The 144,179-nt window shown below is 45.3% G+C and overlaps 1 protein-coding gene across 1 annotated transcript; it reads left to right on the forward strand.

Moving 5' to 3' along the window:
* Window positions 1–21,440: 21,440 nt before the first annotated feature.
* On the forward strand, window positions 21,441–77,901 carry MSH5 (mutS homolog 5). The gene is made up of 24 exons (XM_073548981.1): window positions 21,441–21,512; window positions 25,745–25,868; window positions 30,333–30,413; window positions 30,937–31,008; window positions 31,442–31,563; window positions 32,806–32,915; window positions 38,133–38,168; window positions 38,657–38,739; window positions 39,328–39,373; window positions 40,591–40,729; window positions 42,491–42,553; window positions 42,643–42,771; window positions 44,206–44,278; window positions 45,442–45,551; window positions 46,089–46,169; window positions 47,257–47,344; window positions 65,305–65,491; window positions 65,566–65,692; window positions 67,938–68,087; window positions 68,576–68,650; window positions 70,461–70,604; window positions 76,414–76,551; window positions 76,950–77,023; window positions 77,586–77,901. Exons 1-24 carry the CDS (start codon window positions 21,441–21,443, stop codon window positions 77,692–77,694), a joined length of 2,433 nt encoding a protein of 810 aa, XP_073405082.1. The 3' UTR covers window positions 77,695–77,901.
* The last annotated feature ends 66,278 nt before the right edge of the window (window positions 77,902–144,179 follow it).

Genomic DNA, 144,179 nt, shown 5'->3' on the forward strand with positions numbered 1-144,179 from the left:
GTTATTGTTAAACGATCAGTTGGGGATAGTTTGTTTTTCTTATTGGGAACGGATTCTTTTTAGGCTAGCATTTTCCCTGGCCTTTTTCGGGGCTTTTCGTCTAGGGGAATTAGTTAGTCCATCGAAAGACAAAAAAGGGGGGCTTATGAGACAGGATGTGGATGTTGGCGGGGATAGGGTAGTCATTTATCCGTATGTCCAAAACGGATAGGGCAGGATGCAAGATTGTACTCTTTGAGGTTGCAGGTTCTCCAATGTGTCCAGTTTTGTGTGCAAATAGTTTTTTGGCAACCACAGGTTTACCAGATGCTCCACTTTCAGTTCGTGTCAGTATTTCGAGCCTGCTTGGAAAGAGGGGGCTTATCAGCAAAAAATTATAGCGGCCACTCTTTTCGGATTGGGGCGGCTTCGGAGGCGGCAAAAAGAGGTTTGGGTGATGAGGTGGTGAAGAGAATTGGGCTCTGGGAATCGGAGAGGTTCCGATCTTATGTGCGCCCATCCTTGGTGTAAGTATAATGTTTGGCACTTATTGTCAGTCCTTAAATTGCTTGTTCAATTTTTGTTTATTTTCAGAGCCTGGTCATCTCCTTTGTTGGATCATGGAGCACTCTTTCGTGTTTTGGGCGGCATTGAGAGCGGCAGTTCGCCCGGATGGAAGACAGCTGGGTGTGCCACGTGATGTAGCAGTCATGAGATGGATTGGAAAGCGTGGTATGGTGTGGAAACAACTGCTTCCGGAGTTTCACAGATTCGTAAAATTAGACTGACCTCCGGATTTACTGGTGATCCATCTGGGGGGTAACGACCTGGGGAAGCGGCCGTGCCGCGAGTTGATCAATGATGTTAAATTTGACATGTTACGTTTGTGGTCTATGTTTCCAGGTTTATTGGTGATTTGGTCGGATATTATTCCGAGGAAAGTTTGGTGCGGAGCTCGTTCAGCTCAGGGTATTAACAGGGCTAGAATTAAATTAAACAAGGCGGTGGCACGTTTTATGGCAAGGAATGGGGCAATTATTGTTCGTCATTTAGATTTGGAGGCAGGTAAAGGGGAATTTTGAAGGAAAGATGGAGTTCATCTCAACGCCGTGGGACTAGATATGTGGTGTCTAGCAGTTCAGGAAGGTATAGAAAAAGGTTTGCAGGTGTGGAGGGACACAAATGTTTGAGGAGTCAGAACATTTGTGTTGGTGGCGTGGGGGTGGTCCTCGAAGTTGGTGAGGCTGGACGCCCTGGGGGGGGGGGATCGGAAGAGGTCCTGGACTCCCTCCGGGGTTGGGCCTATGTGGACGGATATTTGAGGCATCCCGAAGGTGGGTTGTTTTTGGTGCCTCCGAGCTGGAGCTGTACGGCGGGAGGCAAGACTCGACCTTGGGGCCATGTTGGTTTAGTAACTTTATGGAATCTTGGTTTTTTGGGGCTTCGAGGACCGCCCTTACGGGTTGTTAAATAATGTAAAACGTTTATTTATATGTTAATAAATGGCTGCTGTGGCCAAATTATCCAAATAACATGTGTATCTGTCGTTATTCAGTTCATGTGGGTATGGAAGGGGCCACAGGGGTTGAAAAATGGGGGGTTTAGGAGATGTCTCATACGTTGGCGATTGGTAGTGGAGCTGCGAGGAATCTCGAATACTTTTTGTCATGCGTTCTGATAGTTTCCAACATTAATATCTGATTCTAAACTGTAGTGGTGGTCGGTCTCCTAGGCAACAAGTTGTAAACAAAAGAAAAGTGTTAGGGTATGTGCACACACAGTTTTTTGTCTCTGCGGATTTTGTAGAGAAAACCGCAGGTAAATCCGCAGGACAAAGATCTGCGGTTTTGCCCTGTGGTTTTACACCTCATAATGGATGAGGTGTAAAACTGCAGCGTTTCTGCACCAAACAATTGACATGCTGCGTTTTGAAAACAGCAGCAAAACCGTGCGGAAAAAAAAACCACAGCATGTGCACAGCGTGTTTTTATTTCCATAGGAAATAAAGGTACTGTACAACGCAACAGAATCTGCTGCGTTTCTGCAGAGCCAAAACCGCTGCGGAAACCGCAACGTGTGCACATACCCTTAATATCTCAAGAATGGCTGTAAATTGCAAAAGTGCTTGTTTTCACACAAACTATCCAACAATGTCCATTTATAAAGATGGGAATAACCCTTTAAAATTATTCTTATGCATAGTTTGCTATGTTTTTTTTTTAAAACTTGTTAGGACTGAGGCCTGGATTTTTAGAGAGGTTTGGTAGCGGGGTCCCATCCTTTCTGTTATGATTGTGTCATTTCCTCTTGAGAGATTTGGGGTTAGAAGATCATTAGATGAACGTATTGTGAATCACAGATATTCCGTTTAGCCCGCGGTGCACCACATCTCTCACTCCCTGAGGCAGGGGGAAGGCACGCATTCAGGAGAGCGCGATGGCTGTTCTGTGTGCACACACTGCACAGGACTTGGGATGAGGTCACAGGAGGGAGAGGAGTCAGGGGTCACATGATCAGGGGCCTCCGTGTATGCAGGACGTTGCTGTCTGTGTTGGTTGTCATGGTGCTGGATGAAGGTAAGTTTATGTGTGGGGTCAGGAGAGGTTTACAGGGTGGATGTAGCAGAGCCATGTGTGTACGGAGCGGAGCCGTGTGTGTACAAGGTGTACGGAGCGGAGCCGTGTGTGTACAAGGTGTACGGAGCGGAGCCGTGTGTGTACAAGGTGTACGGAGAGGAGCCATGTGTGTACAATGTGTACGGAGCGGAGCCGTGTGTGTACAATGTGGATGTAGCAGAGCTATGTGTGTATGGAGAGGAGCCATGTGTGTACAAAGTGTATGGAGCGCAGACGTGTGTGTACGAGGTGTACGGAGTGGAGCCGCATGTGCTCGAGGTGTACGGAGCGGAATGCGAGTGTATAGAGCGGAGCCGCGTGTGTGCGAGGTGTACGGAGCGGAGCCGCGTGTGTGCGAGGTGTACGGAGCGGAGCCGCGTGTGTGCGAGGTGTACGGAGCGGAGCCGCGTGTGTGCGAGGTGTACGGAGCGGAGCCGCGTGTGTGCGAGGCGGGGTGTATGGAGCGGAGCCGTGTGTGTACGAGGTGTACGGAGCGGAGCCGCATGTATACGAAGCGGGGTGTATGGAGCGGAGCCGTGTGTGTACGAAGTGTACGGAGCAGAGCCGCATGTATATGAAGCGGGGTGTATGGAGCGGAGCCGTGTGTGTACGAAGTGTACGGAGCAGAGCCGCATGTATACGAAGCGGGGTGTACGGAGCGGAGCCGCGTGTGTGCGAGGTGTACGGAGCGGAGCCGCGTGTGTACAAGGTGTACGGAGCGGAGCCGCGTGTGCACGAGGTGTACGGAGAGGAGCCGCGTGTGTTGTGAGTTCATTTTTCCCTTCACCATTGAGGTCTGATGAACTCCTTCCTCTGGTGAAGGAAGGTAGTGAGACTGATTACCAAACACCTGGGCAGCTAGATGATAACTGGGTGGCTGGAATTGAGGACTGGATATAAGGCTGCCGACGCCCTTCTTCCTGGCTGGTGATTTTCCTGCTGGATTCTTGGAGACCAGTCTGATTCCTGCGTCTCAAAGCTAAGTTTTTCTGCTCTGCTTTGTACTCTTCAGTTTTGTTTTTGTTTTGCCTTGTTTTTTGGGAGTTCTGCCATCCCCGGCCGGGGGTGAGCTGAATTCCATTTTTGTCTCTGATCTGTTGATCTTTTGCTCTGTCTTCAGAATATACCTGAGTGCTGATATAGTCTTTTGAAGCCTAGCGACTTCAGGGCCTGTTTTTCCTATCAGTCGGTTGGCTCATTTTGATAGGGTTTTTGCAGATGGCAGACAGCAGCTTTCCTATTCTGTCCTACAGTACAGACCAAAAGTTTGGACACACCTTCTCATTCAAAGAGTTTTTTTTATTTACATGACTATGAAAATTGTAGATTCACTCTGAAGGCATCAAAACTATGAATTAACACATGTGGAATTATATAATTAACAAAAAAGTGTGAAACAACTGAAAATATGTCTTCTATTCTAGGTTCTTCAAAGTAGACACCTTTTGCTTAGATTACTGCTTTGCACACTCTTGGTATTCTCTTGATGAGCTTCAAGAGGTAGTCACTGGAAATGGTCTTCCAACAGTCTTGAAGGAGTTCCCACAGATGCTTAGCACTTGTTGGCCCTTTTGCCTTCACTCTGCGGTCCAGCTCACCCCAAACCATCTCGCGCGTTTTCTGGGAAGGAGTCCACTTTTCAGTCAAGGAATTTTCTGCATACGTGGGTACATAGCCGGATAGTTACGCTTACGTGTGCACACACCCTTAGGGTCCCAGTTCCAGAAACAGTTTGAGGCCCCCCTTCCTTACAGAAGACCATCACAGTGTGACACTTTCCTTCTAGATCTAGTTCTCTTTCTGTCGCCCAGGAGTCAGCCTAACGACAGATCAGATGAAAACTATGTAATGTGTAAGGCCATGTGTAAAGACTGTTGGTCAAGGAAAATTTTCCATTTTTCCATTTTCCTCTGTCCACTGCTTTGGGATATACCTCTTCTCTTGAGAAATGTTGTCCATGGGCAACTGCCTAGTTTGCAAGACCTGAACACTGTCCCTGCACATAAGGTTGTCCAGTTCCTGCACTTATACGATCCCCCTATCTACTCCCTTTAGGACATTATTATCCTAGAACTGATAGTCTGGAGGGGAATGGTGACAATCTCGGTACAGTGTTGTGGAATATGTTGGCTCTGTATAAATATTGGAGTAAATGTATCAATATGATAAAGGCGTAGCTGGCCCTTAATCTTGTGTGTTGAAGCCACCACCCTTTCTCATTGTTGGACCTTGGCCTTGGACTATTATGTCATACTTGCTAACTTTCTAAATTGTTTTTCCCATTGGTCCCGAATTAGGATCAGAACTAGAGATGAGCGAACGTGCTCGGCTAAGGTGTTATCTGACCTTGCTTGGGTGCTAACCGAGTGTCTACGACGTGCTCGAATAATATGGTTGAGTCCCCGCAATTGGCTGTCCGACAGCCGCAACACATGCAGGGATTGCCTGTTTGTTTGAACAGCCATGAGACATGCAGCCGCGGGGACTCAGACATGTTATTCGAGCATGCCGAAGACACTCAGCACCCGAGCATGGAGGATAACACTTTATCTGAGCACGTTCGCTCATCACTTGTCATAACCCTTTCAACTCCCGCATTTTCCAACTGCTTGAATGCTGCTTCTGTCTGTCGACAAGGCATCTCGGCAGAATGTAGTAGAAATGTTCAGGCAGCTTTCTGAGATGCTTTTAGAAATTTCTAGGAGAGAGGAAGATCTCCTTTTTATTCTGGAAGCCTCACATACAGTATATTGTGGGTGATTTGACAAATATGATTACGCTGTTTACAGAGGTCGGGAACTCATTTGCGCCAGTTATTGGCTTTTACAGCTTATCGCTAAGGGCAGATAGATGTAACGGGAGATTAATCAGAGAGATACGTTGGCATAACGATTTTGGTAGAGCATTACCTCTATATAGCTCATGTTTTCTGTATGGCGGGAATAATATTGGCACTACACTTCCTCCCGCGACACATATTCCACTGTTCAATTAATCATCATTAAAAGTTGCTCTCATGTTAATATCATACAAAGCCAATAGAAAATAAATCTGTGTACAGAAGGACAGCCTCCCATGTCCATGCAGACACGGCGCTTGACCTATAGCTAGTTCCATATGGCAGTTTAATAGGATCACTGATATGGCGCTATCATGTGGGTACTGTACTGCGGTATTTTTTTTGCTCTCTCTGCAGAATTGCAGGCACTTGTGAGTATTATAGGGTTTGTCCATTCTAGACAGAAAAGTTAATTATTGATTCCAATGAGTAGTCAGGCTGGCTCACTGCTAAATTTAGGAATATTGTAGGATCCCGTACTCGGGCAGTCAGCCTGCGATCTCTATGTTGTTTCAGATATTTCTGTGATTTTTCACCAAATTCACATTACAGGAGCGTGTCCTCAGGATGGCCGCTCCTGCCTCTATCACTGAACACTGATTATAGTGTGGACGTTTGGCACACTCATAACGGAGCAGCTGTACAAGCAGCTGACGTCTCCTGTCTCGGTTCTTATATATGGCTATTAATAGGCACATCCTTCAGGCAGAGCGTCACATCAAACAAGCATCATAGCTCCATTAGGTAGGTAGGGAGAAAGGGCACTTAGTGATCCCCTTGAGCTGTCGACACGATAAAAGACAAATTTTCAACTTATATACACAGCCTCAACAGTACTCTGTCCCATGGAAATGGGCGCTACTGGGCCTACAACCTTTATCCAAAATTTACCCAGCTTTGTCCCAGAATAATTTTCTTGCCATAAATAGTGACCAAACAATGTTCACCTACCAGTGTTCACTACAGTTCACTTTATCCTTTTGTCTCCACCTGGCTCAGACCGCTATGACGGCTTCTTCCAACCATAACTTTTCTCTGCAGAGTTTGCTGCCCAGATAACTTTGATTTTTAATATCCTCCTCATCCTCTACACAAACTTGTGACTGTACAGTGTCAAAATAAAATAGTGCTGCCTTTGGCTGTATACTACACAGTAAAAATTCTCCCACCATACAGTAATAGTGCCCTTGTTTGTGCTCTTTTTTTTTTTTTTTGCAACACACGCTTTTTTTAGTGCACGTCACGTATGACAAACAGTGATTCCATACAGTAACAATGCAGTGCTAGTGCTCCCCAGACAGCAAGGATGCCACATTTTTGCCCCACACTAAAAATGACAGATTAGGCCCCCACACATTAATAATGACTACTTAGTGTCCCACATAGTAATTATGTCCTTTTAGTGTGTAACACACTGTAATGATGCCCCATTTAGTGTCTAAAACAGTAATAATACCCCCTTAGTGTCTAACACCGTAATGATGCCCCCTTAAGGTATAACACTTAGTAATGAGTCTCCTCTGGTATCCCAAACAGTAATGATGCCCCCTTAAGGTCTAACACTTAGTAATGAGTCCCCTCTAGTATCCCAAACAGTAATGATGCCCCCTTAGTGTTTTACATAGTAATGATGTCCCTTTAGTGTCCCACACAGTACTGATGCCCCCTTAGTGACTAACACACCTAGTGATGCATCCTTAGTGTCTGAGACATAGTAATGATGCCCCTCTAGTGTCCCACACAGTAATGATGCCTCCTTTTTGTCTAACACACAGTAATGATGCCTCCTTTTTGTCTAACACACAGTAATGATGCCTCCTTTTTGTCTAACACACAGTAATGATGCCCCTTAGTGTCTAATACCCAGTAATGATGCCACCATAGTGTCTAACACACATTAATGATGCCCTCTTAGGGTATGTGCACACTTTGCGGATTTTGATGCGGATCTGCAACTTTTTTTTTGGCGCTCGGAATTGCATCAAATCCGCAGTGTAGTGCACAACCAATGTTAGTGAATGGTAAATTAAGAATTGCTGTGCACATGCTACAGAAAAATCCACGTAGATTTGCAGTGGGTTTTTTTCTGCAGCATGTCAATTCTTTATGCGGATTCGCAGCAGCGTTTTCTAGTCTGGCATATATTCTCTCTCTCTTTATCCCTTTCTCTCTATGATCCTATGACTGAGGGTGCAATAGACGCACTTGAAACGCATTAGGTTCTTTGTTCTTAATCATGGCTTGATTTGCCGCAATAAAAGTTTATTAAATTTTATCTTTTTTGGAGTTCCGTCACCTTTCCTGTTTTCCTATCTCTATCTCTCTCTCAGAGCCGGCATTAGGGGCAGGCAGACCTGGCAGCTGCCTAGCGCCCCCGCTACCCCAGGGGCCCCCCAACTAGCGGCACATGACGCAGCCGCTATGGGGCCCATAAGGCAGAGGGTCCTGCCTGCCCCCAGCCGCTGCATTGAACTATACCGGCGTCTGCCGGTATAGCTCAATGCAATGATGGAGGAGAGAGCGTCAGCTGACGCTTCCTCTCCCATCATTCCCCGCTCTTCCTCTGACACTGCAGGTGCGCAATGATGTCATCACCCACTCACTCTGTGCCAGGCAGAGCAGCTGCTGAGACAGGATGTTAGGGCTGGCGGAATGCACCAAATAATAAAATGATAGTAAGGTGCGTTCGCAGCCCGGGGTCCACCGTGCAGAGGTGGTAAACTGCTGCTTAGTAATGGCGGATGCAATATGGCGGTATACAAGACCACACGCAGGTTAATAGTCACCCGATGTGTACAAGATCGGACTCTGTTACGTCACAGAGCCGCACTACCGCGGAACATAAATGCTGGAGTCTGTTAGAAGTCACAGAGCTCGGCAAGAATGCGGTCACAGAACCCTGCCCCAAGGACACAGGGTCAGAGTCCCTCTAGACCTTCTGAGCGCGCGGCGTCGCACCCTCGGACGCCACTATAGATACTGACTATGGTGGAGTGTCGAACTAGTGCACCGTGGTGTGCAGAGCCACCGGTGGACACTGATGCCAGTCTCTGACTCTGCCTCTACCTACACCTAAGTCTGGGCGCTTAACAGGCTAGGCTGTGCAGCACATGCATACCAAGGGTAGGGGTTTCTTAATGAGTCATTCACCAGAGACATGCATACAACACTCACTCCACATGGTGTAATCTTTTTCTATATTAGCGCATGGCCGGGCGGCCATGCTATGCTTTTATAGTTGCAGGCGTCCGGGACCTTCCTGGTGGTCCAATCGGAACAGCAATAGGACCTGAGCATGTGACCTCCGACCTCCAATGAGAAGTCGTCCAACGGGCATGCTCAGTAGGAGAAAAGCAGGACTTAGTCCCAGGAGCGTCTGCTTTTCGCTGACTCATGCATGGTAGAATAGCTGAGCCTGGAGGAGCAACCAGACGCCTAACATTAGCCTGGGCAAGACGCTGGGACCGACGTCTCCGCTGAGCAGGAACCCCTGTGGCTGCAGAAGAATGGGAGACCGCAGAAGACATGGCTCGAGACACCCCCGTGCAGTGGGAGAAACTCAAAGCCCAACACAGGAGCCAGCCGGGAGCAGCGTGGGTTCGAGGAGATGTCAGGAGTGTGTTTTTTTCTTTTTTTAATATAACAGTACTGGACTGTGGGACCATTCTCGGGGGGGGGGGGGAGAGGTGTGGGCTGTGCTATATAATTTGCGGGTAGTGCTATATACAGTGTTATATACTATGCGGGCTGTGCTGTATACTATGCGGGCTGTGCTGTATACTATGTGGGCTGTGCTGTATACTATGTGGGCTGTGCTGTATACTATGCGGGCTGTGCTATATACTATGCGGGCTGTGCTTTATACTATGCGGGCTGTGCTATATACTATGCGGGCTGTGCTATATACTACGTGGGCTGCGTTATATACTATGCGGGCTGTGCTGTATACTATGTGGGCTGTGCTATATACTATGCGGGCTGTGCTTTATACTATGCGGGCTGTGCTATATACTATGCGGGTTGTGCTGTATACTATGTGGGCTGCGTTATATACTATGTAGGCTGCGTTATATACTATGTGGGCTGTGCTGTATACTATGTGGGCTGTGCTGTATACTATGTGGGCTGTGCTGTATACTATGCAGGCTGTGCTATATACTATGCGGGCTGTGCTTTATACTATGCGGGCTGTGCTATATACTATGCGGGCTGTGCTATATACTATGCGGGCTGCGCTATATACTATGCGAGCTGTGCTATGCGGGCTGTGCTGTATACTATGTGGGCTGTGCTGTATACTATGTGGGCTGTGCTGTATACTATGCGGGCTGTGCTATATACTATGCGGGCTGTGCTATATACTATGCGGGCTGTGCTTTATACTATGCGTGCTGTGCTATATACTATGCGGGCTGTGCTATATACTATGCGGGCTGTGCTATATACTATGCGGGCTGTGCTATATACTATGCGGGCTGTGCTATATACTACGTGGGCTGTGCTATATACTACGTGGGCTGTGTTATATACTACGTGGGCTGTGTTATATGTTACATGGCTGTGCTATATACTACGTGGCTGTGCTATATTATATTCTATGGGGAAGGCTGTGCTATATACTATGCGGGTATATTATATTCTATGGGGGAGGCTTTGTTATATACTATGGGGGGCTACATTATATTCTATGGGGAGGTGGGCTGTATTATATTCTATGGGGGGCTACATTATATTCTATGGGGGCTGTATTAGATTTTATGAGGGAGGATTGCATCATACTCTTTGATGGGGCTACATTATATTCTATGGGGAGGTGGGTTGTATTATATTTTATTCAGGGCTACATTATATTCTATGGGGGGCTGTATTATATTTATTATATTCTGTGAGGGGTGATTGCATCATACTCTGAGGTGGCTACATTATACTATATGAGGGGTGCTGCATTATATTCTATGGGGGGTTACATTATACTCTGTGGGGTGGTTGCATTATACTCTGGGGGGTTACATATTATACTCTGTGGGGTGGTTGCATTATACACTGTGGGGTGGTTGCATTATACTATATGTGGGCTGCATTATACTGTATCGAGGATTATGGGGAATACATTATACCATATGAAGAACTATGGGGTGCATTATACTATGGAAAGTGAATTGTGCTACATGGATGACTATGGCGGTGCATTATACTATATGGAGCACTATGAGGAGTGTATTATACTATGTGGAGGACAGAGCAGTGTATTTTAATATATGGAGGACTATAAGGAGTGTATTATACTATATAGAGGACTATGAGGAGTGTATTATACTATATGGAGGACTGGGCAGTGTATTTTAATATATGGAGGACTATAATGAGTGTCTTATACTATACGGAGGACTATGGGGCATATTATATTATATAGAGGACTGTAGGGTGTGCATTTTACAATATGGAGGACTGTGGTGCACATTATAATATATGGAGGACTATGGGGTGTATTATACTAAACAGGCAAAATGCTGCCTATTCGTCGAGTGATTGGATTGTTATGCCAAAACAGAAATCATTGTTCTCAGCAGCACATCGCCGGTGTAAACTGTAGATGTGCTGCTGATAATATGATTTTGTATGAGGACAGATTGATCTAATAGTGATTGTTCTGTTCCCATAATTCTTTTTCAGACGGTGGAAAGAGGCTGGGAAACAAGCGAATGACTTCAATATTGTCGATCACACTCGTTTAGCGGCCTGACCTCAGCGCATGTAAATACAACATAAATGCTTCTGTGTGATGTGCAATATGTTACCATTTGGAGCCCCATTTTAAACTTTGCCTAGGGCCCCACTTTGCCTAAAACTGGCCCTGCTCTCTCTCTCTCTATCTCTCCTCCAGAAGCACAAGGGAGAAAGTTCACAGACCGAATCCCTTCCCTGCACCACCAAACAAATCCGCACAGCAAAAGCGCATTAAAATCCGCATCAATTCTGCATGAAAACCGCATGCATTTTTTTTAAAACTCTTTTTATTGAAGGATTCCACAACATAATATATCAAACATATAACAATGCAATATAAACTCAGAGTCATTCATAGTGACATAACTATGGTATCATACTTTCAATAATAAGAAACAAACAAAACCGTATTCTACACGATACATTATACCATTCATTGCATCTTCTAGCTAACAGGGTCCGTTTTAGGATCTGTAAGTGTGGCGCCCTTGAGGGTTCAGTCGCCACAGAGGTACTGCACCTCCTCCTGAGGTGTGGTACCCCACCATCCAGGTAAGGTGGAGGCACCTGACCACACTCCAACACCTGCATCCTACACAACACAGTAGTGTAGCAAAGCACCCTTTGGTGGCTCCCTGCTTGGATCACGAAGCGTTCTGGGAGGCGGGTGGAGTTTAGTTTTGCACCAAAAGAGCGGGAAGAGTGTAGGATTTGGGCAGTCTGTGAGAGGAGATCCCCTGAGTGGGATGGATGAAGGAAGTGCTGCAGCCGACCTCAGTGACCTGGGTCCGCTGGCACAGGAAAGGAACAGTGATAGAAAGCCTGACTCTCCATTAGAAGGAAAGGATTAGTACAGAACGTTAGGAGAAGAAGAGGACTAAGGATTAGGGTTGGAGGAGAACCCTTCCCAAGTTCTAAGCGCAAGGCCGGGGTCCGGTCCCCGAGGTTGCATGGATACTAATGGTCTTGCAGCAGACACCGGAGGAATAGAAGTTGTCACCGCTTTATTCCCACACCAGACTTGGGGGCACAACAGCAACGTGAGTGAGCCGGGACTAGGTAGTAAGGAGTCCCCGAAGCAGGCTACAGCTGTCTGCCGTACAAGTAGAGTTCATAGGAACATCTGACAGGAGGAACTCCAGTGTAACTCAGTACTGTGAGTACTTCACTATAGGCACAAAAGGGAGACGTTCAGAAAAGGCACATATGTTGGCGGAGTGTTGGAAAGGAGTACTTCATCTTGCCTGAAAGTTGGCTGGGCTCCTAACCCGGAGGACACGGCACGGATGCGGACTCTTGTGCCACAACAGACTGTGAGTAAAGCTTTGGAACTACATGCCCTGGTGTCCTCCACTTATTCCTGCGTCAACCTGCTCAACACTGCTACATTTCCTGCGCCTGACACTACACCATCTAAGTGTCACTTCACCTACTCTGCCCTGGGTCTACATCCCTGCCTGTGGAGGGCTATAACATCATTGCTGCACTACACCATCTGTCCCAGAGGATCTGTCTGCAGCGTCCGCATCTTCATTGCCGAACACCACAGGTGGCGTCACGACTCATTCATTCATAAACTCTAATCATCATAACCACTCTGAACATTCCCCTTTTACAATGGGCGCCCAGGGCCACGGGCCGGGTCCCAGCTGCCATGACATCTCCCATTGAAGCTCATCGGGCCCGGTACCGAGTACCCCGCCAGCCCTGGGAGGGCGACCCATAAGCTCATACCAGGTCCGATTATACAAGACACATATTTTAAATTCACACAGATCAAAACTTGCATGGTCTAGAAGTGATATACATCAGGGATTATATCTTGAAATCGAAGAGACCATAGCATTAGGAGCCAAGTGTGTCAAAGGGGAGTCACACCACCTTTCCCAAATCTTATGGAACTTCTGGGGACATTTTCTGTTTTTATACAATATGTTCTCATAAGGGATTATGTCATTCACTAATTTCATCCATTGATTAATCGAAAGGGACTTCCCTCCCATCCATCTCAACACCACTGCTTTCCTAGCCATAGATAGAGCCTCTCGAAGAAATATCTATAATAATAAATGCGCTAAGCAGCTTCCGGGTTGTAACAACTTCCGTCCAGTTGTAACTGGTGACGTCACCGCACACCTCTTGCCATGTTAACCCTCAACACACCACTCCTCAACACACACCTCCTCAACACACACTCCTCTCACCTTTCACCATCTCCACTCACGTCCCCCCCTCTTTCACTCCACATACGACCCTTTCTCTCACTCCATCTCTCATACTCACGCCGTCATCGCCGCTGCTCCACGATCCCCGACAACTTCTTCCGCCGGCGCCATCCTGGATCCAGACGTTGTCCACGCCGGCGACATGTTCTTGCGGCGACGCCATATTGAGTATCGTGAAATCCCGCGATACTCAAGATGATGTCGCCAGCGTGGACGACGTCGGGATCCAAAATGGTGTCGGCAAAATCTCGCGAGATTTCGCCAACGCCATTTTGGATCCCGACATCGTCCTCGCGAGACGGTGAAAGGTGAGAGGAGTGTGTGTTGAGGAGGTGTGTGTGTGTTGAGGGTTAACATGGCAAGAGGTGTGTCACTATCCTCCCGATGCGATAGCATCGGGCCTTAATCTAGTTCTATCATAATGAACCCACATCTCTTCATCCACAAACACCCAGGAGACATAATTCAGGAGTGCATTCAATCCGTATTCCCAATATAACCGCATGCGTTTTCTGCCAAGAGATGTGGATTCTCTGTCTAACACACAGCATTGATGCCCAATAAAAAAAGAAAACTACAGAAATGTCCGACTCCTAACATGCACTGTTAGTCCAGCACAGTGCTCCCTGTAAATCGGTATAGTCCTGTGTAGCGCGTCCATGGCAACCTGAATGCAATCAAACATGGCGTCAGTCGTGATCTCCCATCATATGTCATGTGACCAACTGGCATTCACTTAGCAACCAGGTTTCATGACAGAACTAGCGCTGCTGGGTCACATGACGCGACACATGACCGCTGCCATCTTTAGTTGGTTTGTCAGGACACTGTCAAGGTGTGTGACAGGAAGAGACGTCGCCTCCATTCCTCTCCTCTTGTCTGTGTTTTGTTAACTACATGACAGGACCTGCCGTGTTAGACAAGACCTCTTTCCTTCCAAACCGCACCCTTTTACCACTCATATTTCATAAAAGTGGTGCAATATTGCAAAACAAATGTACTTTACTTTTTTTTAGCACAAAAGTTATTTTTTTTCCAAAAATTCCCTGAAAAAGTTGCACAATTTATAGTAAGGGGAATTTATGGGAAGATTTTCACAATTTTTTTTGTACTTCTAGTAATGTTATTTCTCATGATAGCAATGTTACGAACGGCCGCCATATTTGCTGCTACCTCCACAGAAGTAATGGAATTCCAGCCACCCGCAGCCACCACAAGGGGGCACTCTCTACATGTGGATTTATATGGTGTCTATAGGGACACCATCACCCCCAAAATTGCTGCTCAACCTGGAAAACCCCATTGGTTAAAATGGTAAAGTGCTTGTAATAACAAGGAACCTTTGCCATTTATCTCCTCTGTTCCCAAGTACAGAAAGATTTTTTTATACTTTATTGCTTGTTGCCTAGGATACCAGCCACCTCTCCTATCAACCAGCTGTGGCCAGTTTCCTAGGTAAGGAGTGCAGTGTTACAAGCTTTTTCCAACTTGTAATCACCGCTATAAATCCGAATCCTGTCAGTCTCAGAGCCCTGCACTCCTCCAATGCTGCCATACATAGCAGAATGCAATGGGAGAGGACACCGTGTCGGCCAAACTATCAATCATCAGGAGCAAACAGGTAGTCAGGAGGGAGGGGAGCGGAGCACTTCTGAAGATCGATGATCAGAAAACCCCTTTAAGGCTACTTTCACACATCAGGTTTTCGGCGTCAGGCGCGATCCGGCGTCGTGCCGGTGCGCCGGATCCGGCAAATATTTCATAAAACCGGATGTGACGGATCCGTTTTTCTGCCGGATCCGTCTTGTTCTTGACAGACAAAAACGGATCCGTCTCATCCGGTTCATCCGTTTTTCGATCCGTTTTTCGACGGATTACGCCGGATCCGGTTTTTAAAAACACCCTTTGTTGACTTCCGAACGGAATTGGCTACTGGAAAACTATATATAGCGTGTTCCTACAGCCCTTCTTTGACAGGTTGTAGAGGAGAAAGTGCAGGTTGGAGAGAAGAGCAAGTTACTGGCGAAGATGGATGTTGTGATTGGAAATATTTTGAAGAATTTGGCGGATTTTATAGCGGAGGCGAATCGTTTGAGGGTGATTGTTCTGGAGAAGGAGAGAGCGAGACAGCAGCGCATCAGGCATCGTAGACGACGTTTGTGGATCCACCCCATCACAGCCAAGAGAATGACGCGTGGGGTCTATTCTACACTCTGCATGGACCTTCGACGAAACCCGGATAAATTTTTTGGATATGTTCGGATGAAAATGGAGAATTTTGATTACTTGGTGGAGCGCATTGCACACCTCATAAGAAAAGCGGACACCTATTGCCGCTTCTCTGTTTCACCCGCAAAGCGTCTGATGGTGACTTTAAGGTAAGCCACATTTATTGGATATGCTCGCATCAGAGCACACTTTCACTGCAATCTTGTTGGTGGTAGTTTGTATCTCCAAGTGTTATAGCTGACTTTTGGTATGTCATGCTGTGATTTAAAACTAATTGATTGTTTTTTAATTCCCCACAGATTTCTTGCAACTGGAGAATCCCTTTCGTCACTGCATTTCCAGTACAGACTCGGGATTTCCACATATCTGGAATAGTGAAGTACACATGCCGTGGACTGTGGGACTCCTTAGCTGAAGAGTTTTTACCAGAGCCCACAACAGAGAGGTGGATTGAAATTTCAGAAAAGTTTCAACAGATATGTCAGCTTCCCAACTGCTTGGGCGCTGTGGACGGGAAACATATCCGCATTGTAAAGCCAGCCGGATCGGGATCGGAATATTTCAATTACAAGAAATATTTTTCAATTGTCCTCATGGCCATCGCTGACGCGGAATACAAATTTATTGCTGTGGATATTGGGGTCTATGGCCGCTCCAATGACTCTCAAGTTTTCAAACTGTCTGCCATGGGGCGTAAACTGTATGGAAACACCTTCCAATTCCCACCCCTAGACCGCTGCCGCAAACATCTGGTCCACCTATGCCATTTGTCTGTGTAGGGGATGAAGCCTTCCAGCTGTCAGAACACCTTTTGAAACCGTACGGTAGCAGAGGATTGTCAAGAACAAAACGCATTTTTAATTGCCGCCTCACAAGAGCAAGAAGAATGGTTGAATGTACCTTTGGTATTCTGACAGCCAAATGGCGGGTCCTATTGACTGCGATCAACCTCATGACAGAAACTGTGGACGAGGTGATCAAAGCTTGCGTGGTACTCCACAATTTTGTTATCTGCAAGGAACCCATTTCCATTGAGGACACCTCTGAAGAAACCACCTTGCAAGATTACCATGACATTACCACTAGAAGTTCTGTGACGGTTTCAGTAATGAGGGACAATTTTGCACTATACTTTATGTCACCTCAAGGCAGAGTACACTGGCAGGATGACAGAGTGTGAAAGATTTGTGCCCTTAACCAAAATTGTGTACCTTCTGTACCAACAGTATATACCTTTGCCAACCAAAGTTGGCTATCTTGTCATGGTCTCTATTTTTAGCTTTAGGCCACAGGTGTGTACCTGGTTGTGTTTTATGCAAAGTATTTCACCTTTTAACAAAAGTTGTGTACATTGTTAGGAAATCACCAACAAAAAACACAACTTTTTAGGTGAAATACTTTGCTTCAAACACAACCAGGAACACAACTGTGGCAAAAAGCTAAAATTTACCCACAGTTATATACCTAGTTTTGAATACCATTTTACCTTTTAAATACCCTGTATTTAACCTTTTTGGCCGCAGAAAGAAATGAAAGACAACCAGTGTAAAATAATTTAACTTTTATTGAAAAATGTTTTTTTTAGTAAACTGTTTTTAAATTTTAATAAACTTTTTTAATAAAGCTTTGAAACCATAAAACTGGTCATTTTTATTAAAATACACACATATTATAAATCTGTGTAGTGTGGGGTGGAAATACTGCTGGAGGGGCTGCGGGACACTTCGACACTGGGAGTGTGGAGAGAGGACTGGGATCGTGGTGGGGAAGGAACAGTTAGAGGTGAAGGTGTGGAAAAAGCTACAGAATGGGTGGACATGTGGGAGGCAGAAGAGGTGGTGGGCGGTGGAGTGGAGGGTTGGGCAGGGACTGTAGGAGCAGATGATGTTGATGGCAAGTTGTATGGGGAAGGAGTTTGGTATGGGGCAGGTTGCTGGAAGTGGGGAGATGTCTGGTACTGGGGAGGTTGCTGGTACTGGGGAGGTTGCTGGTACTGGGGAGGTGGATGGTATGTAATAGGAGGGGAGGATGGAAAGTGGCTGGAGGGGGTGCAGGTGGAGGAACTACTGTGGTGGGAGGTGGAGGTTGGGAGGCAACCTGCTGTAGAGCACCGTGGCACGAATGCATTACATGCATCTGCTGGGTAGGAGATAGCGTTTCCATGCGCTCCACAACAGACCTGAAAAAGGTGTGGTTTGGCGAAGATCTTGCTTCTGAACGCATGGTTTGCAGAAGTGTCTTCACCTCCAGAATGCTGGAGTTGATCTGCTGAAAGCCTGCGGAGATTTACTCTGACAAGACTTTTAGACAGTTCTGGAAAGATGCATTCAGATGCAAGAACTCTGGCGCATAAGTCTTTTCCTGACCCCTCTGCCGCTGCCGCCCAGTACCCGCAGGTGTACTAGAGGTGGCAGGGGCAGAAGGGTGGGGTAAAGGGAAAGCGATCTCCTCACCAGCAGCTTCATGTAATGTAGGCGGCCACGATGCTCCTGTGCTGGTGGATGGGACAGAGGGGTCGAATGTGTGGGAAGGCTGTGAAGGTGCAGATGTACCGGGGCGGTCGAAGTGTCCCTCGGTGCCGGTCTCCTCAGGGATCGCCTCAGAAGGGTCCAACCGTGCAGGCTCCCGAGTGCTGCTCACCGTGCTGTGGAATAAAGAGAAAAAAAAACAATTAAAATAGTGACATGGTATGGCCCTGGCTGAAAAAAAATTGTTACATCTAAACATTTTTTTTTCACATGTGGTGTGTAATATTTACCTTCTGGTGACCATTGTATCCCGGAGGAACGACAGGGCTTGTGCGTACTTGTACTTGCTCCTGCGTCCTCCAGATCCACTCGGGGCCCGCATCTCTTTATTGAACTCCTTCTTGAAACAATCCCTCACAGACCGCCACCGCTTCACAATTCTGTCCCCTGAAACGAGAAAGGAGTGGTTAGTATACAACATCAGTGTTTCCCAAACTCCAGTCCTCATGGTCCCCAGGGGTCATGTTTTCAGGATTTCTATATTAAATAGAAATCCTGAACACATGATCCGTGGGGACCACGAGGACTGTTGTTCGGGAAACACTGGTTTACATCAAGCAACCGGTACTGTATATACTTACGCTCTTTAATCTGGGCCCGAGCATCGAGGTCCTCCCAGCGGTCCACAAGGAGCGAACAGATTTCCTCCCAGAGTCGTCGGGTAACGATCAGGTCAGCGTGGCGGCGGTCAGCCATATTCCAGAGCGGCTCCCTTTCTCTGACGAGATCGATGAGGTGGTCCACATCGATTCCTCCATCCTCACCGTCAGAGTCGGGAGCACGCTGTGAAGGCTGTTAAAGAAAAAGACAAAAATAACATAATTAGCCTCCACAAAAGAAATGAAATAAAAAGTGCAAAAAAACAAAGCAAAAATATTTATACTTACACGCTGGTGACCGCCGCGTTGCTGTCGCCGACGACCCTGGGAGGCACTGCGAGGACCTCTTGGCCGAGCACCAGATTGGGAAGACTAGAGAAGAAAACAAAAAATGTTATGTCTTTGGATGTAGGCATTTGTTTGCTGTGTGTGGTCTGCAGAACATTGTTTTCTATGTGTTGTGTGTAGTGTGATGTTGTGTTTCTGCGTTTGATGCCAAAAACTTACCAATTGTGAGCCCACTCCAGGTGTCTGTCCACCCCTTCCTTCTTCTTCTGGGAGCTCCTCTTCATCTTGTGATTCCTGTTTTGAAATAAAAGGCAATGAATAGACATATATTACAGAGATGATGGATTTTGGAAATAAAAACTTACCGTCAAACGCTGACGATGCGAGGGAGGGCTCCCAGAAGAAGATGTGCTGTCCTGTTGATGGCCAGACTCCATGGCTGTGTTTATTGCTGCTGCTGTTGCTGCTGCCAGTGATGCCATTTCTGCTGCTGCTGCATCTCTTGGGCGGCTGTTGAATAAAGAGAAACAAAGGGCCAATGAATATCTTGATATTCCATGGCCCTAGTTTGGAAGAATGGGGGATTTGATAATTACCGTCTCTCATCTGCTGCTGGACTCCCCTCCTCAGCATGTTCCATTTGCTGCTCCATTTGGCGTGGTGGTGGTGCTGATGGTGCTGCAGTGGTCTCCTGCCTTCTCCTGCGCCTGGTTGCTGTCTTGGGTGGCATGTTGGGTGTGGCTGAGGGTCCCACTGTCTTGCTTTTATATATGTGTCTTGTGGGCAGAGCTACTGAGCATGCTCAGACCAAAAAAAACGGATCCGGCGCATTGCGGCGCTCATAGGCTTTCATTCTGTGAAAAAGCCGGACGCGCCGGATCCGGCGTGTCCGGCTTTTTCGCCGGAGACAAAAACGTTACAATAGCCGTTTTTTCCAGACGCCGGATTGAGACACATTGCCGGATCCGGCGAAAACCGGATGAAACGCATGGCCATCCGGCGCGATCCGGCGCAAATGCAAGTCAATGGGGGGGAAACCGGATCCGGCATTGCATTTTGCTGGATCCGGTTTTTGTCAAAAGCGCCGGATCGCGCCTGACGGCGAAAACCTGATGTGTGAAAGAGGCCTTAGTTAGACATCTACACCATGTAATACTACATTTCTCCAGTAGTGGCCACTGCAGGATAAGGTGTAGCTCTCTGCAGAAGCTTGAACAACGACGATCAACTGATGAGGGTGATCCAGATCAGGCAGCCCTTTATGACCAGTATTTTGACCAGTATTTATGACCAGCCCTTTATGACCCAGTATTGCAGAAAATTATTACACAAATTCAAGAAAGATTGTTTTTTTCTCACTTGGGGATGGCAATAATGCTAAAAAATGTCTTTTATTTAAATTATTAAAAGGAGCTATGTGGTCAATGAGACACATCGGGCCCTAAAATAGTGCCTTAATATCTGATTGACTCCTTTTAGTAATTTAAATAAAAGTTAATATTTAGCTTTATTACTCTCTTGTTGCTATTATTGGCTGGGATTCAGTGCTAGTTTATCACTTGGGGATGGCACACAACACGCTCATGTAATGACTGCCTAATTCTGGGTGAGGTAGCCCGGGGGCATTGTGCAATACACCCAAAATTAGCGCTGTAAAACACTAATAGCAGGAAATGTAGACAGGAAGATGAGATATTTAGTATCTTAATAGGATTTTATGAAAAATCTGATGACTGCACAGTGGGCTGCTAGAAATATTTAGAGTGAGGCACTACTTTTCCAGATTCCTTAAAGGGGTTGTCTCCCTTTGGCAAGTTATCACCTATCCAGAGGACAACATGCTGATCTTTGGGGGTCCCACTGCTCCCACAAACATGGGGCTATTGTCTATAACAATAAACTGCTTCCTTTAAATTGGGCACTAGGGATCAGTGGAGGGTCCCAGCAGTGTGACCCTAAAGGATCTGCACCTCTCATCTGGATAAATGATAACTTGATAAGTTAAGAGTGTGTTCACACAGGGAAAAAAGGTACATTACCAGCAAAAGGGGATGAGAGCAAAGCTGACCATACACCTGAGATAGCTGTCGGCGAAACGTTCAATCGTTAGACCTCCAATTCTCCTGACTCTCCCATACCCAAGAGCACTCAGCTCGGCCCCCTCTGGCAGCGACTTATCTCACCTGTAAAACTAAAAGGATCGGGCATTGAAATTCTATGGGGGAGTCAGGAGGCCGCCATTCCCCACACACTTCAGATCCGAAATCAGGTTGGGCCAACTTTCATCTAAAGTGTATGGGGACCTTAATATTCAATTTTCAACAATCTTGGCTTCATTTATTAATTTTAGATCATTGATTTATAATTTATAAATAATATACTTTTATTTTTCAGGCTGCGAATAATCTCCAATGAATCACCTGCAGACAATGGCAAACATTATAATTGACGATTCTCAAGAAGAAGAGGAACCACCAGTGGAGGTCATTACTTATATATCATAGGAAGAACTTAAAGGAGTTTTCCACTTTGGAAAAAAACCCTGTACCCTGGATGCAGCTTGATATAAAAAACCAAACAAACAAACTCTTCCTTACTCACCCTTACCAGGTCCAGTACTGAGTTTCCGCTGATCCCAACGTCTGCAGACAAAAACTGAGCTTAACAGCTCTAAGCAGCTCATGGCAGCATGTCATCAGCGCTGCAGATACGTACAGACACTGAGAGCAACAGCAGTTTTGGACCTGGGGAGGGGAGTAGAGTGCAATTGTTTTTTTGTTTTTTTTTAAGATTTAAGCATCCACATACATACAGTCATATGTAAAAGTTTGGGCACCCCTATTAATGTTAACCTTTTTTCTTTATAACAATTTTGGTTTTTGCAACAGCTATTTCAGTTTCATATATCTAATCACTGATGGACTCAGTTATATTTCTGGATTCAAATGAGGTTTATTGTACTAACAGAAAATGTGCAATCTGCATTTAAACAAAATTTGACCGGTGCAAAAGTATGGGCACCCTTATCATTTTCTTGATTTGAACACTCCTAACTACTTTTTACTGACTTCCTGAAGCACTAAATTGGTTTTGTAACCTCATTGAGCTTTGAACTTCATAGCCAGGTGTATCAAATCATGAGAAAAGGTATTAAAAGTGGCCACTTGCAAGTAGTTCTCCTATTTGATTCTCCTATGAAGAGTGGCATCATGGGCTCCTCAAAACAACTCTCAAATGATCTGAAAACAAAGATTATTCAACATAGCTTTTGATGTGCATCGGTCAACAATACAGCGCATGCATAACGCCTTTTTGTATGACCAAACAACTCAATCTTTGTTTCATCAGTTCACAGGACCTTCTTCCAAAATGTAACTGGCTTGTCCAAATGTGCTTTTGCATACCTCAGGCGACTCTGTTTGTGGCGTGCTTGCAGAAACGGCGCTGTATTGTTGACCGATGCACAGTGACACCATCTGCAGCAAGATGATGCTGCAGGTCTTTGGAGGTGGTCTGTGGATTGTCCTTGACTGTTCTCACCATTCTTCTTCTCTGCCTTTCTGATATTTTTCTTGGCCTGCCACTTCTGGGCTTAACAAGAACTGTACCTGTGTTCTTCCATTTCCTTACTATGTTCCTCACATTGGAAACTGACAGGTTAAATCTCTGAGACAACTTTTTGTATCCTTCCCCTGAAAAGCTATGTTGAATAATCTTTGTTTTCAGATCATTTGAGAGTTGTTTTGAGGAGCCCATGATGCCACTCTTCATAGGAGAATCAAATAGGAGAACTACTTGCAAGTGGCCACTTTAAATACCTTTTCTCATGATTTGATACACCTGGATCAGAAGTTAAAGGCTCAATGAGGTTACAAAACCAATTTAGTGCTTCAGGAAGTCAGTAAAAAGTAGTTAGGAGTGTTCAAATCAAGAAAATGATAAGGGTGCCCATACTTTTGCACCGGTCAAATTTTGTTTAAATGCAGATTGCACATTTTCTGTTAGTACAATAAACCTCATTTGAATCCAGAAATATAACTGAGTCCATCAGTTATTAGACATATGAAACTGAAATACCTGTTGCAAAAACCAAAATTGTTATAAAGAAAAAAGGTTAACATTAATAGGGGTGCCCAAACTTTTACATATGACTGTATATGTTCTCCCCAAGAACTACATTAATTTAAGCTCTTAAGAAAGTAGATATTGCATTTAACAATCCACACAATGTTTCTATATGGTGATGAGCATGGGAGACCACCGCTCCATTCCCTGTCTATATGTATGATGGCCAAATGCACACTACTACTCCATTGTCACATGTACAGTACTTTGCCCCCCTTCACTCCGGCTCCCGTTTTCCCAGAGTCTTGCATTATCAAGAACTACGGGGGTTCTCAGCTGCCAGACCACAATGACCATAAATGGGTCATTTATCTTGGTTGTTTATGGGACAACCCATTTAAGTGATTTCAGAAAAGTAGATTTGGTATTAATGACAGTGGACACCTTTGTTCGAGCACATCTGCAATGAAAAAGAAGCAACATTGCAAACGGTCATCCTTAAATACCCTATCACCATCTTGTATCTACATCTGCTAGGCAGAGTTATGTATCTCATTGGTAACAGACAACAAACAAATCCTGAGTAGTCTGATCCTGAATTCATATTGACTTCCCTATTTCTTTCTCATATACATTTAGTATATTACCACAGATGGGAGAAATAGAAGGGAATATGAGTGCGGGATCAGACCAGACGGGCTAGCCTTCACTCCCTTGGGCGCCCATGACCCTATCACCAGTTCACTGGTTATCCTTCCTTGGCTCACTATTGGTAGATGCTAGCTTCTACATACAGAGAACATTTTAAAAGACATTCCGTGTACTGGAAACACCCCACAAGACCTGATGTGTCCTGGGAACACCTCACAAGACCTGAAATATATTGGGAACACCCCACAAGACCTGTTGTATAACAGAAACACCCCACAAGACCTGCCGTATAACAGAAACACCCCAAAAGACCTGGCGTCTACCAGGAACACTCCAAAAGATCCGTCGTATACCGGGAGCACCCCACTAGACCTGATATATACCAGAAACAATCCACAAGACCTGCTGTATACAGGGAACACCCCAAAAGACCTTCCGTATACTGGGAACTCCCTATAAGATCTGCAGTATACTGGGAACGCCTTAGAAGAACTGTATACTAGGAACACCCCCACAACACCTGCTGAATACTGGGAACACCCAACAATACCTGCTGTATACCAGGAACACCCACAAGACCTATTGTATACAGCGAACACACCACATTACCTGACGTAAACTGAGAACACCCCACAAGACCCGCCGTATACCAGGAATACCCTACAAGACCCGCTGTATACCAGTGGCGACCCATAAGACCCGCCATACACCAGTGGCGACCCACAAGACCTGCCGTATACCAGTGGCGACCCACAAGACCTGCCGTATACCAGTGGCGTCCCACAAGACCCGCCATATACCAGTGGCGACCCAAAAGACCTGGCATATACCAGTGGCGACCCACAAGACCCGCCATATACCAGGGGCAACCCACAAGACCTGTCATATACCAGGGGCAACCCACAAGACCCGCGGTATATGAGGAACACCCTGCAAGACCCATCATATACCAGTGGCGACCCATAAGACCCGCCATACACCAGTGGCGACCCATAAGACCCGCCATACACCAGTGGCGACCCACAAGACCTGGCATATACCAGTGGCGACCCACAAGACCCGCCATATACCAGGGGCAACCCACAAGACCTGTCATATACCAGGGGCAACCCACAAGACCGTCATATACCAGGGGCAACCCACAAGACCTGTCATATACCTGGGGCAACCCACAAGACCTGTCATATGCCAGGGGCGACCCACAAGACCCGCGGTATATGAGGAACACCCTGCAAGACCCATCATATACCAGTGGCGACCCACAAGACCCGCCATACACCAGTGGCGACCCACAAGACCCGCCATATACCAGGGGCAACCCACAAGACCTGTCATATACCAGGGGCAACCCACAAGACCGTCATATACCAGGAGCAACCCACAAGACCTGTCATATACCTGGGGCAACCCACAAGACCTGTCATATACCAGGGGCGACCCACAAGACCCGCGGTATATGAGGAACACCCTGCAAGACCCATCATATACCAGTGGCGACCCACAAGACCTGCCGTTTTACAGATGATGTGACCATGTTGTCTTACACTCGTATATTTTTTCCTGCATCCAATACATCAACTTCAATAATGGATTGTTCCCCTGCTGCCTTATACATCCCGCCTCGGACAGGCGCCATTGTCAGCAGATAATTAATATTCTTCACCTCAGCTGTCAGTGGTGATCACTGTAGTTTCCCTACTGTACAGGACTAAAGGATTTTCATAAACTATGACTAAAGCAACCCCGGCAGCAATGTTGGTGACAGATTTGGTAATTTTAGGCCTAGTTGTGCTGAAATTACGTCTCTCCTCCCCGATAATATGAAATGTTTTGTTGTCATTCAAGAAAGTCAAATGATGACCACTAGTAGCAAATTAAAAAAAAAAAAAAAACTTACAAAAATTCCTTATTAGATCTGCTGCCATTGTGAATGATACTAATATTGGACAGTATATCGTCCCTCCTGTATGCTGACGTCACACTGTGATGTGTACTGCAGATATACCTGAGTGTATTATGGAAGTCCGGACAGCTTGCGGCTGCATTTTATAACTCTGGCGACTGCTCCGTTCACTTCATGCCGGACACTGCGGAGACAGAACAGCTTCGCCTGCTTAGCAGAGGTTGGTGGCATTTACTCTTTTCCTTTTAACTCCTATCTGTGTATGTAATAAGTGTTTTTTTTAATGACTCCTGAGGATCCTTTATGAATTTAGAGGGGCGCAATGTGTAAAATAATAAAAAACTAAAGAAAAATTATATTAAAAGAAAACCAAGATTGGGTTAGTCATGTATCCTGGATACTGCATGAGCACTCTGTCATCTATCTGCAGTCACTGTCTCTCTCTCTGCTCCTCTGAGCTCCAGGTTGCAATGGCAACCTGGTGCTCTCCTGTGATAACACTCACTCAGGCCATGTAGCCCAGCTCAGACGAAAAGAAATGACTTGAGAATTCAAGTAGTTGGCATCCGTCACTATCACTAGGGCTACTGCCACCAGATACATTCAGCTCTGCTACACCGCCACAGTGAGTCGCCAGACATATTCAGCCACAGTTTGCTTCCTGTTCCACTCACAACCTCAACATTCCTCCTGATAAACCCAGATCTGCTACATTGCTGGACTCTGCTACTTTGACCCTTTCACACATACCCAACTCTGTAAGTGTACCAAAGCCTGCCTCCTGATATCCTCAACACAGCTGTTACTCTGGACTCTGCTTCATCACTTCTTCAGCCCTACCACTCTATGAGCTCTGCTTCATCGCTTCAGTGGCCCTCCTGCTATACTACTATGCCCTTCCAATTCTGCTCTGCCTCTCCAGTGGTCGTCCAGTCTTTTTGGTCCTAGAAGTTCTCAGAAGTTCCAACTGCATTCAGTGTTGCATACCACCTACTCTTCCTCCCATGTGAGACATTACGAAATGGCACCACTTGCCGAAATCTCAGGTTCTAGTCATACCCCAAAACTATACATCCCCTATATAAAATGTCCCACAATTGATTGGTGTATTTATATAAAATATGCACTTTGTGGTATTAAAAAAGCTATTTAAAAAACTGTGAAAAACACTTATTTGCTTTTCCTACCATATAACCTAATAATATCACAAAGCTGTAAAAGACTAGCAGAAAAATGGTGAAAAAAACAAAGTCTCATGTGTCACGGAAAAATGCAAAACTTATCTCAATAACCAAATGAAGAAAAACTTTATTTCATTGAAACACTTTATTAATAGGGGAAAATGGTCTTCTCAGCAACTGGTTAAAGAACATGTCAGCCTTTGACACACCTGTAATTTTTAGGGTCCTTATTGTGTGAACATTAATATTATTGGTCAGAGTCATGTATTTCTTATACTAGGAGCTCTAAATTCCCTAGAACCCCCTTAATAATTCAATCCTTGGCCACTAGAGGGAGCTAGGAGCTCACCGCATACAGGTTCAATATTGATTTCAAAGTATAAAGAGTATGCAGTTGGCTCCCCTTAGTGGCCAGAATTGTAAAACTTATTTCGAGCTCTGATATCAGAAAAATGGAGCCTTAACCACTTTAAAAAAATATTAACTATTTTGCACAGAATATTCAACCTATTGACAAATGGAACTAAAAAGTGGACATTTCCATTAGTAGTGACAAGTCGTCTAATAGCAGAACTTCATCACAGCAACTACATTGTCAAAAGACTCTTCACATTACTAAGCCTCATTCTTATGTCCATGAGAAAGTAAGAGATTATCAAAAAGGAACTGGCTTCATTAAAATGAATGGTATCCCGCCTGCTACAATGGACAGAGGGTTCAGTAACATCAAAGAATGACTGTAAAACCGAGTAGAGGTGTAATGTGAGCCCACAGACTTGAATGGCCTTATTGTGAGGTGCAGCCATTACCTTCTCACCTAGAACCGAAACGTCGCTGTCATAATGGGCTATTTTTTTCACTTTTTTAAAAAAATATTTTTATTAAAGTTTTTATAAAACTGGGAAGTGGATAGGGAGGGGGAACAAGAAAAGGGGAGGTGGGAGGGAAAAGGGTAAATGTACATAGGAAGTGTAAGGGTAACAAAAAAAAAACAGAGAACCCTTGTAACAAAGCATACATTAAAAAGTATACAATATATTTATATCAATAAGAGGTACAATAATGCTGAACCTTTAAGGAGATGCTTGAGGGCGGTCTAGTCCAACCACTTTAGGAGGTGCATGAGGCTATGTGCACACGTTCCGGAATTCCCACGGAATTCCTGCAGAAAAACTAGCGATTTGCAAGCGTAATTAGCTTGCAGAATGCTAGCGTTTTCCAAGCAATCTGTTGCATTGCTTGGAAAACTGATTGACAGGTTGGTCACACTCGTCAAACCTAGTGTTTGACGAGTGTGACCAACTTTTTACTATTGAGGCTGCCTACGCGGCATCAGTAGTAAAAAGATCTAATGTTAAAAATAATAAAAAAATAAAAAATCGTGTTTTTCTCACCTTCCGATGTCCCTCGCAGCGTCCCCGATCATCGCGATGCTTCCTGGCGCATTCCGTTCCCAGTGATGCATTGCGACAATAACCTTTGATGACGTCACGGTGTCGCGAGACCGCTGCGGTATCGCGAGACCACGACGTCATCAAAGGTCATTTTCACAATGCATCACTGGGAACGGGAGTTGCCGGGAGGATCGCTGAGTCCTGGGACGCTGCGCGGGACATCGGAAGGTGAGAATATGACAATTTTTTTATTTTAATTCTATTTTTTACAGGAATATGGTACCCAGAGCCTGGAGGAGAATTTCCTCTCCTCCACCCCCTGGGTACCATCCGCACATTTTCCGCTTACTTTTCGCATGGTGGCACAGCCACATGCGGAAAGTAAGCTGAACAATACATTCCTATGTGGGCGGATTTTCCCGCGATTCTGCACAAAGAATAAGCATGCTGCGTATTTTTCCATGATGCAATTCCGCCGCGGAAAAATCCGCAGCATTAGCACAGCATTGTGGAACGCCATAGGATTGCATGGGATGGGTTTTTTTGCGTTTTCGTGGCAAAATCGCGTGTTTAAAATTGTCGCGAAAAAACCCGCTACATTTGATCACAGCCTGAGAGAAATTTAAACTCGTCTAAATTTACTGTTCCAGACCTTCCACTTATTAGTGTAGGCGAGAATATTATTATTACTAGCGGCGAACCTCCATTAAGATAGCATTATGTTGGTAGATTTTGTCTAGGATGTCTGAAAATTTAGGAGGGTCAGGCTTCTTCCAAAAGAAAGCCAAGTTATTTTTAACTACCAAAAGGATGTGTATAACTACCTGTCTTTTTCACTTTTTGAATTGGTGTGCTGCTTCCATTTTTTCTTATTCTATATAGGAGGTTTGGTCTTTACCTGGGAGGCATGGCACCCAAATGTTTCCTGGTGCTTTCTTGGCCTTTTTTTCAGACAATATGAATGATAGCACCAAACCTTTTTCTTCACTCATGGTTAGTGGTTGGGTGAAGCCATTTATTGTCAGACTACTGTGTTTTCTCTTTTTAAATCATGATGACAACCCAAAACATCCAAATGACCCTGATCAAAAGTTCACACACCCTGGTGATTTTGGCCTGATAACATGCATAGAAGTTGACACAAATGGGTTTCAATGGCTACTATAGGCAACATCCTCGGATATGACATGTGACAAATGTCAGGAAAATTGTTTGGGATGCAAAGAAAAGCCCACAAATAACATCAGCTGAAATACTGGACTCTCTGAAAACTTGCGGTGACCAATAGACATCACCAGAAGCGTCTTACCTGGGCCAAGGAGAAAAGGAACTGGACTGTTGTCAGTGGTCCAAGGTGTTGTTTTCAGATGAAAGTAAATGTTGCATTTCATTTGGAAATCAAGGTCCCAGAGTCTGGAGGAAGAGTGGAGAGGCCACAATCCAAGCTGCTGGAGGTCTAGTGTGGAGTTTCCACAATCAGTGATGGTTTGGGGAGCCATGTCATCTGCTGGTGTAGGTCCACTGTGTTTTATCAAGACAAAGTCAATGCAACCGTGTACCAGGAAATTTTAGAGCACTTCATGCTTCCCTCTGCCGACAAGCTTTATGGAGATGGAGATTTCATTTTCCAGCAGGACTTGTTACCTGTCCACACTGCCAAAAGTACCAATACCTGGTTTACATACAACAGTATCACTGTGCTTGTTTGGCCACCAAACTCGCCTGACCTTAACCCCATAGAGAAACTATGGGGTATTGTCAAGAAGAAGATGAGAGACACCAGACCCAACAATGCAGACGAGCTGAAGGCTGCTATCAAAGCAACCTGGGCTTCCATAACATCTCAGCAATGCCACAGGCTGATCGCCTCCATGCCACGCCGCACTGATGCAGTAATTCATGCAAAAGGAGCCCCAACCACTTGGAATAGATCACTCTGTTTGTAATGCCTTTATATAATATATGAGTTTCACTTTTTGTATTGAAGAACTGAAATAAATTAACTTTTTGATGATATTCTAATTTTGTGAGAAGCACCTGTATCTATTATTTATGTATGTAGCTATCATCTATCTATCTAATATCTCTCGCTTCCCTTTCCTTCACCAGTGATTGCCGATCTGCAGCCGCGTTGTATCGTGACCAGTGCAAAGCAAGACCAGCATTTCTCTGACTTCCTTCAGACATTGAGTAATGTCATCATCTTCCAGAATCGCTTCTTACCACGTATTTGTCATAACATTACTCTGAGATGAGAATAAATGGCGGCTTTTGTGCCTCTCTCATCCCTGGGCCGTGTCCGGTATTGCAGCTGAGCCTCATTCAGTACAGTGGTTCTAAACCGCTATTATCGCACTGATACCAGACACAGCCTATAGACAGAACGCTTGCCATACATGCTCATCTGGGCGACATCTGTTCCTCCTGATTCTCCCATGTACATATATGCCTTCTCAGCTTCATTGAGCGTGCATGAGATCTCAATAAGCACCTCTACTCAGCTTATCTCCTCCCAGAATAAAAGGATTGGGCATGTTGAAATTCAGTATGCCTAATCCTTTTTCCAAACATCAGGAAACCCTATAGGCACAAAATCTACAGTTTTGTCTATCATTCCTGTGATGGCTGTCTTTCCGCCATAGAATGGACTGCCGATATCCCTTCTCTGTCTCTCTTGCTTGCTGACGCAGCTCTCTTGTTTTTCTCATTCTAGAGCCGACTTCAGACGGTGCAGCTGATGGAAGATTCACGGCTGAGATATGTCTATTTTCACGGGTGGACTTTGGTAATCAGTCACAGCATTCTGCCTGTATCCTACCCACCGTCCGGGGATGTTATTATCATAGGAGCCACTCAAATGGCTGAGGGCATCAATTACCACTGCAGCTGATCAGCGCTCACTGATTGGTTGCAGGGGTTAAATTATTTCAAAGCTGGAAGAAGCCAACAGCCACATATATTGTGAAATAATGGTGTTTAAACTGTACAGGGGTTCTGTTGGGCAGGGGTTCTGTTGCTGAAAATTCAGGGCGGTCCCGACTGTTGGGGGATATCGGCCCATTGTCTATTTCCCCTTCTGTTCTTATTGTGAAAGGGGCAACATATATACCCCCAGCCTGAAGCAGCACTATTTCTCCATCATTATATCGGTATTTGGCAGAATTTATGATCAGTATGAAGAAATAAATTGCAGAAATTGTGTTTTTCTCTTTCTTCAGCCCTCCCAATCTGTAAGCAGAGGGTCCTATCAGGACATTTCTCCATGCTGCCATCCAACCTTACAGAGGCGGAGAAGATTCTGCATCTCTCCTCCGTCATACCCTTTGACTGCCCTCTGATGGTGAGAACATGAATCACAGCTCATTGTCTTTCATTCCCATCTCCAATTATCCTTTTTAAGAAAATCCAACCCGATCCAGGCAGCTCTGTGTCCAAAAGCTAATAGCAAGCTGGAATTATGAATGAAATCAATGCCATATATTGCTGGCTGACCTAGTTATTAATGCCCCTGGTGTTGTACGTGCCAGGCACTGTGCAGACGTACTGCTGGATTAGGAAAAGCCGGTGAAAGGTTGTAGATCATGAAATGTATAAAAGGCACAAAAAAACCAAAGCTGTATTATAACTAGTATAAACTAGATTAAAGACTAAATGCTTCCTATTGTTTGAAGGTTTGGTAATTTTTATCCCTTAAAGGAAATGTGTCATCAGAAAATGTTCACATTGGTCACTAGGCCAAATAATAGACTCATAATTCATGACTTTTCAGCAGTCTCATTATAATCATAGAAATCACAGAATCCACAATTCACAATAGGTGATGTCACAGCTCACTTCCTCTTCCTGTACAATGACTGATGACACCTATATATACAGTAGATAACACAGGATCTACCATTCACAATAGGTGATGTCACAGCTCACTTTCTCCCCCTCCTGTACAATGACTGATAACACCTCTATATACAGTACATTATACAGGATCCACCATTTACAATAGGTGACGTCACAGCTCACCTCCTCCTCCTGTACAATGACTGATAACACCTATCTATATACAGTAGATAACACAGAATCCACCATTCACAATAGACGATGTCACAGCTCACCTCCTCCTCCTGTACAATGACTGATAACATCTCTATGTACAGTAGATAACACAGGATCTACCATTTACAATAGGTGATATCACAGCTCACTTCCTCCTCCTGTACAATGACTGATGACACCTATATATACAGTAGATAACACAGGATCTACCATTCACAATAGGTGACGTCACAGCTCACCTCCTCCTCCTGTACAATGACTGATAGCACCTATCTATATACAGTAGATAACACAGAATCCACCATTCACAATAGGCGATGTCACAGCTCACCTCCTCCTCCTGTACAATGACTGATAACATCTCTATGTACAGTAGATAACACAGGATCCACCATTTACAATAGGTGATATCACAGCTCACCTCCCCTCCTGTACAATGACTGATAACACCTCTATGTACAGTAGATAACACAGGATCCACCATTTACAATAGGTGATGTCTTTCATATGTGGATTTCTTGCTTTTTTTCAGGTCTGTGCTTTAGGCGGGCTTCTGAAATTTCTTGACCGGAGGCGGATTGGCATTGAGCTGGAGGACAGCAGTGTAGGAGTCCCAATCCTAACTATCAAGAAATATGTCATGTATGATGTCATATTGATAACACATAAGTCCATACTCCTATTATAGCCAGTGACAATGACGTGGGCGTTATAGCAATACATAACAGTGAACTCTACGCAGAAATTGGTTTTATTTTTCTGCATACCTTACATGTACTTATTATCATCTGCAGTTATATCCTGTACATAACATATGGAGTATGCCTTTAAATTCAAGGCTTAATGGGAATAATTTTCTATACGTTCCTGCTTTATAGCAGGCATTTTGTTCCAATTTTTAATTTTTTATGATACAGAGCTACTAGTCCTAGTTAAGTAATACTATGGTATATTTAATTATGATTTCCAAAGCCACCACTAGAGGGAGCTCACTGCATACAGCTTTATTATATTATATATAAAAAAATAGAGAACAACAGCACAGGATAAAGTAGGGTGCAAAGCCTCACAGGTACATACCAGTCCTTGTAAATAGAAAATTAAAAAAGATAGAGGCAGCAAACCATATGGAATTAGAAAAAAGTGCTTTTTAATAGCCCATGTGGCAACGTTTCGGTCTCAAGTGCAGAGAAAGGTCTGCACTTGAAACCAAAAGTTGCCACATGGGCTATTAAAAAGCACTTTTTTCTAATTCCATATGGTTTGCTGCCTCTATCTTTTTTAATTTTATATATATATATATACAGTATATATCTAATATATAAAGCTCAATGTGTGTGTGTATGTCCGGGACTGGCATCTGCACCGTCGTAGCTACAGCCACAAAATTTTGCACAGTCACACGTCTGGACCCCGAGAGCGTCATAGGCTATACTGTGAGGCGAAATTTTAACCCCGCGCTTTCCAATTCACCAATTTTGCCCCCATCTACATACAGGGGAAAAAGTGAAAGGAAAAGTGTTGGAGGCAAATTGACAGCTGCCAGATGTGAACAAGGGGGACTTAAAGAATGAGAGCGATGGCGCCAAACAGTATATACCGTACAGTTGCTAAGGTGGGGCCCTGACATGGGATACTCACTACACACGGGGATATGAACACACAAAATGCGCCACACACTACCACGTGCTTCACCACATATACCACCCTCAGCACAAGTTTCACCACACATACACCAACCTCGCCACATAAAAGTCCAAACACAAAAGTCGCCACTCAAAACTCGCCACGCTGTCCCAGAGCTGTTTAACAGATGAAAAATGAGCTGTGATTGGTTGCTATCGGCAACAGTTTTCTTTGTAGACAGTTGTGGTAACTGAGGCCTATTATTCTTATCATTTCTATGGTGTTATCCTCCTTCTGTAAAGCTGGAAATAACACAATTTATTACCGTGCCATCACAGACCACCCTCTGACACAGACTGCAGGGGGAGCCCAGTATCACAGAGGAGAGGATTACATACACAGCTCAGCAGACAGTATCATACAGGATAGGATTAGATACACAGCTCAGAAGTCAGTATCACACAGGATAGGAATAGATACACAGCTCAGCAGTCAGTATCACAAAGGATAGGATTAGATACACAGCTCAGCAGTCAGTATCACACAGGATAGGATTAGATACACAGCTCAGCAGACAGTATCACACAGAATAGGATTAGATACACGGCTCAGCAGTCAGTATCACACAGGATAGGATTAGATACACGGCTCAGCAGTCAGTATCACACATGATAGGATTACATACACAGCTCAGCAGTCAGTATCACACAGGACAAGATTAGATACACGGCTCAGCAGTCAGTAACACACAGGATAGGATTAGATGCACAGCTCAGCAGTCAGTATCACACAGGATAGGATTAGATGCACAGCTCAGCAGTCAGTATCACACATGATAGGATTAGATACACGGCTCAGCAGTCAGTATCACACAGGATAGGATTAGATACACAGCTCAGCAGTCAGTATCACACAGGATAGGATTAGATACACAGCTCAGCAGTCAGTATCACACAGGAGAGGATTAGACACATGGCTCAGCAGGCAGAATCACGCAGGATAGGATTAGATACACGGTTCAGCAGTCAGTATCACACAGGATAGGATTAGATACACAGCTCAGCAGTCAGTGTCACACAGGATAGGATTAGATACACAGCTCAGCAGTCAGTAACACACAGGATGGGATTAGATACACAGCTCAGCATATAGTATCACACAGGATAGGATTAGATACACAGCTCAGCAGTCAGTATCACACATGATAGGATTAGATACACAGCTCAGCAGTCAGTATCACACAGGATAGGATTAGATGCACAACTCAGCAGTCAGTATCACACAGGATAGGATTAGATGCACAGCTCAGCAGTCAGTATCACACAGGATAGGATTAGATATACGGCTCAGCAGTCAGTATCACACAGGATAGGATTAGATGCACAGCTCAGCAGTCAGTATCAGACAGGATAGGATTAGATACACAGCTCAGCAGTCAGTATCACACAGGAGAGGATTAGACACATGGCTCAGCAGGCAGAATCACGCAGGATAGGATTAGATACACGGTTCAGCAGTCAGTATCACACAGGATAGGATTAGATACACAGCTCAGCAGTGAGTGTCACACAGGATAGGATTAGATACACAGCTCAGCAGTCAGTAACACACAGGATAGGATTAGATACACAGCTCAGCAGTCAGTATAACACAGGATAGGATTAGATACACAGCTCAGCAGTCAGTATCACACAGGATAGGATTAGATACACCGCTCAGCAGACGGTATCACACAGAATAGGATTAGATACATGGCTCAGCAGTCAGTATCACACAGGATAGGATTAGATACACAGCTCAGCAGTCAGTAACACACAGGATAAGATTAGATACACAGCTCAGCAGTCAGTATCACACAAGATAGGATTAGATACACAGCTCAGCAGTCAGGATCACACAGGAGAGGATTAGACACATGGCTCAGCAGGCAGTATCACACAGGATAGGATTAGACACATGGCTCAGCAGGCAGTATCACACAGGAGAGGATTAGACACATGGCTCAGCAGGCAGTATCACACAGGATAGGATTAGATACACAGCTCAGCAGTCAGTTACACACAGGATAGGATTAGATACACGGCTCAGCAGGCAGAAACACACAGGATAGGACTAGATACACGGCTCAGCAGTCAGGATCACACAGGAGAGGATTAGACACATGGCTCAGCAGGCAGTATCACACAGGATAGGATTAGACACATGTCTCAGCAGGCAGTATCACACAGGATAGGATTAGACACACGGCTCAGCAGGCAGTATCACACAGGATAGGATTAGGTACACGGCTCAGCAGTCAGTATCACACAGGATAGGATTAGATACACAGCTCAGCAGTCAGTATCACACAGGATAGGATTAGATACACAGCTCAGCAGTCAGTATCACACAGGATAGGATTAGATACACCGCTCAGCAGACGGTATCACACAGAATAGGATTAGATACACGGCTCAGCAGTCAGTATCACACAGGATAGGATTAGATACACAGCTCAGCAGTCAGTAACACACAGGATAGGATTAGATACACAGCTCAGCAGTCAGTATCACACAGGATAGGATTAGATACACAGCTCAGCAGTCAGTAACACACAGGATAGGATTAGATACACAGCTCAGCAGTCAGGATCACACAGGAGAGGATTAGACACATGGCTCAGCAGGCAGTATCACACAGGATAGGATTAGACACATGGCTCAGCAGGCAGTATCACACAGGAGAGGATTAGACACATGGCTCAACAGGCAGTATCACACAGGATAGGATTAGATACACAGCTCAGCAGTCAGTTGCACACAGGATAGGATTAGATACACGGCTCAGCAGGCAGAAACACACAGGATAGGACTAGATACACGGCTCAGCAGTCAGGATCACACAGGAGAGGATTAGACACATGGCTCAGCAGGCAGTATCACACAGGATAGGATTAGACACATGGCTCAGCAGGCAGTATCACACAGGATAGGATTAGACACTCGGCTCAGCAGGCAGTATCACACAGGATAGGATTAGATACACGGCTCAGCACACAGTATCACACAGGATAGGATTAGGTACACGGCTCAGCAGTCAGTATCACACAGGATAGGGTTAGATACACGGCTCAGCACACAGTATCACACAGGATAGGATTAGGTACACGGCTCAGCAGTCAGTATCACACAGGATAGGGTTAGATACACGGCTCAGTAGACGGTATCACACAGGATAGGATTAGATACACTGCTCAGCAGTCAGTATCACACAGGAAAGGATTAGATACACGGCTGAGCAGTCAGTAACACACAGGATGGGATTAGATACACAGCTCAGCATATAGTATCACACAGGATAGGATTAGATACACAGCTCAGCAGTCAGTATCACACATGATAGGATTAGGTGCACAGCTCAGCAGACATTATCGCACAGGATAGGGTTAGATACACAGCTCAGAAACAGGATGTGCCAAAGGAGAGGACATTTTCATTCCAAGAATTCCACTCATTCCATCTGATTTGTTTTTTGATTTTAAACGCCTCCAGTTTCCAGTTCAACTGCTATTTGCAATGTCCATTAACATTGCTCAGGGACAGTCCTTGAAAGTAGTAGGGATCGATTTAAGTAGTAGGGATCGATTTGCAATCTCCATGCTTTTCTCATGGTCAACTTTACGTGATCTGTTCAAGAGTTGGAACTTCCAAAAATCTGTTAATCTTTGCACTGAAAGGAAAAACCAAACTTGTTGTTTCTCAAAAGGCTCTTGAATGAGTTGGAAATAAAATACTATCAATACTTGGGTAATCGTTTAGTTAATTTGTGTTGCAAATCTGTAGTGTTAAATATATGATGTGAAATGTTTTTATGTGCAATATAATCATTATAATTTGTTGTAACTAACCACAGTTGGTTACTATGCCCAGGTAACTCCGGGCTCTTCAGCTAGTATATATATACAGTACAGACCAAAAGTTTGGACACACCTTCTCATTCAAAGAGGTTTCTTTATTTTCATGACTATGAAAATTGTAGATTCACTCTGAAGGCATCAAAACTATGAATTAACACATGTGGAATTATATAATTAACAAAAAAGTGTGAAACAACTGAAAATATGTCTTATATTCTAGGTTCTTCAAAGTAGACACCTTTTGCTTTGATTACTCCTTAACTATAGGCCTAAACAATACTCTTAAGTGTGATGGAAGTAATGTAAGTAATGTATCTCTGTTTATCTTGTATGTCCAGGACTGACATAGTGGACATGGACCAAGATACATTTAGGTAAGTGAGATGGCTAAACAAAATCATTACCCCATCTTTGAGCCACCACTAGGGGGAGCTCACTGCATGCTGTGTATACATCATACACAATAATCAAACTGTTTGCAATAACCTACTGTGCTCCCCCTAGTGGTGGCTTAGGGAGACAGATTTGGTCATTTGGTGCTATTTCTTTTTATTATATGATTTCTTTATATTATATGATTTTCATTTAATACTGATACTATATGATACTGCTGGAATACTCAGTCCGCAATCTTTTTTATATATTTTTTTATTGTTCTGTATATTTCTTTATCGTGTGTGCAGTATCCTCCTGGGTTCCCCCTAGTGGTGGATCAGGGACACAGATTTTGTAATTTGGTTCTTTTTTTCTTGCAGGGATCTGTATAATGATATAATGATATAATATTATACAATTTTCATTTATTAATAATACTATATAATACTGCTGGATGCTCAGTCTGCAATCATTTTTCCTTTTTTAGTGTCTTGCATATATTCAAAAGTGAGGCCCATCCATCTGTATATAAGATCTGCTCTGGGGGAAAAGAAGGACTGAGCCTGTTTGGTAACATAAATATGATAATAATAATAATAATAATAATAATAATAATATCTATTATATCACAAATTAATATGACTTGGTGCAACCCTTTTAACATAAACTTGTTTTATGTAATTGAAGCATTTTTGTAATATATGTCATTACCTTATTTTGCTTCCTTCTCTCAGCAATACCTGTACACTAAAATCAAACAGGCAGGAGTACAGAAATTCCCTTGTCTGAGTCTCTCCGTATTCTCAGCTGTACACAAACAAGGGAGTTTCCATACGGGAATATAGTGTATGGATCTCGACCGGGCAGCAGTTAAAAGCAGCTTGTAAAGGAGCATGAACTTTGCAGCTCTGTAGTATCATGTTTTGAAGAAAAAATCCTAACTTTGCAATCGTACCTTGGAGGCTAATTAAATAAAAAAAAGGTTTAGATTTTTGTTTTTACCTAATCGTTATTGCCTGTAGCTTCTTTTTTTAATGTGCATTTAGAAAGAAAACATTTTTTGTAAAGGTGGACAAAGTATTTATAGCCTAGCAGTGTGTGGGATGCAGTGACTAGGGAAGCAGGTTCTCTGATGTTCTGATTATTGTTATATTTTAGGTCTTCTTAACCGATGTCAGTGTAAATGGGGAGAAAACAGGCTAAGGTAAGCTGCCTCTATTCTTTCTGCTTTGTAGACTTCAGGGGAGTCTTATAGAGCAAAATACACGTTTGTCATCTCCCATGAATTGTCCAGTAGATCCCTGGAAACATGGGGGAACCACACAGACTGCTGGGAGAGATGGCATGGCAAATCTCTAGAGCACCATACAAACCTCTTGCACGTCTCCTTAGTGTTTCCCTTGCCCCAATGTACATCCTGGGAGCAGGAATAAGGTGTGGCCTATTATAAAAGGGGCATGATCTAAGAAAAGGGGTGAGTCTAAGTGGAAAAATGTGTATGCAGTCATGCCGCTGCTGCTTTCTAGTACACGTGTATCTTACCCCAAAGCTGGATTAAGAACTACACTGCTAAGTACTGTAGTATAATGTCCTTCATGCTTATTTCCAGTAAGTGTATTATCTCACCCCAGTGCTGGATTCACAGCTACACTGCTCAGTACTGTAGTCTAATATCCTTCATGCTAATTTCCAGTAAGTGTATTTTCTCACCCCACTGCTGGATTCATAGCTACACTGCTCAGTACCATAACGGACCTCATGCTGATTTCCATTAATTGTATTAACTCACCCCAAAGATGCATTAATAACTTTACGTTTGGGAAATTTTAGTATTTTCTTACTTAAATGCATGTATTTGGGGCTAAAAATAATTTTTGCAATTGGGTTTCATTAAAAAAAAATGTAATCGTTTGACTTTTACAGGCTCTTGGTTTTCCTGCACTTTTAACTTTGATGTAGTGTGTGGTCATAAATCAGCTGCGAGGAATTCAGAGAAGGACAAGTAAAAGAGTTACAAACTCTCCTGTCAGGACAAGCTCACTGAGTGTTTCTTAGTTAACTCATTTTGTCATTCTGCAGCCAGCAATAGACAAAAGCAACCCAAAGGCTATAGAAAGAAAATGGTGGGTTTTTTTTTAATGAAACCCAATTGTAAAAATTATTTTTAGCCCAAAATACATGTAATTAGAAAAAAAATAAGCATAGAGTAATGAGACGCAGGGGCCTGGGGAAAAGAACCTGTACACGTGGCAGGGACGGAGGTGGTATAAGGAAAAGAAATGTGCCTAGAGAGTTATGCCAGATATATTTCACAGGCAGTTTTGATAAACTTTATGTAATTTTGCACCATTTTGCAACCGATGCGTTTTCTCCAGTCTGTAAAATTCGCTGTCAGTGATTGCTACTTTCCCTCCTCATCAGATTGTGGTTCATGAGGCCGACACGGAGCCAGGAGGAGCTGACGTCTCGCCTTGATGTGATTGAGTTTTTCATGGCGCCCCACAACCAGGAAATTACCAGCAACATTCAGGGCTGCCTCAGGAACATTAAAAACATCCCCGTGAGTACGACCTTCATTTATCCCTCCCTGGGTAGGTCCAAAGTTTCTATACTAGGCTGAACATAACAATGAGAAAGTGGTCTCCTCCATAAACAGATTGACTCTGCTCGAACATCCCAGCGATCAGTGGGGGAAACATAGCAGTAAGTGTTCAAGTTCCCTACAGCGCCACCACAGGGAAGACTAAGTGTTACAGAATGTCCATTAAGATCAATGGGTAGTCTGTGTGATGCAGGATGTAAGGAACAAGGCCAGGCTGTGGGTACCAATGAGACACCGGGTCCGGAATTGCTGAGGCCGCGTCCAGTAATGCAGGGGGGAAGGAAAGGGGCAGATGGAAAGAACCCATGACCCAGAGAGAAGTGTCGTGGTAAGCGAGGGGAAGAGAGAGGGTTTAGTGCAGGAAGAGGCAGAGAGTTCCCACCGGAGAGCAAAGAGAGCAGGGACCTGCTACACGCTGCGGAGAGAGTTAGACCGCATGCTATTGAGAGAGAACAAGGGCAGCGTACACCCACCGGGAGAGTTTAGTACCGGACTCCAGACTGCAGAGCACGTTGAACGGTGGAGTGTTGTGCAGAACTCCCGACTAACGAGAACGCCGAGCGGGAGATTGTGGTAAAGGTCTCCCGTTGCAGGGCAGCGTGATGGACTAGGGGTTCAACGGGTAAGACCGGTGACTGCCTGATGCCGCCAGAAGAGTGCGCACAGATCCGCTGAGCGGGGAAGCCTGAAGGTCTCAGTACTGGTCGGCTCTCAACTTCCGTTTCTGGAGGAGTGAACAGCAACAAACTCACGATAAGTGAAGCAGCTAATGCGTAGACTTTGGCCCTGAGTTATACCGTTCTTCGTGTTATGTAGCTTAAAAATCTGTTTAACCCCTTGTTGGCTCCCTGCGAGAACCCCTCGTGTTAATTAAACCATATCTTTGTTAACCCTGCCTCTGTGTTACTGCATCCTTTTACCTGCTTTACGCAGGAAAGGACGGGTCCTCCAGAGCAAGAGGCGCTCTTTAAAACCTCCCTCAATACTGACCAAGAGATCTCGAGGGCCCCTTTATTAACTCATGATTTCTCACAGTTCAAAAGGGCCCCTGGGGGCATCTGTAAATTATTTATAACTTCAGCTGGTTGTAAGGATTTAAAGGGGGTCCCTATCCACTGGATATATGACCCCACCGATTCTGCGATTTCCGATGTGATTGGAGCAATGGCGGGCATGCTCGACCACTGCGATTTCCTGTGCAATTGGAGTGAGTGTGGGAATGCTTGACCACTGCAATCTCCTATGTGATTGGAGCGAGACTGGGCATGACCACTGCAATCTCCTGGGTGATTGGAGCGAAGGTGGGTATGCTCGACCACTGCGGTCTCCTATGCGATTGGAGTGAGGGTGGGTATGCTCAACCACTGCGGTCTCCTATGCGATTGGAGTGAGGGTGGGTATGCTCGACACTGTGATCTCCTGTGTGATTGAAGGTGGGTATGCTTGACCACTGCGATCTCCTATGTGATTGGAGCGAGGGTGGGCATGCCTGACCTCTGCGATCTCCTATGTGATAGGAGCCAGGGTGGGCATGCCCGACCTCTGCGATCTCCTATGTGATTGGAGCGAGGGTGGGCATGCTGGACCACTGCGATCTTCTATGTGATTGGAGCAAGGCTGGGCATGGTCGACCACTGATCCATTCACTTTTATGAGGCTGTTTCAGCCATTTCCATTTTATACTGTGACTAATACACCGCTTTGCTTTTCTTTCACCAGCTGATACTAAAACGCATGACCCTCTGTAACACCAAGGTGACCGACTGGCAGTCCCTGTACAAGGTACTTTCCTCTCCATTGCTTGGGCCTATATGTTTAGCCTGGGAGTGAATATCCCTTACTTCTCTCCATCCAAAATTTGGTTCCTGCAGACTGTGTACAACGCTGTTTGCCTAGGAGAAATCTGCCGCTCGTTGCCCCAGTCTGTGACTCTGTTCAGCCGCCTCGCTTCTGCTTTCAGCAGTGATCTGCACTACATCGCCAGCATCATCAGTAAAGTAGTTAGTATCCTGAGACTTTCTTAGCATTCTTTATCTACATATAAACCCTCCTGTTCCTTATTTTATCTATACACAGATATGAGAATGATCCTATTCACTTAGATCCATATTTTCCTCCATGGATGCAGATGTATAATGTAATAATCTGGCTACCAGCAGCCACCACTAGGGGGAGCTAATACATTAAATAAAAACTTATACAATGAGCTCAATAATAAGACTGGATGCAGTGGCTGCAAGTAGCCAAAATAGATTTATTTTCAATGGATTCTGTCATTTTAACAAACTTTGCATAAATCAATAGTACAAGTAAACATGAGAAACTTTGTGATATATCTTATTAGAGAAATCTGCGTCTTTCACCATTTATGATGCACATTTCCTCTTCTCCCTACCTCATAGTCTCATCATTCACTCAAAAAAAATTGCTGTAAACCGTTTTGGTCAAAATAAAAATAACTAAGCTCCCGGGGGGATCACATTACAACTGCCTATTACAGGCTATGGAGAGGGGAAGGGAAGCAATAGGAAGGCGCAGAGTGACCTATAGAGGCAGAGACACACTAAGGCAGTGCTGCTGAGTTCTAGTATGTGTTTATCTAACCCAGAGCTTGATTAAAAGCTACACTGCTCGTTACTCTAGTATAATGCCCGTTTATGCTGTTTTACTGAAAGTTTATTATCTCACCCCAGTGTTGGATTCACAGCCACAATGCTGTAGTATAATGTCATTCATGCTAAGGTCCAGTAACTGTATTATTTCACTCCGGTGCTGCATATCCAGCTTCAGTGCTCAGTATTATAGTATAATATCCTTAATGCTGCTTTCTTATAAGTGTTTTATCTCACTCCAGAGCTGGATTCACAGCTACACTGCTTAGTGTTGTAGTATATTGTCTATCATGGTGATTTCTTGTTAATGAATTATCTCACCCCACAGTTGGATTCATAGCTACACTCTTCGGTACTGCTGTATGATGTCCTCTGTTCTGCTTTCTAGACAGTGTTTTATGTGATATAAGTGCTGGATTCACAGATACACAGCTCAGTATTGCTGTATAATGTTTTCTGAATATGTGCTACACAGCGACAGGAGAGCAGGAATCCTTCATATCTGTGTGTGTGATTTGTGTGGGAGACATAGTAGCAGCTATCGTCCACCCACTAGCTCAGAGAGAACTGAATATTAGAGAGAGAGTCCGCAAAGGAGAAAACTGGTGAAAAATGCAGGATCAATGGTAAAAGTTACCTAAAAGTGCAGGTACACTATAAATCTGTCTATGCTGAGGCTTTGGAGCTCTGTATCAGCATAAAGCGATATTAAGACAATGAATCTGCACAGAATTTAAGAACTTATATGAGATGTCCCCATTTTTCTTGAGCACTTTTAAGATATCACTGAGCCCATGTTTAGATTTGTGTTCCTTTGCACAGGTGGATTTTGAAGAGAGCGTAAGGGAAAAGCGATTTTGTGTCAAGCCACAAGTAGATCCAACCATAGATGAAAGTAAGTCACATTTCTGAGACCGTCAAAATACAAATTTAAAGGAAATGTTCACCCTTTTGTACAGAGCTGTGCGCCTTTTGCAGCACCACGACCATGTTAATTCCCCGATCACTGGGCTCGCAGGCCTTTGGAGCTTCACAAACACGATATTGATGTCTCCTCTTAAGCAATAGTCATCAATATTAACCCCGTTCTGACATAGGACAAAATAGGGAACCCTATGTCAGATGTGGAGCTCAGTATGCGACAGCAGCATTATTTTTCAATAGAAAAATAAAAACGTTAGGCCAGGTTCACATTGTGAACAGCCCGTTCAACGCATAGCGTTGACGGGCTGCGTTAACGCTATAGCATAACGCGATATGTGTTATGCTATACCGCTAGCGCTGATGATTCATCAGCTCTAGCGGTGACGGAGCCTCAGACGCTGCAGCCCGCGTCCGAGGCTCCGTCAGTGAATGACGGCACATCGCGAACGCATGCCGCTTTACAGCATACGTCGCGATGCGCCACACAATGGGGGTCTATGGCAGGGTTAACGGACTGCCATAACGCAGTGTGACCCCAGCCTTTATCTTCAACACAAACCAATTTTTCTTTTTGTAAGAAATTTCTGAATTATTTTTCACGCAGTAATCGTACCAACCTACAGAATCATAGTGCCAAGTCCATTTTACCCTATAGTGAATGCCATAACCCCCCCCCCAACACACACAAAAAAAAACAAACAAAAAAAACACTGGTTGAATTCCACTTGGAATTTCTTAATTTCTTTCCCTATTTTTCTTCAGTACAACGTATGGTAAAATGAATTTTGGCAATCAAAACTACAATTCGTCCCACAAAAAAAATATAATTCTTTATACGGCTACGTCTATGGAAGATAAAAAAGGAGAGGAAATAACAAAGTGTCTACAGCAGGAAGGAGTTAAAATCTAAAAAAATCAACGTCACCACTAGGGGGCGCTTTGGACTTATTGTGTGTTCTGGATATGTTATCTGCTCTGGGACTCTTAGTGTTATCATAGGCACGTACTGTGGTTATATAGACCTGTTAGGAAACTACAATTCCCAACATGACCCGACAGCTATGGGCTAGAAACAAATGTCAATAAATTTAAGTGACGGTTTTACACTTACACCTTTATGTTCACCTGTGCCAGAGAAACGCCGGATGCAGGGGCTGCCGGACTTCCTAACAGACGTGGCCCATAAGGAATTGGAGACCTTGGACGTTCAGATACCATCCTGCTGCGTGCTCTACATCCCGCTGGTGAGGAAAACCTACATGCAATAAGACAGATGACATCTGGGCGCCCGCGACTCAGGCGTAAATTCACTGGGAAGAAAATGGCAGCACAGAGTAGTGGTGGCCCAGGTCAGGGACACACAGACACATGGCTCCCCAAACTGTCCCGTGCATCTGTGAACCCACCCGGGACCACATTTCATCTTGAAGTAAAAGGTTACTACTGAAAATAAGCAAATCTCCCCAAATTTGAGTTCGGGAGATTCGTCCGGAAAATCTGATTTGCATCAAATAAATTTAACATAAATCAAAACTTCAGGAAATAGTTAAATAAAAATCTTTTATTCACTTCAGCTCGGCCCACCCCATACTTCCCCTATTCTCCTCCGGCCGCTCCTCTGTCTTCTTTCCTATCTTTTTCTCTTCCCAGGCCCCACATGGTCCTCTGCATGTAGGCATTACTAGGGAATGACAGCTAGCAATGATTTTGAATACAGTAAGGAATTGATAAGATTGCATTACAGAGTATAACATTAATTTATGGCCTTTTATCACCTTCAGATTGGATTCCTGCTATCCTTCCAGCGCCTCCCGGAAATGCAGGAAAAAAGCCACTTCGAGATCGACGGTCTGGATTTCATGGTGAGATGTTTGTTAATTTTTCCTTTTTTAATCATTTATGTTGATTAAATAATGAGCCTCGCAGTGTAATAGTATAGACATAAATGCTGCGTGCCGTATACATTCATCCTTATCAGGATGCTGCCCTCTGCTGGCCAGAATAAATATACCTACGGTACTTACATTTCTGGTTCCTCCTGTGTTATATAAAGGTGTAGTCACAGTTATTTGTATTCTTTCTTGTATATTTTAACCCATTATGCAGTCATTTGTGAAAAGGTAATTTTTTAATATACATAGTTTACTGCGAGCGCTTCTATGTATGTGTAAATGCAGCTATATACCTATATTGGTTGCAATTTATGTGATCCGTACAGTGGTGTAACAACACTGGTACTGGGACATTTACTAATCTATTTCACAGATCAGTGGGTGTCTGATAGCTGACCAGTGCCAGGTATCAGACCCCACTCATATTATATTGGAAACCTATTCTCAGGAAAGTCCTGACAATCCCATAGAATGGTTATTCCCAACTTCATAAATGGGAATTATTGAATAGTGCTCATAAAGATAAGCACTTTTGCAATGTATTGTTTGTTAATATTTTCAGCCGTTCTTGAGATATTAACACTTTTCTTTTGTTTACAGCTGGTTGCCTAGAAGACCGACCACCACATCAGTTTAGCAGCGGAGGCCAAACATGCATAGGGCTCTTTTCTATTGAGCTTGTAAGTATTGCTTTGAAACTGGCAAGGATAGCTGGAGTGCATTGTTTACAAGCTTCACAGCAGCGATGGTCGGTCTCCTAGGCAACGAGCTGTAAACCAAAGAAAAGTGTTAATATCTCAAATCTTAATAAACAATAAATTGCAAAAGTGCTTGTTTTTTCCCTAAGCTCTATCAACTGACAATATCCATTTGTAGAGACAGGAATAACCCTTTAAGGTCTCCTTCACAAATAATGAACTAGAATGCCATGTAAACCAAAACTAGCAAAATAGGGCGCTATGTTCAGTGATTCATCTATATTACAGGAGTACATTATAGCAGTGGTAGACTTGTATTCACATCCCAATAATCTGTAATATCGCTTTGTCTTGACCAGTTTCTGTCAAATGATCGACTCCACTACAGAAGTGCCCGGACCAAAGAACTGGATAATGTCCTGGGGGATCTCCATTGTGAGATAAGAGGTCAGATATCTAATCAACATTTATAAAAGAGGGAAAGGAGGGTCAAGGGTAAAACAATATCTAACATTTTGGAATTATTTGGCATAATAATAATATATCTTTATCTAGCTGAGAGTGATGCAAAACTGATACAAATTTGTCCAAGCTCTCGATCATTTACGATTGCTGTCGCTTCTAGCAGTTTTAGAGATAGTTGCAGGAAAAGGGTTGTAAACAGATCTCCATAATATGGCCAGGGGTTAAAGCACCTGCAGTCTCAGGGAGGGCAGAGAAAAAATATAGTTAAGAAAAGCACATGTAAAGAAAAGAAGCATCCTTGTTACACACAGAGATCACATCCAGCCTATATTACTCGGAGAGACCCACAGAAATCACATCCAGTCTATATTACTGGGAGAGACACACAGATCACATCCAGCCTATATTACTGGAAGAGACTCACAGAGATCACATCCAGCTATATTACTCGGAGAGACCCACAGAAATCACATCCAGTCTATATTACTGGGAGAGACACCCACAGATCACATCCAGCCTATATTACTGGGAGAGACACACAGAGATCACATCCAGCCTTTATTTTTGGGAGAATCACAGAGAGATCACGTCTAGCCTATATTACTTGGAAAAACATGTATCCTTCACATAGAGCCTGTAATTTTGGGAGAAACACACAGAGGTGGAGACACAAAGAGATCACATTAAGCCTATATCACTGGGAGAAACACACAGAGATCACAGCCAGCCTCTGTTGCTTGGCAAAACACATGGAGATCACATCCAGCCTATAATACTGGGAGAGACATACAGAGATCGCATCTAGCCTATATTACTGGGAGAGATGCACACAGCTCAGATTAAGCCTACATTACTGGAAGAAACAAATAGATATCACATCAAGACTATATTACTGTGAGAAGCACACAGAAATTAAATCCAGCCTATATTAATCAGCGAAACACACAGAAATCACATCCAGCCTATATTACTGGGAGAAATGCACAGAGATCACATTCAGCCTATATTACTGGGAGAGACACACAGAGATTACATTTAGCCTATATTACAGGGAGAGATACACAGAGATCACATTCAGCCTATATTTATTTAACTTTGTTTATTGAAAATATACATAAGAGCAAACACATTTCCCATGTCCATAAACAGGAGTTCACTTTGTTATTACACTGATTTACAAAATTAAAAGCAACAATGTATGAATTATACAACAGAGACACAATTGAGTTCAAAAATGCCCAATAAATAAGAACTACATTATTCAATATAAAGTACACACAGAATAGTATCTTGTGCAGAAAATATAAGTATTTTATTAGATTATTAGGTCATTAAAATATCAGTAATTACAAAATATGAGTCAGTACATTGGTGAAAGACAACATGGCCAGAACACTCGGTATAGTTACGGTGATCAGGTGAATAAGGGCTAACAAAAGGAAATTATAGGGGAGATGGGTATCCCCAAGTCCTAAATTGGGCACATAGTCAAAAGCTATGTATCAATATGGATGCATGTGATGCCCTGACTGGGGTAAGTACTAAAGTGTACTATTACACGGCTCAGTAGCCAACCCATAAGTCCCATAGTAAATTCCTGAGCTCCTAAAAATTCAACCATCAATACAAGTCATAAAAGGATTTTTTCTTACCCATAATGGTAATACCGGGGGTCCCGCCACCGCCCCTACACGTTTCGCACACAACGGGCTTCCTCGGGGGGCCGTATGGCTAATAGTCAGGCTGAGGGATCTTTTATAATGAACCTAAAGTGAGTGCCAGTTCAATTTTAGTGCGCGCGGCCATTTTGGACGCCGGCGCATGCGCAGTGGATCCTTCAGTCCCGTCGCGTCACTTCCGGCCATCCCGGAAGTCGGCGCACGTCAGAGCTCACATGGTAACCATGGGAACCCGACGCAGCGCCGCCACCGTTAGGATGCCTTATGCAACGCGACAGGCGCGTCCACCACGCAGGCGCAGACCAATGCTTGCCATCTGCTGCTCACAGCACTAAACATATATCAAGTACGCAACCATCATTCTTTCAGGTGCCAGTGCAAATAACAGGAATTGGCAGCAATGTACAATAGATCATATACAACCAGAGGGCAAAAATATATAAAATTTAAATTCCATAAAGGTGCCTTGCAAAGCGCGGCAGATACATCCACCGCGCAGGCACAGACCATTGCCTGCCGTTTACTGTTCTAAGTATATATCAAATGCATAATAATAATTCAAGTACAAATAACAATGAACAGAGTACGGCAGCAATATACAGTAGGTTATGAGACAAAGGTTCTTATGTACATACAGAAATATATAAGATATACGCGCAAAATAGTAACAGCAACAAACAAGGATCATTGACGTCAGAAACGATGATCTTCCTCTTTTTCCAACGAGATGGATATCAAACTTTAGCATTTAGCAGTATAATTGCAGACATCAAGGTAGTAGATTCACATTTACCAAAAACTGATAAGATAAAAGAAGAAACAATTAAAAAAACACCCTGAACCAATTAAAATAGAAAAACCAAGGAATTATAATATTGATCAGAGAAATGGTGAAAAAGTTAACTTTTCATTAAGGCCATGTGGGGTCATTGTACCAAGCAGAACAATCCATCGACATTCCAACTACGCAAGTTTTTTCTTCATATCTCCACCCCTGATTCCACAGTGGACTTTGTCTATCCCCTGTACTTTTAAACCCGATGGATTTGAGTCATGATGTAATTTAAAGTGCTTCGGTATGGTTTTAAGAATGGAGGGATCAGTAATATCTCTAGAGGCCAGGATGTCCCTGACATGCTCTCGGGTTCTGACGCGCAATTCTCGCGACGTCAGACCCACATATATCAGATTGCAAGGGCATGTCGCATAATATACAACATACCGCGTATTGCAAGAAATGTAGGTTAAGATACGATATTCCTTTTTGCCATCAGAGGATAAGAAAGACGTAGCCCGTATTATATTGCTACACGCACGGCACGAACCGCAGGGGTAGCATCCCAAACGCTGTCCTTGTATGCCAAATATTTTAGGGACAGGTGCCACATAGTGACTTTTAACTAAAAGATCACGCAAATTTTTCCCCCTTCTCGCTGTCATCAACGGATGATCAGGTAAGATCTCACTCAGAATTGCATCTGTCTTAAGCACCGGCCAATGTTTTTGGAGGATCAAACGCATCTCAGACCATTGATTATTGAAAGTTGTAATATATCGCAACGGCTGTTCCCCACCAGTGTTGCGTTTAGTACCACATAAGAGCTGGCTACGTGGAGTGCCCCGGGCACGGCGATAGCCTCTCTTGATACATCTATTGCTATATCCGCGCTCGCGGAACCTGGAGCTTAGGTCCCGAGACTGACCCTCGAAGGCCTCATCCGAAGAGCAAACCCGTCTCATACGTAAAAATTGTCCTGTTGGTATAGCTCGTATGGTCGATGGGGTATGGGCAGATGTAGCATGCAGCAAGGAGTTAACTGCAGTTTCTTTACGAAAGATATCGGTTTGAATTTTCCCTTCCCCATCGACCATAATCTTCACATCCAGGAAGTCAATGACTCTTGCATCAATCTTATATGTCAATTTGATGTTATATGGGTTCTGATTCAGCTCCTGGATGAAGCCCCGAAAGTCAGCCTCGGTACCCTGCCAAATCAAAAAAAGTCATCGATAAATCTATACCAGCACTGCGCCTGGGATGCGGCCTGAGCGCCGCCACCGAAAATATCACGCTCCCAATATCCCAAAAAGAGATTAGCGTATGACGGCGCACAGGCCGCACCCATCGCAGTGCCGCGTTGCTGTAAATAAAATTTATCCTTAAAGGTAAAGAAATTATGTGTCAAAATGAAATCTAAAAGCTCCAGGATCAGCGAGCGAAGAGCAGGATCATAATTGCTCATGCCCAATAAGTACTCCACGGCCAGCAAACCATCTACATGGCGGATGCTCGTGTAGAGTGATTCAACATCAATAGTAGCCAGATGCATGTCTGAATCAATGCATAGTACGTCTATCTTCCCCAGGACGTCCGTAGTGTCTCTGACATGGGAGGGCAGGGACTCGACCAGTGACTGCAAGTAATAGTCAATAAACTTGCACACGGGGTCACACAGCCCCCCGATGCCAGAGACAATCGGACGCCCCAGGGGAGACAACGGATCCTTATGCACCTTTGGTAGCAAGTAAAAGGTGGGAATTACCGGGTCCTTCACCATTAAACCATCGAACACCTTTTGTGGAATCGTGCCCGAGGTTAAGGCACCATCCAAGATCTTAAATAGATCACCCCAAAATTTCCCCATAGGGTTACTATGCAGCTGAAGGTATGCCTCTCGATCTCTCAACTGCCGTAAAGCCTCCTTCTCATACATCCCCACCGGCCAAATAACCACGTTCCCCCCCTTATCCGCTGGCTTAATAACCACATCCACAAGACTGCGCAATTCCCTAATGGCATCATTCTGTGCCCTAGTGAGATTGCAGCGACTCCTACTCCTTGAGAGGTTTTTGAAGTCCTCCAAAACTAATTTATTAAAGATTTCAATTTGTGGATAGATGGAGAAGGAGGGGAACGTGGCTGACCTAGGTAAGATGGATGCAGGAAAAGTACCTTTATTGGAGGAAGTTGCTCCCGTTTCGAGTTCCTCCAAAGCGACCAAGGCCTCCTGCTCCTGAGTGGTAGATAAATCCATAGACCCCTCAGGTTTATGGTGAAGTTTACGCAGGACCACTTTCCTCAAAAACAGTTGTAAGTCCTTCATCGCTGAGAAGAAATCGAAAGAGTTAGTGGGAACAAAAGTCAAACCCATACTCAAAACCTCTGCCTGAGCATGGGTAAGAATATGATTAGATAAATTAATTACCTCAGAACCCGAGAGCATGTCAGGGACATCCTGGCCTCTAGAGATATTACTGATCCCTCCATTCTTAAAACCATACCGAAGCACTTTAACCCCTTCACCCCCAAGGGTGGTTTGCACGTTCATGACCGGGCCAATTTTTACAATTCTGACCACTGTACCTTTATGAGGTCATAACTCTCGAACGCTTCCATGGATCCCGGTGATTCTGACATTGTTTTCTCGTGACATATTGTACTTCATGATAGTGGTAAAATTTCATTCAAATAACTTGCGTTTATTTGTGAGAAAAACGGAAATTTGGCGAAAATTTTGAAAATTTCGCAATTTTCCAACTTTGAATTTTTATGCCCTTAAATCACAGAGATACGGCACACAAAAAACTTGATAACTAACATTTCCCACATGTTTACTTTACATCAGCACAATTTTGGAACCAAAATTTTTTTTTGTTAGGAAGTTATAAGGGTTAAAAGTTGACCAGCGATTTCTCATTTTTACAACACCATTTTATTTTTAGGACCACATCACATTTGAAGCCACTTTGAGGGGTCTATATGATAGAAAATACCCAAAAGTGACACCATTCTAAAAACTGCACCCCTTAAGGTGCTCAAAACCACATTCAAGAAGTTTATTAACCCTTTAGGTGCGTCACAGGAATTTTTTTGAATATTTAAAAAAAAATGAACATCTAACTTTTTTTCATAAAAAAAATACTTCAGGTTCAATTTTTTTTATTTTACCAAGGGTAACAGGAGAAATTGAACTGCAAAAGTTATTGTGCAATTTGTCCTGAGTACGCAGATACCTGATATGTGGGGGGGAACGACTGTTTCGGCGCATGGCAGAGCTCAGAATGGAAGGAGCGCCGTTTGACTTTTTCAATGCAAAATTGGCTGGAATTCAGATTGGACGCCATGTCACGTTTGGAGAGTCCCTGATGTACCTAAACAGTGGAAACCCCCTACAAGTGACCCCATTTTGGAAACTAGACCCCCCAAGGAACTTATCTAGATATGTGGTGAGAACTTTGAACCCACAAGGGCTTTACAGAAGTTTATAACGTACAGCGGTACAATTAAAAAATCATATTTTTTCCACAAAAATGATCTTTTCACCCCAATTTTTATTTTCCCAAGGGTAGCAGGACCCTAAAAGTTATTGTGCAATTTGTCCTAAGTACGCTGATACCCCACATGTGGGGGTAAACCACTATTTGGGCGCATGGCAGAGCTCGGAAGGGAAGCAGCGCCATTTGACGTTTTTGGCTGGAATTGAGATCGGACACCATGTCGCGTTTGGAAAACCCCTGATGTACCAAAACAGTGGAAACCCCCCACAAATGACACCATTTTGGAAAATAGACCCCCTAAGGAACTTATCTAGATGTGTGGTGAGAACTTTGAACCCCCATGGGCTTCACAGAAGTTTATAACATAAAGCCATACAATTAAAAAATCATATTTTTTCAACAAAAATGATCTTTTCACCCTCAATTCTTATTTTTCCAAGGGTAACAGGACCCTAAAAGTTATTGTGCAATTTGTCCTGAGTACGCTGATACCCCACATGTGGGGGTAAACCACTATTTGGGCGCATGGCAGAGCTCGGAAGGGAAGCAGCGCCATTTGACGTTTTTGGCTGGAATTGAGATCGGACACCATGTCGCGTTTGGAAAACTCCTGATGTACCAAAACAGTGGAACCCCCCCACAAATGACACCATTTTGGAAACTAGACCCCCCAAGGAACTTATCTAGATGTGTGGTGAGCACTTTGACCCCCCCAGTGCTTCACAGAAGTTTACAACGCCCGGGCGTGAAAATAAAAAATTCGTATTTTTTCCACAAACATGATCTTTTAGTCACCATTTTTTTATTTTCCCAAGGGTACCAGGAGAAATTGGACCCCAAAAGTTGTTGTCCAATTTGTCCTGAGTACGCTGACACCCCATATGTGGGAGAAAACTACTGTATGGGCACACGTCGGGGCTCGGAAGGGAAGTAGTGACGTTTTGGAATGCAGACTTTGATGGAATGGTCTGCGGGTGTCATGTTGCCTTTGGAGAGCCCCTAATGTACCTAAACAGTGGAAACCCCCCACAAATGACACCATTTTGTAAACTAGACCCCCCAAGGAACTTATCTAGATGTGTGGTGAGCACTTTGACCCCCCCAGTGCTTCACAGAAGTTTACAACGCCCGGGCGTGAAAATAAAAAATTCGTATTTTTTCCACAAACATGATCTTTTAGTCACCATTTTTTTATTTTCCCAAGGGTACCAGGATAAATTGGACCCCAAAAGTTGTTGTCCAATTTGTCCTGAGTACGCTGACACCCCATATGTGGGAGAAAACTACTGTATGGGCACACGTCGGGGCTCGGAAGGGAAGTAGTGACGTTTTGGAATGCAGACTTTGATGGAATGGTCTGCGGGTGTCATGTTGCCTTTGGAGAGCCCCTAATGTACCTAAACAGTGGAAACCCCCCACAAATGACACCATTTTGTAAACTAGACCCCCCAAGGAACTTATCTAGATGTGTGGTGAGCACTTTGACCCCCCCCAGTGCTTCACAGAAGTTTACAACGCCCGGGCGTGAAAATAAAAAATTCGTATTTTTTCCACAAACATGATCTTTTAGTCACCATTTTTTTATTTTCCCAAGGGTACCAGGAGAAATTGGACCCCAAAAGTTGTTGTCCAATTTGTCCTGAGTACGCTGACACCCCATATGTGGGAGAAAACTACTGTATGGACACACGTCGGGGCTCGGAAGGGAAGCAGTGACGTTTTGGAATGCAGACTTTGATGGAATGGTCTGCGGGTGTCATGTGCGTTTGGAGAGCCCCTGATGTACCTAAACTATTGAAACTCCCCACAAGTGACCCCATTTTGGACACTAGACCCCCCACGGAACTTATCTAGATGTGTGGTGAGCACTTTGAACCCCCAAGTGCTTCACAGAAGTTTATAACACTCGGATGTGAAAATAAAAAAATCATTTTTTTCCACAAAAATGATATTTTTGCCCCCAATTTTTTATTTTCTTAAGGGTAACAGGAGAAATTGGACCCCAAAAATTGTTTTGCAATTTGTCCTGAGTAGGCTGCTACCCTACATGTGGGGGTAAAACACTGTTTGGGCGCATAGCAGAGCTTGGAAGGGAAGGAGCACCATTTGACTTTTTCAACTCAGAATTGGCTGGAATTGAGATCAGACGCCATGTTGCATTTGGAGAGCCCCTGATGTGCCCAAACAGTGGAAACCCCCAATTCTAACTCCAACCCGAACCCCAACACGCCCCTAACCCTAGCCCTAACCCTAGCCCTAACCCTAGCCCTAACCCTAGCCCTAGCCCTAACCCTAGCCCTAACCCTAGCCCTAACCCTACCCCAACCCTACCCCAACACACCCCTAGCCCTAACCCTAGCCCTAACCCTAATGGAAAAATGGAAATAAATACATTTTTTAATTTTATTATTTTTCCCTAACTAAGGGGGTGATAACGGGGGGTTTGATTTACTATTTATGGCGGTTTTTATGTTTGGCGGCTGTCGCACGCTAAAAGACGCTTTTTATTGTAAAAATAGTTTTTGCATCACCACATATTGAGAGCTATAATTTTTCCTTATTTTGACCCACCGAGTCATGTGAGGTCTTATTTTTTGCGGGACGAGTTGACGTTTTTATTGGTACCATTTTCGGGCACGTGAAATTTTTTGATCGCTTTTTATTCCGATTTTTGGGACGCAGAATGAACAAAAACCAGCGTTTCATGAATTTCTTTTGGGGGGGGGGTGCGTTTACACCGTTCCGCGTGCGGTAAAATTGATAAAGCGGTTTTATTCTTCGGGTCAGTACGGTTACAGCGATACCTCATTTAGGTCGTTTTTTTATGTTTTTGTCGGTTTTATGCAATGAAAACTATTTTATATAAAAAATAATTATTTTTGCATCGCTTTATTCTGCGAGTTATAACTTTTTTATTTTTTCGCTGATGATGCTGTGTGGCAGCTTGTTTTTTGCGGGACAAGATGACGTTTTCAGCGGTACCATGGATATTTATATGCGTCTTTTTGATCGCGCGTTATTGCACTTTTTGTTTGGCGGTATGATAATAAATCATTATTTTTTGCTTCGTTTTTTATTTTTATTTTTTAAGGGGTTCGCTAAAGGGGTTAACTAATGGGACAGTTTTATAGGGCAGGTCGTTACGGACGCGGTGATACCTAATATGTGTACTTTTATTGTTTTTTTTTTTATTATTTTCAAAAAATGAATTTATTGGGGAATATTTTTTTTTTTTTTTACTAATTTATTTGGCGATTTTTTTAAATTTATTTTTACACTTTTTTTTAATTTTTTTTTTACTTTATTACATAGTCCCAGGTGGGACATCACTGTCCTGTGACAGATCGCTGATCTGTCACATCACAGATCACTGTGACAGATCAGCAATCTGTCACAGGCAGTGCACAAGGCTTCCTCATGCCTGCGCTTTGCAGGCACTGAGGAAGCCAGCTTCCCCAGGCCCCCGAAGGCCCCCGTCGCCATCTTGGATTCGGGGGCCTGGAGGAAAGGAGCCCCCCGCAGCAGCGCTGCACATTGCGCTGCCGTGGGGGGCTCAGGGAAGCACGGAGGGAGCCCCCTCCCTGCCGATGCTTCCCTTTAACTCCCGGTACACCGCGATCGCGTTTGATCGCGGTGTGCAAGGGGTTAACGTGTTGGGGGCGGTCCGTGACCGCCCCTGACACATTGTGCCGGGTGTCAGCTGTGATAATCAGCTGACACCCAGCCGCGATCAGCGGCGCTCACCACGTGGGCGCCGCTGATCGCTGTAGACGTACTATCCCGTCCCCGGTCATACGGGCCCGGGTACCGTGGACGGGATAGTACGTCTCATGTCAGGAAGGGGTTAAATTACATCATGACTCAAATCCATCGGGTTTAAAAGTACAGGGGATAGACAAAGTCCACTGTGGCATCAGGGGTGGAGATATGAAGAAAAAACTTGCGCAGTTGGAATGTCGATGGATTGTTCTGCTTGGTACAATGACCCCACATGGCCTTAATGAAAAGTTAACTTTTTCACCATTTCTCTGATCAGTATTATAATTCCTTGGTTTTTCTATTTTAATTGGTTCAGGGTGTTTTTTTAATTGTTTTTCTTCTTTTATCTTATCAGTTTTTGGTAAATGTGAATCTACTACCTTGATGTCTGCAATTATATTTATACTGCTAAATGCTGAAGTTTGATATCCATCTCGTTGGAAAAAGAGGAAGATCATCGTTTCTGACGTCAATGATCCTTGTTTGTTGCTGTTACTATTTTGCGCGTATATCTTATATATTTCTGTATGTACATAAGAACCTTTGTCTCATAACCTACTGTATATTGCTGCCGTACTCTGTTCATTGTTATTTGTACTTGAATTATTATTATGCATTTGATATATACTTAGAACAGTAAACGGCAGGCAATGGTCTGTGCCTGCGCGGTGGATGTATCTGCCGCGCTTTGCAAGGCACCTTTATGGAATTTAAATTTTATATATTTTTGCCCTCTGGTTGTATATGATCTATTGTACATTGCTGCCAATTCCTGTTATTTGCACTGGCACCTGAAAGAATGATGGTTGCGTACTTGATATATGTTTAGTGCTGTGAGCAGCAGATGGCAGGCATTGGTCTGCGCCTGCGTGGTGGACGCGCCTGTCGCGTTGCATAAGGCATCCTAACGGTGGCGGAGCTGCGTCGGGTTCCCATGGTTACCATGTGAGCTCTGACGTGCGCCGACTTCCGGGATGGCCGGAAGTGACGCGACGGGACTGAAGGATCCACTGCGCATGCGCCGGCGTCCAAAATGGCCGCGCGCACTAAAATTGAACAGGCACTCACTTTAGGTTCATTATAAAAAATCCCTCAGCCTGACTATTAGCCATATGGCCCCCCGAGGAAGCCCGTTGTGTGCGAAACGCGTAGGGGCGGTGGCGGGACCCCCGGTATTACCATTATGGGTAAGAAAAAATCCTTTTATGACTTGTATTGATGGTTGAATTTTTAGGAGCTCAGGAATTTACTATGGGACTGATGGGTTGGCTACTGAGCCGTGTAATAGTACACTTTAGTACTTACCCCAGTCAGGGCATCACATGCATCCATATTGATACATAGCTTTTGACTATGTGCCCAATTTAGGACTTGGGGATACCCATCTCCCCTATAATTTCCTTTTGTTAGCCCTTATTCACCTGATCACCGTAACTATACCGAGTGTTCTGGCCATGTTGTCTTTCACCAATGTACTGACTCATATTTTGTAATTACTGATATTTTAATGACCTAATAATCTAATAAAATACTTATATTTTCTGCACAAGATACTATTCTGTGTGTACTTTATATTGAATAATGTAGTTCTTATTTATTGGGTGTTTTTGAACTCAATTGTGTCTCTGTTGTATGCTTTAGTACTGAGTTGCCCTTCTTTTTCTTTGGACTTAAGTCCATTTGTGATCAAATATAGGCATGATATTCTATATTCAATTCAATGTATGAATTAGTAGTGGTCATTCCCATGTCTGGTCATTAACCCCTCCAGCAATGTTACACTGTGGTTATATGGTATATTTCACATACATCTAACCACACATTCTAACTTGTTATCTCAGTATACATTTACTGGATCTCATATAACTTCGACCTCGAAACTTGGAGATGGATACCCAATAACTATTTACATAACAATAACTAAAAATTAACATTTCTGCTGGAAAAACCGAGGCACCTGTAAATATGGTTTAGGCACACCCCCACGTCAATATTCTTAGGGACTTGTTAGATAGCGACGGGTGTTGAGTTCCAGAAGTCCCATATTTTATCGAATTTCCCAGGGCACCCTCTATTTTGATAGACCATGTTTTCATATGGAATCACTGAATTGACAAGTTCTACCCAGGATCTCAGTGCTGGGTGTAAACTACCCATCCATCGCTTAAATATTTTAATACAATGGTCCCAATTATCTTCTTCCACAACCCCAAACAGGCACATCAAGGGATCCAGAGGAATTGGTATTGCTATTAGGGATGACAAGAAGGTGGTAACCTCCTGCCAGAATGTATGTATTACTGGACAAGGAAAAAGAAAAAAGGTCCAGCTTTGCAAATTCAAGTCCAATTTATTGTTAAAAACAAGTCCAAAACAGAGCAAAAAATGGTGTGTTCACATGAGTAACAAGTAGTAGATTACGCGTTTCGAACAATAGCTTGTTCTTTCTCAAAGGTTTTGAGAAAGAACAAGCTATTGTTCGAAACGCGTAATCTACTACTTGTTACTCATGTGAACACACCATTTTTTGCTCTGTTTTGGACTTGTTTTTAACAATAAATTGGACTTGAATTTGCAAAGCTGGACCTTTTTTCTTTTTCCCTGGTTACTGCGTGAAGACTGCACGTGGTCCGGGCTATCCACTACACATGCCTTCAGGTGAGCTGGCTTTTTTTCTCTTTTTGAATGTATTACTGGACACCTTCACATTATGTGTTTGAAGTCGGCCTCCAACTCATGACACCTCGGGCATTCCGAGGTCTGAGAATGACCTATTTTTGCTAATTTAGATGGTGTAAGCTATACTTGATGGATTATATATAATTGGGTCATTTTGTTGTTAGCTGATTCTTGATTGAGGACTCCAGCATCTCCTCCTGAATTTTAGGAATTAAGAGCTGCCATTTTCCCCTAACCGCCAAAGGAGTAGCGTCCATGTTTGCTGACAGTAGATAGGTGTATAGCGTGGACATAAGACCTTGTGGTCCCTGTGATTTAAGAATGCCAATCAGCGGGAGAGAAGATATCTGCGTGCCTGTACCTATGTAGGATTGGATCGCTGACCTAAGTTGTAGGTACCTGAAGAATTGAGCTCTTGGGACTGCGTACTGAGTCTGTATCTGTTCAAAAGACATTAGAATATTTTGATTATATAAGACTTTTACTTTGAATACATTTCTGGAGTTCCAGAAAGCAGAGGAGGGATGTTCTTGTAGAGAAGTGAAGTATGTGTTGTGTCAGAGTGGCATTTCTGCCACAACCTTAGTGAAATCAACTACTCTTTTAGCTTGTCTCCAGATTGTGCGGGCAAGCTAAAGGAGAGATCATATCCTAGAAATGTTTGGTTTATCTTTCTCCTGAAATTCCCAAAAAACAGTTCATCCGCTTGTGCCAAGTGATCCTCTGAGTTAAGGCCCCGTCACACACAGCGAGATCGCTGATTTTGTGATGCAACAGCAATCTCGCCAGCGATATCGCTGTGTGTGACATGCATCAGCGACTGGCCCCCCCGCCCGGTATCGCTGATCGTGCAGGAGTGTCCTGGGCCATTTTTTGATTGTTGGTCTCCCGCTGGCCAGCGCGCATCGCTGCGTGTGGCAGCGGGAGACCAACGATCAGCGAGATTCCAGCACTGTAAGCAGACGCTGGGAGCTGGTATCTAAGGTACACAGCGGGTAACTAAGTGACGGGCTCAATTAGTTACCCGATATTCACCTTGGATACCAGTGTCCTCGCTGGTCCTGATTGCTGGTGAGTCTGCCTGTTTGACAGCTCACCAGCGATCATGTGGCAAGGCACCAGCGATCCTTACAAGGTTGTATTGTTGTCGGGATCGCTGGTGCATCGTTTAGTGTGACGGCACTCTTAGGGGAGTATCTGGCATCCATGAGTCAATTGCCCTAAGCTGCCCTGCTAGATAGCGTAAAAAGAAGTCTGGTAGCGCCCTCCCGCCCTGCTTTTTGGGCCTTTGTAGGGTATACAGTTTAAGTTTAGGCCTAGAGTTTCTCCAGATAAATCCAGTGATTAATGAGCTAAGAGTTGAAAAGAAGGACTTAAGCCCCCGTTACACATAGCGATATCGCTAGCAATATCGCTGTAACCTGACCGATTTTGTGACGTAGCAGCGATATTGCTAGCGATATCGCTACATGTGATACCTACCTCCGACCGGCTCCCCCGCTGCTCATTGCTGGTCGCGCGAGAACGTCCTGGACCATTTCTCGTTGGGCGCTTCCTGCTGGGCTTCCTGTGGCGCCGACGAGCGACGCGTGGACGCGAGCGGGAGGACGTCAAGATCGCCGCGTCTGACAGGTAAGTAGCGACCCCCGACCGCTGCTATGTCGCTGGTGAGATCTACCTGTGTGGCAGCTCACTAGCAACCACTTAGCGATGCACCAGCGATCCATATCGTTGTCGGGATCGCTGGTGCATCGCTAAAATGTAACGGTGCCCTTAGGAATGGGTACCCCACTGTGTTGAAATATTTGGCTAAATTTAGGGAGTAGAATCATTTTAACTAGATTTATCCTTCAAGTACTGAAAGTGGTAATGTCTCCATTGTGTGAATTTAAGTTTATCGTGGTCAAGCAGCCGGGAGATGTTAGAAGGGAACCTCTTTCTGCTATCTTTCTGTATAAGGCTACTTTCACACATCAGGTTTTCGGCGTCAGGCGCGATCCGGCGTCGTGCCGGAATGCCGGATCCGGCAAATGTTTTGTAAAACCTGATGTGCCGGATCCGGTTTTCTGCCGGATCCGTCTTGTTCTTGACAGACAAAACCGGATCTGTCTCATCCGGTTCATCCGTTTTTCTATCCGTTTTTCGACGGATTACGCCGGATCCGATTTTTAAAATTGACCCTTGTGGCCTTCCGAACGGGATTGGCTACTGGAAAACTATATATAGCATGTTCCTACAGCCCTTCTTTGACAGGTTGTAGTGGGCAGAGCTACTGAGCATGCTCAGACCAAAAAAACCGGATCCGGCCACCGGATCCGGCTTTCGCCGGATCAGGCGCATTGCGGCGCTCATAGGCTTTCATTGTGTGAAAAAGCCGGACGCGCCGGATCCGGCGTGTCCGGCTTTTTCGCCGGAGACAAAAAACGTTACAGTAGCCGTTTTTTCCAGACGCCGGATCGCGACACATTGCCGGATCCGGCGAAAACCGGATGAAACGCATGGCCATCCGGCGCGATCCGGCGCAAATGCAAGTCATTGGGGGGAAACCGGATCCGGCATTGCATTTCGCTGGATCCGGTTTCTGTCAAAAGCGCCGGATCGCGCCTGACGGCGAAAACCTGATGTGTGAAAGAGGCCTAATAATGCCCAGGTATTTAAACTGAGACAGTTGGGAGTGGGGATAGCCACTTCAAATGGACCCCTGATGAATGTTGGAGAGGCATTAGTGCTGACTTATCCCAATTTATGTAGAGTCTGTAATATTTGCTAAATGTATCTATAGTGGATATGACCTATGGTAAAGTTCCTTTAACCTTGTCCATAAATATTACCATATCGTCCGATGAAAAACAAAAAACGCTGTGCACATGCTGCGGATTTTTCCGCGCGGAAAAATACGCAGCACAATCCGCAACGTGTGCACTTACCCTTAGCCATTTCTTTAACCCTTTCTGACTTTTGACACAGCGTATGCGTCATGAAAGTCGGTGCCAATCCAACCTGTGACAAATATATGCCGTGTCATGTGGGGATCGCGTTCCTGCGGGTCGGGTGACCGGGGTCACTGAAAGGTCACCCGACCCGCAGGCACAGGACCCTTTGTGCTTAACCCCAGGGAGGGTGGCTTAGCCCTCCCATGGCTACGATCACTCTGATTGGCTGTTAAAAGTGAAACAGCCAATCAGAGTGATTGTAATATTTCACCAATGAAATTTGGTGAAATATTACAATCCAGCCATGGCCGATTCTGCAATAGCATCTGTCATGGCTGGAGACACCGATCAGACCCCCCCACGACTGACGGCAATCTGCCGCCGCAGTTAACATCTGCTCCCTTCCCCCTTCCCTCCGCTCCCCCCCACCTTCCGATCCCCCCCTCACCCCCCAGGAGGTACTGGTACCTCCTATGTCCCTCTGGCTGTTCCGTTGTCTCGCCGTCCCGGATCATGGGCCCCGCCATCTTGGAAAATGGCAGGCGCATGCGCAGTGCGCCCGTCGCGCTGCAGATTCATTCATTCATTCAATTTGATCACTGTGATAAAGTGATCAAAATAAAAAAATGTAAATTAACCCCCCATTTATCACCCCCATAGGTAGGGACAAATAATAAAATAAAGAAAATATTGTTATTTTTCCATTAGGGTTAGAATTAGGGTTAGGGTTGGAAATAGGGTTAGGGTTGGAATTAGCGTTAGGGTTGAAGTTAGGGTTGGGGTTAGGGTTAAGGTTGTAATTTGGGTTAGGGTTGGAATTAGGGTTAAGATTAGGGTTAGGGGTGAGTTGGGGTTGGGGTTAGGGGAGGGTTGGGGTTGAGATTAGGGTTAGGCTTGTGGTTGGGGTTAGAGTTGGGATTAGGGTTAGGGGTGTGTTGGAATTAGGGTTGTGGTTAGGGTTGGAATTAGGGTTAGGGTTGGAATTAGGGTTAAGATTAGGGTTAGGGGTGGGTTGGGGTTGGAATTAGGGTTAGCCTTCTGGTTGGGGTTAGGGTTGGGATTAGGGTTAGGGGTGTGTTGGGGTTAGGGTTGGAGCTAGATGTGAGGGGTTTCAACTGTTTAGGCACATCTCGGGGTCTCCAAACGCGACATGGCACCACCATTTATTCCAGCCAATTTTGCGTTCTAAAAGTCAAACAGTGCTCCCTTCATTCCGAGCCCTGACGTGTGCCCAAAGATTGGTTTCCCCCCACATATGGGGTATCAGCGTACTCAGGAAAAATTGCACAACAAGTTTGGGGGTCTAATTTCGCCTGTTACCCTTGGGAAAATAAAAACTTGGGGGCTAAAAAATCATTTTTTTTGTGGAAAAAAATTGATTTTTTTATGTTCACGGCGTTGTAAACTTCTGTGAAGCACTTGGGGCTTCAAAGTGCTCACCACACATCTAGATAAGTTCCTTGGGCAGTCTAGCTTTCAAAATGGGGTCATTTGTGGGGGGTTTCCACTGTTTAGGAACATCAGGAGCTCTGCAAACGTAACATGACGCCCGCAGACTATTCCATCAAGTCGGCATTTCAAAACGTCACTACTTCCCTTCCGAGCCCCGACGTGTGCCAAAACACTGGTCCCCCCCCACATATGGGGTACCAGCGTACTCAGGACAAACTGGACTACAACTTTTGTGGTCCAATTTATCCTGTTACCCTTGTGAAAATAAAAAATTGTGGGCTAAAAATCATTTTTTCAGGACATTTTTTTTTTCTGGCACTTAGCCTCTCTATTCCCATTGCCTTTAGCGGTGGCTCATGGGTTAATAATGAGTTAATGTCACCTTGCTATTGGAAGGTGACATTAAGCCGGGTTAATAATGGAGAGGTGTCAATAAGACACCTATACATTATTAATCCTATAGTAGTAAAGGGTTAAAAAAGACACACACACACACACACACATTAATTAAAAATTCTTTTAATGAAATAATCACACAAAGTTTTTGACCAAATTTATTATTCTGCTATTCCAACAGAATCCCTTGTTCTCCTGTTAATCTGCTGCCAAGTGAATGTCCCCAACATGAATAATAAGCGCTACCTTACAATATATATATATATATATATATATATATATACACATATATATAATTATATATATATATAGAATATATATATATATATATTCAATGTGTATATATCTATTGTTTAGTTTGAGTTTTAACCTGGCTCCATTATATGTCCATTTTGCAAGCCGGCGAGAAAATCTTGCCATACGGATGCCATATGGATGTCACACGGATGCTTAGATGTGAGAAAATCGCATCCTCGCATGACAATCGGATGACATACGGATCACTGTTCATGAAACATTTGTGCGATTCTGGTCCGTGAAAAACAAACCAATTTTTTGATACGTTGTTTGTGACTCCAGCCTTAGCAGGTCCGTGGTGGCCAGAAGTAAATGATCTACAGAGTTGAAACAATACAGCCAAAGGTGGAGGGCGTTAGTCCCTCAATGATCCAGTATTGGTGATCCGTCCTAAGGCTAGGTTATCAATACACCTTTGGATGTACCTGTGGAAATGAACCAGTGCACCTTACGTGTGTGTCCTCTACAGACCACGAGACCATGATAATGCATCAGTTGCAGACGTTGATCTTGGAGCGGTCGGCTGTTTTACATGACGTGACTGAGTATGTCGGGCAGCTGGATGCTCTTCTCGCCATGGCCATCTCTGCCCGTGAGAATGGATACGTCCGCCCATGTTACACTTTAAACAACATCATTAATATAAAGGAGGGCAGGTAAGGAGGGCCAAGATCCCTTTTGTATCACATTTTCATGTATTCCTGGCTTTATACTACTTTCTCTCTCCCAGACATCCTCTTATGGTGTTTTGTTCCGGAACATTTGTCCCAAACCCAACGGAAGCTGGAGAGCAAGAGAAGAGGATAAAAATTGTGACAGGTCCCAACTCATGTGGGAAAAGCGTATATCTGAAACAGGTAGTGAGAACAGGAAAAAAGTTTATTCATATTCTGATAAATGATAGAATGTTTTCTGTTTGCAGTCACCACTAGGGGGAGCTCACTACATATAGATTTATATAGTTAGAATTGATACCTTCTCGATATAAGATGTAACAACCCTGCCGGCATCACTGCACGGCCTCCTATCCCCCACTAGCCTTACTCACTACTCCGGGCCATGCTGTGAGTTCTGTCTGCTGCTGGCTCCATGCTGTATGCCTCTTGCCTCCTGCCTGCTCTCTGCATACTTCCTGGCTGTGTGCATAGGGGGGCAGCGCCAGCACTCTCTGGTTCTTATAGAGTCAGTGTGCACCTTCCTAAGGTGTCCCCAGCCAATTGCCAAGAGGCCTCTAGTATTTAAGGCATCCCCGCCCATAGGAGGATGCCTGAGCAACTATTTGCCTCAGTCAGTGCCTTGCTACTGAGTTGCCAGGTCCTGTCCTGTTTCCGTGCGCTTTGTGTCTTGTTTCTGCCTTCTCTGGGGGCTGCATACCCAGATCTGTTTCCGTGCGCTTTGTATCTTGTTTCCGCCTTCCTGAGGGCTGCATACTCAGGCCTGTGTCCTTGTCCTGAATTTGTCTCCGTCCCTGTGTGTACTGTGTTCTATTCTTGCATCTTATCCTGTTCCTATACCTCACCTTGTCTGTACACAGTCCTTACCTCTGTCTGTTGGTCTCCTTGTCTGCGGCTCCTTTCCCTGCCGTGCCTATCCTTGTGCCCTCTCCGTCTGCACCTGCTCCTCCTACCTGCGGTTCTCTGCTCTGCACTTGCTCCGCATACCTGTGGTTCCGTCCTGTTCCGCATACCTGAGGTTCCGTCCTGCTCCGCATTCCTGTGGTTCCGTCCTGCTCCGCATTCCTGCGGTTCCGTCCTGCCCCGCACTCCTGCGGTTCTGCCTTTTGCTCCACACTCCTGCGGTTCTGCCTTTTGCTCCGCACTCTTGCAGTTCTGGCTTTTGCTCCGCACTCCTGTGGTTCTGCCTTTTGCTCCGCACTCCTGCGGCTCTGCCTTTTGCTCCGCACTCCTGTGGCTCTGCGTTTGCTCCGCGCTTCTGTGACTCTGCCTTTGCTCCGCGCTCTTACGGCTCTGCCTTTTGCTCCGCACTCTCTGCACTGCAACCAGCGACTCTGTTCTGCTCACCGCTCCTCCAGTCTGAACAGGTCCCTACCTGTTCCAACTACTCCTACCTGTCCGTGTTTCTGTCCTTCCCGAGTCCGTCCCCGCTTCTCCAGTCTGAACAGGTTCCAACCTGTTTCCATTAACCTTTCATTCCAGTCCATGTATCTGTCCTTCTCTATTCTGTCCCAGCTCCTCCCCTTCCTGTGTCCCATTCATAACTGTGTTCCTGTCCTACCCGTACTGGTTCCAGCCCCGCTAGCCGTGCCCGCCTGTCCTGCCAGAGTGCCAGCCGTGCCTGCCTGTCCTGCTAGAGCGCCAGCTGTGCCGGCCTGCCTGCCAGAGTGCCAGCCATGCCCGCCCACCTGCCAGAGTGCCAGCCATGCCCGCCTGCCTGATAGGGTCTCAGCCATGCCCGCCTGCCTGCCAGTGTCTCAGCCTTGCCTGCCTTTGTATCAGTCGTGCCTGTCTGTACTTGTCCGCTCTGTATAAGGCAAGTGCCAGCTGTGTTATACTACCAACACCTTCTGTATCAGCAGCGACCAGAGCCAGCTCCGATCACTGCTGTTTAACCATTAAAATTTAGGACTGGTGTGGCGGCACGGGGGAGACTGGTTGAGTGTCCATTCCAACACCCATCAGCGACCCTGTGACGGGTCACATGGCAGGTATGAAGCCCAAAAGGCTGAGATTTAATATTGCGGTATGTTGTGCAAGCAATTGCAAGTTCAAGTTCCTTAGGGAGACAAAAAAATCATGTGAAAAGTAATAAAAAAATGAACAAATTGAAAAAAAAATTAAGTTTTAATCACCCTCCTTTTACCATCCAAAAATAAACAAATTTAACAAATTCAAAAACTAAGCATGATTGGTATCGCCTCTTCCATAAAAGTATGATTTATGAAAATTATTCAACCCTCATTGTAAACGTCATGAAGAAAAAATGTTGAGATGCCAAAATTGATGTTTTTCAGATCTCAAAAAATGCAATAAAAAGCAATCAAAACATCATATGTGCCAGAATTTAAAAAAAAAAAAGTGTTCCTGCTATGGTTGGTACCGTATCACACTTTCTGACTGTTCATATTCATCCTTTTTATCTCAGGTGGGTCTCATTGTTTTCATGGCCATGGTTGGAAGTTTTGTGCCTGCCTCTTATGCCGAAATCGGACCCATTGATGGGATCTTTACCAGATTACAGACACGGGAATCTGTTTCTCTCGGTTTGTCTACTTTCATGATAGATTTAAACCAGGTTTGTAACTCTTTTTTTATGCAGCATACTCTGGATTGTAGCATTTTTCTCTAAAAAAAAACCACATTGAAAACATATTTATAAAATTGACCATCTGTTTGTGTCTACAGCTCAATGCAGAATAGTATGTCTCCATGGTAACAGACTACAAAGGAGCCCTGTGTAGTCTGACTCTGCAGCTCTTCTACTAATAACATTCAATAGGTTATCCAGATGCAGGAGACAGATGGAAAGGATGGCAGGATCAGACTATTCAGGTACAAGGTGACAGATACAGTACCTTTGCATGGGAGCTGTATACACAAAGTGGTACATTTTTTTTTTCCCAACAAACACTGTGATGTATATTTTAATTTTAGATGCATGGCACTATTAAAAAAAAATTACTGCACTGACAGACATGCCTTTCTGATATAACGCAATATCCTAATATAATTGTAATACATTTTTGATGATACTATATTAAAGTGTACAGTCCCTCCACGTAGGTGGCGAGAGCGGTGAATAATGCAACCGCGAATTCACTCATTCTAATAGATGAATTCGGAAAAGGGACCAACACGGTAAGAGACATCACTGATATCCTCACATACCCGAGTAGTTTTACATATTACTATATGTATGTATATATATATATATATATATATATATATATATATATATATATACACAGTTGTGGCCAAAAGTATTGACACCCCTGCAATTTTCTCAGATAATTCTCAGTTTCTTCCTGAAAATGATTGCAAACACAAATTCTTTGGTATTATTATCTTCATTTAATTTGTCTTAAATGAAAAAACACAAAAGAGAATGGAGCAAAAAGCAAAACATTGATCATTTCACACAAAATTCCAAAAATGGGCCAGACAAAAGTATTGGCACCCTCAGCCTAATACTTGGTTGCACAACCTTTAGCCACAAACCGCTTCTGGTAACTATCAATGAGTTTCTTACAATGCTCTGCTGGAATTTTAGACCATTCTTCTTTGGCAAACTGCTCCAGGTCCCTGATATTAGAAGGGTGCCTTCTCCAAACTGCCATTTTTAGATCTCTCCACAGGTGTTCTATGGGATTCAGGTCTGGACTCATTGCTGGCCACCTTAGAAGTCTCCAGTGCTTTCTCTCAAACCATTTTATAGTGCTTTTTGAAGTGTGTTTTGGGTCATTGTCCTGCTGGAAGACCCATGACCTCTGAGAGAGACCCAGCTTTCTCACACTGGGCCCTACATTATGCTGCAAAATTTGTTGGTAGTCTTCAGACTTCATAATGCCATGCACACGGTCAAGCAGTCCAGTGCCAGAGGCAGCAAAGCAACACCAAAACATCAGGGAACCTCCGCCATGTTTGACTGTTGGGACCGTGTTTTTTTCTTTGAATGCCTCTTTTTTCTCCTGTAAACTCTATGTTGATGCCTTTGCCCAAAAAGCTCTTCTTTTGTCTCATCTGACCAGAGAACATTCTTCCAAAATGTTTTAGGCTTTTTCAGGCAAACTCCAGCCTGGCTTTTTTATGTCTCGGGGTAAGAAGTGGGGTCTTCCTGGGTCTCCTACCATACAGTCCCTTTTCATTCAGACGCCGACGGATAGTACGGGTTGACACTGTTGTACCTTCGGACTGCAGGGCAGCTTGAACTTGTTTGGATGTTAGTCGAGGTTCTTTATTCAACATCCGCACAATCTTGCGTTGAAATCTCTTGTCAATTTTTCCTTTCCGTCCACATCTAGGGAGGTTAGCCACAGTGCCATGGGCTTTAAACTTCTTGATGACACTGCGCCCGGTAGACACAGGAACATTCAGGTCTTTGGAGATGGACTTGTAGCCTTGAGATTGCTCATGCTTCTTCACAATTTGGTTTCTCAAGTCCTCTGACAGTTCTTTGGTCTTCTTTCTTTTCTCCATGCTCAATGTGGTACACACAAGGACACAGGACAGAGGTTGAGTCAACTTTAATCCATGTCAACTGGCTGCAAGTGTGATTTAGTTATTGCCAACACCTGTTAGGTGCCACAGGTAAGTTACAGGTGCTGTTAATTACACAAATTAGAGAAGCATCACATGATTTTTCGAACAGTGCCAATACTTTTGTCCACCCTCTTTTTATGTTTGGTGTGGAATTATATCCAATTTGGCTTTAGGACAATTCTATTTGTGTTTTTTCATTTAAGACAAATTAAATGAAGATAATAATACCAAAGAATTTGTGTTTGCAATCATTTTCAGGAAGAAACTGAGTATTATCTGACAAAATTGCAGGGGTGTCAATATTTTTGGCCACAACTGTATGTGTGTGTATATATATATATATATATATATATATATATATATATATTCATATCTAATTACATACCTTAATTTGTGTCTGATTTTCTAGGTGGATGGGCTTTCCCTATTAGCTGCCATTCTCAGACATTGGATACAGCAGGGGTCTTTCTGCCCCCACATTTTACTTTCTACCAACTTTCATAGTCTGATCCAGCTGAAAATACTCCCTGAAAGTCCCATAGTGCATTATCAGGTGAGAACCACAAGTATCAGTAGGTTGGTAGAGGGCCATGGGCAAAATATTTGGTAGGAAAATTGTACATCTCACCTCTGCAGACCCATATCACTGAGAGGTGGCTGCTCAAGCCATGGACCTTCCCAACACTTCCGGGATGCACCTTAATCGGAATCTGTCAAAACTCACATAAATCTAATTGTACAATCAAATTGGGAGCATAAACATAACATTTGTGTAATTACATATGCCAGTGAGGGTATCTGTGCACCCTTGGTGTGACCAAGGGCTCAGTGCCCCATTCCGCTCCCTGATTTAGCATCTTCAACACTTCTGCTTAGCTATATAGACAGCATTTGCTTACCAAAAGTGAGTGCTGCCTACAATCATCAGTTCTGTGCATCCACACTGACAATACAGTAGCCTAGGAAGTGCACAAACACACTGTGTCATTGAGGGTACTTTCTAATTCCCCTCCTGTCTGTAACAGCCGATGCAGACAGGAGAGAGGGATGAGAGGTTGCCCACACTGACATTGTATGTCCGTGTGCTTAAAGGGAATCTGTAACCCCATTTTTGCCCTATTAGCTACGGTCACCGCCATCAGGGGCTTATCTACAGCATTCTGTTATGCTGTAGATAAGCCCCCGATGTAACCTGAAAGATAAGAAAAACGAGTTATATTACACTCATCGGGGGGCTGTCCGGGTCCGGTCCGGGTCCGATGGGTGTCGCGGTCCGGTCCGGCGCCTCCCATCTTCTAGCGATGATGTCTTCCTCCTTGCTTCTCCCTCGGCTCCTGCGCAGGTGTACTTTATGTGCCCTGTTGAGGGCAGAGTAAAGTACTGCAGTGCGCAGGCGCCTGGAAAGGTCAGGGAGGTCCCGTGCCTGCGCACTGCAGTACTTTACTCTGCCCTCAACAGAGCAGATAAAGTACACCTGCGCATGGAGCCGAGGATGAAGCAAGGACGAGGACATCATTGTATGAAGATGGGAGGCGCCGGACCGGACCGCCACATCCATCGGACCGGACCGAACGCCGGGGTGAGTATAATATAACTCTCTTTTTGTTATCTTTCAGGTTACATCGGGGGCTTAGCTACAGCATTACAGAATGCTGTAGATAAGTCCCTGATGGCGGTGGCCGCATCTTATAGGCCAAAAATGTGGTGACAGATTCTCTTTAATGGACTCCTGTATTGTCAGTGAGCATGTACATCTCTGGGAATTCAATTCAGGCAGTGCTCGCTCTGGACAAGCAAGAGCTGTCCATAAAGCTAAGAGGAATTGTGGTGAATGCTAATTGAGGGGGCGTTACGGCTCACTGAGTCTTTGGTCACATTTAGGGTGCACGGAGGCATCCTGCATCAACATATGTAATAAATTGATTTTATGTAAAATTAAAGTAATGAAATCTATACTGCAAGTGTGATTTTTATATGTCTCCTATAGGACTGCATAAGTGGTATATTGTGAGTTTTGGGGGTGACAGACTCCCTTTAAGGGCTCATACTCATTTGCGAGAAAAACGGGCGAGTGCAATCTGATAAAAAAAATCGTATTGCACTCTGACTAATGTTAGTCAAAAATTCACTGCTCATCTGTGTTTTTTTTCTCCTACGATTGTCCTTGTATATTGGATGAGACTCGCCAATGCAAGTCAATGGGTGCAAGAAAAAATTGCATGACACACAGACAATGTGTGTGCCGTCCAATTTTTACTCATCCAGCTCCTTGAAAACTCAACATTTCATCTGCTGAGTACAGTGAAATCACAGCATGACAAGTCAGAATTAGGTAGAATAGATATATACACTTAGAATAAATAGATAGAAAGATGTCAGTCACATATATAATTAGTACAGTATGTGTGTAGCTTACTGCGTATGCATTTAATTAATAAATAAATACATTTCTGAAAAAAATGGCGTGAGATCCCCTTATAAACGCCTCTCCATTACTGACCTCTGGGCTTCATATCACCTGACAATACAAAGCTGACATCAACTCAAATACTATTACCATACTCCAAATGTACCAGGCCAAGTGGGAAGAGTGAGGGTAAGCAATAGAAGTGGCACATCATATGGATGCCCCTTTCCTAGGGCAGCTGAGAAATGATGTTTTTAGTCTGGGAGGGGTCAATATCCATTGCCCCATTCTAGCATATTAATATCAGTCTTCAGCTGTCTGCCTAGCCTTTGCTGGTTATTAATTATATGGTGACCCCATGTAATTATTTTTGGGGGGAGGCTCACAATAACCAGTAAAGGCTAAGTATACAGCTGTGAGCTGATATTTATTAGTCTGGGAACCTCCATGCTTATTACCCCTTTTTACAGGCTATAAACATCTGTTTTCCCTCTGCTGGTTAATAATTTTTTTTTACTGAAATGTATTTATTACTAAAATACATGTACAGTAAGCTACACACGCAAAACACTGATTTTATGTCTCACTGACATTTTTCTATCTAGTTGTATCTATCTATCTAATATATATATATATATATATATCTCTGGCAAAAATTAAGAGATCACTGCAACATTTTCAGTTTGTCCGATTTTTTTCATTATAGGTATATTTTTGAGTAAAATGTAAATTGCTCTTTTATTCTATAAACTACAGACAACATGTCTTCGAATTTCCAAGCACTAAATTTTGTATTTATTTTCAGAAAATGAGAAATGGCCAAATTAACAAAAAAATGCAGTGCTTGCAGACCTGAAATAATGCTAAGAAAACAAGTTCATAATCATTTAGAAACAACAATACTAATGTTTTAACTCAGGATGAGTTCAGAAATCAATATTTTGTGGAATAACCATGATTTTTAATCACAGCTTTCATGCGTCTTGGCATGCTTTCCATCAGTCTTTCACACTGCTTTTGGGTGACATTAAGCCACTCCTGGTACAAAAATTTAAGCAGTTCTTCTTTGTTTGATGACTTGTGGCTATCCATCTTCCTCTTGATTACATTCCAGAGGTTTTCAATGGGGTTCAGGTCTAGAGATTGGGCTGGCCATGATAGGGATTTGATGCGGTCCTTCATCCACACATTGATTGACCTAGCTGTGTGGCATGGTGCATTGTCCTGCTGGAAAAACCAGGGATTTGGGGAACATTGCCTGGGCAATGAAGGAATCAGCTGTTTTCTCGGATAACCTTTTATGCGGCTTGATTCATACGTCCTTCGCAAAGATTAACCTGCCCAATTCCAACCTTGCTTAAGCATCCCCAGATCATCACCGATCCTCCACTAAATTGCACAGTGGGTGCAGGCACTGTGGCTTGTACGCCTCTCCAGGTCTCCTTCTAACCTTTAGACGACCAGGTGTTGGGCAAAGCTGAAAATTAGACTCATCAAAGATTACCTTACTCTAGTCTTATATGGTCCAATCCTAATGGTCTTTGGCAAATTTCAGCCTGGCTATCCTTTGCTTCTCATTGATGAAAGGCTTTTTTCTAGCTTTACATGAATTGAGCCCCGCCTCAAGGAGGCTGTTACGAACTGTTCTTGCGTGTGTAGCTTCTTTACGGCACTTCACCCCAGCTGCCATTTGCCATTCCTTTTGTAGGTCACTTGATGTCATCCTGTGGTTGCTGAGTGACATCCGAATAAGATGATGGTCATCCCGGTCAGTGGAGAGTTGTTTTCGTCCTCTGCCGGTCTGTAGCTTTGTTGTCCCCAATGTCTGCTGCTTGACCTTGTTGTAAAGGACTGCCATCTTAGAAATTTTAAAGATGGAGGCAACATGATGCTCACTGAATCCCTCTGCTAGTAAAGCCAGAATTGAGCCCTTCTTTTCCTCACTCAAGACTTTTCAACTCCTTTGGCATGGTTACAAGTTATTTTTCATTCCTATTACTTTTGGGATATTACTAGCACTTGTTTTGCCATCCAGCTTGTCCTATTGCAAGAGGATTGTGAACACCACAGCAGGGTTTTTTATACTTTCCTTTGTTAAATAAGATTTGGTTCAGGTGATCATCTAATCACAAATGCATTAAGTAGAATGAGGTGTACTCTGGTTGGAATTCATCTGACACTGGAATGGAATGGCTGTCAGACATGTAGAGAAGCAGATTTTTACAAAACTGTGCAGTGGTCTCTTAATTTAATTATAGTCAAAAAATATACGTGAGCCACATTTATGCAATGGAATTTCCCAGCAATAAAATGTGATTAGCACATGAATAAAAAAGTGATCTCATTAACATCAGTATCACATGATTATAATCAAAAATATAGTTGAGCCATATTTACCCAATGCGATGTGTTGGTGCCCGCACAGCCCAACGTGTATCACTGCTTCATCAGGGGAAGTAGTCATGGTTAGAGTCAGGTCAGTATTTATACCTTGCAAGTGCACTTGCATCACACACAGAGATTGCCGTCACCTGTGCGCCGCATCAGCTGTGCGCCTCAGTCAAAGGAAGTCAGGAAAAGGCAGAGAATAAGTTGCGCATGCGCAGATCTGTCTTTGTGCATTCCATGTCACAGGAAATGCGGGGTTTGCGTTCCACAGGTGGAAATAGCAACATGGAATCATCCCCACAGCAAAAATAGCATATAAATTCCTAATAGCGCGAATACCAATAAAACAAGTGCCCGGAGAAGGAATTGATCCTTATTACCATATAAAAATACCATAAATATGGCGCATGTGTAACATTTTCACACACAAAAAAAACATCATCATCAGATTCTGTTTTGCTATCCGGCTTGTCCTATTGCAAGAGGATTGTGAACACCACAGCAGGGTTTTTATACTTTCCTTCGTTAAATAAGATTTGGTTCAGGTGACATTAAGTAGAATGAGGTGTACTCTGGTTGGAATTCAACTGACACTGGAATGGAATGGCTGTCAGACATGGAGAGAAGCTGATTTTTATACAAATGTGCAGTGGTCTCTTTAATTTTTGCCAGAGCTGTATATATATATATATATATATATTGAAAACTATTTTTAAATGCCAGTGAGAATTACTGTATGTAAAAGCTCATGTAACAATTGCATTGTATATGTATCGCTTTCGCATGTGATTCAGATGCTAGTTGATAATCGCATGCCACTTGCATGACACTCGTCCGACTTTTCTGGAACAACATTGGAAATTTTTTTTTTTAACGGTGATGGGTATAAGCCCTTAAAACTCCCACTTTTGGCTGTGGTTTTGCTGATCACCTCCCACTTTTGTGGCTTAGTTCACGAGTTTAGCTTTCTCCTTATATTTTCCTCTTCTTTTTCCAGCATTCATTAATATTTTATTCTTCCATCTAAACAGCTTTACGAGGGCTTGTTTTTTGGAGGACGAGTTGTACTTTTGAATGATATTACCATATAATAAGCGGAAAAACGAAGAAAAACTCCAAGTTTGGTGAAATGGTGAAAAACACACAATTCTGTCATTGCTTTTGAGGTTTTGTTTTTAAAGCATTCATTGTCCTGTAAAAAATTACCTGCCGACATGAATTTCTGAAACTGTAAAAACTTTTTTTTTTTACATTTTAGTGGTTAAAATGGTTTTTTTTTTGTTACAGTTTTTTAAGACACGTAACTTTTCTATCTTTCCATCAATTTAGTTTTTTGTGGGCTTTTTTTTTTGCATGATGAGCAGTAGTTTTATTGATACCATTTGGTGTACATACAATATTGTGATTGCTTTCTATTGAACTATTTTGGGGAAGTTCAGCAGCCAAAAAACAGCAATTCTGCTGTTTTAGGTGGTGGAATCTCTGAGGCACGTTGTCTCTTTTGCCCTCCACATAATCCACTTTTCCTTTGCTTCAATTTTGATAAATCTCTCCCTGTGCTCTGTAGACGTTTGAGTGGTGTCTGGATGGTGAGGAGCTCGTATTTTTCTACCAGCTCAAAGATGGTGTTTCTGAAGTGAGCCAAGCAGCCAGGGTGGCAACCATGGCCGGTATGCCGGAAGAAATCATCAAGAGAGGAGTGGAGGTAAAATACTAACTAGTCATAAGATCCTTTTACACTGACAGCACGTCCTTAGGATGATAAATCACTGATGGCATGACATTAGGATGGTCAATCAATGTATGATAAGTGGGTGTCACACCCAGGACCCCCACTTATAAGTAGCATAAATGGGATCCAGCTTTAGTCTAGTTGGTATATAGGGATCTATAAGGCTTTGAATGGTGTTGTGTCTTCTGTGTAAGATCATTACAGATATCTAAATACTAACGCACTAAAACTGGACACTCATACTTCTGTTCATTGTGCGGTAAAAATTACTCTTTTATCGGGAGCCTCATGGAAATTCTGGGAAACCTCTCAAGTGTCAACATGAAAATTGCCTCCAGAATTTCATTACATTTTTCACTTTCGTATCCAAGGTTTCAGAGCTATTTCGGAGGGGACGTGCCATACGGTGCCTCGATGATTCAGATCAGAAAGAGAAAATGGACAAGTAAGAGGAATATTAATAATAAGTTTGCATAACTGTTAGGGATGTCAGCGAAATAGCTGCTGTGAAAGGCTGGCGTAACACATACTGGTAATGTATAGGGGTTGGATGGTAAGAAAATCCACTTTCAAGTACTATATTCTGAGCTAGCAGAAGACGGACAACTTTTTACAGTTCCTGTGTTATCGATGGACTGGAAAGTGGCTAAAAAGGAGGACAGGTCACATCCATCATCAATGCACTGCATACACAACCCAATAATTTCAACCAGAGCTGTGTAATGCTTTACTTCACCTGTTGAGGCGCTGTGAGAGAATGAAACACTTGCACTCTGATCACTGCAGCGGGATACCCAGTTGTCAGCCTGTTATTAGGATACCCTTTATCAAAAAAAAACCTCTGCTAATCATGATAATGGTGGTTTTCTTGTTTACTGTTCATTTATATGTTACTGGCACAGAAATAACAAGCACTGCGGTCATTGTAAGCATTTAAGCATTTTTCCATAGCGTTCGCTACATGTAGATGTGTCCTCGTCTCACACTCTATTATTTCTCTATCTCAGGTGCCGGAAACTGGTCTCCAGTTTTCTCAGTCTAGACCTCGATGATCCACAGACCGACGTGCAGAAATACTTGTCTGATGAGGTCCTGCAGCTCTCTGGGATATTCTGAGTATCATGTGTCCTGATAGAAAACAGCTGCAGGCTGATGCCGTACGAAGCCCCGCTGTGCAACGAGAATTTTACTGTCATTTTTAGAAAAGTCATAGTTATATACCTGAGAAAAATAGATTTAAGTGGGAAAGGCAACCAAATATATATATGCACGGTGTATATATACACTGCTCAAAAAAATAAAGGGAACACTTAAACAACAGAATATAACTCCAAGTAAATCAAACTTCTGTGAAATCAAACTGTCCACTTAGGAAGGAACACTGTTTGACAATCAATTTCACATGCTGTTGGGCAAACAGAATAGACAACAGATGGAAATTATTGGCAATTATCAAGACACCCTCAATAAAGGAGTGGTTCTGCAGGTGGGGACCACAGACCACATCTCAATACCAATGCTTTCTGGCTGATGTTTTGGTCACTTTTTAATGTTGGTTGTGCTTTCACACTCATGATAGCATGAGCCAGACTATACAACCCACACAAGTGGCTCAGGTAGTGCAGCTCATCCAGGATGGCACATCAATGCGAGCTGTGGCAAGAAGGTTTTCTGCGTCTGTCAACATAGTGTCCAGAGGCTGGAGGCGCTACCAGGAGACAGGCCAGTACACCAGAAGATGTGGAGGGGGCCGTAGGAGGGCAACAACCCAGCAGCAGGACCGCTACCTCAGCCTTTGTGCAAGAGAAACAGGAGGTGCACTGCCAGAGCCCTGCAAAGTGACCTCCAGCAGGCCACAAGTGTGCATGTGCCTGCACAAATGGATAGAAACCGACTCCATGAGGATGGTCTGAGTGTCCAACTTCCACAGATGGGGGTTGTGCTCACAGCCCAACACCGTGTGGCCCTCCAAAGAAATGCCATCCCACACCATTACTGACCCACTGGCAAACCGGTCATGCTGAAGGATGTTGCAGGGAGCAGATCACTCTCCATGGCATCTCCAGACTCTGTCACGTCTGTCACATGTGCTCAGTGTGAACCTGCTTTCATCTGTGAAGAGCACAGGGCGCCAGTGGTGAATTTGCCAATCCTTGTGTTCTGGGCAAATGCCAAGCTTCCTGAACAGTGTTGGGCTGTAAGCACATCCCCCATCTGTGGATGTCGGGCCCTCAGACCATCCTCATGGAGTCGGTTTCTAACCGTTTGTGCAGACACATGCACATTTGTGGCCTGCTGGAGGTTATTTTGCAGGGCTCTGGCAGTGCTCCTCCTGTTCCTCCTTGCACAAAGGCTGAGGTAGCGGTCCTGCTGCTGGGTTGCTGCCCCCTCCATGTCTACTGGTGTACTGGCCTGTCTCTTGGTAGCGCCTCCAGCCTCTGGACACTATGTTGACAGACACAGAAAACCTTCTTGCCACAGCTCGCATTGATGTGCCATCCTGGATGAGCTGCAGTACCTGAGCCACTTGTGTGGGTTGTAGAGTCCGTCTCATGCTACCATGAGTGTGAAAGCACAGCCAGCATTCAAAAGTGACAAAAACGTCAGCCAGAAAGCATTGGTACTGAGATGTGGTCTGTGGTCCCCACCTGCAGAACCACTCCTTTATTGAGTGTGTCTTGATAACTGACAATAATTTCCATCTGTTGTCTATTCCATTTGCACAACAGCATATGAAATTGATTGTCAAACAGTGTTGCTTCCTAAGTGGACAGTTTGATTTCACAGAAGTTTGATTTACTTGTATATTCTGTGAAGTGTTCCCTTTATTTTTTTGAGCAGTATATGTGTATATATATATATATAATATATATATATACACACACAAATAAGCAGATCGCTCAGCGGTTATTGTCGTCCTGTCACACAATAAGTGGTGCAAAGGTTTTTTTTACATTTGTGTCAAGTTTACAACATTAGAATTATTTCCTGCAAAACACTTCTAATATAATGTCTGGCTAATCAATTGTTCATTCATTCGTTCGTTCGTTCGTTCATTCATTCAACTCTTTAATTCACACATCAGATCTCGTTGAATGAAAGGTTTACATTGATAATCTTTCCTGATATAAATTGTGCAATTAATTTAGAGAAAAATGACAAATCAGCAGGTAATGGAAAGCAAAATCATCAACCTACTCTATATAGAGGCGTTATCAGTCATTGTACAGGAGGAGGAGGTGAGCTGTGACATCACCTATTGTGAATGGTGGATCCTGCATTATCTACTTTATATCGAGGTGAAAAAACACAAAAATTAAGCTTGGTTTGAGTTGATACACATGCAGCATATAAATGCATGTTGACATTGGCCATAAAACATAAAACCTGCAAAAGATAAAGTGAGCAAAAACCCTGCTGTAACTAAATAAGTAAAAGCAAAAGTGCATCTAAATAATACAGAGCTTTTAGTAATACTGTTTTTGATGAAAAGTAGCATGAAAGCTATCCCACCACGACACGGTAACTCTGTTCGGGATAGTCCTACACTGTCTAATATTAAAAAGCTTGCCTTGTGTCAAAGTTGACCTCAATGTGTGAACAAGGGCAGACAAAAGGACTGGGTCCCAAACAGTAGACACCAGTCTGGGAAAGCCTTATATACAAGTTCCAGCTCAGGAGAGGGAGGCCACACCCCAGCTTGCACAGAATGCAAAAATACAAAGAAAAAACACAAAAATTGAGCTTGGTTTGAGTTGATCCTGCAAAAGACAAAGCGAGCAAAAACCCTGCTGTAACTAAGTAAGTAAAAGCTAAAGTGCGTGTAAATAATACAGAGTTTTTAGTAATACTGTTTTTGATCAAAAGTAGCATGAAAGCCATCCCACCACGACACGGTAACTCTGTTCGGGATAGTCCTACACTGTCTAATATTAAAAACTTTGCCTTTTCCTCACATTGTCTTTTGCAGGTTTTATATTGAGGTGTTACCAGTCATTGTACAGGAGGAGGCGAGATGTGACATCACCTATTGTGAATAGTGGATCCTGTGTATAAACAGAGAAAAACATAATTAAACAGTTAAAAACAAAATATTTAAATGGAAGCTGGACTTTCAAGAAAATTTGCATCAATCAATAGTAAAGGCAGTTTTGAAAAAAATCAGAAATTCTTCCCCCCTTCTCGTATCCTGAACTCATAATCCACTGAAAAATAGCTCAAATCTGTAACCTGACACTAGTTAGGTGTCAGGTTACACACTTTGGAGATGGGAGGGCAGAGGAGGAGTGAGGAGCAGAGTGAGAAAACAAGCCAAGACAGAGATAGATCATGCTGAGCTTTCTAACAAGTATTTTACCTCACCCCAGAGCTGGATTAACATCTATACCACCCAGAACTGCTGTATAATCTCCATGCTGCTGTTGCTTCTGTCTGTGTGCTAAGTAAGGAATAAAGAGCAGGAATCCTTCTCTGTGCTGTGATGTATGTGGGAGAGATTATATAGCAGCTCTTCTCCTCCTCCCAGCTCCAAGTCAGTTGTAAATTAAGAGTCTAAAGTAGGGATAACTTGTGAAACCATAAGATGCAAGCCATATAATGGCCAGAAAAATGTTATTCCTCATCCACACACAAGATGGCTTATTCTGTAACCGAAAGGAAACAATAATTCCCTAAACTGCTGCAAACAAAGAGATGGTAGATCCGGGGTGGCTGTGAAAGATAAGATTACAGAGATAAAGGGCCCCCAGATGTTCTTTGTGCTTCATGTATAAGATATTTATGTCCTGTAATCCCCTTGTTTTATAGGCAGTGTGTCCATATGACAATATAAACTGTCGTGGGTTTGTACCCAGTTCGATATATCACCCCGTGGTGATTCTACGGTCATTGTGCAACTACAAGTCCTAGCACATCCCGATAGCCGCTAGTGGTCAGGACATACATGGAGATGATGCCTTTTTTTCTTTTATTAACCTGTTGTCTTAGCCCTTGGCAGGTATTCACCTGGTAGGTGTCATTACGTAGCGCTTTGTTCTGATTGTTTGTCAATTACCGCTAATGGAAAAACTGGTTTCCCGTTGGACATCATGTCGCCTATTACACTGTGTTGCCTCTGGCCCATTTCTTTAGAAGTCTTTGTCTAAAACAAAACCCATCCATTCCTGTAAGCCATCTGTCAGCAACATAATTTACTAGTTAGCAATGGTACTACAGTACATGCATTGTGGATTTTCCTATTTAAAAGGAATTCCAGCCTGAGCAGGTTATATCCATGCACTGGATATTTGACAACTGATAGATGGATGTGGGGGCACAAGACAGGGACCCTTACCATGGGATCTTGTGTCACCTGTCTTCCAACTCCACTTGGATCTGATATTGTGGCCAGCGGAGTTTTACGGTCTTTGTCAGTGCCATGCCAGCTCCTGGACACGGTCCTATGGGCAGGTTCATTGATGCCAAAATTCCTTGGGGCGTCTAATGTCTTAGCCCCAACATTATCCCCAAACTCCTGACCCAAGTGGAAGATCCACAGCTCTGGAGCACCTTCGTGCCCCCCTGACCTCAATATATAGAAGAGGACCGACTGCCCCTGACATTTGTGACAAAGTCTATGCAAAGGTACTGGAGGGGAGATATGCATCAATGAGGTTTTTAGCTTCAGTGATATGAGCCTAAGAAAATGCTCCAGCTCACTAAGTTCTGTGAGGGGTTAATCAGCCATGTTTAGGGCTAGGTTGAGTGAACAGCTTTAGAGTGGGTGGGAGGCTGTGCACCATATATCCATCCCAGGGTGGAGTCCAGAGGATAAATACACAGCCTTCTGGCTCATTCAGTGTTGGAGGTGCAAGCTCCAGAGATGTGTTTTCAAGATAAGGAAAGCTGTACCTTTTGTTGTTTGTTCCTGAGCAGGCGGATCCCTTCAGGAACACGCACTGTGCCATACCTTATGTTTTTGTATTCCCTTTAGGCCAGAAAGGCTGTGTTTGTTTTGCTAATGCTGCACTGGTTTATGCAGTAGCTTTAATAAGCTAGTGGAAGACTTAAAGAGACAGTGTTCTTGTGTCTACCTCTATGTGCAATTGAGTGAGCCAATCTACCACACATCGTTAACATCAGTATTATTTTACTCATTTATATAGCACCATTAATTCCACAGCACTTTACAGACATTATTGGCACTGCCCCCCCCATGGGGCTCACAATCTAAATTCCCTAAGAGTATGTGGGTCGCCCTCCCAGGGCTGTGGGGTACTCGGTACCGGGCCGGTGTCAGGGGGATGTGTCACAGCAGCGGTGACCCGGTCCGTGGCCCTGGACACCCAAATCAATGGTGGTTTGTGGTTAATGGAATAGTTTGTGACGCCACCAGTGGTGTTCGGCAAGGGAGGTGTTAAGCCGACGCTGCATGCAGATCCGCTGGGACTGATGGTGTAGGGCAGCAAGGATGGTGTAGCTCCCCACAGGTGGAGCTGTAGTCCCAGGGCAGTGTAGATGTGGTTGGCAAGGGATGTAGCAGTGCCGACAGGGTAGGAAGCAAACAAGACACAGTGGGGAGCAATTTCTGTACCTTTACTTGGTAACTGCAGTCCAGGGTCCTGATTACAGATGGTAACGGAGCAGGCTAGCCTGGAAGCAACTCAGGGATTCTCTCTCACAGATGGGCTATGCAGTCTCCTTTCTAGCGCTTGTGTGGTGTGAAGCACTCTAGTACTTAGTTACTCTGAAGTTCCTCCTGTCAGATGTTCCTAGAACTCTCACTTGTATGACAGACAGCTGTAGCCTGATTAGGGACCTCCTGGATCCCGGCTCTCTATCCGTTTTGCTGTTGTGTCCCAAGTCTTAGATGAGAGTAGGGCATTTACAGCCTCCTACTCCGCTGGTGTCTGTGGCAGGACCGTTAGTATCCATACCACCATGGAGACCAGGCTCCAGTTCTTGCGCTCTCAAGCTGAGGGAGCTCGCCTTCTGCAGCTCGACCTCCAGCTTCTCTCTCCACGTCTGCACACTTCACCCTCCGCAGACTAACTAACTATCTCCTCCTCCTGGCCCACAGAGAGCACTCCTCCCCTTATAATCCTGGTTCAGAGTTCCCCCTGCTGGCCCGGAGTGGAACCGTGTTGCATGTATGGATTGACTGTGAGAGAGACCCATCATTGCCTCCAAGCCTGGCATTACCCTCCCCTGGAGGAAGGCAAAGCCACTGTGGTGACCATACTCCTGGGGGCGCCACATTCCCCCCTAGTGAAAGTCAGCACTCCTGGGCTGAACAAAAGAAAACATAAACCATTGAACAATAATAATTGTACAAGATTGAAAAAGGGAAAAATGTACAAAAATCAAGTGTTTCCAAAAATGTCCTGTGGTTCAGTGTCCATAAAAGTTAAAAGGGAACTCTTACAGGTTACCTGTAGGCACAAAACTTGAAAAACAGTTACATATTTACATTCAATTTCAATAGTCACATTTACTTTATATGCGGAACCTAACTGGTAGTATTCCCTGTGTGGTACGAGTAGATCTGCGTAACACTGGTGCTGTAGTGGCCCTTACCGATTGTCTGGTTCTAACTACCGTTGTAGTGTGTGAGGTACTGGGTACACTACTGGGGATTCCACATGGCACAGGGGTACGTGTTTGTCTGTGAACTTTTGGACTCACCAGGGGCACAACAGGTTCACCACTGGCAGGGCGAGGGTTCTCTGGCTCCAACGCTGGTGTGGCTTCTGCTACCTGATTTTCCTGATCCTCTCGAGTCACGTCCTCCTGTGCTTCCACTTGGGGAAATAACAACACTGGTACCACTATTGCATCAGTAATTCTAGTCCAATTCGCAGGGAATTCCCCAAGCACTGTGCTGACCTTCTCTTCTGCCTCTACGGGTTGGAAGTTATCTGATTCTTCTGCTCTTCCTTTCAACTGGTCAAGGCATAACTTCAAATGATCCCTGGATACCGCTGCTGAGGTCTCTCCTCCATCTTTACTAACAAGGCATACTTTAGTATTATCAAAGTTTGAGGGCAGAATGGTATAAGGTTCAGCCTCCCATTGATCATCCAGCTTGTGCAACCGCCTCTTCCTTTTGAGGACTTGTTCTCCCGGCGAAAAGGGAACAGCAGGTGTATTCTGATTGTAAAGCTTCTGCTTTTGTCTTGCCTGGGCCAGACTCTTCTCCACACAATCCTGTACTCTTCTGTACTGCTGCTGCCTCTCCTTGTCCCAGTCAGCATCTGGCGACGTGGCTTCCGGCGTGAGGACTCCCATGTCCAAATCCACAGGCAATCTACCCGGTCTTGCTCTCATCAGGTATGCTGGAGTACAGTTGGTAGAGTTCACTGGAATATGGTTGTAGAGGTCTACCAGATCTGGCAACTTCTCAGGCCACAGATTCCTCTCCTTCAAGGGCAATGTCTTCAATAGGTCAATCACTATCTGGTTCATCTTCTCGCACATGCCATTGGTCTGTGGATGATAAGGTGTTGTCCGGATCTTCTTACAACCATACAAGTTGCAGAACTCACGGAACACTTCTGCCTCGAAAGCTGGACCTTGATCTGTGAGTACTCTTTCAGGATACGCATGTGGCCTACAGAAGTGCTGTTGGAAGGCTCTGGCTGCTGTCCTGGCAGTTAGATCTTTGACAGGCACAACAACCAGGAATCTTGAGTAGTGGTCCACAATGGTAAGAGCATAGATGTAGCCCGACCGACTTGGAACCAGCTTCACATGGTCCAGGGCTACCAACTCAAGGGGCTGTTTGGTGATGATTGGTTGTAGGGGAGCTCTCTGGCTGTCTCGATCCTTTCTGCGCAGGTTACATCGTCCACACTCCCGGCACCACCTCACAATGGCTTTCCTCATACCAGCCCAGTAGAACCTCTCTCGGAGTAATGCTTCCAACTTCTTCCATCCGAAGTGTCCAGCTCCATTGTGGTATGCTTCCAGGACCATTGGTGCCTTTCTCTTTGGGACTATTACCTGCCAGACCAGTTCATGTGTGCGGGCATTGATAATCCTCCGACGAAACACCTTCCCTTCGTAGATAAACAGCCGGCCTCTCTCCTTTCACAACTGCAGGGTTTCTTCAGGAGCATCCAACTCTGGACGTGAGTCAGCTCGCATCAACAGCTCCTTCACCAGGCGGACTGCAGGGTCACTATCTTGCGTTTCGGCCCAATCATGATGGGGCAATGGATTCAGGGTGACCTCCTTTAAGCCAGACCGTCTGTCTCTCACTCCTTGAGCACGTTGGGCCGCAAGTGGCCGGTGGAAGGGAGGTAACTCTATCTCTTCAAGAGCCTCAGGGTCTTCTCCTGCATCTGGTAGGTTCGGCATTCGGGACAGCGCATCAGCATTGGCATTCTTGTACCCTGCCCGGTACTTGATGGTAAACTCATAGTTAGATAGCCGAGCCATCCATCGCTGTTCCAGCGCACCTAGCTTTGCAGTGTCCAAGTGAGTCAACGGATTGTTGTCCGTGAAGATTGTAAACTTGTCCGAGGCTAGGTAATGCTTGAATCTTTCAGTGACAGCCCAGACTATGGCATGGAACTCCAACTTGAAAGAACTGTAGTTATCAGGGTTCCTTTCGGTGGGACGCAACTTCCTGCTGGCGTAGGAGATCACTCTTTCTTTTCCATTCTGTACCTGCGACAGTACCGCTCCTAGCCCCACATTACTGGCATCTGTGTACAGCACAAAAGGTGTCTCATAATCTGGGTAGGCCAAAACTTCGTCACCTGTGAGAGCCATCTTCAATCTGGTGAAGGACCTCTCTAACTCTTCAGTCCATTCAAAGGTGGAATTTTTCTGCTTGTTCTTCTTGGACTGCCCCACCAGAAGATTTTGCATAGGGGTGGCTATTTCAGTAAAGCCCTTGATGATTCTTCGGTAGTAGCCTACCAGTCCAAGGACTTGGCGTACTTCATGAAGGTTGCTGGGCTTCGGCCAGTCCCGGATGACTGTGACCTTGTCAGGATCTGGTGCCACACCTTCTGCACTGACCACATGACCGAGGTACTGTACCTTGGGCTTCAGGAGGTGGCATTTGGAAGGCTTCACCTTCAGGCCAAAATTGGACAGAGCCTCAAACACTTCAGCCAGGTGTTCCAGATGATCTTCATAGGTCTTGGAGAAAACAATGACATCATCCAGGTACAACAGGACCGTCTCAAAGTTCATGTGTCCCAGGCAGCACTCCATCAGCCGTTGAAATGTTCCTAGAGCAGTGCAGAGCCCAAACGACATATAATTGAACTCACAGAGACCCATTGGAGTGGTAAATGCGGTTTTCTCCTTGTCTGCCTCTGCCACGGGAACCTGCCAATACCCACTGGTGAGATCCAAGGTGGAAAAGTAATTAGCAGTTTTAAGTGCAGCTAAGGATTCCTCAGTCCTAGGTAATGGGTAGGCATCTTTATGTGTAATGCTGTTAATTTTCCTGTAATCAACACATTCTCATGGTACCATCCTTTTTCTTTACAAAAACTATTGGAGCTGCCCAGGGGCTACAACTGTCTCTGATAACCCCAGCCTCCTTCATCTCCCTCAACATACTCTTAGCACACTGGTACTGTGTTGGGGGTATAGGTCTGTACATCTCTTTTAAAAGTGGATGGTCCCCCGTGGGGATATGATATTGCACCCCTTTTGCCTGCCCAAAATCTAGTGGGTGTTTGCTGAATACCCGCTCATACTCTTGTGTCACTCTGTAGACCCCATTTCTATGGTATGAAGGTGTAGAGTCAGTTCCCACCTGCAGTTGCTGACACCACTCCTCTGGCTGTTTCACAGAGCCATTGTCCTCCACCTGATCGGATGAGACCAAGGGCTCTGCTGCCTGCAATGAGTTGTTATTAACGGTGAGCAGCTTAGCAACTGTGGCGTACTGAGGTATTGTGGCCTCCTCTTCCCCACAGTTCAAAAGACGTACAGGTACTCTCCCTTTTCTGACATCAACCACCCCTCTGGCTGTCAGGACAGTGGGCCTGCTTTCGGAGTATACTGGTTCTACCAATGCCTGGTAAACTCTCCCTCTAAGACCTATAGCTGCCCGACACCATACCAACATTTCACATCTGGGGGGTATTGCAATGGAGAAAGCATCACTCACTCTGACGCTGCCAATCTCTCCGCCAGAGAGTTCTACCTGTTGTCTTTGCATCAGGGCTCTGATCTCCTTCTGCAAGACTCGTTGTTCTCCGGAACCAGCAGTCTCAGCCACCTGTTGCAACAAGACAATAACCTCGGACAGACAGTTTTCAGTTACATTTGTGCCAAGAGTCATCATGGGATTGCATTCACGTCGATCAATATCAACAATTATCAGACCATGAGACTTTAATTCCACCCTTCCCACTTTAACAGTAATCTCCTTACATCCAATCTGCGGTAAGGTCTGACCATTACTAGCAACTACTGTCAGTTCATCAGTGGGACCACGGGTGAGTTCAGAATCAGCCCAATATTTCTTATACAAAATATACGGCATAGTGGTCACCTGGGAGCCAGTGTCCAGCAAAGCGTTCATGGGGATGCCGTCAATCACCACAGGAAGGATTGGTCTCCCTCCCACATACTTGGCACTCCAGTTCTTTGGGCCTGGGGATCCTACTCCTGGGGGTTGGCCCTCTGCCCCAGGGGTTGCTCGTTTAAAGGACAGTTCCTTGCAAGATGACCGGCCTTGTAGCAGCGACGACAGATGGGACGTCCGTCCTGGTCATAGCGATCGCTGTTCCTTCCTCGAAGTGGCGGGGCTCTCCTCCTCCGGAGCCACGGGACATCCTCTGGACTGGAAGCAAGCTGGATCTTCTCTTTGGAGGACACCTGCAGGGACTGCACGGTTTTGGTAAGTGCAGCCATCCCTTTGGTCAACTCCTGGACCTGAAGACGCAGCTCCTCAGTTGGGTCTTTATCCAGAGTCTGTGCATCAGCCTCCACAGGGATGGAAGGAAAGGATGTTGCTCCCTGATGATAGGTGATCGCTGGGCGCCTAGGGGGCGCTGGACGGCTGTCAGTGGATTCCTGCAGTACCCGAATAGCCCTGTCCTTAAATTCAGCAAAGTCCAGATCAGGGTTTTGCAGGGTTATGATACGCAACTGTCCTCTGTGGGTAATGGACAGGAGTCCTTCAATGAACTGCTCCTTCAACAGTTTATCTTCTTCCTTTACGCTGTCAGGATCAACTTTCTTAACTGCTCACAGCGCTTCCTGCAGGTTGAGAGCATAATCCCTGACACTGTCCTGTGCTCTCTGCTTACAGCCAAAGAACCTCATCTTGATTTCAGCTGCAGTGCTGGTGTCAAAGGTGCTTCTCAGCTTGGCCAGGATCTTTACAACAGTCTATTTATCAGTGTTCTGCCAGGCTTTCACTTCTCTTTGCGCTGCACCCGTTAGCTGTCCAATCAGGATATTCACCTTCTGGCTTTCAGACAGGGGGTAAACTTTAAACAAACTGCACAGTCTGTCTTTAAATTCACTCAGGGTGTGTGACTCACCCGAGTACTGGGGTAGCCAGGCCGCTCCCGGTATGTAGGGCATGGACAGCGGCATTATGGAGACTGCTGCTGCAGGTGCTCCTCCTTGCGGCGCTGCGGGGTTGGCGGCGGCGTCCGCCGCTGCATCGCCTTGTGGCGTGGACATTCTCTTCCCCCCCTAGTTAACGTTAGCCAGGGCTGGGGATTGTATGAGCTCACCAGCGGCCGCTTCACAGGCCTGATGCTCCGGGTTGTGGGCCTCAGCTCCTCCTCTTCTCGCGCGCTGTCCTCTCTTCCCGCGCGGCACTTCACTGCTTCGCGCTCTGTGGCAGGCTCCGCCCACGAAGGCCACCCCTCTTTCTTCCCGCACGCGCCAAGCAGCGCGGCAATGACGGCAATTGGCGCCAAATTTCACACACAGTCTTTAAACACAGTCTATGGCACACAGGACCCGGGGGTACCGGGCTCCGTAATCCTGTTCATGATGCCAAGTTGGGTCGCCCTCCCAGGGCTGTGGGGTACTCAGTACCGGGCCGGTGTCAGGGGGATGTGTCACAGCAGCGGTGACCCGGTCCGTGGCCCTGTGCGCCCAAATCAATGGTGGTTTGTGGTTAATGGAATAGTTTGTGTCGCCACCTGTGGTGTTCGGCAAGGGAGGTGTTAAGCCAACGCTGCATGCAGATCCGCTGGGACTGATGGTGTAGGGAAGCAAGGATGGTGTAGCTCCCCACAGGTGGAGCTGTAGTCCCAGGGCAGTGTAGATGTGGTTGGCAAGGGATGTAGCAGTGCCGACAGGGTAGGAAGCAGACAACACACAGCGGGGTGCAATTTCTGTACCTTTACTTGGTAACTGCAGTCCAGGGTCCTGATTACAGATGGTAACGGAGCAGGCTAGCCTGGAAGCAACTCAGGGATTCTCTCTCACAGATGGGCTGTGCAGTCTCCTTTCTAGCGCTTTGTGTGGTGTGAAGCACTTCAGTACTTAGTTACTCTGAAGTTCCTCCTGTCAGATGTTCCTAGAACTCTCACTTGTATGACAGACAGCTGTAGCCTGATCAGGGACCTCCTGGATCCCGGCTCTCTATCCGTTTTGCTGTTGTGTCCCAAGTCTTAGATGAGAGTAGGGCATTTACAGCCTCCTACTCCGCTGGTGTCTGTGGCAGGACCGTTAGTATCCGTACCACTGTGGAGACCAGGCTCCAGTTCTTGCGCTCTCAAGCTGAGGGAGCTCGCCTTCTGCAGCTCGACCTCCAGCTTCTCTCTCCACATCTGCACACTTCACCCTCCGCAGACTAACTAACTATCTCCTCCTCCTGGCCCACAGAGAGCACTCCTCCCCTTAATCCTGGTTCAGAGTTCCCTCTGCTGGCCCGGAGTGGAACCGTGTTTCATGTATGGATTGACTGTGAGAGAGACCCATCATTGCCTCCAAGCCTGGCATTACCCTCCCCTGGAGGAAGGCAAAGCCACTGTGGCGACCGTACTCCTGGGGGCGCCACATATGTCTTTGGAATGTGGGAGGAAACCGGAGAACCCGGAGGAAACCCACACAAACACGGGGAGAACATACAAACTCCTTGCAGATGTTGTCCAGTAGATAAGCCATATCCCATATTTTTACTATTTTCTGTATAGGAAAGCTGAAGCTGTGATCAAAATAGTGTGGAAAAGCGGATACCCCGTTTAAGGTGCTATCTCCGATATCCGTATCCATCCCTACATGTCAGCGCTCCAGCATGAGGATGAACGTTTCACCTATTAAACCCTTTCACCCGGTGAGGGCATTGCATAGCGGCCTGCTGATACAAATCCCCTCTCTGCTGACTCTGCTGCACCACCCCGTGTGCACTGTCCTGTCACAGATTAGTATCTCTGGCAGCAGATGCCACATTCTGAACACTGTTATTAAGTAGGCAGCATTATTGTACCTCCACGTAATCTACATTTATTATGTATGTTTGCCTTCCTCTGTACGACCTCGGTCACATGAGGCAGATTTAGTGCAGGACTTGAGACCAATTTTCAGCTGAACTGGGTGTTGATCCAAAAAGATACAAAACTTCTCTTATCCTTTCAGAAGTGACAACTTCTTGGACTTTAGTTGTTGCTTTTTTGGCGCTGATTTTTTTTTTTTACTCTTCATAACATTTCCAATTAGAGTTGCATCCCAACAGTGGCATCCCAACAGTGCCATCACAACAGTGGCATCCCAACAGTGCCATCACAACAGTGCCTTTATAACAGTGCCATCAGAACAGTGCCATTATAACAGTTGGCATGACACTTGTACTAGCAATGCCTTCCAGGGGACCTCCAAGACAGTTATAATAGTGCCAGTGCACCTACACTAATAGAGATACCTAGAGGGTCTCCGCAGATAGTGCCTGCCAGAAGACCACCAAAATGATAATATATAACAATGCCAGTGGACCTACACTAATAGTGATACCTAGAGGGTCCCCACAGATAGTGCCTGTCAGAGGACCACCAAAATCCAGTTGGAAGAATGTCTCAAGTGGGGTACCACAGGGCTCTGTCCTGGGCCCTGTATTGTTCAACATCTTTATCTTTAGATGAAGGAATTGAGGGTAAACTGATTAAATTTGCTGACGACACAAAGCTAGGAGGGATAGCTAATACTAGAGAAGGGAGAGAGAGGATTCAAAAAGATATAAATAAACTGGAGCAGTGGGCAGCAACTAACAGAATGTTTTTTAACAGGGAAAAATGCAAAGTACTACATCTGGGCAATAAAAATGAAAAAGCATATACAAAATGGGAGGAATCGGGCTAAGCAACAGCACATGTGAAAAATACTTGGGTATACTAATAGATCACAGACTGAACATGAGTCAACAGTGTGATGCTTCAGCAAAAAAGGCAAATACAACTCTAGGATGTATTAATAGAAGCATACAGTCTAGATCACGTGAAGTCATTATTGCCCTCTACTCCTCTTTGGTCAGACCTCATCTGGAATACTGTGTCCAGTTTTGGGCACCACATTTTAAAAAAGACATCAACAAACTGGAGCAAGTTCAGAAAAGAGCAACCAGAATGGTGACCGGTCTGCAAACCAGGTCCTATGAGAAACGGTTGCAGGATTTTGGAATGTTTAGCTTGCAAAAGAGAAGATTGAAAGGAGACTTGATAGCTGTCTACAAATATCTAAAGGGCTGTCACATTGTAGAAGGATCATCTTTATTCTCATTTGCACAAGGAAAGACTAGAAGCAATGGGATGAAACTGAATGGGAGGAGACACAGATTAGATATTAGAAAAACTTTTTGACAGTTAGGGTGATCAATGAGTGGAACAGGCTGCTGCGAGAGGTTGTGAGTTCTCCTTCAATAGAAGTCTTCAAACAGAGGCTGGACAGACATCTGTCTGGGATGATTCAGTGAATCCTGCTTTGAGCAGGGGGTTGGACCAGATGGCCCAGGAGGTCCCTTCCAACTCTACCATTCTATGAAAATGGTAATATATAACAATGCCAGTGAACCTACACTAATAGTGATACCTAGAGGGTCTCCACAGATACTGTCTGCAAGTGGACCATCTTAATGGTAATATATAACAGTGCCAGTGCACCTACACTTATAGTAATACCTACAGTGCCTGCAAGGGAACTCACAAAGCAGTTATAATAGTGACAGCCAGGGGGACACCAGAACAATTATCCTATTACAGTGTAAGAGATTCTCCACAATACAGGTGTAACAGTGCTGAAGTACCTGCAATAATGGTGCCTTCCAGGAAATCACCAGAACAATGATACTATAAAAGTGCCAGAATACCTCTAGTTATAGTGCCTGCCAGACTACCCAGAAAAGTTATAAAGTTATAATAGTGTCAAATCATCTTCACTATTAGAAGCTGTCAGAGCACCACCAGAATGGTTATACTATAACAGTGCCAGAGGTTTCCCGCAAATAGGGCCTTACAGGGAACCTCCATAACAGTAATACAGAGTACCTTCACTAATAGTGCCTTCCATAGGACCACCAGAATGGTGATATATAATAGTGCCAGAGGTTCCCTACAAATAGGGACTGCAAGAGTGCACACAGGAAAAAAACTGTAGTGACTGTCAAGGGGTAGCTAGAACAAGGGCCTCTACAATAGATATACTATAACAGTACCAGGACACCTGTCCTAATAGTGTCTCTCACAGGACCGCTACCACAGTTATACTATAACAGTACCAGGACACCTGTCCTAATAGTGTCTCCCACAGGACCGCTACCACAGTTATACTATAACAGTACCAGGACACCTGTCCTAATAGTGTCTCTCACAGGACCGCTACCACAGTTATACTATAACAGTACCAGGACACCTGTCCTAATAGTGTCTCCCACAGGACCGCTACCACAGTTATACTATAACAGTACCAGGACACCTGTCCTAATAGTGTCTCCCACAGGACCGCTACCACAGTTATACTATAACAGTACCAGGACACCTGTCCTAATAGTGTCTCCCACAGGACCGCTACCACAGTTATACTATAACAGTACCAGGACACCTGTCCTAATAGTGTCTCCCACAGGACCGCTACCACAGTTATACTATAACAGTACCAGGACACCTGTCCTAATAGTGTCTCTCACAGGACCGCTACCACAGTTATACTATAACAGTACCAGGACACCTGTCCTAATAGTGTCTCCCACAGGACCGCTACCACAGTTATACTATAACAGTACCAGGACACCTGTCCTAATAGTGTCTCCCACAGGACCGCTACCACAGTTATACTATAACAGTACCAGGACACCTGTCCTAATAGTGTCTCCCACAGGACCGCTACCACAGTTATACTATAACAGTACCTGGACACCTGTCCTAATAGTGTCTCCCACAGGACCGCTACCACAGTTATACTATAACAGTACCAGGACACCTGTCCTAATAGTGTCTCTCACAGGACCGCTACCACAGTTATACTATAACAGTACCAGGACACCTGTCCTAATAGTGTCTCCCACAGGACCGCTACCACAGTTATACTATAACAGTACCAGGACACCTGTCCTAATAGTGTCTCCCACAGGACCGCTACCACAGTTTTACTATAACAGTACCAGGACACCTGTCCTAATAGTGTCTCTCACAGGAGCGCTACCACAGTTATACTATAACAGTACCAGGACACCTGTCCTAATAGTGTCTCTCACAGGACCGCTACCACAGTTATACTATAACAGTACCAGGACACCTGTCCTAATAGTGTCTCCCACAGGACCGCTACCACAGTTATACTATAACAGTACCAGGACACCTGTCCTAATAGTGTCTCCCACAGGACCGCTACCACAGTTATACTATAACAGTACCAGGACACCTGTCCTAATAGTGTCTCCCACAGGACCGCTACCACAGTTATACTATAACAGTACCAGGACACCTGTCCTAATAGTGTCTCCCACAGGACCGCTACCACAGTTATACTATAACAGTACCAGGACACCTGTCCTAATAGTGTCTCCCACAGGACCGCTACCACAGTTATACTATAACAGTACCAGGACACCTGTCCTAATAGTGTCTCCCACAGGACCGCTACCACAGTTATACTATAACAGTACCAGGACACCTGTCCTAATAGTGTCTCCCACAGGAGCGCTACCACAGTTATACTATAACAGTACCAGGATACCTGTCCTAATAGTGTCTCCCACAGGACCGCTACCACAGTTATACTATAACAGTACCAGGCCAGGACACCTGTCCTAATAGTGTCTCCCACAGGACCGCTACCACAGTTATACTATAACAGTACCAGGACACCTGTCCTAATAGTGTCTCCCACAGGACCGCTACCACAGTTATACTATAACAGTACCAGGACACCTGTCCTAATAGTGTCTCCCAAAGGACCGCTACCACAGTTATACTATAACAGTACCAGGACACCTGTCCTAATAGTGTCTACCACAGGACCGCTACCACAGTTATACTATAACAGTACCAGGGCACCTGTCCTAATAGTGTCTCCCACAGGACCGCTACCACAGTTATACTATAACAGTACCAGGACACCTGTCCTAATAATGTCTCCCACAGGACCGCTACCACAGTTATACTATAACAGTACCAGGACACCTGTCCTAATAGTGTCTCCCACAGGACCGCTACCACAGTTATACTATAACAGTACCAGGACACCTGTCCTAATAGTGTCTCCCACAGGACCGCTACCACAGTTATACTATAACAGTACCAGGACACCTGTCCTAATAGTGTTCCCCACAGGACCGCTACCACAGTTATACTATAACAGTACCAGGACACCTGTCCTAATAGTGTCTCCCACAGGACCGCTACCACAGTTATACTATAACAGTACCAGGACACCTGTCCTAATAGTGTCTCCCACAGGACCGCTACCACAGTTATACTATAACAGTACCAGGGCACCTGTCCTAATAGTGTCTCTCACAAGACCGCTACCACAGTTATACTATAACCGTACCAGGACACCTGTCCTAATAGTGTCTCCCACAGGACCGCTACCACAGTTATACTATAACAGTACCAGGACACCTGTCCTAATAGTGTCTCCCACAGGACCGCTACCACAGTTATACTATAACAGTACCAGGACATCTGTCCTAATAGTGTCTCCCACAGGACCGCTACCACAGTTATACTATAACAGTACCAGGACACCTGTCCTAATAGTGTTCCCCACAGGACCGCTACCACAGTTATACTATAACAGTACCAGGACACCTGTCCTAATAGTGTCTCTCACAGGACCGCTACCACAGTTATACTATAACAGTACCAGGGCACCTGTCCTAATAGTGTCTCCCACAGGACCGCTACCACAGTTATACTATAACAGTACCAGGACACCTGTCCTAATAGTGTCTCTCACAAGACCGCTACCACAGTTATACTATAACAGTACAGGACACCTGTCCTAATAGTGTCTCCCACAGGACCGCTACCACAGTTATACTATAACAGTACCTGGACACCTGTCCTAATAGTGTCTCCCACAGGACCGCTACCACAGTTATACTATAACAGTACCAGGACACCTGTCCTAATAGTGTCTCTCACAGGACCGCTACCACAGTTATACTATAACAGTACCTGGACACCTGTCCTAATAGTGTCTCCCACAGGACCGCTACCACTGTTATACTATAACAGTACCAGGACACCTGTCCTAATAGTGTCTCTCACAGGACCGCTACCACAGTTATACTATAACAGTACCAGGACACCTGTCCTAATAGTGTCTCCCACAGGACCGCTACCACAGTTATACTATAACAGTACCAGGACACCTGTCCTAATAGTGTCTCTCACAGGACCGCTACCACCGTTATACTATAACAGTACCAGGACACCTGTCCTAATAGTGTCTCCCACAGGACCGCTACCACAGTTATACTATAACAGTACCAGGACACCTGTCCTAATAGTGTCTCCCACAGGACCGCTACCACAGTTATACTATAACAGTACCAGGACACCTGTCCTAATAGTGTCTCTCACAGGACCGCTACCACAGTTATACTATAACAGTACCAGGATACCTGTCCTAATAGTGTCTCTCACAGGACCGCTACCACAGTTATACTATAACAGTACCAGGACACCTGTCCTAATAGTGTCTCCCACAGGACCGCTACCACAGTTATACTATAAAAGTACCAGGATACCTGTCCTAATAGTGTCCCCCACAGGACCGCTACCACAGTTATACTATAACAGTACCAGGACACCTGTCCTAATAGTGTCTCCCACAGGACCGCTACCACAGTTATACTATAACAGTACCAGGACACCTCTCCTAATAGTGTCTCCCACAGGTTCGCTACCACAGTTATACTATAACAGTACCAGGACACCTGTCCTAATAGTGTCTCTCACAGGACCGCTACCACAGTTATACTATAACAGTACCAGGACACCTGTCCTAATAGTGTCTCCCACAGGACCGCTACCACAGTTATACTATAACAGTACCAGGACACCTGTCCTAATAGTGTCTCTCACAGGACCGCTACCACAGTTATACTATAACAGTACCAGGACACCTGTCCTAATAGTGTCTCTCACAGGACCGCTACCACAGTTATACTATAACAGTACCAGGGCACCTGTCCTAATAGTGTCTCTCACAAGACCGCTACCACAGTTATACTATAACAATACCAGGACACCTGTCCTAATAGTGACTCCCACAGGACCGCTACCACAGTTATACTATAACAGTACCAGGACACCTGTCCTAATAGTGTCTCTCACAAGACCGCTACCACAGTTATACTATAACAGTACCAGGACACCTGTCCTAATAGGGTCTCCCATAGGACCGCTACCACAGTTATACTATAACAGTACCTGGACACCTGTCCAAATAGTGTCTCCCACAGGACCGCTACCACAGTTATACTATAACAGTACCAGGACACCTGTCCTAATAGTGTCTCTCACAGGACCGCTACCACAGTTATACTATAACAGTACCAGGGCACCTGTCCTAATAGTGTCTCTCACAAGACCGCTACCACAGTTATACTATAACAGTACCAGGACACCTGTCCTAATAGTGTCTCCCACAGGACCGCTGCCACAGTTATACTATAACAGTACCAGGACACCTGTCCTAATAGTGTCTCTCACAAGACCGCTACCACAGTTATACTATAACAGTACCAGGACACCTGTCCTAATAGGGTCTCCCATAGGACCGCTACCACAGTTATACTATAACAATACCTGGACACCTGTCCTAATAGTGTCTCCCACAGGACCGCTACCACAGTTATACTATAACAGTACCAGGACACCTGTCCTAATAGTGTCTCTCACAGGACCGCTACCACAGTTATACTATAACAGTACCAGGACACCTGTCCTAATAGTGTCTCCCACAGGACCGCTACCACAGTTATACTATAACAGTACCAGGACACCTGTCCTAATAGTGTCTCTCACAGGACCGCTACCACAGTTATACTATAACAGTACCAGGGCACCTGTCCTAATAGTGTCTCTCACAAGACCGCTACCACAGTTATACTATAACAGTACCAGGACACCTGTCCTAATAGTGTCTCCCACAGGACCGCTACCACAGTTATACTATAACAGTACCAGTACACCTGTCCTAATAGTGTCTCCCACAGGACCGCTACCACAGTTATACTATAACAGTACCAGGACACCTGTCCTAATAGTGTCTCCCACAGGACCGCTACCACAGTTATACTATAACAGTACCAGGACACCTGTCCTAATAGTGTCTCCCACAGGACCGCTACCACAGTTATACTATAACAGTACCAGGACACCTGTCCTAATAGTGTCTCTCACAGGACCGCTACCACAGTTATACTATAACAGTACCAGGGCACCTGTCCTAATAGTGTCTCCCACAGGAGTGCTACCACAGTTATACTATAACAGTACCAGTACACCTGTCCTAATAGTGTCTCCCACAGGACCGCTACCACAGTTATACTATAACAGTACCAGGACACCTGTCCTAATAGTGTCTCCCACAGGACCGCTACCACAGTTATACTATAACAGTACCAGGACACCTGTCCTAATAGTGTCTCTCACAGGACCGCTACCACAGTTATACTATAACAGTACCAGGGCACCTGTCCTAATAGTGTCTCCCACAGGACCGCTACCACAGTTATACTATAACAGTACCAGGACACCTGTCCTAATAGTGTCTCTCACAGGACCGCTACCACAGTTATACTATAACAGTACCAGGGCACCTGTCCTAATAGTGTCTCTCACAAGACCGCTACCACAGTTATACTATAACTGTACCAGGACACCTGTCCTAATAGTGTCTCCCACAGGACCGCTACCACAGTTATACTATAACAGTACCAGGACACCTGTCCTAATAGTGTCTCCCACAGGACCGCTACCACAGTTATACTATAACAGTACCAGGACACCTGTCCTAATAGTGTCTCTCACAAGACCGCTACCACAGTTATACTATAACAGTACCAGGACACCTGTCCTAATAGTGTCTCCCACAGGACCGCTACCACAGTTATACTATAACAGTACCAGGACACCTGTCCTAATAGTGTCTCTCACAAGACCGCTACCACAGTTATACTATAACAGTACCAGGACACCTGTCCTAATAGGGTCTCCCATAGGACCGCTACCACAGTTATACTATAACAGTACCTGGACACCTGTCCTAATAGTGTCTCCCACAGGACCGCTACCACAGTTATACTATAACAGTACCAGGACACCTGGCCTAATAGTGTCTCTCACAGGACCGCTACCACAGTTATACTATAACAGTACCAGGACACCTGTCCTAATAGTGTCTCCCACAGGACCGCTACCACAGTTATACTATAACAGTACCTGGACACCTGTCCTAATAGTGTCTCCCACAGGACCGCTACCACAGTTATACTATAACAGTACCTGGACACCTGTCCTAATAGTGTCTCCCACAGGACCGCTACCACAGTTATACTATAACAGTACCAGGACACCTGTCCTAATAGTGTCTCCCACAGGACCGCTACCACAGTTATACTATAACAGTACCTGGACACCTGTCCTAATAGTGTCTCCCACAGGACCGCTACCACAGTTATACTATAACAGTACCTGGACACCTGTCCTAATAGTGTCTCTCACAGGACCGCTACCACAGTTATACTATAACAGTACCAGGACACCTGTCCTAATAGTGTCTCCCACAGGACCGCTACCACAGTTATACTATAACAGTACCTGGACACCTGTCCTAATAGTGTCTCCCACAGGACCGCTACCACAGTTATACTATAACAGTACCTGGACACCTGTCCTAATAGTGTCTCTCACAGGCCGCTACCACAGTTATACTATAACAGTACCTGGACACCTGTCCTAATAGTGTCTCCCACAGGACCGCTACCACAGTTATACTATAACAGTACCTGGACACCTGTCCTAATAGTGTCTCCCACAGGACCGCTACCACAGTTATACTATAACAGTACCAGGACACCTGTCCTAATAGTGTCTCCCACAGGACCGCTACCACAGTTATACTATAACAGTATCAGGACACCTGTCCTAATAGTGTCTCTCACAGGACCGCTACCACAGTTATACTATAACAGTACCAGGGCACCTGTCCTAATAGTGTCTCTCACAAGACCGCTACCACAGTTATACTATAACAGTACCAGGACACCTGTCCTAATAGTGTCTCCCACAGGACCGCTACCACAGTTATACTATAACAGTACCAGTACACCTGTCCTAATAGTGTCTCCCACAGGACCGCTACCACAGTTATACTATAACAGTACCAGGACACCTGTCCTAATAGTGTCTCCCACAGGACCGCTACCACAGTTATACTATAACAGTACCAGAACACCTGTCCTAATAGTGTCTCTCACAGCACCGCTACCACAGTTATACTATAACAGTACCAGGACACCTGTCCTAATAGTGTCTCCCATAGGACCGCTACCACAGTTATACTATAACAGTACCAGAACACCTGTCCTAATAGTGTCTCTCACAGCACCGCTACCACAGTTATACTATAACAGTACCAGGACACCTGTCCTAAAAGTGTCTCCCATAGGACCGCTACCACAGTTATACCATAACAGTATCAGGACACCTGTCCTAATAGTGTCTCTCACAGGACCGCTACCACAGTTATACTATAACAGTACCAGGACTCATGTCCTAATAGTGTCTCCCACAGGACCGCTACCACAGTTATACTATAACAGTACCAGGACACCTGTCCTAATAGTGTCTCCCACAGGACCGCTACCACAGTTATACTATAAGAGTACCAGGACATCTGTCCTAATAGTGTCTCTTACAGGACCGCTACCACAGTTATACTATAACAGTACCAGGACACCTGTCCTAATAGTGTCTCTTACAGGACCGCTACCACAGTTATACTATAACAGTACCAGGACACCTGTCCTAATAGTGTCTCTTACAGGACCGCTACCATAGTTATATTATAACAGTACCAGGACACCTGTCCTAATAGTGTCTCCCACAGGACCGCTACCACAGTTATACTATAAGAGTACCAGGAAACCTGTCCTAATAGTGTCTCCCACAGGACCGCTACCACAGTTATACTATAACAGTACCAGGACACCTGTCCTAATAGTGTCTCCCACAGGACCGCTACCACAGTTATACTATAAGAGTACCAGGACACCTGTCCTAATAGTGTCTCCCACAGGACCGCTACCACAGTTATACTATAACAGTACCAGGACACCTGTCCTAATAGTGTCTCTCACAGGACCGCTACCACAGTTATACTATAACAGTACCAGGACACCTGTCCTAATAGTGTCTCCCACAGGACCGCTACCACAGTTATACTATAACAGTACCAGGACACCTGTCCTAATAGTGTCTCTCACAAGACCGCTACCACAGTTATTCTATAAGAGTACCAGGACACCTGTCCTAATAGTGTCTCCCACAGGACCGCTACCACAGTTATACTATAACAGTACCAGGACACCTGTCCTAATAGTGTCTCCCACAGGAGCGCTACAACAGTTATACCATAACAGTACCAGGACACCTGTCCTAATAGTGTCTCTCACAGGACCGCTACCACAGTTATACTATAACATTACCAGGACACCTGTCCTAATAGTGTCTCCCACAGGAGCGCTACAACAGTTATACTATAACAGTACCAGGACACCTGTCCTAATAGTGTCTCCCACAGAATGTCTACAATAGTTATACTATAACAGTACAGGACACCTGTCCTAATAGCGTCTCCCACAGGACCGCTACCACAGTTATACTATAACAGTACCAGGATACCTGTCCTAATAGTGTCTCTCACAGGACCGCTACCACAGTTATACTATAACAGTACCAGGACACCTGTCCTAATAGTGTCTCCCACAGGACCTCTACAACAATTATACTATAACAGTACTAGGACACCTGTCCTAATAGTGTCTCTTACAGGACCGCTACCACAGTTATACTATAACAGTACCAGGACACCTGTCCTAATAGTGTCTCTCACAGGACCGCTACCACAGTTATACTATAACAGTCCCAGGACACCTGTCCTAATAGTTTCTCCCACAGGACCGCTACCACAGTTATACTATAAGAGTACCAGGACACCTGTCCTAATAGTGTCTCCCACAGGACCGCTACCACAGTTATACTATAACAGTACCAGGACACCTGTCCTAATAGTGTCTCCCACAGGACCGCTACCACAGTTATACTATAACAGTACCAGGACACCTGTCCTAATAGTGTCTCCCACAGGACCGCTACCACAGTTATACTATAACAGTACCAGGACACCTGTCCTAATAGTGTTTCCCACAGGACCGCTACCACAGTTATACTATAACAGTGCCAGGACATCTGTCCTAATAGTGTCTCCCACAGGACCGCTACCACAGTTATACTATAAGAGTACCAGGACATCTGTCCTAATAGTGTCTCCCACAGGACCGCTACCACAGTTATACTATAACAGTACCAGGACACCTGTCCTAATAGTGTCTCCCACAGGACCGCTACCACAGTTATACTATAACAGTACCAGGACACCTGCCCTAATAGTGTCTCTCACAGGACCGCTACCACAGTTATACTATAACAGTACCAGGACACCTGTCCTAATAGTGTCTCCCACAGGACCGCTACCACAGTTATACTATAAGAGTACCAGGGCACCTGTCCTAATAGTGTCTCCCACAGGACCGCTACCACAGTTATACTATAAGAGTACCAGGGCACCTGTCCTAATAGTGTCTCCCACAGGACCGCTACCACAGTTATACTATAACAGTACCAGTACACCTGCCCTAATAGTGTCTCTCACAGGACCGCTACCACAGTTATACTATAACAGTACTAGGGCACCTGTCCTAATAGTGTCTCCCATAGGACCCCTACCACAGTTAACCTATAACAGTACCAGGACACCTGTCCTAATAGTGTCTCCCACTGGACCGCTACCACAGTTATACTATAAGAGTACCAGGACACCTGTCCTAATAGCGTCTCCCACAGGACCGCTACCACAGTTATACTATAACAGTACCAGGACACCTGTCCTAATAGTGTCTCTCACAGGACCGCTACCACAGTTATACTATAAGAGTACCAGGACACCTGTCCTAATAGTGTCTCCCACAGGACCGCTACCACAGTTATACTATAACAGTACCAGGACACCTGTCCTAATAGTGTCTCTTACAGGACCGCTACCACAGTTATACTATAAGAGTACCAGGACACCTGTCCTAATAGTGTCTCCCACAGGACCGCTACCACAGTTATACTATAACAGTACCAGGACACCTGTCCTAATAGTGTCTCTCACAGGACCGCTACCACAGTTATACTATAAGAGTACCAGGACACCTGTCCTAATAGTGTCTCCCACAGGACCGCTACCACAGTTATACTATAACAGTACCAGGACACCTGTCCTAATAGTGTCTCCCACAGGAGCGCTACAACAGTTATACTATAACAGTACCAGGACACCTGTCCTAATAGTGTCTCCCACAGGACCGCTACCACAGTTATACTATAAGAGTACCAGGACACCTGTCCTAATAGTGTCTCCCACAGGACCGCTACCACAGTTATACTATAACAGTACCAGGACACCTGTCCTAATAGTGTCTCTTACAGGACCGCTACCACAGTTATACTATAAGAGTACCAGGACACCTGTCCTAATAGTGTCTCCCACAGGACCGCTACCACAGTTATACTATAACAGTACCAGGACACCTGTCCTAATAGTGTCTCCCACAGGAGTGCTACAACAGTTATACTATAACAGTACCAGGGCACCTGTCCTAATAGTGTCTCTCACAGGACCGCTACCACAGTTATACTATAACAGTACCAGGACACCTGTCCTAATAGTGTCTCCCACAGGACCGCTACCACAGTTATACTATAACAGTACCAGGACACCTGTCCTAATAGTGTCTCTCACAGGACCGCTACCACAGTTATACTATAAGAGTACCAGGACACCTGTCCTAATAGTGTCTCTCACAGGACCGCTACCACAGTTATACTATAACAGTACCAGGACACCTGTCCTAATAGTGTCTCCCACAGGACCGCTACCACAGTTATACTATAACAGTACCAGGACACCTGTCCTAATAGTGTCTCCCACAGGACCGCTACCACAGTTATACTATAAGAGTACCAGGACACCTGTCCTAATAGTGTCTCCCACAGGACCGCTACCACAGTTATACTATAAGAGTACCAGGACACCTGTCCTAATAGTGTCTCTCACAGGACCGCTACCACAGTTATACTATAAGAGTACCAGGACACCTGTCCTAATAGTGTCTCCCACAGGACCGCTACCACAGTTATACAATAACAGTACCAGGATACCTGTCCTAATAGTGTCTCTCACAGGACCGCTACCACAGTTATACTATAACAGTACCAGGACACCTGTCCTAATAGTGTCTCCCACAGGACCTCTACAACAATTATACTATAACCGTATCAGGACGTCTGTCCTAATAGTGTCTCCCACAGAATGTCTACAATAGTTATACTATAACAGTACAGGACACCTGTCCTAATAGAGTCTCCCACAGGACCGCTACCACAGTTATACTATAACAGTACCAGGATACCTGTCCTAATAGTGTCTCTCACAGGAGCGCTACCACAGTTATACTATAACAGTACCAGGACACCTGTCCTAATAGTGTCTCCCACAGGACCGCTACCACAGTTATACTATAACAGTACCAGGACACCTGTCCTAATAGTGTCTCCCACAGGACCGCTACCACAGTTATACTATAAGAGTACCAGGACACCTGTCCTAATAGTGTCTCCCACAGGACCGCTACCACAGTTATACTATAAGAGTACCAGGACACCTGTCCTAATAGTGTCTCTCACAGGACCGCTACCACAGTTATACTATAAGAGTACCAGGACACCTGTCCTAATAGTGTCTCCCACAGGACCGCTACCACAGTTATACAATAACAGTACCAGGATACCTGTCCTAATAGTGTCTCTCACAGGACCGCTACCACAGTTATACTATAACAGTACCAGGACACCTGTCCTAATAGTGTCTCCCACAGGACCTCTACAACAATTATACTATAACCGTATCAGGACGTCTGTCCTAATAGTGTCTCCCACAGAATGTCTACAATAGTTATACTATAACAGTACAGGACACCTGTCCTAATAGAGTCTCCCACAGGACCGCTACCACAGTTATACTATAACAGTACCAGGATACCTGTCCTAATAGTGTCTCTCACAGGAGCGCTACCACAGTTATACTATAACAGTACCAGGACACCTGTCCTAATAGTGTCTCCCACAGGACCGCTACCACAGTTATACTATAACAGTACCAGGACACCTGTCCTAATAGTGTCTCCCACAGGACCGCTACCACAGTTATACTATAAGAGTACCAGGACACCTGTCCTAATAGTGTCTCCCACAGGACCGCTACCACAGTTATACTATAAGAGTACCAGGACACCTGTCCTAATAGTGTCTCTCACAGGACCGCTACCACAGTTATACTATAAGAGTACCAGGACACCTGTCCTAATAGTGTCTCCCACAGGACCGCTACCACAGTTATACAATAACAGTACCAGGATACCTGTCCTAATAGTGTCTCTCACAGGACCGCTACCACAGTTATACTATAACAGTACCAGGACACCTGTCCTAATAGTGTCTCCCACAGGACCTCTACAACAATTATACTATAACCGTATCAGGACGTCTGTCCTAATAGTGTCTCCCACAGAATGTCTACAATAGTTATACTATAACAGTACAGGACACCTGTCCTAATAGAGTCTCCCACAGGACCGCTACCACAGTTATACTATAACAGTACCAGGATACCTGTCCTAATAGTGTCTCTCACAGGACCGCTACCACAGTTATACTATAACAGTACCAGGACACCTGTCCTAATAGTGTCTCCCACAGGACCTCTACAACAATTATACTATAACCGTATCAGGACGTCTGTCCTAATAGTGTCTCCCACAGAATGTCTACAATAGTTATACTATAACAGTACAGGACACCTGTCCTAATAGCGTCTCCCACAGGACCGCTACCACAGTTATACTATAACAGTACCAGGATACCTGTCCTAATAGTGTCTCTCACAGGACCGCTACCACAGTTATACTATAACAGTACCAGGACACCTGTCCTAATAGTGTCTCCCACAGGACCTCTACAACAATTATACTATAACAGTACCAGGACACCTGTCCTAATAGTGTCTCTCACAGGACCGCTACCACAGTTATACTGTAAGAGTACCAGGACACCTGTCCTAATAGTGTCTCCCACAGGACCGCTACCACAGTTATACTATAAGAGTACCAGGACACCTGTCCTAATAGCGTCTCCCACAGGACCGCTACCACAGTTATACTATAACAGTACCAGGACACCTGTCCTAATAGTGTCTCTCACAGGACCGCTACCACAGTTATACTATAAGAGTACCAGGACACCTGTCCTAATAGTGTCTCCCACAGGACCGCTACCACAGTTATACTATAACAGTACCAGGACACCTGTCCTAATAGTGTCTCCCACAGGAGCGCTACAACAGTTATACTATAACAGTACCAGGACACCTGTCCTAATAGTGTCTCTCACAGGACCGCTACCACAGTTATACTATAAGAGTACCAGGACACCTGTCCTAATAGTGTCTCCCACAGGACCGCTACCACAGTTATACTATAAGAGTACCAGGACACCTGTCCTAATAGTGTCTCCCACAGGACCGCTACCACAGTTATACTATAACAGTACCAGGACACCTGTCCTAATAGTGTCTCTCACAGGACCGCTACCACAGTTATACTATAACAGTACCAGGACACCTGTCCTAATAGTGTCTCCCACAGGACCTCTACAACAATTATACTATAACAGTACCAGGACACCTGTCCTAATAGTGTCTCTCACAGGACCGCTACCACAGTTATACTATAAGAGTACCAGGACACCTGTCCTAATAGTGTCTCCCACAGGACCGCTACCACAGTTATACTATAAGAGTACCAGGACACCTGTCCTAATAGCGTCTCCCACAGGACCGCTACCACAGTTATACTATAACAGTACCAGGACACCTGTCCTAATAGTGTCTCTCACAGGACCGCTACCACAGTTATACTATAAGAGTACCAGGACACCTGTCCTAATAGTGTCTCCCACAGGACCGCTACCACAGTTATACTATAACAGTACCAGGACACCTGTCCTAATAGTGTCTCCCACAGGAGCGCTACAACAGTTATACTATAACAGTACCAGGACACCTGTCCTAATAGTGTCTCTTACAGGACCGCTACCACAGTTATACTATAATAGTACCAGGACACCTGTCCTAATAGTGTCTCCCACAGGACCGCTACCACAGTTATACTATAAGAGTACCAGGACACCTGTCCTAATAGTGTCTCCCACAGGACCGCTACCACAGTTATACTATAACAGTACCAGGACACCTGTCCTAATAGCGTCTCCCACAGGACCGCTACCACAGTTATACTATAAGAGTACCAGGACACCTGTCCTAATAGTGTCTCCCACAGGACCGCTACCACAGTTATACTATAACAGTACCAGGACACCTGTCCTAATAGTGTCTCCCACCGGAGCGCTACAACAGTTATACTATAACAGTACCAGGACACCTGTCCTAATAGTGTCTCCCACAGGACCGCTACCACAGTTATACTATAACAGTACCAGGACACCTGTGCTAATAGTGTCTCTTACAGGACCGCTACCACAGTTATACTATAAGAGTACCAGGACACCTGTCCTAATAGTGTCTCCCACAGGACCGCTACCACAGTTATACTATAACAGTACCAGGACACCTGTCCTAATAGTGTCTCCCACCGGAGCGCTACAACAGTTATACTATAACAGTACCAGGACACCTGTCCTAATAGTGTCTCCCACAGGACCGCTACCACAGTTATACTATAACAGTACCAGGACACCTGTCCTAATAGTGTCTCTCACAGGACCGCTACCACAGTTATACTATAAGAGTACCAGGACACCTGTCCTAATAGTGTCTCTCACAGGACCGCTACCACAGTTATACTATAAGAGTACCAGGACACCTGTCCTAATAGTGTCTCTCACAGGACCGCTACCACAGTTATACTATAACAGTACCAGGACACCTGTCCTAATAGTGTCTCCCACAGGACCTCTACAACAATTATACTATAACCGTATCAGGACGTCTGTCCTAATAGTGTCTCCCACAGAATGTCTACAATAGTTATACTATAACAGTACCAGGACACCTGTCCTAATAGTGTCTCCCACAGGACCGCTACCACAGTTATACTATAACAGTACCAGGACACCTGTCCTAATAGTGTCTCTCACAGGACCGCTACCACAGTTATACTATAAGAGTACCAGGACACCTGTCCTAATAGTGTCTCTCACAGGACCGCTACCACAGTTATACTATAAGAGTACCAGGACACCTGTCCTAATAGCGTCTCCCACAGGACCGCTACCACAGTTATACTATAACAGTACCAGGACACCTGTCCTAATAGTGTCTCCCACAGGACCGCTACCACAGTTATACTATAACAGTACCAGGACACCTGTCCTAATAGTGTCTCCCACAGGAGCGCTACAACAGTTATACTATAACAGTACCAGGACACCTGTCCTAATAGTGTCTCTTACAGGACCGCTACCACAGTTATACTATAATAGTACCAGGACACCTGTCCTAATAGTGTCTCCCACAGGACCGCTACCACAGTTATACTATAAGAGTACCAGGACACCTGTCCTAATAGTGTCTCCCACAGGACCGCTACCACAGTTATACTATAACAGTACCAGGACACCTGTGCTAATAGTGTCTCTTACAGGACCGCTACCACAGTTATACTATAAGAGTACCAGGACACCTGTCCTAATAGTGTCTCCCACAGGAGCGCTACAACAGTTATACTATAACAGTACCAGGACACCTGTCCTAATAGTGTCTCCCACAGGACCGCTACCACAGTTATACTATAACAGTACCAGGACACCTGTCCTAATAGTGTCTCTCACAGGACCGCTACCACAGTTATACTATAAGAGTACCAGGACACCTGTCCTAATAGTGTCTCTCACAGGACCGCTACCACAGTTATACTATAAGAGTACCAGGACACCTGTCCTAATAGTGTCTCCCACAGGACCGCTACCACAGTTATACAATAACAGTACCAGGACACCTGTCCTAATAGTGTCTCCCACAGGAGCGCTACCACAGTTATACTATAAGAGTACCAGGACACCTGTCCTAATAGTGTCTCCCACAGGACCGCTACCACAGTTATACTATAACAGTACCAGGACACCTGTCCTAATAGTGTCTCCCACAGGAGCGCTACAACAGTTATACTATAACAGTACCAGGACACCTGTCCTAATAGTGTCTCTTACAGGACCGCTACCACAGTTATACTATAATAGTACCAGGACACCTGTCCTAATAGTGTCTCCCACAGGACCGCTACCACAGTTATACTATAAGAGTACCAGGACACCTGTCCTAATAGTGTCTCCCACAGGACCGCTACCACAGTTATACTATAACAGTACCAGGACACCTGTCCTAATAGCGTCTCCCACAGGACCGCTACCACAGTTATACTATAAGAGTACCAGGACACCTGTCCTAATAGTGTCTCCCACAGGACCGCTACCACAGTTATACTATAACAGTACCAGGACACCTGTCCTAATAGTGTCTCCCACAGGACCGCTACCACAGTTATACTATAACAGTACCAGGACACCTGTGCTAATAGTGTCTCTTACAGGACCGCTACCACAGTTATACTATAAGAGTACCAGGACACCTGTCCTAATAGTGTCTCCCACAGGACCGCTACCACAGTTATACTATAACAGTACCAGGACACCTGTCCTAATAGTGTCTCCCACCGGAGCGCTACAACAGTTATACTATAACAGTACCAGGACACCTGTCCTAATAGTGTCTCCCACAGGACCGCTACCACAGTTATACTATAACAGTACCAGGACACCTGTCCTAATAGTGTCTCTCACAGGACCGCTACCACAGTTATACTATAAGAGTACCAGGACACCTGTCCTAATAGTGTCTCTCACAGGACCGCTACCACAGTTATACTATAAGAGTACCAGGACACCTGTCCTAATAGTGTCTCTCACAGGACCGCTACCACAGTTATACTATAACAGTACCAGGACACCTGTCCTAATAGTGTCTCCCACAGGACCTCTACAACAATTATACTATAACCGTATCAGGACGTCTGTCCTAATAGTGTCTCCCACAGAATGTCTACAATAGTTATACTATAACAGTACCAGGACACCTGTCCTAATAGTGTCTCCCACAGGACCGCTACCACAGTTATACTATAACAGTACCAGGACACCTGTCCTAATAGTGTCTCTCACAGGACCGCTACCACAGTTATACTATAAGAGTACCAGGACACCTGTCCTAATAGTGTCTCTCACAGGACCGCTACCACAGTTATACTATAAGAGTACCAGGACACCTGTCCTAATAGCGTCTCCCACAGGACCGCTACCACAGTTATACTATAACAGTACCAGGACACCTGTCCTAATAGTGTCTCCCACAGGACCGCTACCACAGTTATACTATAACAGTACCAGGACACCTGTCCTAATAGTGTCTCCCACAGGAGCGCTACAACAGTTATACTATAACAGTACCAGGACACCTGTCCTAATAGTGTCTCTTACAGGACCGCTACCACAGTTATACTATAATAGTACCAGGACACCTGTCCTAATAGTGTCTCCCACAGGACCGCTACCACAGTTATACTATAAGAGTACCAGGACACCTGTCCTAATAGTGTCTCCCACAGGACCGCTACCACAGTTATACTATAACAGTACCAGGACACCTGTGCTAATAGTGTCTCTTACAGGACCGCTACCACAGTTATACTATAAGAGTACCAGGACACCTGTCCTAATAGTGTCTCCCACAGGAGCGCTACAACAGTTATACTATAACAGTACCAGGACACCTGTCCTAATAGTGTCTCCCACAGGACCGCTACCACAGTTATACTATAACAGTACCAGGACACCTGTCCTAATAGTGTCTCTCACAGGACCGCTACCACAGTTATACTATAAGAGTACCAGGACACCTGTCCTAATAGTGTCTCTCACAGGACCGCTACCACAGTTATACTATAAGAGTACCAGGACACCTGTCCTAATAGTGTCTCCCACAGGACCGCTACCACAGTTATACAATAACAGTACCAGGACACCTGTCCTAATAGTGTCTCTCACAGGACCGCTACCACAGTTATACTATAACAGTACCAGGACACCTGTCCTAATAGTGTCTCCCACAGGACCTCTACAACAATTATACTATAACCGTATCAGGACGTCTGTCCTAATAGTGTCTCCCACAGAATGTCTACAATAGTTATACTATAACAGTACAGGACACCTGTCCTAATAGTGTCTCCCACAGGACCGCTACCACAGTTATACAATAACAGTACCAGGATACCTGTCCTAATAGTGTCTGTCACAGGACCGCTACCACAGTTATACTATAACAGTACCAGGACACCTGTCCTAATAGTGTCTCCCACAGGACCTCTACAACAATTATACTATAACCGTATCAGGACGTTTGTCCTAATAGTGTCTCCCACAGAATGTCTACAATAGTTATACTATAACAGTACAGGACACCTGTCCTAATAGCGTCTCCCACAGGACCGCTACCACAGTTATACTATAACAGTACCAGGACACCTGTCCTAATAGTGTCTCTCACAGGACCGCTACCACAGTTATACTATAACAGTACCAGGACACCTGTCCTAATAGTGTCTCCCACAGGACCTCTACAACAATTATACTATAACAGTACCAGGACACCTGTCCTAATAGTGTCTCCCACAGGACCGCTACCACAGTTATACTATAAGAGTACCAGGAAACCTGTCCTAATAGTGTCTCCCACAGGACCGCTACCACAGTTATACTATAACAGTACCAGGACACCTGTCCTAATAGTGTCTCCCACAGGACCGCTACCACAGTTATACTATAACAGTACCAGGACACCTGTCCTAATAGTGTCTCCCACAGGACCGCTACCACAGTTATTCTATAAGAGTACCAGGACACCTGTCCTAATAGTGTCTCCCACAGGACCGCTACCACAGTTATACTATAACAGTACCAGGACACCTGTCCTAATAGTGTCTCTCACAGGACCGCTACCACAGTTATTCTATAAGAGTACCAGGACACCTGTCCTAATAGTGTCTCCCACAGGACCGCTACCACAGTTATACCATAACAGTACCAGGACACCTGTCCTAATAGTGTCTCCCACAGGAGCGCTACAACAGTTATACCATAACAGTACCAGGACACCTGTCCTAATAGTGTCTCTCACAGGACCGCTACCACAGTTATACTATAACATTACCAGGACACCTGTCCTAATAGTGTCTCCCACAGGAGCGCTACAACAGTTATACTATAACAGTACCAGGACACCTGTCCTAATAGTGTCTCCCACAGAATGTCTACAATAGTTATACTATAACAGTACAGGACACCTGTCCTAATAGCGTCTCCCACAGGACCGCTACCACAGTTATACTATAACAGTACCAGGATACCTGTCCTAATAGTGTCTCTCACAGGACCGCTACCACAGTTATACTATAACAGTACCAGGACACCTGTCCTAATAGTGTCTCCCACAGGACCTCTACAACAATTATACTATAACAGTACTAGGACACCTGTCCTAATAGTGTCTCCCACAGGACCGCTACCACAGTTATACTATAACAGTACCAGGACACCTGTCCTAATAGTGTCTCCCACAGGACCGCTACCACAGTTATACTATAACAGTACCAGGACACCTGTCCTAATAGTGTCTCTCACAGGACCGCTACCACAGTTATACTATAACAGTCCCAGGACACCTGTCCTAATAGTTTCTCCCACAGGACCGCTACCACAGTTATACTATAAGAGTACCAGGACACCTGTCCTAATAGTGTCTCCCACAGGACCGCTACCACAGTTATACTATAACAGTACCAGGACACCTGTCCTAATAGTGTCTCCCACAGGACCGCTACCACAGTTATACTATAACAGTACCAGGACACCTGTCCTAATAGTGTCTCCCACAGGACCGCTACCACAGTTATACTATAACAGTACCAGGACACCTGTCCTAATAGTGTTTCCCACAGGACCGCTACCACAGTTATACTATAACAGTACCAGGACACCTGTCCTAATAGTGTCTCCCACAGGACCGCTACCACAGTTATACTATAAGAGTACCAGGACATCTGTCCTAATAGTGTCTCCCACAGGACCGCTACCACAGTTATACTATAACAGTACCAGGACACCTGTCCTAATAGTGTCTCCCACAGGACCGCTACCACAGTTATACTATAACAGTACCAGGACACCTGTCCTAATAGTGTCTCCCACAGGACCGCTACCACAGTTATACTATAACAGTACCAGGACACCTGTCCTAATAGTGTCTCTCACAGGACCGCTACCACAGTTATACTATAACAGTACCAGGATACCTGTCCTAATAGTGTCTCCCACAGGACCGCTACCACAGTTATACTATAAGAGTACCAGGACACCTGTCCTAATAGTGTCTCCCACAGGACCGCTACCACAGTTATACTATAACAGTACCAGGACACCTGTCCTAATAGTGTCTCTTACAGGACCGCTACCACAGTTATACTATAACAGTACCAGGACACCTGTCCTAATAGTGTCTCCCACAGGACCGCTACCACAGTTATACTATAAGAGTACCAGGACACCTGTCCTAATAGTGTCTCCCACAGGACCGCTACCACAGTTATACTATAACAGTACCAGGACACCTGTCCTAATAGTGTCTCTTACAGGAGCGCTACCACAGTTATACTATAACAGTACCAGGACACCTGTCCTAATAGTGTCTCCCACAGGACCGCTACCAAAGTTATACTATAACAGTACCAGGACACCTGTCCTAATAGTGTTTCCCACAGGACCGCTACCACAGTTATACTATAACAGTAACAGGACACCTGTCCTAATAGTGTCTCCCACATGACTGCTACCACAGTTATACTATAAGAGTACCAGGACATCTGTCCTAATAGTGTCTCTCACAGCACCGCTACCACAGTTATACTATAACAGTACCAGGACACCTGTCCTAATAGTGTCTCTCACAAGACCGCTACCACAGTTATACTATAACAGTCCCAGGACACCTGTCCTAATAGTGTCTCTTACAGGACCGCTACCACAGTTATACTATAACAGTACCAGGACACCTGTCCTAATAGTGTCTCTCACAGCACCGCTACCACAGTTATACTATAAGAGTACCAGGACACCTGTCCTAATAGTGTCTCCCACAGGACCGCTACCACAGTTATACTATAACAGTACCAGGACACCTGTCCTAATAGTGTCTCCCACAGGACCGCTACCACAGTTATACTATAACAGTACCAGGACACCTGCCCTAATAGTGTCTCTCACAGGACTGCTACCACAGTTATACTATAACAGTACCAGGACACCTGTCCTAATAGTGTCTCTTACAGGACCGCTACCACAGTTATACTATAAGAGTACCAGGGCACCTGTCCTAATAGTGTCTCCCACAGGACCGCTACCACAGTTATACCATAACAGTACCAGGACACCTGCCCTAATAGTGTCTCTCACAGGACCGCTACCACAGTTATACTATAACAGTACCAGGACACCTTTCCTAATAGTGTCTCTTACAGGACCGCTACCACAGTTATACTATAACAGTACTAGGGCACCTGTCCTAATAGTGTCTCCCACTGGACCCCTACCACAGTTATACTATAACAGTACCAGGACACCTGTCCTAATAGTGTCTCCCACTGGACCGCTACCACAGTTATACTATAAGAGTACCAGGACACCTGTCCTAATAGCGTCTCCCACAGGACCGCTACCACAGTTATACTATAACAGTACCAGGACACCTGTCCTAATAGTGTCTCCCACAGGACCGCTACCACAGTTATACTATAACAGTACCAGGACACCTGTCCTAATAGTGTCTCTCACAGGACCGCTACCACAGTTATACTATAAGAGTACCAGGACACCTGTCCTAATAGTGTCTCTTACAGGACCGCTACCACAGTTATACTATAACAGTACTAGGGCACCTGTCCTAATAGTGTCTCCCATAGGACCCCTACCACAGTTATACTATAACAGTACCAGGACACCTGTCCTAATAGTGTCTCCCACTGGACCGCTACCACAGTTATACTATAAGAGTACCAGGACACCTGTCCTAATAGCGTCTCCCACAGGACCGCTACCACAGTTATACTAAAACAGTACCAGGACACCTGTCCTAATAGTGTCTCTCACAGGACCGCTACCACAGTTATACTATAAGAGTACCAGGACACCTGTCCTAATAGCGTCTCCCACAGGACCGCTACCACAGTTATACTATAACAGTACCAGGACACCTGTCCTAATAGTGTCTCTCACAGGACCGCTACCACAGTTATACTATAAGAGTACCAGGACACCTGTCCTAATAGTGTCTCCCACAGGACCGCTACCACAGTTATACTATAACAGTACCAGGACACCTGTCCTAATAGTGTCTCCCACAGGAGCGCTACAACAGTTATACTATAACAGTACCAGGACACCTGTCCTAATAGTGTCTCTTACAGGACCGCTACCACAGTTAAACTATAACAGTACCAGGACACCTGTCCTAATAGTGTCTCCCACAGGACCGCTACCACAGTTATACTATAACAGTACCAGGACACCTGTCCTAATAGTGTCTCCCACAGGACCGCTACCACAGTTATACTATAAGAGTACCAGGACACCTGTCCTAATAGTGTCTCCCACAGGACCGCTACCACAGTTATACTATAACAGTACCAGGACACCTGTCCTAATAGTGTCTCTTACAGGACCGCTACCACAGTTATACTATAAGAGTACCAGGACACCTGTCCTAATAGTGTCTCCCACAGGACCGCTACCACAGTTATACTATAAGAGTACCAGGACACCTGTCCTAATAGTGTCTCCCACAGGACCGCTACCACAGTTATACTATAACAGTACCAGGACACCTGTCCTAATAGTGTCTCTCACAGGACCGCTACCACAGTTATACTATAAGAGTACCAGGACACCTGTCCTAATAGTGTCTCCCACAGGACCGCTACCACAGTTATACTATAACAGTACCAGGACACCTGTCCTAATAGTGTCTCCCACAGGAGCGCTACAACAGTTATACTATAACAGTACCAGGACACCTGTCCTAATAGTGTCTCTTACAGGACCGCTACCACAGTTATACTATAACAGTACCAGGACACCTGTCCTAATAGTGTCTCCCACAGGACCGCTACCACAGTTATACTATAAGAGTACCAGGACACCTGTCCTAATAGTGTCTCCCACAGGACCGCTACCACAGTTATACTATAACAGTACCAGGACACCTGTCCTAATAGTGTCTCTTACAGGACCGCTACCACAGTTATACTATAAGAGTACCAGGACACCTGTCCTAATAGTGTCTCCCACAGGACCGCTACCACAGTTATACTATAACAGTACCAGTACACCTGTCCTAATAGTGTCTCCCACAGGACCGCTACCACAGTTATACTATAACAGTACCAGGACACCTGTCCTAATAGTGTCTCTCACAGGACCGCTACCACAGTTATACTATAAGAGTACCAGGACACCTGTCCTAATAGTGTCTCTCACAGGACCGCTACCACAGTTATACTATAACAGTACCAGGACACCTGTCCTAATAGTGTCTCCCACAGGACCGCTACCACAGTTATACTATAACAGTACCAGGACACCTGTCCTAATAGTGTCTCCCACAGGACCGCTACCACAGTTATACTATAAGAGTACCAGGACACCTGTCCTAATAGTGTCTCTCACAGGACTGCTACCACAGTTATACTATAAGAGTACCAGGACACCTGTCCTAATAGTGTCTCCCACAGGACCGCTACCACAGTTATACTATAACAGTACCAGGACACCTGTCCTAATAGTGTCTCCCACAGGAGCGCTACAACAGTTATACTATAACAGTACCAGGACACCTGTCCTAATAGTGTCTCTTACAGGACCGCTACCACAGTTATACTATAACAGTACCAGGACACCTGTCCTAATAGTGTCTCCCACAGGACCGCTACCACAGTTATACTATAAGAGTACCAGGACACCTGTCCTAATAGTGTCTCCCACAGGACCGCTACCACAGTTATACTATAACAGTACCAGGACACCTGTCCTAATAGTGTCTCTTACAGGACCGCTACCACAGTTATACTATAAGAGTACCAGGACACCTGTCCTAATAGTGTCTCCCACAGGACCGCTACCACAGTTATACTATAACAGTACCAGTACACCTGTCCTAATAGTGTCTCCCACAGGACCGCTACCACAGTTATACTATAACAGTACCAGGACACCTGTCCTAATAGTGTCTCTCACAGGACCGCTACCACAGTTATACTATAAGAGTACCAGGACACCTGTCCTAATAGTGTCTCTCACAGGACCGCTACCACAGTTATACTATAACAGTACCAGGACACCTGTCCTAATAGTGTCTCCCACAGGACCGCTACCACAGTTATACTATAACAGTACCAGGACACCTGTCCTAATAGTGTCTCCCACAGGACCGCTACCACAGTTATACTATAACAGTACCAGGACACCTGTCCTAATAGTGTCTCTCACAGGACTGCTACCACAGTTATACTATAAGAGTACCAGGACACCTGTCCTAATAGTGTCTCCCACAGGACCGCTACCACAGTTATACAATAACAGTACCAGGATACCTGTCCTAATAGTGTCTCTCACAGGACCGCTACCACAGTTATACTATAACAGTACCAGGACACCTGTCCTAATAGTGTCTCCCACAGGACCTCTACAACAATTATACTATAACCGTATCAGGACGTCTGTCCTAATAGTGTCTCCCACAGAATGTCTACAATAGTTATACTATAACAGTACAGGACACCTGTCCTAATAGCGTCTCCCACAGGACCGCTACCACAGTTATACTATAACAGTACCAGGATACCTGTCCTAATAGTGTCTCTCACAGGACCGCTACCACAGTTATACTATAACAGTACCAGGATACCTGTCCTAATAGTGTCTCTCACAGGACCGCTACCACAGTTATACTATAACAGTACCAGGGCACCTGTCCTAATAGTGTCTCTCACAGGACCGCTACCACAGTTATACTATAACAGTACCAGGACACCTGTCCTAATAGTGTCTCCCACAGGACCGCTACCACAGTTATATTATAACAGTACCAGGACACCTGTCCTAATAGTGTCTCCCACAGGACCGCTACCACAGTTATACTATAAGAGTACCAGGACACCTGTCCTAATAGTGTCTCCCACAGGACCGCTACCACAGTTATACTATAAGAGTACCAGGACACCTGTCCTAATAGTGTCTCTCACAGGACCGCTACCACAGTTATACTATAAGAGTACCAGGACACCTGTCCTAATAGTGTCTCCCACAGGACCGCTACCACAGTTATACAATAACAGCACCAGGATACCTGTCCTAATAGTGTCTCTCACAGGACCGCTACCACAGTTATACTATAACAGTACCAGGACACCTGTCCTAATAGTGTCTCCCACAGGACCTCTACAACAATTATACTATAACCGTATCAGGACGTCTGTCCTAATAGTGTCTCCCACAGAATGTCTACAATAGTTATACTATAACAGTACAGGACACCTGTCCTAATGGCGTCTCCCACAGGACCGCTACCACAGTTATACTATAACAGTACCAGGATACCTGTCCTAATAGTGTCTCTCACAGGACCGCTACCACAGTTATACTATAACAGTACCAGGACACCTGTCCTAATAGTGTCTCCCACAGGACCTCTACAACAATTATACTATAACCGTATCAGGACGTCTGTCCTAATAGTGTCTCCCACAGAATGTCTACAATAGTTATACTATAACAGTACAGGACACCTGTCCTAATAGCGTCTCCCACAGGACCGCTACCACAGTTATACTATAACAGTACCAGGATACCTGTCCTAATAGTGTCTCTCACAGGACCGCTACCACAGTTATACTATAACAGTACCAGGACACCTGTCCTAATAGTGTCTCCCACAGGACCTCTACAACAATTATACTATAACAGTACCAGGACACCTGTCCTAATAGTGTCTCTCACAGGACCGCTACCACAGTTATACTATAAGAGTACCAGGACACCTGTCCTAATAGTGTCTCCCACAGGACCGCTACCACAGTTATACTATAAGAGTACCAGGACACCTGTCCTAATAGCGTCTCCCACAGGACCGCTACCACAGTTATACTATAACAGTACCAGGACACCTGTCCTAATAGTGTCTCTCACAGGACCGCTACCACAGTTATACTATAAGAGTACCAGGACACCTGTCCTAATAGTGTCTCCCACAGGACCGCTACCACAGTTATACTATAACAGTACCAGGACACCTGTCCTAATAGTGTCTCCCACAGGACCGCTACCACAGTTATACTATAAGAGTACCAGGACACCTGTCCTAATAGTGTCTCCCACAGGACCGCTACCACAGTTATACTATAAGAGTACCAGGACACCTGTCCTAATAGTGTCTCCCACAGGACCGCTACCACAGTTATACTATAACAGTACCAGGACACCTGTCCTAATAGTGTCTCCCACAGGACCGCTACCACAGTTATACTATAAGAGTACCAGGACACCTGTCCTAATAGTGTCTCCCACAGGACCGCTACCACAGTTATGCTATAACAGTACCAGGACACCTGTCCTAATAGTGTCTCCCACAGGACCGCTACCACAGTTATACTATAACAGTACCAGGACACCTGTCCTAATAGTGTCTCCCACAGGACCGCTACCACAGTTATACTATAAGAGTACCAGGACACCTGTCCTAATAGTGTCTCCCACAGGACCGCTACCACAGTTATACTATAACAGTACCAGGACACCTGTCCTAATAGTGTCTCCCACAGAAGCGCTACAACAGTTATACTATAACAGTACCAGGACACCTGTCCTAATAGTGTCTCCCACAGGACCGCTACCACAGTTATACTATAACAGTACCAGGACACCTGTCCTAATAGTGTCTCTCACAGGACCGCTACCACAGTTATACTATAAGAGTACCAGGACACCTGTCCTAATAGTGTCTCTCACAGGACCGCTACCACAGTTATACTATAAGAGTACCAGGACACCTGTCCTAATAGTGTCTCCCACAGGACCGCTACCACAGTTATACAATAACAGTACCAGGACACCTGTCCTAATAGTGTCTCTCACAGGACCGCTACCACAGTTATACTATAACAGTACCAGGACACCTGTCCTAATAGTGTCTCCCACAGGACCTCTACAACAATTATACTATAACCGTATCAGGACGTCTGTCCTAATAGTGTCTCCCACAGAATGTCTACAATAGTTATACTATAACAGTACCAGGACACCTGTCCTAATAGTGTCTCCCACAGGACCGCTACCACAGTTATACTATAACAGTACCAGGACACCTGTCCTAATAGTGTCTCTCACAGGACCGCTACCACAGTTATACTATAAGAGTACCAGGACACCTGTCCTAATAGTGTCTCTCACAGGACCGCTACCACAGTTATACTATAAGAGTACCAGGACACCTGTCCTAATAGCGTCTCCCACAGGACCGCTACCACAGTTATACTATAACAGTACCAGGACACCTGTCCTAATAGTGTCTCTCACAGGACCGCTACCACAGTTATACTATAACAGTACCAGGACACCTGTCCTAATAGTGTCTCCCACAGGACCTCTACAACAATTATACTATAACCGTATCAGGACGTCTGTCCTAATAGTGTCTCCCACAGAATGTCTACAATAGTTATACTATAAGAGTACCAGGACACCTGTCCTAATAGTGTCTCCCACAGGACCGCTACCACAGTTATACTATAACAGTACCAGGACACCTGTCCTAATAGTGTCTCCCACAGGACCGCTACCACAGTTATACTATAACAGTACCAGGACACCTGTCCTAATAGTGTCTCTCACAGGACCGCTACCACAGTTATACTATAAGAGTACCAGGACACCTGTCCTAATAGTGTCTCTCACAGGACCGCTACCACAGTTATACTATAAGAGTACCAGGACACCTGTCCTAATAGCGTCTCCCACAGGACCGCTACCACAGTTATACTATAACAGTACCAGGACACCTGTCCTAATAGTGTCTCCCACAGGACCGCTACCACAGTTATACTATAACAGTACCAGGACACCTGTCCTAATAGTGTCTCCCACAGGAGCGCTACAACAGTTATACTATAACAGTACCAGGACACCTGTCCTAATAGTGTCTCCCACAGGACCGCTACCACAGTTATACTATAACAGTACCAGGACACCTGTCCTAATAGTGTCTCTCACAGCACCGCTACCACAGTTATACTATAACCGTATCAGGACGTCTGTCCTAATAGTGTCTCCCACAGAATGTCTACAATAGTTATACTATAACAGTACCAGGACACCTGTCCTAATAGTGTCTCTTACAGGACCGCTACCACAGCTATACTATAATAGTACCAGGACACCTGTCCTAATAGTGTCTCCCACAGGACCGCTACCACAGTTATACTATAAGAGTACCAGGACACCTGTCCTAATAGTGTCTCCCACAGGACCGCTACCACAGTTATACTATAACAGTACCAGGACACCTGTGCTAATAGTGTCTCTTACAGGACCGCTACCACAGTTATACTATAAGAGTACCAGGACACCTGTCCTAATAGTGTCTCCCACAGGAGCGCTACAACAGTTATACTATAACAGTACCAGGACACCTGTCCTAATAGTGTCTCCCACAGGACCGCTACCACAGTTATACTATAAGAGTACCAGGACACCTGTCCTAATAGTGTCTCCCACAGGAGCGCTACCACAGTTATACCATAACAGTACCAGGACACCTGTCCTAATAGTGTCTCTCACAGGACCGCTACCACAGTTATACTATAAGAGTACCAGGACACCTGTCCTAATAGTGTCTCCCACAGGAGCGCTACAACAGTTATACTATAACAGTACCAGGACACCTGTCCTAATAGTGTCTCTCACAGGACCGCTACCACAGTTATACTATAAGAGTACCAGGACACCTGTCCTAATAGTGTCTCCCACAGGAGCGCTACAACAGTTATACTATAACAGTACCAGGACACCTGTCCTAATAGTGTCTCCCACAGGACCGCTACCACAGTTATACTATAAGAGTACCAGGACACCTGTCCTAATAGTGTCTCCCACAGGAGCGCTACCACAGTTATACTATAACAGTACCAGGACACCTGTCCTTATAGTGTCTCTCACAGGACCGCTACCACAGTTATACTATAAGAGTACCAGGACACCTGTCCTAATAGTGTCTCTCACAGGACCGCTACCACAGTTATACAATAACAGTACCAGGACACCTGTCCTAATAGTGTCTCCCACAGGACCGCTACCACAGTTATACTATAACAGTACCAGGACACCTGTGCTAATAGTGTCTCTTACAGGACCGCTACCACAGTTATACTATAAGAGTACCAGGACACCTGTCCTAATAGTGTCTCCCACAGGACCGCTACCACAGTTATACTATAACAGTACCAGGACACCTGTCCTAATAGTGTCTCCCACAGGACCGCTACCACAGTTATACTATAACAGTACCAGGACACCTGTCCTAATAGTGTCTCCCACAGGAGCGCTACCACAGTTATACTATAACAGTACCAGGACACCTGTCCTAATAGTGTCTCCCACAGGACCTCTACAACAATTATACTATAACAGTACCAGGACACCTGTCCTAATAGTGTCTCCCACAGGAGCGCTACAACAGTTATACTATAACAGTACCAGGACACCTGTCCTAATAGTGTCTCCCACAGGAGCGCTACCACAGTTATACTATAACAGTACCAGGACACCTGTCCTAATAGTGTCTCCCACAGGACCTCTACAACAATTATACTATAACAGTACCAGGACACCTGTCCTAATAGTGTCTCTTATAGGACCGCTACCACAGTTATACTATAACAGTACCAGGACACCTGTCCTAATAGTGTCTCCCACAGGACCCCTACCACAGTTATACTATAACAGTACCAGGACACCTGTCCTAATAGTGTCTCTCACAGGACCGCTACCACAGTTATACTATAAGAGTACCAGGAAACCTGTCCTAATAGTGTCTCCCACAGGACCGCTACCACAGTTATACTATAACAGTACCAGGACACCTGTCCTAATAGTGTCTCCCACAGGACCGCTACCATAGTTATACTATAACAGTACCAGGACACCTGTCCTAATAGTGTCTCCCACAGGACCGCTACCACAGTTATACTATAACAGTACCAGGACACCTGTCCTAATAGTGTCTCCCACAGGACCGCTACCACAGTTATACTATAACAGTACCAGGACACCTGTCCTAATAGTGTCTCCCACAGGAGCGCTACCACAGTTATACTATAACAGTACCAGGACACCTGTCCTAATAGTGTCTCTTACAGGACCGCTACCACAGTTATACTATAACAGTACCAGGACACCTGTCCTAATAGTGTCTCCCACAGGACCGCTACCACAGTTATACTATAAGAGTACCAGGACACCTGTCCTAATAGTGTCTCCCACAGGACCTCTACAACAATTATACTATAACAGTACCAGGATACCTGTCCTAATAGTGTCTCCCACAGGACCGCTACCACAGTTATACTATAACAGTACCAGGACACCTGTCCTAATAGTGTCTCTCACAGGACCGCTACCACAGTTATACTATAACAGTACCAGGACACCTGTCCTAATAGTGTCTCTCACAGGACCGCTACCACAGTTATACTATAACAGTACCAGGATACCTGTCCTAATAGTGTCTCCCACAGGACCGCTACCACAGTTATACTATAACAGTACCAGGACACCTGTCCTAATAGTGTCTCCCACAGGACCTCTACAACAATTATACTATAACAGTACCAGGACACCTGTCCTAATAGTGTCTCTTATAGGACCGCTACCACAGTTATACTATAACAGTACCAGGACACCTGTCCTAATAGTGTCTCCCACAGGACCGCTACCACTGTTATACTATAACAGTACCAGGACACCTGTCCTAATAGTGTCTCTCACAGGACCGCTACCACAGTTATACTATAAGAGTACCAGGTAACCTGTCCTAATAGTGTCTCCCACAGGACCGCTACCACAGTTATACTATAACAGTACCAGGACACCTGTCCTAATAGTGTCTCCCACAGGACCGCTACCATAGTTATACTATAACAGTACCAGGACACCTGTCCTAATAGTGTCTCTTATAGGACCGCTACCACAGTTATACTATAACAGTACCAGGACACCTGTCCTAATAGTGTCTCCCACAGGACCGCTACCACAGTTATACTATAACAGTACCAGGACATCTGTCCTAATAGTGTCTCTTACAGGACCGCTACCACAGTTATACTATAACAGTACCAGGACACCTGTCCTAATAGTGTCTCCCACAGGACCGCTACCACAGTTATACTATAACAGTACCAGGACACCTGTCCTAATAGTGTCTCCCACAGGACCGCTACCACAGTTATACTATAACAGTACCAGGACACCTGTCCTAATAGTGTCTCCCACAGGACCGCTACCACAGTTATACTATAACAGTACCAGGATACCTGTCCTAATAGTGTCTCCCACAGGACCGCTACCACAGTTATACTATAAGAGTACCAGGACACCTGTCCTAATAGTGTCTCCCACAGGACCTCTACAACAATTATACTATAACAGTACCAGGGCACCTGTCCTAATAGTGTCTCTCACAGGACCGCTACCACAGTTATACTATAACAGTACCAGGACACCTGTCCTAATAGTGTCTCCCACAGGACCTCTACAACAATTATACTATAACCGTATCAGGACGTCTGTCCTAATAGTGTCTCCCACAGAATGTCTACAATAGTTATACTATAACAGTACAGGACACCTATCCTAATAGTGTCTCCCATAGGACCTCAACAACAGTTATTGTCACTGGGTTACCCCAACAGTGAGGAGCCAGAAGACCGCAGCATCTGATTGCTTCTACTCCGGCACTGAAATGAAGCACTTCTCCTTCACTTTAAATGTGCTTATTTCTTCTGGCAGAACAGGGGTTTGTGGCGCCCCTGAGGGTTCAGTCGCTACAGAGGTACTGCACCTCAGCCAGAGGTGTAGTACCCCACTCTCAGGAAAGGCAGGGCCGCTACCCAGGACCCACACACACTAGCACCAAACACAACACCTTTCTAGGCCAGGGAGGAACTAGGCAGAGGGTGTGGGTGGAGGAAGTGGATAGAGTAGGAGAGTTGTCATGGTAAAAGGAGTGACAGTTGGAGGAGGAGTCAGAAGGAGTGAAAAAGAGAGAGGACAGATTGTGGAAGGGACTGAAGGAGCTAGGAGCTCGTCCCAGGACTGGAGAGTAGAGTGGAGTGAAGAAGGAGTCCTAGGGGTCAGGGAAGTAAAGTATCCACCCGTGGTGCCCAAATCCATGCTGAGTGTAGTCAGGAGGAAGCACCAGGTCGCAGTGGGGGACCAGCCCCTGACTAGTGGAGAGACTGCAAGATTCAGCTAGCAAACCGGAAGCTGGAGTATCTCTATGTGCGACAGCCAAATCCATATATATAAAGTGCTCTCAGTGAGAAAAACAAAATAGGAATCTTGTGGGTATGATACAGCTGAAAAGGCAGCCACATAGGATTAAGGGGACCAGGAGATCGTCGACCAACAGGATCCGAGGCTGCTGGCTTGGGACACTGTGCGTGAGGTGCAGGGCAGGAGAGGCTGGAGCCAGCGCAGTGAGGCGACCAGAGAAGGAACATAAGAAGAGGGTTCTGGCAAAGTGTACCCCAAACTACCTGAGAGTTGGCTGGACCACCGACCCAGAGGACACAGCACCCCGGCTGGGGATTGTGACTTGAAAGACCGTGAGTAAAAGTGTGAAGACTGCACCCCACATTTAATTACTGCATGTTAGGCGTCGGGCACCTGCCACTGCACAGCAGGAATCCAGAGCCTTGCACTCGGCGGTCTCGCATTCTCCTTCAGCCGCAGTGGAGCCTGCTCAGCAGACTCGTCGGTCCCGGCGCTCTTCCCATACCAGCAGTGTGGGATCGGTTGCTGCTGCCACCTCTGGTGCAGATATGTCAATGCAGCCTGGCCAGCAGCAAAAGACTCCAGAATCTAAGTCCTTCCGTCGCTCCACTGAGCATGCTCATGGAGTCACATGCTCAGGTCCTTCTCCGGTTCTGATTGGTCCATCAGGGGGCTCTGGAAGGTTCCAGAAGGTCTTGGCTATAAAAGACTCGCATGGCCACTCGGCCATGTGCTAGTATAGACTCTAGTTGCTATATGTGTGGATGATGACGGATGCATGTACCTGGAGAATGACTTAATAAGATTTCCCTCCCTTGGATATTACGCATGTGGTTAGGGTATCTGTATTAGAGTCAGCGCCAGTCAGTGGCTAAGCTATAGGCGACAGTGCACATCAGTCCACAGCACTAGCGTCCGATTGTGTCGCCTACTACAGGGCACTATCGTACCGCGGCAGTCAGCCGCAGTTAGCGAGGTTCGCGGTTGCGTCGCCGCACGCTCAATAGGTCTAGAAGGATGCCGGCCCGTGTCCTTGGGTCCGAGTCTTGTGACCAAATACTGAGCGTACATCTCCCCGAGCTCTGTGAGCTTGAAGAGGCTCGGCATTTGTGTTTAGCGGTTCGGCGGCTCTGTGAAGCAACAGAGTTCGCCCTGTGCACACCGGGTGACATTTAACCCGCGTGTGTTCCGCCATTATACCGCCATATTAAGCTTCCGCCATCATTAAGCAGAGGTGTACCACCTCTGCATGGTGGACCCCGGGCTACGAACGCACCTACTTTTATTTTATAATTTGGTGCGTTCCGCCAGCCCTAACAGTGCGTCATTTGCACTGCACTACAACAGTTACCATCTTCTACTATCTTATATCTGCCCTGGGGCCTAGCTCTACCCGTGGAGAGCTGTAATATCTTTGCTGCGTCACCAACTGCCCCAGTGGATCTGAATCACAGTGTCGGCCATCTTCTTATTTGCCGAATACCACGGTGGCGTCACAAACTTTCCCCTATAGCTTTCCCCATATTTATTTTATTGCATGCCCAGGGCCATAGACCGGGTCGCTGCTGTCGTGACATCCCATGAAGAACTGACCGACGCAGTACCGAGCAACCCATGGCCCTAGCGGGCATCACAGGTTAATCAGCCATGTTGGAAATTCCTGTGCTAACAGCTGTGCTCGGTTAGACACTCCTTTTCCCTTTGTAATCTGGGCTTTGTTACTAATCCTCGTCAGAGCCAGCATTTGCTGCATGGCTAATGAAAGGAGAGGAGTTATTATGAGAAGGAGAGTTGAAGGAGTTATTAGTGACTGTTTGTGTGGTAATTCCTTATCCTTCCCTGTTTTTGTTTGTTCCCCTTACCTTCACTTCCCGGTGGATTCCTCTGTTACATGTGAGTGAATATTTTGTATGCCTGGAGTTTTCAGTTATTTCTTGTCTGTGTAGCCATGTTTGTTGGGTTGGTGTACTACAGTGCACAGTAGCGCCCCCTCTTTCCTGGGGAGGGCTTACCCAAGACATAAGGCAAGGGGAGGCCCCAGCATCTTCGTCATCGGACATATCCAGGGTAGCAGGACGAGCTAGGGTGCCCACTAGTGTTAGGGACAGGGAAGTAGCCCCTGGTCCCAGATCACCCGACAGCTTAATCATGAAACTTATACTATAACGGTAACAGTACACCTGTCCTAAGAGTGTCTCCCACATTACCGCTACAGCAGTTATACTAGAACAATACCAGGACACCTGTCCTAATAGTGACTCCCACAGGACTTCTACAAGTTATACTACACCAGTACCAGGACACCAATCCTAACAGTGTCTCCTGCAGGATCTCTATAGCAGCTATACTATAACAGTACCAGGACACCTGTCCTATCTTAATAGTGTCTCCTACACGGCCTCTAAAACTGTTATACTATAACAGTACCAGTAAACCTCTCCTAATAGTGTCTCCCACAGGGCCTCTACAGCAGGTATACTATAACAGTACCAGGACACCTCCACTAACAATTTCTCCCACATGATCTCTAGTAAAGTTATACTCTAAGAGTGCCAGGATAGATGCACTAATAGTAATAGCCATATGTTCCCAACAAATAGTTCCTGACAGAAGGCCCCTACTAATAGTATCAACCAAAAGTTCCCTCTATAGCAATGCCAGATTAAACCATAACAGTGCACCATTAATAGGTACTGTACCTGGGCTATAATATTGTCATACAAAGTGCCATCACTTATAGTGTCAGCTAGACTTCCAACTATGAGTTTCCTTAGGAACAGTTCCGGCCAGTCTTCTAATAACAGTTCCACTTAGAGCAGACCTGGGCAAGTGCGGACTGCGGGCCACATCTGGCCCTCTGGCTGTCTCAGTCTGGCCCGAGACAGCTGTGGTGCTGGAAACCAGAGGTCCGCGGGCCGCACTGTGCCCGCCCGCTGGCTCTCTCCATTTTCTCCCTAGCCGCAGTCAGCATTGCTGAAGGAGAGGCCTCCAGCCACTTCCTCCACCAATCAGCGTGTGAAACAGCTGACGCGATGATGTCATTTCATCGTGTCAGCTGTGTACCGCCGGAGAGTCAGCGCAACGGAGGCAGAGAGAGAAGCAGAGCGCCAGGGAATGGGACCGAGGTGAGTATGTGGTGTTTTTTTTTTTTGAACATGGGGATTCTATGGAGGGTGACAAACAGCACATGGGGATTCTATGGGGCTGTCGTGCAGCACATGGGGATTCTATAGGGCTGTCGTGCAGAGCATGGGGAGGCTATGGGGGTGACATGTAGCACATGGGGAGGCTATGGGGGTGACATGTAGCACATAGGGAGGCTATGGGGGCGTCGTGCTGCATATTGGGAGGCTATGGGGGTGTCATGCTGCGCATTGGGAGGCTATGGGGGATGACATGCTGTGCATGGGGAGTCTATGGGGCTGTCGTGCAGAATATGGGGATGCTATGGGGGTGACATGCTGCACATGGGGATCCTATTGGGGTCACAGGCTGCACATGGGGAGGCTATGGAGCTGTCGTGCAGAACATGGGGATGCTATGGTGGTGACATGCTGCACATGGGGAGGCTGCTATGGGGGTGTAATACTGCATACAAGGAGGCTATGGGGGTATCATGCCGCACATGGGGAGGCTATGGTGCCTCATGCAGTATATGGGGAGGATGTGAGGCTCATGCAGTGTATATAGAGAGGCTGTGTGGGGCTCATACAATATATAGGTAGGCTGTGTGGAGCTCATGCAGTATATAGGGAGACTGTGCGGGGCTCATGCTGTATATGGAAAGGCTGTGTGGGGCTCATGCAGTATATATATGGGGAGGCTGTGTGGGACTCATGCAGTATATATAGGGAGGCTGTGTGGAGCTCATGCAGTATATATGGGGAGGCTGTGTGGGGCTCATGCAGTATATATATGGGGAGGCTGTGTGGGACTCATGCAGTATATATAGGGAGGCTGTGTGGAGCTCATGCAGTATATATATGGGGAGGCTGTGTGGGACTCATGCAGTATATATAGGGAGGCTGTGTGGAGCTCATGCAGTGTATAGAGGCTGTGTGGGGCTCATGCAGTGTATATAGGGAGGCTGTGTGGGGCTCATGCAGTATATATTTAGGGAGGCTGTGCGGGGCTTATGCAGTATATGGGGAGGCTGTGTGAGGCTCATGCAGTGTATATAGAGAGGCTATGTGGGGCTCATACAATATATAGGTAGGCTGTGTGGAGCTCATGCAGTATATAGGGAGACTGTGTGGGGCTCATGCTGTAATGTATATGGAAAGACTGTGTGGGGCTCATGCAGTATATATAGGGAGGCTGTGTGGGACTCATGCAGTATATATAGGGAGGCTGTGTGGAGCTCATGCAGTGTATAGAGAGGCTGTGTGGGGCTCATGCAGTGTATATAGGGAGGCTGTGTGGGGCTCATGCAGTATATATTAGGGAGGCTGTGCGGGGCTTATGCAGTATATGGGGAGGCTGTGTGGGGCTCATGCTGTATATGGAAAGGTTGTGTGGGACTCATGCAGTATATATAGGGAGGCTGTGTGGGGCTCATGCAGTATATATATAGGGAGGCTGTGTGGGGCTCATGCTGTATATAGGGAGGCTGTGTGGGGCTCATGCAGTGTATGTAGAGAGGCTGTGTGAGGCTTATTCTGCATATGGGGAGGCTGTTTAGAGCTCATGCCACATATGGAGTAGGCTGTGTGGTGCTCATGTAGTATATGGGGAGGCTGTGGGGGCCTCATGCAGTATATATAGGGAGGCTGTGTGAGGCTCATGCAGTATATATATGGGGAGGCAGTGGGGGCCTCATGCAGTATATGGGAAGGCTGTGTGGGGCTCATGCAGTATATGGGGAGGCTGTGGGGGCTCATGCAGTATATGGGGAGAATGTGGGGGCCTCATGCAGTATATGGGGAGGCTGTGGGGCTCATGCAGTATATATAGGGAGGCTGTGGGTTGCCCTCCCAGGGCTGTGGGGTACTCGGTACCGGGCCCGATGAGCTTCAATGGGAGATGTCACGGCAGCTGGGACCCGGCCCGTGGCCATGGGCGCCCATTGTAAAAGGGAGTTGTTCCAGTGTGCTTATGGTGATGAAAGTTTATAAGTGATTCGTGACGCCACCTGTGGTGTTTGGCAATAGAGATGTAAGCCGTTGCTGCAGACAGATCCTCTGGGACAGATGGTGTGGTGCAGCAGTGATGTTATAGCCCTCCACAGGCAGGGCTGTAGTCCCAGGGCAAAGTAGGTGAAGCGACACGTAGATGGTGTAGTGTCGGGCGCAAGGGATGTAGCAGTGCTGGGCAGGTTGGCGCAGGAATGAGTGGAGGACATCAGGGCATGTAGTTCCAAAGCTTTACTCATAGTCTGTTGCAGGTACAGGTGCCCGCATCCGTGCCGTGTCCTCCGGGTCAGGAGCTCAGCCAACTTCCAGGCAAGATGAAGTACTCCTTTCCAACACTCCGCCAACATATGTGCCTTTTCTGAACGTCTCCTCTTATAGCGCCTTTGAATGAAGTACTCCTAGTACTGAGTTACACTGGAGTTCCTCCTGTCAGATGTTCTCATGAACTCTACTTGTACGGCAGACAGCTGTAGCCTGCTTCGGGGACTCCTTGCTACTAAGTCCCGGCTCACTATTATGTTGCCCCCAAGTCTTGTGTGGGAATAAAGTGGTCACTACTTCTATTCCTCCGGTGTCTGCTGCAGGACCATTAGTATCCGTACAACCTCGGGGACCGGACCCCGGCCTTGTGCTGTGAACTTGGGAAGGGTTCCCTCTTCCAACCCTGTTCTTTAGTTCTCCTATTCTCCTTACGTTCCGTGCTAATCCTTCTTTCTTCTGGAGAATCAAGCTTCCTTTCTTTGTCTCTTTCCTGTGCCAGCAGACCCAGATCACTGTGGCCTGCTGCAGCACTTCCTTCTCCCATCCCTCTCCCAGGGATCTTCTCTGTCTCACTCTCTGTCCTTCTACATCCTCACTCACTGACTGAATGAATGACTGACTGACTTGAACTCAACTCTTCCCGCTCTTTTATGTAAACTAACTCCACCCACCTCCCAGCACGTTTCATGTTCCAAGCAGGGAGCCACCAAGGGGTGCTATGCTACACTCCAAGCAGGGAGCCGCCGAAGGTGCTTTGCTACACTACTTTGTGGTGTGGGGTGTAGGTGTTGGAGTGTGGTCAGGTGACTCCACCTTACCTGGATAGTGGGGTACCACACCTCAGGAGGAGGTGCAGTACCTCTGTGGCGACTGAACCCTAAGGGGCACCACATACCCCCCCATTAAACACCGCACGTCCGCGGGCTGCAAGAAAACAAGTTGACAAATACAGGATGTGAGAATCATGTGGGAATAGTGGATGAGGGCAGGTATATCTCGCCCAGATACCTTTCCTATGTGGCCTAGTCTGGTCAGTATCTCACCTGGTTACTAATGAATAATGGGAGAGCGGATATAAAAGGATGCCAGGTGGTTGTGTGAGTGTCTCAGCCTGGGAGCACAGAGAGCCTGTCTGTGTGAGAGACACACGTGAGTGAAAGCAGTGTCCACTGCAACTGTGGTTTGGCTGGACGGGAGAAGCCCGCCAGTTGGTAATTAGGTTGTACTTTGTTTAGTTAGTGCCGGACAAGCAAGGATTTGTTTTATGTTTTTTTTCTTTATGCATTGCTTTCACTTTTAATAAACCTGACCCAGTGTCAGTTATACCCGGACCCCGGCTGTGCGCCTGAGTTTCATGCTGAACGCACGTGACCTTTGACCCCAGCAAAGGCGATCCCGGAGTGTTTTATCACAAGGAACATACAAAATTTTTGTAATGCTAATAAACAGTTCTTATCTAATCTTCTCAATATGAGAGGCGCTGTCTCTTGAACGTTGCAAACAATTTTAACTAACTATCTTTAAAGTTATGCTACCTAATTTAAAGTGCTATTTCAAGCATTATCACTTCTTCTTATACATTTTCTACTTTCTTTTCAAATTTCTTTATTAAAACATTCCTATTTGACATTGATACTAACTAGAGTCTATATAAAAGCTATTCTCTATTAATACTGTCATAAGGCACATTATAAAATATTTCACATCAAAACTTCAATAATTCTTGTAAGTGCTGGACATCGCTCCCAGCCGGGATCTCTTGCAGTGTCCTTTAGGTGGGAGCCATACTCCATGATAAGGTAGTCCTTATTTATAAAAGACCTATGTAAAACCAAGAGAGGGCACCTAAAGAGGTGCAACTATATTTAACAAAGTTCTGGATCATTCAGTGTCCATGATCTCCACAGTTAAAGTATGAAAAACGCTGCCAATAAAACTGGGCAACAAACGGGAAAAACATGGTGAATAAACAAAAATAACTTTAAAGCACAACGGTGCAAATACCCTCCTGGGTAACAAAGTTAGTTGTTGGTGTTTCCTTTAATGTTGGTAGGCCGCTCCTGGGGTACTGGAAGCTGGTTGCTTAGGCTGCTCCAGGGGAGATGCTCTGGGTGTCCACCTCCTCTTCCCAGGACCGGCCCCTGCCCACCGTGGACCGCGGCACCACTGTTAGAGGTTCAGGTGTTTCCCCCCGTTGACTAGTATCCCGGTCCCAGACCAAGTCCAGCACTACCTGTCCGGCCGCTGTAGACGGCGGGCACCCAGTGGCTTCCCTAGCTTCAGGGCCGACGGGCATACCTGGTGCCTCCTGGCGGTGTTGCGGCTCCGGTGCAGGCCTGAGACGCTGGGCAGCTGCAGGGGTATCCACAGGGGTAGTCTGTCCGGATGTCGGCGGTGGTGGAGCAGATGACGGCTCCGGGTCCGCGGGGATCTCCGGTGGGACCTGCGCAGCCGTGCTAGGTCCAGGCAGGGGCTCAGCTTTCTCCGCTTCAGGCCACAGGCCCTCAGATGACTCCTCCGGGGCAGACAACGCTCAGCGGCGGTTGCAGCGCGGAGATGGTGTTGGGCGCTTGCGGTAGTATTGCAGCCTCCTCCGGCTCCAAGGGTGCTGCCTGGGGTAGAGCCTGTGCAGCGGCGACGGGTACCGGTGGTGAAGGTATCGCGGGTGTAGGCCCCTCCTGGGCGCGCTGCAGGTTCAGAGTCCATAAGGCTTCTTGTCTCAGCTGCAGACGGCGGGTCAGCTGGGCTATCTCATTCTCCAGCTGCTGACGGTCCAGATGGGAAGCCAGATCGGAGCCTTCAGCCATTGCGCCGGGGAGGTTCAGCTTAACCTCCCTTCACTCTTCAGGCCTCCTCTCTCCTTCCATCATGGCGTTCTCTCCTTTTTCTTCCTGTCTGGCCTCTTTTCCCGCCACCAGCTCCCACTCCTCCTTCTGGGGGCGGCGTCTTCTTCCTGCTCATCCATACCATGCCAGTATACGAACCCCTCGGGGGGGTGGGCCATGTTGCTGTCGCATAGAAGTTCAGACAGGGGAGGCCCAGGACAGTTCGCGGTCTTGTCTTAGGACCACCCATGTTGTCACGCCCTTCTTCTCCACGCTGGCATCCATTTTTAGCATTCATTTTACAGTCTATCAAATTGGGTCTTTTGCACATTTCCACAAACTATTAAGTCCAATAAATCATAGGCACACAGAACCCAGTGGCACCGGGCTTCGTCATCCTGTTCGTGACGCCAGAAAATGGGTCACCCTCCCAGGGCTATGGGGTACTCGGTCCGGGCCTGATGAGCTTCAATGGGAGATGTCACGGCAGCTGGGACCCGGCCCGTGGCCCTGGGAGCCCATTGTAAAAGGGAGTTGTTGCTGTGTGCTTATGGTGATGAAAGTTTATAAGTGATTCGTGACGCCACCTGTGGTGTTCGGCAATAGAGATGTAAGCCGACGCTGCAGACAGATCCTCTGGGACAGATGGTGTGGTGCAGCAGTAATGTTATAGCCCTCCACAGGCAGGGCTGTAGTCCCAGGGCAGAGTAGGTGAAGTGACACGTAGATGGTGTAGTGTCGGGCGTAAGGGATGTAGCAGTGCTGGCCAGGTTGGCACAGGAATAAGTGGAGGACACCAGGGCATGTAGTTCCAAAGCTTTACTCACAGTCTGTTGCAGGTACAGGTGACCGCATCCGTGCCGTGTCCTCCGGGTCAGGAGCTCAGCCAACTTCCAGGCAAGATTAAGTACTCCTTTCCAACACTCCGCCAACATATGTGCCTTTTCTGAACGTCTCCTCTTATAACAGAATTCATCATCATTCCCCCATCTCACACTACCCCTCCACGAGACCTATCCATCAATGTCAACGGCTGCTCTCTTTCCCTAGTCCCGCATGCCCGGTGCCTTGGGGTGATCATCAACTCTGCGCTCTCTTTCAAACCACATACATATCCAAGCCCTCGCCTCCTCCTGCCGCCTCAAACTCAAAAATATTTCCCGGATCCGCTCATTCCTCAACCACGAAACCACAAAAACACTAGTGCACGCTCTTATCATCTCCCGCCTCGACTACTGCAACCTCCTACTCTCTGGCCTCCCCTCTAGCACTCTAGCACCGCTCCAGTCCATCCTACACTCTGCTGCCTGACTAGTCCACCTGTCTCCCTGCTATTCCCCAGCCTCCCCCCTATGCCTAGCCCTTCACTGGCTTCCTATTGCCCAGAGGATCCAATTCAAAACACTAACCATGACATACAAAGCCATCCACAACCTGTCTCCTCCATACATCTGTGACATGGTCTCTAGGTACCTACCTGCACGCAACCTTCTATCATCCCAAGATCTCCTTCTCTACTCCCCCCTTATCTCTTCTTCCCACAACCGCATACAAGACTTCTCCCGTGCTTCCCCATACTCTGGAACTCCCTACCGCAACACATCAGACTCTCATCATCAACAGAAACCTTCAAGAAGAACCTGAAGACCCACCTGTTCCGATAAGCCTACAGCCTGCAATGATCCTCGGTCTACTGAACCACCGCACGACCTGCTCTACCCTCTCCTACTGTATCCTCACCCATCCCTGTAGACTGTGAGCCCTTGCGGGCAGGGTCCCCTCTCATTATGTACTTGTGTGTCCCTTGTCTTACACTTGTTTATTACTCTTGTATATATTACACTTGTCTATATTTCCCCTTTTCACATGTAAAGCGCCATGGAATAAATGGCGCCATATAAATGCATAATAATAATAATAATAGCGCCTTTGAATGAAGTACTCCTAGTACTGAGTTACACTGGAGTTCCTCCTGTCAGATGTTCTTATGAACTCTACTTGTACGGCAGACAGCTGTAGCCTGCTTCGGGGACTCCTTGCTACTAAGTCCCGGCTCACTATTATGTTGCTGTTGTGCCCCCAAGTCTTGTGTGGGAATAAAATGGTCACTACTTCTATTCCTCCGGTGTCTGCTGCAGGACCATTAGTATCCGTACAACCTCGGGGACCGGACCCCGGCCTTGTGCTGTGAACTTGGGAAGGGTTCCCTCTTCCAACCCTGTTCCTTAGTTCTCCTATTCTCCTTACGTTACGTGCTAATCCTTCTTTCTTCTGGAGAATCAAGCTTCCTTTCTTTGTCTCTTTCCTGTGCCAGCAGACCCAGATTACTGTGGCCTGCTGCAGCACTTCCTTCTCCCATCCCTCTCCCGGGGATCTTCTCTGTCTCACTCTCTGTCCTTCTACATCCTCACTCACTGACTGAATGAATGGCTGACTGACTTGAACTCAACTCTTCCCGCTCTTTTATGTAAACTAACTCCACCCACCTCCCAGCACGTTTCGTGTTCCAAGCAGGGAGCCGCCGAAGGTGCTTTGCTACACTACTTTGTGGTGTGGGGTGTAGGTGTTGGAGTGTAGTCAGGTGACTCCACCTTACCTGGATAGTGGGGTACCACACCTCAGGAGGAGGTGCAGTACCTCTGTGGCGACTGAACCCTCAGGGGCGCCACAGCTGTGTGGGGCACATGCAGTATATATAGGGAGGCTGTGTGGGGATCATGCAGTATATATAGGGAGGCTGTGTGGGGCTCATGCTATATATGGGGATGCTGTGTGGGGTTCATGCTATATATAGGGATACCGTTTGGGGCTCATGCAGTGTATGTAGGGAGGCTGTGTGGGGCTCATGCTGTATATAGGGATGCCGTGTGGGGCTCATGCAGTGTATATAGGGAGGCTGTGTGAGGCTCATGCTGCATATGGGGAGACTGTTTAGAGCTCATGCCACATATGGAGTCGGCTGTGTGGGGCTCATGCTGTATATGGGGAGGCTTAGGGGGGTTCATTAGATATACAGAAGGGGCTGTACTTGAATTCAAAGATATATAGAGGGGGTGTCAGCATACTTAATTCTGCTCAATATTAAGTGATACAATTAATATTAATAAATTAATATTGAGTAGAATGAATTTCCAGCTATTGGTTCGGCCCTCCACAACAGTCATGGTCTCTCATGTGGCCCCTCAGGAAAATTAATTGCCCACCCCTGACTTAGTGTATTCTCATTAGTAGTATTATAGTAATGGACATAAAACAGAGCCAGAGTGCCACCACTGTCAGTCTAACATAGTCCATCATTATTAATGTGCCCCTATAGCAGTGCCAGGTAGAGCATTTCCTTTTATAAGAGCATCCAGAGTGCCAAGGTTTTGGTGAACTATAGGTTTCATGCCAACCCTTCTGAGTCCTGAGCGCCTGACACCGCATTTTCTGGGGTGTATCTGAGCCTCCCCCTATTACTGCCTCCCTTTCCCCTGTACAGACTAGCATTGTTCCTCTGGCTCCTGATCATTAATACTTGATGTGCTGACATTGCTGTTCCCTCCCCATAGTTTTGTTGAACAGATTAGGCTCCTACATTAAAGTGTGTGCAGCAGAGCCGACTGTGCACCAAGGCAACTGGGACTGCTAGTAATGTCATACACAGCAGACTGCGGCCATATAGTGAGCAATGGCGGAGCTTGGAGATTCCACCAGATTTCCTCTTTTGTTATGTAACATGGGGCAATTTAAGCCCCATTTCACCCATGAACTCCCCAGAATCCTGACGTATTCTCTATCTGGTTTGCGAGAAAGTCCCACAAAAATCAGGCTGTTGGCAAATATGCATGGAGCCCAAAAAATACACCCAAAATGGATTGTTGCGTATTTTTTTAATTGTTTCCTCTACACATCTATCCAGCTTAATTTGGTGGTGCGACCGACGGACCCGGAATAATACGCAGCCAAGCACAAGTGTTACATCTGTAACAAAGAGGCCAAAATGCAGGGTCTGAAAACTGTCTCAGGCTGTGTTCACATGTTGCGTTTTTGCAGATTTTTTTAACCCCTTTAGGCTGGTTTCACACTTGCGTTTTTTTGCGCTGTATTTTAGCGCTAAAAAACGCATGGGTTTTTTTCCTATATTTTGCATGGGATGCGCTTATGTGCGCATACACATGCGTTTGTATGCGTTATTAAGCGCATGCGTTTTTTTGTGGTGTGCGCTCGGGCGCACAAAATGCATCCTGTTGCATTTTTTGGGCGTCCGACTTGCCTAAAAAAAGCGCATGCGCACAAAAACACATACAAACGCATGTGCATGTGCACATAAGCGCATCCCATGCAAAATATAGGAAAAAAAACGCATGCGTTTTTTAGCGCTAAAATACAGCGCAAAAAAACGCAAGTGTGAAACCAGCCTAAAGGTTTTTTATAGCAAAGGGGGTTTAGGGTTAGGGTTTGGGTTAGGGTTAGTATGGTTTGGTTAAGGGTTAGGGTTTAGGGTTAGTTAGGGTTTAGGGTTAGGGTTTGGGTTAGTAGGGTTTGGTTAAGGTTTAGGGTTAGTATGGTTTGATTAAGGGTTAGGGTCAGGGTTAGGGTTAGTATGGTTTGGTTAAGGGTTAGGGATTAGGGTTAGTTAGGGTTTAGGGTTAGGGTTTGGGTTAGGGTTAGTAGGGTTTGGTTAAGGGTTAGGGTTAGTATGGTTTGGTTAAGGGTTAGGGTTAGGGTATGGTTTGGTTAAGGGTTAGGGTTAGTATGGTTTGGTTAAGGGTTAGGGTTTAGGGTTAGTTAGGGTTTAGGGTCAGGGTTTGGGTTAGGGTTAGTAGGGTTTGGTTAAGGGTTAGGGTCAGGGTTAGTATGGTTTGGTTAAGGGTTAGGGTTAGGGAATGGTTTGGTTAAGGGTTAGGGTTAGTAAAGTCATGGTTTGGGTTAGTGTGAGGGGCCAACTAATGTTGGAAAAAACGCAAACGTGGTAAAAACGCACTAAAAACGCATACAAGCGCTGCGTTTTTTCATGCATGCGCATAAAAATGCTTGAAAAAAACGCAGCATTTGTATGTGTTTTTTCCATGTGTTTTTTTGCGGGAAAAAAGCGCTGCAGAAAAAAAGCAAGTTTGAAAGTAGCCTTACCCCCAAGGGTGGTTTGCACGTTCATGACCGGGCCAATATTTACAATTCTGACCACTGTCTCTTTATGAGGTAATAACTCTGGAACGCTTCCATGGATCCCGGTGATTCTGACATTGTTTTCTCGTGACATATTGTACTTGATGTTAGTGGTAAAATTTCATTCATATAACTTGCATTTATTTGTGAAAAAAACTGAAATTTGGCGAAAATTGTGAAAATTTTGCAATTTTCCAACTTTGAATTTTTATGCCCTTAAATCACAGAGATATGGCACACAGAAAACTTAATAAATAACTTTTCCCACATGTTTACTTTACATCAGCACAATTTGGGTACGAAATTTTTTTTTGTTAGGAAGTTATAAGGGTTAGAAGTTGACCAGCGATTTCTCATTTTTGCAACACTATTTTAATTTTAGGGACCACATCACATTTGAAGTCACTTTGAGGGGTCTATATGATAGAAAATACCCAAAAGTGACACCATTCTAAAAACTGCACCCCTTAAGGTGCTCAAAACCATATTCAAGAAGTTTATTAACCCTTCAGGTGCTTCACAGGAATTTTTTGAATGTTTAAAAAAAATGAACATTTAACTTTTTTTCACAAAAAAATTGCTTCAGGTCCAATTGTTGTTATTTTACCAAGGGTAACAGGAGAAATTGGACTGCAAAAGTTATTGTGCAATTTGTCCTGAGTACGCTCATATCTGATATGTGGAGGGAACCACTGTTTGGGCACATAGCAGAGCTCAGAAGGGAAAGAGCGTCGTTTGACTTTTTCACGGCAAAATTAGCTGGAATTCAGATTGGATGCCATGTCACATTTGGAGAGCCACTGATGTGCCTAAACAGTGCAAACCCCCCACAAATGACCCCATTTTGGAAAGTGGACCCTCCAAGGAACTTATCTAGTTATGTGGTGAGAACTTTGAACCCCGAAGGGCTTCACAGAAGTTTATAACGTACAGCCGTACAATTAAAAAATCATATTTTTTCCCAAAAATTATCTTTTCACCCCCAATTTTTATTTTCCCAAGGGTAACAGGACCCCAAAAGTTATTGTGCAATTTGTCCTAAGTACGCTGATACCCCATATGTGTGGGTAAACGACTTTTTGGGCGCATGGCAGAGCTCGGAAGGGAAGCAGCGCCATTTTACTTTTTTGGCTGGAATTGAGATCAGACGCCATGTCGCATTTGGAAAGCCCCTGATGTGCCAAAACAGTGGAAACCCCCCACAAATGACACCATTTTAGAAACTAGACCCCCCAAGGAACTTATTTAGATGTGTGGTGAGAACTTTGAACCCCCAAGGGCTTCACAGAAGTTTATAACGCCCGGACGTGAAAATGAAAAAATCACATTTTTTCCACAAACATGATCTTTTAGTCCCCAATTTTTTTATTTTACCAAGGGTAACAGGAGAAATTGGACCCCAGTTGTTGTCCAATTTGTCTTGAGTATGCTGATATCCCATATGTGGGAGAAAACTACTGTATGGGCACATGTCGTGGCTCGGAAGGGAAGTAGTGACGTTTTGGAATGCAGACTTTGATGGAATGGTCTGCGGGTGTCATGTTGCCTTTGGAGAGCCCCTGATGTGCCTAAACTGTGGAAACCCCCCACAAGTGACCCCATTTTGGAAACTAGACCCCCCAAGGAACTTATCTATATGTGTGGTGAGCACTTTGAACCCCCAAGTGCTTCACAGAAGTTTATAATGCCTGGGCGTGAAAATAAAAAATCATATTTTTTTTCCACAAAAATCATATTTTTGCCCCCAATTTTTTATTTTCCCAAGGGTAACAAGAGAAATTGGACCCCAAAAGTTGTTGTGCAATTTGTCCTGAGTAGGCTGACACCCCATATGTGGGGGTAAACCATTGTTTAGGCGGATGGCAGAGCTTGGAAAGGAAGGAGCACCATTTGACTTTTTCAATGCAGAATTGGCTGGAATTGAGATCAGATGCCATGTTGCGTTCGGAGAGTACCTGATGTGCCTAAACAGTGGAAACCCCCAATTCTAACTCCAACCCTAACCCCAACACACCCCTAACCCTAATCTCAGCCCTAACCCTAGCCCTAACCCTAGCCCTAACCCTAGCCCTAACTCTAGCCCTAACTCTAATCCTAGCCCTAGCCCTAACCCTAATGAGAAAATGGAATTAAATTATTTTTTTTTAAATTTTATTATTTTTCCCTAACTAAGGGGGTGATAACGGGGGGGTTGATTTACTATTTATGACAGGTTTTTATGTTTGGCAGCTGTCGCACGCTAAAAGACGCTTTTTATTGTAAAAAGTTTTTGCATTACCACATTTTGAAAACTATAATTTTTCCATATTTTGACCCACCGAGTCATGTGAAGTCTTATTTTTTGTGGGACGAGTTGACGTCTTTATTGGTACCATTTTCAGGCACGTGACTTTTTTTTATCTCTTTTTATTCCGATTTTTAGGACACAGAATGAACAAAAAACAGCATTTCATTAATTTCTTTTGGAGGGGTGCATTTACACCGTTCCGCGTGTGGTAAAATTGATAAATTGATTTTATTCTTCGGGTCAGTGTGATTACAGCGATACGTCATTTATGTTTTTTTTATGTTTTGGCGCTTTTATGCAATGAAAACAATTTTATATAAAAAATTATTATTTTTGCATGGCTTTATTCTGTGAGCTATAACTTTTTTATTTTTTCGCTGATGATGCTGTATGGTGACTCGTTTTTTGTGGGACAAGATGACGTTTTCAGCAGTACCATCGTTATTTATATCGGTCTTTTTTATCGAGCGTTATTGTACTTTTTGTTCAGCGGTATGATGATAAAGCATTGTTTTTTACTTTGATATTTATTTTTACTTTTTAAGGGGTTCACTAAAGGGGTTAACTAGGGCGACAGTTTTATAGGGCAGGTCTTTACGGACACGTCGATAATAAATATGTGTACTTTTAGTTTCTTTTTTTATTTCCAAAAAATAAATTTATTAGGGAATATATATATATGTATATATGTATATATACATTTATATATATATATATATATATATATATATATATATATTTTTTTTAAATTTATTTAGGGATCTTTTATAAATTATTTTTACGCTTTTTTTTTTTCACTTTATTTGATTGTCCCAGGGGGTGACATCACTGTAATGTGTCAGATCGCTGATCTGGCAGGTTGGACAGCACGCTGTCAGATCAGCGATCTGACAGACGCTGCACAGGCTTCCTCACTGCATGCTCTCTGCAGGCACTGAGGAAGCTGCCTCCGGAGGGAAGGAGGCTCCCAGAGCAGCGCAGCACATCGCGTTGTGCTGGGTGTCTCAGGGACGCACGGAGGGAGCCCTCTCCTTGCCGATTCTTCCCTAATCCCCCGGTGCACTGCGATCATTTTTGATCGCAGTGTGCCAGGGGTTATCGTGCTGGGGGCGGTCCGTGACCACCCCTGACACATAGTGCCGCGATCAGCGGTGCCCCCCCTGGAGCGCCGCTGATCGCTTAGACGTACTACCCCGTCCCCGGTCATACGGGCCCGGGTACCGTGGTCGGGATAGTATGTCTCAAGTCAGAAAGGGGTTAATGCAAATTTTTAGCTGCTTTTTCACTGTACCAGAAAAGTCTATGAGATTTCAGATATCTCATGCGCACAACTTGTTTTTCTTTTCCTGACTGTTTTGTCCAAGAGCTTGTTTTTTGCACAATGCAGCACACTTCTTTCAATGTTTTTTCAGCATTTTTCACCCATTGAAAGCAATGGGTGGTGCAAAAAGTGCTGCAAAAACGCAGGTATCAGGTTTTGCTGCGTATTTGGTGCCGAAACCTGATGAAGTTCAATCAGATTTTTTTATGCATTAAACTTTATCAGCATGCACAAGTGACAAATGTACCCTGACAAAAACGCTGCAAAAACTCAGCAAAACCTGCTTTTTGTAAGCAGCTTAAACCTGGCATAAAAAAGTAGCAAAAACGCTGTGAACATAGAGTTACTGATACTTTTTAGTCATCAGAAAAAGACTTATTGTTTAAATGAGGTTTCATGCTAGATTTATTATTTTAAAAATTATATATTTATAAATATGATCTGAAATAAATTTCATTTTACTTTTTATAAAAAAACTACAAAACAAAAAATTTTTCACACAGGCCACTAAGCCCGATATTAGATTCCTACCTCCCATTCTTCACATGGACCTTAGCAACAAAAGACTGACTCAGACCCTATTTCTTTGTATAGAAGTTGTACCTGAGCATGCTTGAATCTGGACAAAGACTATTGTGAAGGAAGAGGGAGGAGTTGAGCTGTGACATCACCTACTGTGAATGGTGGTTCCTGTGTTATCTACTGTATACAGAGATGTTATCAATCATTGTACAGGAGGAGGAGGTGAGCTGTGACATCACCTATTGTGAATGGTGGATCCCGTGTTATCTACTGTATATAGAGGTGTTATCAGTCATTGTACAGGAGGGGGAGGAGGTGAGCTGTGATATCACCTATTGTGAAAGGTGCACCTGTGTTATCTACTGTATATAGAGGTGATATCAGTCGTACAGGAGGAGGTGAGCTGTGATATCACCTATTGTGAATGGTGGATCCTATGTTATCTACTGCATATAGAGATGTTATCAGACATTGTACAAGAGAAGGAGGAGGAGAGCTGTGACATCACGTATTGGGAATTGTGGATCCTGTGTCATCTACTGTATATAAAGGTGTTATCAGTCATTGTACAGGAGGAGGTGAGCT

This window comes from Dendrobates tinctorius, unplaced genomic scaffold (assembly GCF_039654945.1).
Source record: "Dendrobates tinctorius isolate UK_male_01 unplaced genomic scaffold, ASM3965494v1 ptg000158l, whole genome shotgun sequence".
NCBI lineage: Eukaryota > Metazoa > Chordata > Amphibia > Anura > Dendrobatidae > Dendrobates > Dendrobates tinctorius.

What these genes read in the sequence shown, in the direction of transcription:
- MSH5 (XM_073548981.1), top strand. Translation starts at nt 21,441, where the DNA reads ATGAATCACCTGCAGACAATGGCAAACATTATAATTGACGATTCTCAA. An exon ending in ATGGACCAAGATACATTTAG is followed by an intron (nt 38,169 to 38,656) that starts GTAAGTGAGATG and finishes TTCCTTTTTTAG; the next exon opens with TGTCTTGCATATATTCAAAA. An exon ending in AGATCCAACCATAGATGAAA is followed by an intron (nt 44,279 to 45,441) that starts GTAAGTCACATT and finishes CACCTGTGCCAG; the next exon opens with AGAAACGCCGGATGCAGGGG.